We start from the raw sequence: 121,896 nt of genomic DNA on the forward strand, positions 1-121,896 counted from the left end.
GCCTGCCTGCCTCTGTAGACTCCACTTCTGGGGGCAGGGCATAGCCGAACAAAAGGAAGCAGAAAACTCTGACAGCTTGGAAGACAGTAGTGGTACTCCCAGCACGGAGCTTGAGATCTGAGAACGGGCAGACTGCCTCCTCAAGTGGGTCCCTGAACCCGAGTAGCCTAACTGGGAGGCACCCCCCAGTAGGGGTAGACTGACACCTCACATGGCTGGGTACCCCTCTGAGACGAAACTTCCAGAGGAACGATCAGGCAGCAACGTTTGCTGTTCACCAATATTCGCTGTTCTGCAACCTCTGCTGCTGATACCCAGGCAAACAGAGTCTGGAGTGGACCTCTAGCAAACTCCAACAGACCTGCAGCTGAGGGTCCTGACTGTTAGAAGGAAAACTAACAAACAGAAAGGACATCCACACCAAAACCCCATCTGTACGTCACCATCATCAAAGACCAAAAGTAGATAAAACCACAAAGATGGGGAAAAACAGAGCAGAAAAACTGGAAACTCTAAAAAGCAGAGCACCTCTCCTCCTCCAAAGGAATGCAGTTCCTCACCAGCAACGGAACAAAGCTGGACGGAGAATGACTTTGATGAGTTGAGAGAAGAAGGCTTCAGACAATCAAACTACTCTGAGCTACAGGAGGAAATTCAAACCAAAGGCAAAGAAGTTAAAAACTTTGAAAAAAATTTAGATGAATGTATAACTAGAATAACCAATACAGAGAAATGCTTAAAGGAGCTGATGGAGCTGAAAGCCAAGGCTTGAGAACTATGTGAAGAATGCAGAAGCCTCAGGAGCCGATGCGATCAACTGGAAGAAAGGGTATCAGTGATGGAAGATGAAGTGCATGAAATGAAGTGAGAAGGGAAGTTTAGAGAAAAAAGAATAAAAAGAAATAAACACAGCCTCCAAGAAATATGGGACTATGTGAAAAGACCAAATCTACATCTGATTAGTGTACCTGAAAGTGACGGGGAGAATGGAACCAAGTTGGAAAACACTCTGCAGGATATTATCCAGGAGAACTTCCCCAATCTAGCAAGGCAGGCCAACATTCAGATGCAGGAAATACAGAGAACACCACAAAGATACCCCTCGAGAAGAGCAACTCCAAGACACATAATTTTCAGATTCACCAAAGTTAAAATGAAGGAAAAAATGTTAAGGGCAGCCAGAGAGGAAGGTCAGGTTACCCATAAAGGGAAGCCCATCAGACTAACAGCAGATCTCTCGGCAGAAACTCTACAAGCCAGAAGAGAGTGGGGGCCAATATTCAACATTCATAAAGAAAAGAATTTTCAACCCAGAATTTCATATCCAGCCAAACTAAGCTTCATAAGTGAAGGAGAAATAAAATACTTTACAGACAAGCAAATGCTGAGAGATTGGGTCACCACTAGGCCTGCCCTAAAAGAGCTCCTGAAGGAAGGACTAAATGTGGAAAGGAACAACCGGTACCAGCCCCTGCAAAATCATGCCAAATGTAAAGACCAGCAAGACCAGGAAGAAACTGCATCAACTAATGAGCAAAATAACCAGCTAACATCATAATGACAGGATCAAATTCACACATAACAATATTAACTTTAAATGTAAATGGACTAAATACTGCAATTAAAAGACACAGACTGGCAAATTGGATAAAGAGTCAAGACCCATCATTGTGCTGTATTCAGGAAACCCATCTCACATGCAGAGACACAAATAGGCTCAAAATAAAAGGATGGAGGAAGATCTACCAAGCAAATGGAAAACAAAAAAAGGCAGGGGTTGCAATCCTAGTCTCTGATAAAACAGACTTTAAACCAACAAAGATCAAAAGAGACAAAGAAGGCCATTACATAATGGTAAAGGGATCAATTCAACAAGAAGAGCTAACTATCCTAAATATATATGCATGCAATACAGGAGCACCCAGATTCATAAAGCAAGTCCTGAGTGACCTACAAAGAGACTTAAACTCCCACACAATAATAATGGGAGACTTTAACACCCCACTGTCAACATTAGACAGATCGAGACAGAAAGTTAACAAGGATACCCAGGAACTGAACTCAGCTCTGCACCAAGCAGACCTAATAGACATCTACAGAACTCTCCACCCCAAATCAACAGAATATACATTTTTTTCAGCACCACACCACACCTATTCCAAAATTGAACACATACTTGGAAGTAAAGCTCTCCTCAGCAAATGTCAAAGAACAGAAATTATAACAAACTGTCTCTCAGACCACATTGCAATCAAACTAGAACTCAGGATTAAGAAACTCACTCAAAACCACTCAACTACATGGAAACTGAGCAACCTGCTCCTGAATGACTACTGGGTACTAACGAAATGAAGGCAGAAATAAAGATGTTCTTTGAAACCAACGAGAACAAAGACACAACATACCAGAATCTCTGGGACACATTCAAAGCAGTGTGTAGGGGGAAATTTATAGCACTAAATGCCCACAAGAGAAAGCAGGAAAGATCCAAAACTGACACCCGAACATCACAATTAAAAGAACTAGAAAAGCAAGAGCAAACACATTCAAAAGCTAGTAGAAGGGAAGAAATAACTAAAATCAGAGCAGAACTGAAGGAAACAGAGACACAAAAAACCCTTCAAAAAATTAATGAATCCAGGAGCTGGTTTTTTGAAAGGATCAACAAAATTGATAGACCACTAGCAAGACTAATAAAGAAAAAAAGAGAGAAGAATCAAAGAGATGCAATGAAAAATGATAAAGGGGATATCACCATCTATCCCACAGAAATACAAACTACCATCAGAGAATACTACAAACACCTCTACGCAAATAAACTAGAAAATCTAGAAGAAATGGATAAATTCCTCGACACATACACTCTCCCAAGACTAAACCAGGATGAATTTGTATCTCTGAATAGACTAACAACAGGGTCTGAAATTGTGGCAATAATCAATAGCTTACCAACCAAAAAGAGTCCAGGACTAGATGGATTCTCAGCCGAATTCTACCAGAGGTACAAGAAGGAACTGGTACCATTCCTTCTGAAAGTATTCCAATCAATAGAAAAAGAGGGAATCCTCCCTAACTCACTTTATGAGGCCAGCATCATCCTGATACAAAAGCCGGGCAGAGACACAACCAAAAAAGAGAATTTTAGAGCAATATCCGTGATGAACATTGATGCAAAAATCTTCAATAAAATACTCGCAAACTGAATCCAGCAGCACATCAAAAAGCTTATCCACCATGAGCAAGTGGGTTTCAGTCCAGGGATGCAAGGCTGGTTCAATATACGCAAATCAATAAATGTAATCCAGCACATAAACAGAACCAAAGACAAAAACCACATGATTATCTCAATAGATGCAGAAAAGGCCTTTGACAAAATTCAACAACACTTCATGCTAAAAACCCTCAATAAATTAGGTATTGATGGGACGTATCTCAAAATAATAAGAGCTATCTATGACAAACCCACAGCCAATATCATACAGAATAGGCAAAAACTAGAAGCATTCCCTTTGAAAACTGGCACAAGACAGGGATGCCCTCTCTCACCACTCCTATTCAACATAGTGTTGGAAGTTCTGGCCAGGGCAATTAGGCAGGAGAAGGAAATCAAGGGTATTCAATTAGGAAAAGAGGAAGTCAAATTGTCCCTGTTTGCAGACGACATGATTGTATATCTAGAAAACCCCATCATCTCAGCCCCAAATCTCCTTAAGCTGATAGCAACTTCAGCAAAGTCTCAGGATACAAAATCATTGTGCAAAAATCACAAGAATTCCTATACACCAATAATAGACAAACAGAGAGCTAAATCATGAGTGAACTCCCATTCACAATTGCTTCAAAGAGAATAAAATACCTAGGAATCCAACTTACAATGGATGTGAAGGACCTCTTCAAGGAGAACTACAAACCACTGCTCAACGAAATAAAAGAGGGTACAAGCAAATGGAAGAACATTCCATGCTCATGGATAGGAAGAATCAATATCGTGAAAATGGCCATACTGCCTAAGATAATTTATAGATTCAATGCTATCCCCATCAAGCTACCAATGACTTTCTTCACAGAATTGGAAAAAACTACTTTAAAGTTCATATGGAACCAAAAAATAGCCCACATTGCCAAGCGAATCCTAAGCCAAAAGAACAAAGCCGGAGGCATCACACTACCTGACTTCAAACTATACTACAAGGCTACAGTAACCAAAACAGCATGGTACTGGTACCAAAACAGAGATATAGATCAATGGAACAGTACAGAGCCCTCAGAAATAATACCACACATCTACAACTATCTGATCTTTGACAAACCTGACAAAAACAAGAAATGGGGAAAGGATTCCCTATTTAACGAATGGTGCTAGGAAAACTGGCTAGCCATATGTAGGAAGCTGAAACAGGATCCCTTCCTTACACCTTGTACAAAAATTAATTCAAGATGGATTAAAGACTTAAACCTTAGACCTAAAACCATAAAAACCCTAGAAGAAAACCTAGGCAATACCATTCAGGACATGGGCATGGGCAAGGACTTCATGTCTAAAACACCAAAGGTAATGGCAGCAAAAGCCAAAATTGACAAATGGGATCTAATTAAACTCAAGAGCTTCTGCACAGCAAAAGAAACTACCATCAGAGTGAACAGGCAACCTACAGAATGGGAGAAAATTTTTGCAATCTACTCATCTGACAAAAGGCTTATATCCAGAATCTACAAAGAACTCAAACAAATTTACAAGAAAAAACAACCCCATCAAAAAGTGGGCAAAGGAAATGAATAGACACTTCTCAAAAGAAGACATTTATGCAGCCAAAAGACACATGAAAAAATGCTCATCATCACTGGCCATCAGAGAAATGTAAATCAAAACCACAATGAGATACCATCTCACACTAGTTAGAGTGGTGATCATTAAAAAGTGCTGGAAACAACACTTTTACACTGTTGGTGGGACTGTAAACTAGTTCAACCATTGTGGAAGTCAGTGCGGCGATTCCTCAGGGATCTAGAACTAGAATACCATTTGACCCAGCCATCCCATTACTGGGTATATACCCAAAGGATTATAAATCATGCTGCTATAAAGACACATGCACACATATGTTTACTGCGGCACTATTCACAATAGCAAAGACTTGGAACCAACTCAAATGCCCAACGATGATAGACTGGATTAAGAAAATGTGGCACATGTACACCAAGGAGTACTATGCAGCCATAAAAAATGATGAGTTCATGTCCTTTGTAGGGACATGGATGAAGCTGGAAACCATCACTCTCAGCAAACTATCGCAAGGACAAAAAACCAAACACCACATGTTCTCACTAATAGGTGGGAATTGAACAATGAGAACACTTGGACACAGGAAAGGGAACATCACACACTGGGGCCTGTTGTGTGGTGGGGGTAGGGGGGAGGGATAGCATTAGGAGATATACCTAATGTAAATGATGAGTTAATGGGTGTAGCACACCAACATGGCACATGTATACATGTGTAACAAACCTGCACTTTGTGCACATGTACCCTGGAACTTAAAGTATAATAAAAAAAAAAGAAAAAAAAATTCATTGGATTGAGTAATTCTTTCAGATTGTGTAATTGTCATCATAGTGGTGGGAGATCATAATTGTCATCATAATCACCATCAAATAGTATGAGAGATCGTATTTGTTTATAAAGAAGCACAATTTAGAGGGATGAGGAACTGAAATTGAAAGAACCCGGAAACAGTAGATTAAAAGGCCTGTTTTAAAAAAAGAATAAAGGGATTTGAGTAGGAGTGGCAGTGGATTAAGGGTTTATATTCATTCTTTATGGGAGTAATATAAGCACAGCGGTTGGGAATAGCTAAAGGGAATTTTATTTTTATCTTTTGCAATAACTACTTGTATATTTATTTCAGTTTTCAAATAGCATTGAATGTTTTACATACGTGTATAACTGATACTTAATATGCTTTAATTAAGCTTTCTTTTTTTTGGATTGAATGCAAATCTTCCTTAGCGTGGAAGAGTTGTACTCAGCATTGTGAGCTGGCTCTGCAGTCAGATACATGTAAACCAGACTCTTGCCTTGGTCACTCAACAATCAAGTTATTCTTTGTAAGAGTTGTGTGGCTCTTTTTTAGGCTAATTTCTTTTCTGTGATATCAGACTAATTATGGGATGCTGGAAGAATTAAATGAGATAATCCATGAAAAGTACTCCATAAAAAACTTCTGACACCTAATAAGCATTCAAGACATGTATCCATTATTATTAAATATTATATATTATATTATGAATGCAAAGCTTGCTGTAGATTTTTGCCAATTAAATTCTACGTTTTCATTGTTTATTTTATAAAAGTTTTAAATACAGTCTTCCAGTGTTTAACTGGGGAACGAACTTGCCTGAGCTTGCCTGAGAGATGGTTAGAGGAAAAGCTGTCAGAATGAAATTATAACCTTTAAAAATGCTCTTGATTGGCTTCCATTGAGCACCGAGCAAGATGGCAGCTTCCCAGACGGTTAGGCTACGGCTTCAATTTGATTACCTGCCGCCAGCTACCCCGCACCTTAGGGTCTTCTGGCTTCTGGTCGACTTGATCAGATGCCGAGTCGTCACAGATCTCATTAGCCTCATCCGCCAGCGCTTCAGCTTCAGTTATGCGGCCCTCCTAGGCCTCTACCTGGAGGGCGGGTCCTGCCCCCCGCCGAGAGCGCGCGCCTGGTGAGAGACAACGACTGCCTCAGAGTTAAATTAGAAGAGAAAAGAGTTGCTGAGAATTCTGTAGTCATCAGTAATGGCGACACTAATTTATCTCTTAGAAAAGCAAAGAAGCGGGCATTTCAGTTAGAGGAGGATGAAGAAACTGAACCAGATTACAAATATTCAAAGAAGCATTGGAAGAGGCAAGAGAACAATAACAATAATGAGGTCTTGGATCTGGAATGAAAAGCTGTCACAGATCAGACTGTCAGCCAAAAAAAAAAAAAAGAGAGAAAAAATATAGCAACCTGTGGCACAGTGGGTGATGATAATGAAGAGACCAAAAGAAAATCACCAAAGAAAGGAGAAATGTGAATATAAAAAAAAGGCCAAGAATCCCAAGTCTCCTAAAGTACAGGCAGTAAAAGACTGGGCCAATCAGAGATGTAGTTCTCCAAATGGTTCTGCTAGAAACAGCTTGTTAAAGCCAAAAGGAAAGGTAGTGTAAGCGTTTGCTCAAAAGAGAGTCCCAGTTCCTCCTCGGAGTCTGAGTCTTGTGATGAATCTATCAGTGATGGTCCCAGCAAAGTCACTTTGGAGGCCAGAAATTCCTCAGAGAAATTACCAACTGAGTTATCAAAGGAAGAACCTTCTACCAAAAATACAACTGCAGACAAACTGGCTACAAAACCTGGCTTTAGCCTTACCCCCAGAAAGGGCAAGACCTCTGGAACGTCTTCTAGTTCAGACTCTAGTTCAGAGTCAGATGACCAATGCTTGATGTCATTGAGCACCCCGGAGTGTGCTGCGGGTTTCTTAAAGACAGTGGGCCTTTTTGCAGGAAGAGGTTGTCCAGGCCTAGGGCTGTCATCACAGACTGAAGGTGCTGCTGGATGGAGGCATTCTGGCTCAAATGGTGGTGGACAGTCTCCTGGTCCTTCTCCCAGTGTGTCTCTCCCCGCTAGTTTAGGAACAGGATGGGGTAGAGGAGAGAACCTTTTTTCTTGGAAGGAAGCTAGGGAATGGGGCATGCGGGAGAGAGGTCGAGGATGAGGGCATCCTGTTTCCTGTGTTATAAATAGAAGCATTGACAACCAGAGGCAACAGCAATTAAATGACGTGGTAACAAATTCATCTACTATTATCCAGAATCCAGTAGAGACACACAAGAAGGACTATAGTCTGTTACCACTGTTAGCAGCTGCCTCTCTAGTTGGAGAAAAGATTGCATTTAAGCTTTTGGAACTAACATCCAGTTACTCTCCTGATGTCTCTGACTACAAGGAAGGAAGAATATTAAGCCACAACCCAGAGATCCAGCAAGTAGATACAGAAATTCTTTCATTCTTACCTGCCTTGAGAGAACCTGGGAAATTTGATTTAGTTTATCACAATGAAAATGGAACCGAGGTAGTGGAGTACACTGTGACACAGAAGAGCAAAATCACTGTATTTTGGAGAGAGTTGATTGACCCAAGACTGATAATTGAATCTCCAAGTAACACATCAAGTACAGAACCTGCCTGAGTATGACCTCTCCACCTTATAGTTTATGAATGTCTTGTCTGTGAAAGTGACTATAACACGAACTTTTTTTTTTAAGAGGATTTGGAAGTCGTATAGATTTTTTTGTTACCTTCACTTTACTGCATAGGAAACAATCTACCTCATCATGTAAAATGACATGGGTGTCGGTTTTGTAGATCTTTGGTTTTTTTGTGAGGTTTAATTTCAGTTACCAAAATGTAAAACATGACATTCCCTGCAGACATTGTTTTATACCAGTGTGGTTTCTTCTCTTTCTTTAAATGTTTTTGGCCATCAAGTAGCAGTCGTCAGTAGGAGTTTATAATACCAAGAATGTGCTGCGTATCTTGTCTCAATAAGTTTTAAGTAACATTTAAAAATATTAAAGCATGTTACTTGACCTAATTTTTTTAGCATTTGAGTTGTTCCATTAAATGGAGCATCTTGTAAATTTCAAGTATTTTTATACTTGCAATTGTTAAGAGTTAAAAGGTAGTTGGATTTGTCGCAGACAATGAGGTAAGGAATCCTTTCATGTTTTTCCCAACTTTAAAATTAAGGATTCTCAGGGCCCTGTGTAGAGCAGTGAAAATAAGAAGTGTGTGTGTGTGTGTGTGTGTGTGTGTGTGTTTATGCCTGGAGAACTGGTGTTCCACTTGAGTGAGAGGATTAGCTGTGAGCTTCAGACCAGGAAATGTGTCATCTTGCCAGGCACCTGGCTGAGTGTGCTGGAGTGAGGATCTTGAACAGAAACTTCCTTTTCTGTTATTATTCACTACAAAGCTGAAATGGCCAAATGTATACTGTGAAAATTGGTTTCATTTAACAAAAGATCAGATCCCTCCTTCAGCTGTACACATTTTTAAATAAAATCATACTGAACTTAAAAAAAATGCTCTTGATTATCTCCATCTATTAACAGTATCCTATCCTTGTTGGTTCAGTTTAATGTGGCCTCACCTATAAAATCTTCCCAAATCATTCACACTAAAAGTAATCTTACTTCCTTTGTACTTGTTTGAACCAATATATTTGTATACTAACTGTATTGCATTTGTTATTATTAATATACGTAGTATATCTCCCTACTAGGTTGTAAACTCTTCTTTGGAAGAAAGATTATTTTTTTCTGACTGTAACCTATCAATCTCAATTTCATTAACTGTTATATGAGGACAGTAATAGCTGTCTAGAAGAAATGTTGTGAATGTTAAAGGAAATAACCTGTGGGAAAGCACCCATTATAAGTGCTGGTACATAAACCTCAACTAATTTGTTTTTTTCTCTTCCTTATTCCTTATAATTCATATGAAAAATATGTGAGTGCTTCTATGTGCCAGGCCCAGTGCTCTGCTCTTTAGAGAGTACTGAAATGAGTAAAACACAGTCACTGCCTCCAAAGAACTTGATGATTTGTTGCATGGATTAGATTAGAATACAAAAAATTAAAATAGAAGATGAGGTTAGAAAAATTCTATAAGAGAGTTACAAACACAGTGCCAGGAAGCCAAAAGTTGGGGAACAGTTTTTCTTTTTAAAAAAATTTTTTATTCCCATAGGTTTTTGGGGAACAAGTGGTAGTTGGTTACATGAGTAAGTTCTTTAGTGGTGATTTGTGAGATTTTGGTGCACCCATTAGCCAAGCAGTATACGCTGAACCCAATTTGTAGTCTTTTATCCCTCACCCTCTTCCCACCCTTTCCCCCTGTGTTCCCAAAGTCCATTGTGTCATTCTTATGCCTTTGCATCCCTATAGCTTCACTCCCACTTATGAGTGAGAACATATGATGTTTGGTTTTCTATTCCTGAGTTACTTCACTTAGAATAATAGTCTCCAGTCCCATCCAGGTTGCTGCAAATGCCATTAATTCATTCCTTTTTTATGGCTGAGTCATATTACATCATATATCTGTCCACATTTTCTTTATCCACTCATTGATTGATGGGTATTTGGGTTGGTTTCACATTTTTGCAATTGCGAATTGTGCTGCTATAAACGTGTGTGCAAGTATCTTTTTTGTATAATGACTTCTTTTCCTCTGGGTAGATACCCAGTAGTGGGATTGCTGGATCACATGGTAGTTCTACTGTTAGTTTTTAAAGGAATCTCCACACTGCTTTGTACTAGTTTACAAAACTAGTACTAGTGGTTGTACTAGTTTACATTCCCACGAGCAGTGTAGAAGTGTTTCCTTTTCATTGCATCCATGCCCACATCTATTATTTTTTGATTTTTGATTATGGCCATTCTTGTGGCAGTAAGATGGTATCATACTTTGGTTTTGATTTGCATCTCCCTGATCATTAGTGATGTTGAGCAGTTTTTCATATGTTTGTTGGCCATTTATATATCTTCTTCTGAGAATTGTTTATTAATGTCCTTAGCACACTTTTTGATGGGATTGTTTTTTCTTGCTAATTTGTTTGAGTTCATTGTAGATTCTGGATAGTATTCCTTTGTCAGATGTATAGATTGTGAAGATTTTCTCCCACTCTGTGGGTTGTCTGTTTACTCTGCTGACTGTTCCTTTTGCCGTGCAAATTTCTTTAGTTTAATTAAGTCCCAGCTATTTATTTTTGTTTTTATTGCATTTGGTTTTGGGTTGTTTGTCATGAAATCCTTGCCTAAGCCAATGTCTAGAAGGGTTTTTCCGTTGTTATCTTCTAGAATTTTTATAGTTTCAGGTCTTAGATTTAAGTCCTTGATCCATCTTGAGTTGATGTTTATATAAGGTGAGGGGTGAGGACACAATTTCATTCTCCTACATTTGACTTGCCAGTTATCCCAGCACTATTTGTTGAAAAGGGTATCCTTTCCCCACTTTATGTTTTTGTTTGCTTTGTTGAAGATCAGTTGGCTGTAAGTATTTGGGTTTATTTCTCGGTTCTTTATTCTGTTCCATTGGTCTATGTGCTTATTTTTATACCAGTACCATGCTGTTTTGGCGACTACGGTCTTACAGTATAGCTTGAAATCGGGTAATGTGATGCCTTCAGATTTGTCCTTTTTGCTTAGTCTTGCTTTGACTATGTGGGCTCTTTTTTGTTCCATGTGAATTTCAGAATTGTTTTTTCTAGTTCTGTGAAAAATGATGGTGGTATTTTGATGGAAATTGCATTGAATTTGTAGATTGCTTTTGGCAGTATAGTTATTTTCACAATATTGATTCTACCCATCCATGAGCATGGGATGTGTTTCCATTTGTTTGTGTCATTTATGATTTCTTTCAGCAGTGTTTTGTAGTTTTCTTGTAGAGGTCTTTCACCTCCTTGGTTAGGTATATTTCTAAGTATTTTATTTTATTTTATTTTTGAAGCTATTGTAAAAGGAGTTTAGTTATTGATTTGATTCGCAGTTTGGTCACTGTTGGTATAGAGGAGAGCTACTGATTTGTGTACATTAACTTTGTTTCCTGAAAGTTTGCTGAATTCTTTTATCAATTCTAGGAGCTTTTTGGAGGAGTCTTCAGGGTTTTCTAGGTCTACAATCATATCATCAGCAAACAGCAACTGTTTGACTTCCTCTTTACTGATTTGGATGCCCTTTATTTCTTTCTCTTGTCTGATTGCTCTGGCTATGACATGAATAGAAATGGTGAGAGTGGGCATCTTTGTCTTGTTCCAGTTCTCAGAGGGGATGAGTTCAACTTTTCCCCATTCAGTACTATGTTGGCTATGGGTTTGTCATACATGGCTTTTATTACATTGAGGTATGCCCCTTGTATGCTGATTTTGCTGAGAGTTTTAATGATAAAGGGATGCTGGATTTTGTCAAATGCTTTTTCTGTGTCTATTGAGTAATCATGTGATTTTTGTTTTTAATTCTGTTTATGTGGTGTATCACATTTATTGACTTGCATATATTAAACCATCCCTGCATCCCTGGTATGAAACCCACTTGATCATGGTGGATTATCTTTTTGATATGTTGTTGGATTCAGTTAGCTATTATTTTGTTAAGGATTTTTGCATTTATGTTCATCAGGGATATTGATCTGTAGTTTCCTCTTTTGGTTATGTTCTTTCTTGGTTTTGGTATTAGGAAGATACTGGCTTCATAGAATGCTGATGTCTTCAACTACCAGGGCGAGTAGGAAGGACCATCAGGTGGGGGCAGAGCTAGGTGTGTCTGAGCTCAGACTCTCCTTGGGTGGCTATTGCTGTGGCTGCTGTGGGGGATGGATTTGTGGTTCCCAGGTCAATGGAATGATGTTCCCAGGAGGATTATGGCTGTCTCTGCTGTGTCATTCAGGTTGTCAGAGAAGCAGGGGAAAGCCAGCAGTCACAGGCTTCACCCAGCTCCCAAGCAACCCAGAAGGCTGGTCTCACTTCCATCATGTCCCCAGCCCCCGAAAAGACACCAAGTCTGTTTCCAGACAGTGGAAGAGCAGGGCTGAGAACTTGCCCCAGGTTACTAGCCTCCCATGTGTGAAAGCAAGCAGGGCTTTCATGCCTTCCCACCTGAGGAGTCTGCATACCGGATTCATGCCCTCCCCAGAGTTCTGGCCAGGAGACTTTGTGTTTGGTTGGAATTGTTACAAAGTTCAGCTGGAGATTTCCTTTTCTTTGTGGTCTTTTCCCAGTACCTCTGCCAGCCCTCTCCAAGGACCTCTGTGGACAAGGCAGAAATGGCTCTCCAGGGGACCTAGAGAGCCTAAAGGGCTTCTCCTGCTGCTTCCTCTACCTCTGTATTTAGCTTGACTCTCTAAATTAACTCAGCTCCAGGTAAGGCCAGAATCTTCTCCTGTGATCCAGACCTGCAGGTTCCCTAGTGAGGGTGTGTGTTTGCAGATGGACAATCCTCCTTTCCTACTTCCACAGCTTGGGCACTCACTGTATTTGGGGTGTCTCCTTGCTCTTACAGGAGCAATCTGCTTCCTTCAGAGGGTCTGTGGGTTCCCTCAGCTTTTCTGGTTTATTCTTGCAGTAGTTTTGGAGCAAAAGTTCACAATGCAAGTCTCCACACACTGCTCTCTCTGTGTGGGAGCTGCAATCTAGTCCTGCCTCCTGTCCACCATGATCCCTTAGTTTTTCCTCTTGTAGCTTACTAAGCTTTTTAAAGATAATTATTTTGAATTCTTTTTAGGCAATTCATATATCTCTATTTCTTTGGGGTCAGCCACTGGAGCTTTATTATTATTATTTTGGTGGTATATTTCCTTGATTTTTTATGTTCTTTGAAGCCTTGCTTTGTTGCCTTCTCATTTGAAGAAGCAGTAAACTTCTCAAGTCTTTGATTGCTGGCATTGGGAGAGAACAATCTTCACCATTCAGCCTGGCTAGAGATCTGGAGGTGGCTCAGATCATTTCAATTGATGTATCCCCCTACTGTTCTTATTCCCTGTTGGGGGATAGTGTCAGGATTGTATGCCTTCCCTTGATCCCATAAAACCAGGCCAGGTAGTGAGAACTTTCCATTTATTTCTTCTAGTGTAATGCCAAAGATCATTGCCTTAACCATGCCAAAGAATTGGTGTGGCAGCTGCCCGCAGCGAGTGATAGAGACATGGACCGAAAGAGAGAAAAAGCTGTAGGCTTTATTGGGCAGAGTGAAAGTACAAAGCTTCCACAGCATGGAAGGGGTCCCAAACGGGTAGCCAGAGTTAGATTATGCAGTTGCCTTTTCAACTCTTTAAGGTGGGAAATACATGCGGAGGGAAGATGTTACCAGAGCAAGAAACAAAAGCAGTAAATTATTTTGTGACATGTCTTAGATTTTGAGGAAAACCAGAATTGCAGCTCAGGTTTTATCTACTTTATGACCTTGCAGCGGCATGGCAAAGGAGACAGGATTTTATAGGATTTTACAAAGTATGTTTACAAGGAATTGGAATTGGGAGCATAGATAAAGTCTGCTGGTCACAGAAAAATGGGCAGTCAACATTCTTTTAAGTTTTGGGGGAGGGGGAAGGAAGAGAGGGAGAGAAGACACAGGGAAGCTTACAGCAAAATTTTCATTGTTTATAGCTTTCTTGGGGAAGAAGACACATGCACAAATCTGGGTGTTAGGAATATTTTAAGCATACATCTTCAATATTATTCATCCAGGACCGAAGTAAGTCCTGATGCAGGAAATGAGTGAGTTTCACAGCTTTCTGATCCCCTACTTGACCCAGGAAGCCCAGCTGGCACCTCCTCTCACTAGGGCTGTGATCTGGAGTGATCAAAGTTGTGCACCTTCTCCCAGTTTAGCAGAGTTGAGCCATGTGTTGATATCTGTGCACTGTCTTTGCAGGCTCATGTTTGCCATCTTCAGGGGAGCACATGTACTGTCTGCAGGGAAACCTGGGGTGCCATCTGTGGAGGAGTGCAAGGTGCTGGTGATGGTAGTGGTGGTGGGAGTATGTGCATGGAGTGCTGTGACATGTCAGTTAATTTGGGGGATCACATGTGACACACCCCCACAGGGTTCGTGGGTGATATCTACAGGCCAGCCAGTAACATCTGTGGCCAATTATTGAGATCCGTGTACCCGCTGCTTTGAGCTTCTGCTCCTTTTAACTGCTTCTTGCTGCCAGACAATTCAGCTGTGCTAATCCTCTCAGTGTTCTGGATGGGACAAGATAGAACGGGGTTTCTTGGATTCAACCTTCAATGCTGGGAGAGCTGGGTGCTCACTTTGCCCTCACTTCCACCTGTGGGAGAAATCATCAACCAAGGGGTTCTTCCTTGGCACTGAGCTGCGCCATCTTGTGCAGCGGGTGATGTGCATAAAATGTAACTGTTCTTACCTACTTTAATGCACACATTATTGAATTTTTTTTGCTCCACCATGATTCTAGAACATCTCAGCTAGACTCCTGAGCTCCTGAAAGGTATTCTTATCCATGGGTGGTTTTAAAATTGGCATTTCTCTGGGGAGTTGAGGGTTGGCACCTCCCATCCCACTATCTTGCTGATGTCACTCTCTAGATAGAATTTTATTTATCTTTTTACCCTTAGCACAAAGCACAGGATTTGGTACATAAATATTTAACATACATATGTTGATGGCCTTTATAATTATAATGAATGCTGAAAATATTCTAAAGGAGTTAAGTTTATGAACAAGTATTTATCTAGTGCCTGTGAGTCACTATTCTAGGCATTGAAAATAAAGTAATTTGCAAGTTGGATAGTTTCCTGACCTCAAGGTGCTTATATTCTAGTGGGAATAATAAACATAGAAAGCCTCAATCAAGAGGTGACATTTAGCTTGAGGCTTGAATGATGAGAAGGAGTTACCAGTGTGAATATCTAGGGAAAGGATATTCTAGGCAGAAAAGCCGCAAGTATAAGGTCCCTGAGAGAAAAATGAGCTTTCATATTTGAGTGAAATAGTGATGGCCAATGTGGTTGCAATGCAATGCAGGAGGGAGGTGAAGACAGAAAGATAAGCAGAGGCTAGATCACATAGAGCTTTGAAAGTCATGGAAAGGAGCTGAATTTTACTTTAAGTATAATGGGAAGACATTAAAAAGGTCTTAAGAGGGAGAATGCTATAACCTAATTGTGCTTCAGGATAATAATCTTGTGAAGAAAAGGTGGTAGAGGGCCAAGAGCTGAGTCAGGAAAATCAGTTAGGAAGCTCTTTTAATAGTTCATATGAGAAGTCATGGAGGCTTGGTCTGCAGTTATACAATGGAAAAGGTAAGGAATTGACTTTGAATTTATTTTGGAGGTGGTGCTATTAGGACTTGATTTGGTGTGATGTGAGGAAAAGAGATGACTCAAGGATAACTCTTAGATTTTTTACCTTATCCTTGAATGTGTGATACTATTGTTCACTGAGATGAGACAGGCTGGGAGGAGAAGGGATGGAGTAGTCAACTTTTTGAGAAATTAAATAAAAACGTATTATTGGCATTGCCAAGATATAGATCATTAGCAAACTTGACAAGAAGAAACCTTATAGGAACAGGTCTAGAAGAGAATGGACAGTGATAAAGGAGGATGGTGAATATAGACAAATCTTTTCAAGGGATTTTGCTGCGAAGAGAAACAGAAATGGGCAGTAGCTGAGAGAGGTAGTTTAAGATAGGAACTATTGTAGCAACTATAATGATGGGAATGATCCACTGGAGAAACAACATTTGATGATGTAGGGCTAAAGAAAGGACATTATGGGAAAGAATTTGGAACATTTGAAATAGGTGAGAAGGCAGAGCATGTCGGTACATATTGAGAAGGTTGAGAAATTCATGGTGGGAAAAGTACTTATTTTGTCATCAGGAGGCAGATATCAAGAAGTTTTCTACTGTCACGTGATACCTTATTCTGCTTATTTTTCAATCTGTTTCCTATGATATCTGCTTTTCCAATTTTCTGCCTGATGTATGCCAGAAGGTAAGTTCAAAAGCTTCCCAAAACTGATTTCTTTATTGGGTTTTATGTGTGGTATGTTTAAGATGATGTTTCCTAATCATAAGCCTATTAATTCTAAATAGAAAAAGAGCAGGATACCATAAATATAAATGTGATTACACTAATGATAATGACTCAAATTTAAATTGCATTTTTTCCAAACTTGACCCCTAGTTTTTCTTCAAGTCTCAAGTAGTTTTCCCTGAAAGATTCTAGGTATGTCTTGCAGGCGCATGTCTGAGATGACATAAGCTAAATCCTTCCTCTCCTTGATCTACTTTGTCCTCAGAGTCACCGGAGGTGAGCTTTATCATAAACACTGTGACTGGCATACACTTCTACATGCTGATGTCCTTGCCAAGGGGTTGTCTACAGAAGCTGTCAAATCATGAGGTACCTGGAGAGGATGTAGCCTAAGGCCACACTTTGAACTCTCCTATTCCCTCACATTATTTATAAAAAGTGGGCTGTGCCTTGAGATATATTTTTTTTAGAGATTCAGTTTCTCTGTTGAAATTCTTCATTTTTCATCAATTTCTTTAACATATTTATAATTTTTTTTCTTAATTATGGTTCACATTTTCCCAGTTTTTCACGTCTCTCATTTAAAAAATTACATGCACTGATATTGACATTTTAAAATTTATATGCTTAAACCTAATTGTTTTTAAAATAATTATGGAGATTCAAATAAGTATTATTTCCTCCCAGGAAAAGTGTGCCCTTTCTTTGTGAGGAGTCAAGCTGAGTCAGTGCTGAGTTGCAGCTCTAGGTAGTTTCAGTTCACCTCTAGTTTCAAATATCTAGAGAATGTTACCTGTTCTGTGTGTATTACAGGGCTCCCCCTCTAAAAGGATTTTGAGACCTAAGGGCTTTAAGACTTTTTGCTTTCCAGCCCAGCCACCAGCATGTTGTGCTGCTGCTTACTAAACAGAAGTCTCATGGAGATAATTGATAGGCAGGCGGGATTACCTCTGCATTTGGGGCTCCTATAGATTCCAATCTGTCACACCAGTGTGCATGGTTGTTAAAAGTTCTGCTGGCTTGGCCTTACTTTAACAGAGTTCCTCTGCTTAAAACACACCCTATCTTTATGTCCATGCCTCCCCTAGGAACAGTTTTTCCCTTTTTGGAATTTAGTTTCTTTAGATATATATAATGTGTATATATATATACATATAGTGTATTCTCTCCCTTCTCTGAACACCAACTCACTCATTTTAACATTTAAATAAATTATATATAGTTTATATGTAAACTATTTATAAACTATGTATAACTATTTATATACAGTTCACATATAAACTATATATATAAATAGTTTAAATGTTAAAATAAGTGAGGTGGTGTTCGGAGAAGGGAGAGAAATGAACTTGGACTCAGGGAAAGGTTAAGAAGATATGACTGGAATTAAGGCAAAATTGGTTAATGGGTACAAAAATACTGTTTAGATAGAAGGAATGAATTATTTTGTTTAATAGTACTATAGAGAAATTATACTTAACATTAATTTATTATATAATTCAAAAAGCTAGGAGAGAAGAATTATAAAAGATAAATGAGGCAATGGATAAATAAAATAAATAAATAAATAAATAAAATAAATAAAAATAAATGTTTGAGGTAGTGGAGATCCCTATTACTCTGATTTGATCATTACACATTGTATACATGTATGAAAATATGTACCTCAAAAATATATACAACTATGATCTATCAATAAAAAATTCAAAAACATTCTAAAAACATCAAAAAGGCCTAAAAGCTGGATACCTAATTTTGTGCTATGGAAAACAGTATGAGAAGGGAGTAGAAACATTAAATAAATGAATTTGCATAGTAAAGAATTTGTTTAGATACCATTGTAAGTCCCTGTAAGATTCTAGTGGAGCCAACCTCACTCAATGGCAGTTTTCCATTTTCACATATTTAATAAAGAGTCTGAAAACTTTCCAGTCTTATACAGTCTTGTGTTCATATCTAATTATTCATATCAGACATGCAGTAATTACTGGAATCATTAAAAAGACTCATCCTAGAACCCAGAAGTTTACTGTTAATTATTGTTTTTTGATAAGATTTATGTAACTTTAATCATAAGGTTCATGATATGGTTTGGCTCTGTGTCCCCACCCAAGTCTCATCTTGAATTGTAATCCAAATTGTAATCCCCATGTGTTGAGGGAGGGACCTAATGGGAGGTGACTGGATCATGGGAGCAATTTCTCCTGTGCTGTGCTAGTGCTAGTGAGTGAATTCTCATAAGATCTGATGGTTTTAAAAGTGGCACTTCCTCTTTCACTCTTTCTTTCCTGCTGCCTTGTGAAAAAGGTGACGCTTCCCCTTTCACAATGATTGTAAGACCTCCCCACCCATGCAGAATTGTGAGTCAATTAACCCTCTTTTGTTCATAAATTACCCAGTTTCAGGTAGTAACTTTATAGCAGTTTGAAAATTGACTAATACAGTTCATGAACTTTGATTTAGAACTGGAGTGACTTGTTAAACTCCTATAAAGATATAATACTTGGACTGTTAAGTATAAATTAAAGGCCTGTATGAAAGTAAATTTATCATATTTACCTGTACTCCACATCTTGTCATCCACCATGTTTTGAATTTGAAGATATGTAGAGAGAACAAATTTTGTTTGTTAACATGATTTATAACTTTTAAATATTTAAACGTATGTTCCTTGTGCCACATTATACCATTTGTACACAAATGTTAGGAATGTGCCTCTTAGCCTTATTTTTCACTGTGCTCATGTCACTTTATGCTGCTATACTTTATGATTTCTCCTGTTCCCAGCATGCCCAGCTATTTTTTTTTTTTTTTAAGATAGTTGTGCCTATATCCTTGTCATTCCCTCTTTCTGTAATGCCCTTTCTCTTTTGCTGCCTGGTAGAATCTCTCACATTCTTCAAAGTTCAACTAAAATGCTGCTTCTTGGGAAGCCCACCTGACCAGTTGGTCTTTCCCTCCTCTGTGATTCCACAGACATTTTTAGTTGTATACATTACATCACTTACAATAATGAGCTCTGGAAAACAAGTTCTTACTGTGTTATTCCCAGTTACCTTATGATAAAGTCTAAAATCCTTAGCGAGACTTGCAAGGACCCCACCTTATCACAGCCTGAATACTTAATTCTTCAGTCTCATCTCTTACTCTGGTCAGATTATTCTTTCTATTTGAACTGCTTGAGGCTCTCTTCTCAAACTTTTTACACTTGCTGTTCCTTTTGCCTTGGGCATTATTTTCTATACTCCTGGTGACTCTCTCTACTCATTCCTTCTTTAAATTTTTAGCTAAAAATTTACTTCCTCTGAGAAACTTTCTGTGACTCCTTGATTACGTTAGTTCTCCCTGATATAAAAGTGCCCATAGCATCCTATACTTTGCACTTGAATGATATATTCTATCTTTTTTTATCCATCTATCAATGCTATCAATTAATGCTATCTTTTCCATTGAATTTCATGAGTGTGTCTGTCTTGCTCACAGATATATACCCATTACTTAAACATGTATCACTTACCTCAAAGGAATTGGCTAAGTATTTCATGATAGAATGAATGGAAGGATGAGTTCAAAACTTCATGAGAGAAGTCTTCCAACTCATCTCATTCTCCAAGTGCTTATATAATGTGAGGCATGGGGTGTGTACTGAATGCTATCATTAAATTTCATTTTTATAAATATGTTTCCTTTATTTATGACTTATTTGCAGTTTAATACTCAGAATTTTCAAGTAAAATTGGGTCAATTTTACCCTTTAAAGTACTTGTATGTTTTCTGTATTTAAATGTAATGCATCATGAAATATTTAGGATTATTTATGGACCTCCTGATCATTATTCTCATACAACTTTGTTGTATCCTACCAAGTTTAGAGACCTCTCCCCATCCAGGGCTCTAGCTAGATACATTCTATCCCTAAGGTGTTTTCATCCAATCTGTAGTTGTAAATACCATTTATACGCTGATAACTCTCAGATTTGATGTGTACCTGAAATTCCAGATTGACATAACCTATTATCTACTGAACATCTTTACTTGGATGGCTAATGGGTATCTCAAACATGACATATATTAAATACAGCTCTAATGTTTCTCTCCTTGTTAACAATAATAAATTCTTATTCCGTTAGGAAGAGATGGAATGATATTTGGTCATAGTAAAAAAAGTAACAACAGAACAGATTTCACTCATCTCATAGATCAATGTGAGCTTCTTACCAGAGCACACACCTGTAAAAGTTGGCCAAGGAGGCCAGGCACGATGGCTCACACCTGTAATTCCAGCACTTTGGGAGGCCAAGACGGGTGGATCACAAGGTCAGGATTTCGAGACCAGCCTGGCCAACATGGTGAAACCCTGTCTCTACTAAAGATACAAAAACACAATTAGCCAGGCATGGTGGCTCATGCCTGTAATCCCAGCTATTCGGGAGGCTGAGGCAGGTGAATCACTTGAGCTCAGGAGGCAGAGGTTGCAGTAAGCCAAGATCACACCACTGCACTCCAGCTTGAGTGACAGGGTGAGACTCCGTCTCAAAAAAAAAAAAAAAAGTTGGCCAAGGAGCAACAGCCTCACTCCAGTGACAACACTTCTGTGGCCCTCAATCCTATGATCAATCAATCTTTAACTACTCCCTCTTAAGTGTTTTTCATTATTTTCAAGATTTTATGCTTCCCCAAATCAAATATATTAGTAGTTTGTTTTCTTCAGAGTCTTTGCCTAGAAACACAGCTCTTCTTTACTTAGCACACACAAAAAGTCAGATTTTGCTTTCAGATACATAATGGAAGCCTCTTCCTTTAACAACCTGCAGCTTTTTAGTGAAGATGGCTGATTAGGAACAGCTCCAGTCTGCAGCTCCCAGGGTGAGTGACACAGAAGATGGGTGATTTCTGCACTTCCAATTGAGGTACCGGGTTCATCTCACGGGGGCTTGTCAGACAGTGGGTGCAGTCCATGGAGCACAGTGGGGCATCGCCTCACCTGGGAAGCATGAGGGGTTGGGGAATTCCCTTTCCTAGCAAAGGGAAGGCGTGACAGACAATACCTGGAAAATTGGGACACTCCCACACTAATACTGCACTTTTCCAACAGTCTTAGCAAATGGCACATCAGGAGATTATATCCTGCACCTGGCACAGAGGGTCCCATGCCCACAGAGCCTCACTCATTGCTAGCACAGCAGTCTGAGATTGAACTGCGAGGCGACAGTGAGGTGCCAGCAAGGCTGAGGGAGGGGCATCCGCCATTGCTGAGGCTTGAGTAGGTAAACAAAGCCTAGGAAGCTCGAACTGGGTGGAGCCCACTGCAGCTCAAGGAGGCCTGCCTGCCTCTGTAGACTCTACCTCTGGGGGCAGAGCATAGCAGAAAAAAAGGCAGCAGAAACTTCTGCAGACTTAATGTCCCTGTTTGACAGCTGTGAAGAGTAGTGGTTCTCCCAGCATGGAGCTTGAGATCTGAGAACGGACAGACTCCTCCTCAAGTGGGTCCCTGACCCCTAAGTAGCCTAACTGGGAGGCACCTCCCAGTAGGGGGTGACTGACACTTCATATGGCCGGGTGTCCCTCTGAGATGAGGCTTCCAGAGGAAGGATCAACCAGCAACATTTACCATTCTGCAGACTCTGCTGGTGATACCAGGCAAACAGGGTCTGGAGTGGACCTCCAGCAAACTCCAACAGACCTGCAGCTGAGGGTCCTGACTGCTAGAAGGAAAACTAACAAACAGAAAGGACATCCACACCAAAACCCCATTGATACGTCACCATAATCAAAGACCAAAGGTAGATAAAACCACAAAGATGGGGAGAAACCAGAGCAGAAAAGCTGAAAATTCTAAAAATCAGAGCGCCTCTTCTCCTCCAAAGGAATGCAGCTCCTCACCAGCAAAGGAGCAAAACTGGATGGAGAATGACTTTGACGAGTTGAGAGAAGGCTTCAGACGATCGGTAATAACAAACTTCTCCGAGCTAAAGGAGGATATTCAAGCTCATTGCAAAGAAATTAAAAACCTTGAAAGAAGATTAGACGAATGGCTAGCTAGAATAACCAATGCAGAGAAGTCCTTAAAGGACCTGATGGAGCTGAAAACCATGGCATGAGAACTACGTGATGAATGCACAAGCTTCAGTAGCTGATTCGATTAACTGGAAGAAAGGGTATCAGTGATGGAAGATCAAATGAATGAAATGAAGCGAGAAGAGAAGTTTAGAGAAAAAAGAAAAAAAAGAAACGAACAAATCCTCCAAGAAATGTGGCACTATGTGAAAAGACCAAATCTACGTCTGACTCGTGTACCTGAAAGTGACAGGGAGAATGGAACCAAGTTGGAAAACACTCTGCAGGATATTATCCAGGAGAACTTCTCCAATCTAGCAAGGCAGGCCAACATTCAAATTCAGGAAATACAGAGAATGCCACAAAGATACTCCTTGAGAAGAGCAACTCCAAGACATATAATTGTCAGATTCACCAAAGTCGAAATGAAGGAAAAAATATTAAGGGCAGCCAGAGAGAAAGGTCAGGTTACCCACAAAGGGAAGCCCATCAGACTAACAGTGGATCTCTCAGCAGAAACTCTACAAGCCAGAAGAGAGTGGGGGCCAATATTCAACGTTCTTAAAGAAAAGAATTTTCAACCCAGAATTTCATATCCAGCCAAACTAAGCTTCATAAGTGAAGGAGAAATAAAATACTTTACAGACAGGCAAATGCTGAGAGATTTTGTCACCACCAGGCCTGCCCTAAAAGAGCTCCTGAAGGAAGCACTAAACATGGAAAGGAACAACCAAGTACCAGCCACTGCAAAAACATGCCAAATTGTAAAGACCATTTAGGCTATGAAGAAACTGCATCAACTAACGAGCAAAATAACCAGCTAACATCATAATGACAGGATCAAATTCACACATAACCATATTAACTTTAAATGTAAATGGGCTAAATTCTCCCATTAAAAGACACAGACTGGAAAATTGGGTAGTCAAGACCCATCAGTGTGCTGTATTCAGGACACCCATCTCACGTGCAGAGACACACATAGGCTCAAAACAAAAGGGTGGAGGAAGATCTACCAAGCAAATGGAAAACAAGAAAAAGCAGGGGTTGCAATCCTAGTCTCTGATAAAACAGACTTTAAACCAATAAAGATCAAAAGAGACAACGAAGGCCATTACATAATGGTAAAGGGATCAATTCAACGAGAAGAGCTAACTATCCTAAATATATATGCATGCAACACAGTAGCACTCAGATTCATAAAGCAAGTCCTTAGAGACCCACAAAGAGACTAAGACTCCCACACAATAATAATGGGAGACTTTAACACCCCACTGTCAACATTAGACAGATCAATGAGACAGAAAATTAACAAAGAAATCCAGGAATTGAACTCAGCTCTGCACCAAGCAGACCTAATAGACATCTACAGAACTCTCCACCCCAAATCAACAGAATATACATTCTTCTCAGCACCACATCACACTTATTCCAAAATTGACCACATAGTTCGAAGTAAAGAACTCCTCAGCAAATGTAAAAGAACAGATATTATAACAAACTATCTCTCAGACCACAGTGCAATCAATCTAGAACTCAGGATTAAGAAACTCACTCAAAACCACTCAACTACATGGAAACTGAACAACCTGCTCCTGAATGACTACTGGGTACATAATGAAATGAAGGCAGAAATAAAGATGTTCTTTGAAACCAATAAGAACAAAGACACAACATACTAGAATCTCTGGGACACATTCAAAGCAGTGTGTAGAGGGAAATTTATAGCACTAAATGCCCACAAGAGAAAGCAGGAAAGATCTAAAATTGGCACCCTAACATCACAATTAAAAGAACTAGAGAGTCAAGAGCAAACACATTCAAAACTAGCAGAAGGCAAGATATAACTAGGATCAGAGCAGAGCTGAAGGAGGTAGAGACATAAAAAACCCTTCAAAAAGTCAATGAATCCAGGAGCTGGTTTTTTTAAAAGATCAACAAAATTGGTAGACCGCTAGCAAGACTAATAAGAAAAGAGAGAAGAATCAAATAGATGCAATAAAAAATGATAAAGGGGTTATCACCACTGATTCCACAGAAATACAAACTACCATCAGAGAATAGTATAAACACCTCTATGCAAATAAACTAGAAAATCTAGAAGAAATGGATAAATTCCTGGACACATAGACCCTCCCAAGACTAAACCAGGAAGAAGTTGAATCCTTGAATAGACCAATAACAGGTTCTGAAATTGAGGCAATAATTAATAGCCTACCACCCAAAAAAAGTCCAGGACCAGATGAATTCACAGCCGAATTCTACTAGAGGTACAAAGAGGAGCTGGTAACATTCCTTCTGAAAATATTCCAATCAATAGAAAAAGAAGGAATCCTCCCTAACTCATTTTATGAGGCAAGCATCATCCTGATACCAAAGCCTGGCAGAGACACAACAAAAAAAAAAAGAGAATTTTAGACCAAGATCCCTGATGAACATCAGTGCAAAAATCCTCAATAAAATACTGGCAAACCGAATCCAGCAGCACATCAAAAAGTTTATCCACCACGATCAAGTTGGCTTCATCCCTGGGATGCAAGGCTGGTTCAACATATGCAAATCAATAAATGTAATCCATCATATAAACAGAACCAAAGACAAAAACCACATGATGATCTCAATAGATGCAGAAAAGTCCTAAGATGCAGAAACTAGCTAAGTTTCTTTCATACAAATTTTAGAATCAACTTTATTTCTATAAAAAAGGCTACTGCAATTTTGGCTTTGCACTGAACAGATAGATCAATTTGGGAAAATGAATTGAGTTTTTAATCTATGAACATGGTATATATTTTCATTTATTCTTTAATTACTTTTGGCAGTGCTTTGTAATGTTCAATGTACAGGTCTTGCACATATGTTTTTGATTTATTTGTTTCTAAGTATTTCATGTTTTTGAAGCTACTGTAAATGTTATTGCTATACCAGAATTTATTTATCCATTATGTTGTTTATGATATTAGAACTATTTAGTTTTTGGCTCTTATGAGTAACACAGCTATGCACATTTTAAAATAAGTATTTCAGTGCACATGTGCAAGCATTATTTTTGGATATAGTGTTAAGAGTGAAATTGCTGGGTTGTTGAGTATGCATATGTTCAACTAGAGTAGATAATCCTGAATGATTTTCCAAAGTTTGGTTCCCAAATTTGATGAAAGACATGAATTTACACACTCAACAAACTCAACAGGAGCAAGCTAGTGGAATAAAAGATTCCACCCATCATCCCTGCCACAAGGACACCAATTTAACAATTTATTTTTTAAAATTGAGATAGAGTCTCACTTTGTTGCCCAGCCTGGAATGCAGTGGCATGATCTCAGCTCACTGAAGCCTCTGCCTTCCAGGTTTGAGTGTTTCTCCTGCCTCAGCCTCTTGAATAGCTGTGAGTACAAGTGCGCTAATTTTTGTATTTTTAGTAAAGACAGGTTTTGCCATGTTGGCCAGGCTGGTCTCGAACTCCTGACCTCAGGTGATCTGCCTGCCTTGGCTTTCCAAAGTGCTGGGATTCTAGGGATGAGCCACAATGCCCAGCCAAATGTAACAATTAGGTACACAGAAAAAACACCTTCATAAGAACAAAAAATCAGGTGAACTCTCACAGTACCTGGCTTTAACTATATATCCCTGAAAGAGGCACTGAAGAGATACAAAAAGCAATCTTGAATCACTGATGCCACCCCCATCCCAACCCTAGCAGTGGTGGCTGGGTGCAGAGAGTGTCTCTGGGCACGGGGGAAGGAGAGCACAGCAATTGTGAGGAATTGAACTCAGTTCTGTCCTGATAGAGCATAAAGGAAAACTGGACCAAACTCAGCTGACACCCACCCATGAAGGGAGCATTAAAATCAGCCCTTGCCAGAGAGGAATTGTAGGTCCCAGAGATCAGAACTTAAGTTCCCACAAACCTCACCACTGAGGGCTGGAGTGCTCTGGGTCTCTGAGTAAACTTGAAAGGCAGTCTAGGCCATAAGAACTGCAACTCTTAGGTGAGTTCTAGTGCTGAACTGGGCCCAGAGACAGTGGACTGGGGGGACATGTGACATACTGAGAAACCAGCTTGGGCATCTAAGGGAGTGCTGGCATCACCCCTCCCCTAACCCCAGGCTGTACCACTCATAGCTCCAAATGAGACCCCTTCCTTCTGCTTGAGGAGAGGACAGGGAAGGGTGGGGAGCACTTTGTCTTACATCTTGGATACCAGCTCAGCCACAGCAGATAAGGCACTGGTCATACCCCTGTTCCAGACCCTAGTTCCCAGACATTTCTAGGCACACCCTAGGACAGAGGAAACTTGCTGCCTTGAAGGGAAGGATCTGGTTCTGGCAGGACCCATCACCTTCTAAGAGTCCTTGGGCCCTGAATAACCACTAGTGAGGTAGTATGCTGTGGGCCTTTGGTGAAACTCTGAGACTTGTGGCTTCAGGTGAAATTCAGCAATTTCCAGCTGTGGTGGCTATGGGGAAAAACTCCTTCTGCTTGAGAAAAGCAGAGAGAAAAGTAAAAGGGACTTTATCCTGCCACTTAGGTACCAGCATGGCCACAGTGGGGTAGAGCATCAGTGGGCTCTTGCAGTCCCCAATTCTAGTACATGACTCTTGGCCAGCATATCTGGACCTGCCCTGGGCCAGAAGAGAGCCCATTTCCCTGAAGGATGAGTCCCAGGCCATTTCCCTGAAGGATGAGTCCCAGGCCTCTTCCCTGGGATGAGTCCAAGGCCAGGCAGAATTCACCATAAGCTGACTTAAGAGCCCTTGGGTAGTCTGGCAGAACTCCCTGTGGCCTGTGGTGGTGGTAGCTATGGGAGTGAGGCTCCTCTGCTTTTGGAAAGTGGAAGTAAGTGCATCTTTTGGTTTGAGTGCCAGCTCAGCTGCAGTACAATAGAACACCAGGTAGACTTCTAAGGTTTTTGACTCTAGTCCCTGACATCTGGATGGCACCTCTGGACCCACCCAGGGCCTGAGGGAACTCACCACCTTGAAAGGAAAGACACAGACCTGGGTGGCTTTGCCATCTTCTGATTGTAGAGCCCCAGAGCCTTGAGCAAACACAGACAATTGCCAGGGAGTGGTTATAGCAGGCCTTGGGTGAAATTCAGTGCTGTACTGGCTTCAGGTCTGACCCAGTGCAGTCACAGTGGTGGTGGCCACAGGAGTGCTTGTCACTCACTCCAAGTTTTAGGTGGCTCAGAACAGAGAGAGAGACTTTCTTTGTTTGGGAGAAAGTAAGGCAAGAGAACAAGAGTCTCCACCTTGTAATCCAGAGAATTCTCCCAGATCTTGTCCAAGACCATCAAGGCAGTACCACTATGAGTGCAAGAACCACAGCATAACTGGGCTTGGGGTGCCTCTAAAGTGATACAGCTTAGATCACAGCACTCAAGTTCTTTAGAATATATGGAAATCCTTTCCAAGAAGGATGGGTACAAACAAGTCCAGATAGGGGACAGTACAATAAATAACAAATTATTCAATTACCAGAAACTGAAGAAAATCTATAGACATCAAGGCCATCTGGGAAAACATGACCTCATCAAATGAATTAAATAAAATGCCAAGGACCAATCCTGGAGAAACAGAAATATGTGACCTTTCACACAGGGAATTCAAAATAGCTGAGGAAGCTCAAAGAAGTTCAAGACAACACAGAGAAAGAATTCAGAATTCTATTAGATAAATTTAACAAAGAGATTGAAATAATTAAAAAGAATCAAGAAAAATTTTGGAGTTGAAAAATGCAATTGGCATACTAAAGAATGTGTAAGAGCCTTAATAGCAGAATTGATCAAGCAGAAGAAAGAATTAGTGAGCTTGAAGACAGACTATTTGAAAATACAGTTAGAAGAGACAAAAGAAAAAAAGAATAAAAAACAAGGAAGCATGCCTATGGGATATAAGAAACAGCCTCAAGAGGGCAAACCTAAGAATTATTGACCCTAAAGAGGAGGTAGAGAAAGAGATAGGGGTAGAAAGTTTATTCAAAGAGATAACAGAGAACTTACCAAACCTAGAGAAAGATATCAATGTACAAACACAAATATAACGAGAAGGTTATAGAACACCAAGCAGATTTAAACCAAAGAAGACTACCTCAAGACATTTAATAATTAAACTCCCAATGATCAAAGAGAAAGGATTCTAAAAAGAAGAAGAGAAAAGAAACAAGTAATGTACAAAGGAGCTCCAATACATGTGGCATCAGACCTTTCATTGGAAATGTTACAGGCCAGGAGAGAGTGGCATGATGTACTTGAAGTGCTGAGGGAAAAAACTTTTATCCTAGAATAGTAAATCCAGTGAAAATATCCTTCAAACATGAAGGAGAAATAAAGATTTTCCCAGACAAAAGCTGAGGGGTTTGATCAACACCAGACCTGTCCTATGAGAATAACTTAAGGGAATACTTCAATCAGAAAGAAAAGGACATTAATGAGTAATAAGTAATCACCTGAAGGTTGAAAACTCACTGGTAGTAGTAAGTACACAGAAAAACACAGAATATTATAACACTGTAACTGTGGTGTGTGAACTGCTTTGTCCTAAGTAGAAAGACTAAACAACGAATTACTCAAAAATGATAACTAAACAACTTTTCAAGACATAGACAGTACAATAACATATACATAGAAACAACAAAAAATTAAAAACTGGGGGAATGAAGTTAGTGTGTAGTTTTTTTTTTAGCTTGCTTGCTTGTTTATGCAAAGTATTAAGTTGTTATCAGCTTAAAATAATAGATTATAATATAGTATTTGCAAGCCTCATGGTAACCTCAAACAAAAAAAATACAATGAATACACAAAAAAATAAAAGCATGAAACTAAATCATATCACCAGAGAAAATTGCCTTTACTAAAAAAAGACAGGAAGGAAAGAGAGAAGGAAGAGACCAAAAAACAATAACAAAATGGCAGGAGTAAGTCTTTACTTATCAATATAGCACTAAATGTAAATGGACTAAACACTTCAATCAAATGACAGAGTGGCTGAATAAATGAAAATATTTAGATTGGTGCAAAAGTAATTGTGGTTTTCGCCACTAAAAGTAATGGCAAAATCCGCAATTACTTTTGCACCAACCTATGGTGGAACTGTTGACCTGTTGCTTACAAGAAGCACACTTCACCTATAAATAAACACATAGACTAAAAATAAAGGGATGGAAAAAATATTCTATGCCAATGGAAACCAAAAAAGAGCAGGAGTAGCTATACTTGTATCAGACAAAATAGACTTCAAGACAAAAACTATAACAAGAGACAAAAAAGGTAACTGTATAATAATAAAGGAATCAATTCAGCAAAAGAATATAAAAAATTTAAATATATAAACACTCAACACTGAAGCACCCAGATACACAAGGCAAATATTATTAGAGTTGGAGAGAGACAGACCCTGATACAATAATAGCTGGCAATTTCAACACCCCACTTTCAACATTGGACAGATCTTCCAGACAGCAAATCAGCAAAGAAACATCAAACATAATCTGCATTATAAGCCAAATATATCTAATAGACAGTTACAGAACACTTCATCCAATGGCTGCAGAATACACATTCTTCTCATTAACACATGGATTATTCTCAAGAATAGACCATGTGTTATTTCACAAAACAAGTCTTAAAACATTTTAAAAAATTGAAATAATATCAAGCATCTTCTTTGACCACAATGGAATAAAACTACAAATTAATATCAAGAGGAATTTTGAAAACTATACAAATACAAGAAAATTAAACAATATGCTCCTGAATGACCAGTGGGTCAAGGAAGAAATTAAGAAGAAAATTTAAAAATTTCCTGGAATAAACGGTAATGAAAACACAACATACCAAAACCTATTGGATATAGCAAAAACAGTACTAAGAGGGAAGAATATAGCTATAAGTGCCTACATCAAAAAAAGAGAAAAAACTTCAAATAGACAATCTAATGATGCATCCTAAAGAATTAGAAAAGCAAGAACAAACAAAATCTAAAATTAGTAGAATAAAAAAATTATGAAGATCAGAGCAGAAATAAATGAATTTGAAATGAAAAAAACAATACAAAAGATCAATGAAACAAAAGTTGGTTTTTTGAAAAGTTAAACAAAATTGACAAACCTTAGGCCAGACTAAGAAAAAAAGAAAGAAGATCCAAATAAATAAAATCATAAATGAAAAAGGAGACATCATAACTGATACTGCAGAAATTCAAAGCATCATTAGTGAATACTCTGAACAACTATATGCTAATAAATTGGAAAATCTAGAAGAAATGGACAAATTCCTAGACACATACAACCTGCCAAGACTGAACCAGAAAGAAATCCAAAACTTGAACAGACCAGTACCACGTAATGAGATTGAAGCTGCAATCAAAAGTTTCCCAGTAAAGTAAAGCTTGGGGCCCAGTGGCTTCACGACTGAATTCTACCAAACATTTAAAGAAGAACTAATACCAATTCTACTCGAACTATCCCCAAAAAATAGAGGAGGAGGGAATACTTTCAAACTTATTCTATGGCTCTGAACCAAAGCCAGACAAAGATGCATCCAAAAAAGAAAAGCACAGGCCAATATTCCTGGTAAATATTGATGCAAAAATTGTCAACAAAATACTAGCAAACTGGATTCAATGGTGCATTAGAAAGATCGTTTATCATGACTAAATGAAATTTGTCCCTTGGAGGCAAGCATGTTTCAACATATGCAAATCAATCCATGTGATACATGATATCAACGAATGAAGGATAAAAACTATATGATCATTTCAATTGATGCTAAAAATACTTGATAAAATTCAACATTCCTTCATGATAAAAACTCTTAAAAAACTGAGTATAGAAGGAATATACCTCGGCATAAAAAAACCATAAATGAAAGACCCACAGCTAATATCATACTGAATGGGGATAAACTAAAAGCCTTTCCCCTAAGATCTGGAGCACAATAAGGTGCCTACTTTCACCACTGTTATTCAATATAGTACTAGAAGTCCTAGCTAGAGCAGTCAGACAAGACAAAGAAATTAAGAACTTCCAATTTAGAAAGGATGAATTCAAATTATCCTTGTTTGCAGATGATATGGTCTTATATTTGGGAAAACCTAAAGACTCCACCAGAAAACTATTAGAAGTGATAAACAAATTCAGTAAAGTTGCAGAATACAAAATCAACATACAAAAATTAGTAATATTTATATCTGCCAACAGCAAACAGTTTGAAAAAGAAATTGAGAAAGTAATTCCATTTACAATAGCCACAAATAAAATTAAATACCTAGGAATCAACTTAACCAAAGTGAAAGACCTCTATAGTGAAAACTATAAAACACTGATGAAAGAAATTGAAGAGGACATCAAAAAATGGAAACATATTCCATGTTTATGAATTGGAAGAATCAACATTGCTAAAATGTCCATACTAATCAAAGCAATCTACAAATTCAATGCAATCCCTATCAAAATGACATTTGGTACGGCTTGGCTGTGTCCCTAACCAAATCACATCTTGAATTGTAGTTTCCATAATCCCTACATGTCATGAGATGGATCCAGTGGGAGGTAATTGAATCTTGGGGGCACTTGCCCTTATGCTGCTGTTCTTGTGATAGTGAGTGAGTTCTCACAAGATCTGATGGTTTTATAAAGGGCTTTTTCCCCCTTTTGCTCAGCACTTCTTCCTGCCACCATGTGAAGAAGGACATGTTTGCTTCCCCTTCCACTGTGATAGTAAGTTTCCTGAGGCCTCATGAAGAAAGATGTGTTTGCTTCCCCTTCCACCATCATTGTAAGTTTTTTGAGGTCATACTGAACTGTGAGTCCGTTAAACCTCTTTATTTTATAAATTACCCAGTCTCAGGTATGTCATTATTAGCAGCATGAGAATGGACTAATACAACATTCATCACAGAAATAAAAAAGCAATCCTAAAATGTATATGGAACCACAAAAGACCCAGAATAGCCAAAGCTATGATAAGCAAAAGGCACAGAACAGGAGGAATCACATTACATGACTTCAGATTATACTAAAGAGCTATAATAACCAAAACAGCCTTGTACTGACATAAAAACAGACACCTAGACCAATAGGATAAAATAGAGAACCCAGAAACAAATCCATACACTTACAGTTAGTGAGATGAGTTCACTAACTCATTTTTGACAAAGGTGCCAAGAACATACACTTGGAAAAAGACGGTCTCTTCAATGAATGGTACTGTGGAAACTGGATATCCGTATGCAGAATAATGAAACCAGACCCCTATCTATTGCCATATACAAAAATCAAATCAAGATGAATTAAAGACTTACATCTAAGACCTCAAACTATGAAACTGCTACAAAAAAACTTGGTGAAATTCTCCAGGACATTGGTCTGGGCAAAAATTTATTGAATAATACCACATGAGCACAGGCAACCAAAGTAAAAATAAACAAATAGGTTTACTCACATTAAAAAGCTACTGCCTAACAAAGGAAACAATCAACAAAGTGAAGAGACAACCCACAAAATGGAAGAAAATATTTGCTAACTACCCATTTGACAAGGGATGACTAACCAGAATGTATAAGGAGCTCAAACAAGTCTGTAGAAAAAAAATCTAATAACCCAATCAAAAAATGGGCAAAAGATTTGAATAGACATTTCTCAAAAGAAGACATATAAATGACAAACAGGTGCATGAATAGGTGCTCAACATCATTGATCATCAGAGAAATGCAAATCAAAAGTACAATAAGTTATCTTCTCACCCCAGTTAAAATGGCTTATATCCAAAAGACAAGCAATACCAAAGCTGGTGAGGAGGTGGAGAAAGGAGAACCCTTATATACTGTTGGTGGGAATGTAAATTAGTACAGTCATTACAGAGAACAATTTGGAGATTCCTCAAGAAACTTAAAAATAGAGGTATCATATGATCCAGCAGTCCCACTGCTGGGTATAGACCCCAAAGAAAGAAAATCAGTATTTTTTTTTTTTTTTTAGACGGAGTCTTGCTCTGTTGCCCAGGCTGGAGTGCAGTGTCAAAATCTTGGCTCACAACAAGCTCTGCCTCCTGGGTTCATGCTGTTCTCCTGCCTCAGCCTCCCGAGTAGCTGGGACTACAGGAACCCGCCACCATGCCCGGCTAATTTTTTTTTTTATTTTTAGTAGAAACAGAGTTTCACCATGTTAGCCAGGATGGTCTCGATCTTCTGACCTTGTGATCTGCCCACCTCAGCCTCCCAAAGTGCTGGGATTACAGGCATGAGAAAATCAGTATTTCAAAATGATATCTGCACTCCCATGTTTATTGTAGCAGTGTCCACAATAGCTAAGATTTGGAAGCAACCTAATTATTCATCTACAGATGAATGGATAAAGAAAATGTGGTACATATACACAATAGAGTACTACCCAGCCATAAAAAAATGAGATTCTGTCATTTGCAACAACATGGATGAACTGTAGATTATTGTGTTATGTGAAATAAGCCAGCCACAGAAAGACAAACATCTCATGTATCACTGATTCGTGAGCTCTCAAAATAAAAATTGTTGAACTCACGGAGATACAGAGTAAAATAATGGTTACCAGAGGCTGGGAAGGGTAGTTGGGCAGGGGGCAGTGAGGATGGTTAATGGGTACAAAAAATAATTACAAAAATAAATAAGACGTACTATTTGGTTGCACACCAGTGTATCTATAGTCAATAATAATTTAGTGGTACATTTTAAAATAACTAAATTAGTATAATTGGATTGTTTGTAACACAAAGGACAAATGCTTCAGGGGATGGGTACCCTATTCTCCATGATGTGATTATTTCACATTCATTCCTGTGTGGAAACATTGCATGTACCCTATAATATATATACACCCACTCTGTAGTCACAAAAATAAAAAATAAAAAATTATAGAAGAAAACAACTTCAACATAACAAAAGTAGGGTAACTTCAAAGATATATTTGTGGAGACACTTTATAGTCAAGGTGTTGAAAGCTAAATACAAAGAAAAAAAGGAGCAAGAGAGAAGTGATTTGTCATGCAAAGGGATTCTCAATAAGATTAATGGCTAATTTCTTATCAGAAACCATGGTGACCCAAAGGCAGTGGAATGACATATTCAAGTTATGAAGGAAAAAACTGTCAACTAAAAATTCTATAATCCTGAAGAAATGGAAGAAGTAGAAACAGGCCAGTGTCTGTAAACTGATGAATGGATTTAACAAATGAGGTATATCCTTACAGTGGAACATTATTCAGCCATAAAAAGGAATGAAGTACTGATACATTCCACAATGAAGATGAACTTTGAAAACATTATGCCGAATGAAATATACTAGATGAAAAGTCCCACATATTGTATGATTACACTTATATGGAATATCAAGATAGGCAAATACATGGTGACAGAAATCAGATAGTACTTATCAGGGGCTGTGGTGAGGGGAGAGGAAATGGGAAGCAACTGCATAAAGGGTATGAAAATTTTTTCTGGAGTGATGAAAATGTTCTAGAATTAGATAGCAGTGATGATTGTACAACATTGTGAATGTACCAAAAGCCAGTGAATAGCATTATTTACATTCTAGAATATTATTATTACTATTACTATATTATTATTCTGAGATGGAGTCTTGCTCTGTCACCCAAGCTGGAGTGCAGAGGCCTGATCTTTGCTCACTGCAAACTTCGCCTCCCAGGTTCAAGCAATTCTCATTCCCCAACCTCCCAAGTAGCTGGCATTACAGACACACACCACCATGCAAGGCTAATTTTTGTATTTTTTATAGACATGGGTTTTTACCATGTTGGCCAGGCTGTCTTGAGCTCCTGACCTCACATGATCCATCTGCCTTGGCCTTCCAAAGTGCTGGGATTGTAGGCTTGAGCCACTGCGCCCAGCTAGAATATTAGTTTTAAAAGCAGAAAATAATATATCTTTCATGGTAGCTTTTTAAGACACTGTATTATTTTGAATTAACTCTGGCAACAGGGTTTTTCTAATCTCAAATCTTACCACATGGCTGCCTTTCCCATATAAAGTTAAGGGCTTGTACTTTAAAACGGTTAAAATTGTAAATTTTATGTTATGTGGTGAATTTTACCTTATTCAGTAAAATAAATAATGAAAATATTGGATTATAACTAAAAGAATAAAATAAATATCTGGGTCTATAAAGGAGAAATCCTACTAAAAGCATTGCAATTAATAAATGAAGAAGAAATGAGAACATAGAAATCACCATTAACACACAATAGTATGCTGTGCGTGATGGCTTACACCTGTAATCCCAGCACTTTGGGAGGCTGAGGCAGGTGAATTTCTTGAGCCCAGGAGTTCAAGACCAGCCTGGGCAACATGATGAAACCCCATCTCTACTAAAAATGCAAAAAATTAGCCATCCGTGGTGGTGCATACCTTTAGTCTTAGCTACCCAGGAGGCTGAGGTGGGAGGATCGCTTGAGTCTGGGAGGTTGAGGTTACAGTGAGCCATGATGGCACCATTGCACTCCAGTCTGGGTGACAGAGTGAGACCTTGTCTCAAACAACAACAATATACAAACAAAAAAACCATCATAATAATTGTTGCAGGTGAAGCCCATCTTTTCATATGCTTATTTTTGTTAACTGTGTATCTTTGCTGAAGATCTGTTCGGACGTTTTGTTTATTTTTTTTTTACTGGGTTGTTTATATTTTTATTAGAGTTACAAGTCTTTATTTTATTTTATTTTTTTTCTGAGACGGAGTTTCGCTCTGTCGCCAGGTTGGAGTACAGTGGCACGAACTCGGCTCACTGCAACCTCCACCTCCCAAGTTCAAGCAATTCTACTGCCTCAGCCTCCCGAGCAGCTGGGACTACAGGAGCGCGCCACCACGCCCAGCTAATTTTTGTATTTTTTTAGTTGAGATGGGGTTTCACCATGTGGACCTTGTGATGCGCCTGCCTCGGCCTCCCAAAGTGCTGGGATTACAGGCGTCAGCCACCTCACCCGGCCAGAGTTAGAAGTTTTTAATTGGATATATGATTTGCAAATATTTTATTTGAAGCTTGTCTTTTCATGTTTTTTTTAACAACATCTTTCACAGAACAAAGTTTTAAATTTTTGATAAAGTTAAGTTTCAGATTTTTCTTTTACGGATCATGCTTTTGGTGTCATTTCTCAAAACTCATTTAAATGGAAAACATATAGAGATTTTCTTATACTTTTTTCTCCTAGAAACATAGTTTAATATTTTGTATTTAGATCTATATTTTGTATTTAGGTCTTTCCTTATTTTGAGTTAATTTTTGTATGAGGTGTTATATATGTGTCAAGAATGTTATTATTTCTTTTTTTGGATAAGGATGTCCAATTTTTCCAGCACTGTTCAATGAAGTGATACTTTTTCCTTTGAATTCCCTTTGAACTTTCATCAAATATCAGTTAACTCTATTTCTGTGGGTCTATTTCTGGGCTGTATTCTGTTTCACTGATCTATGTGTCTATTCTCTTGCAAATACCATATTATCTTGACTACCGTAGTTTTATAGGAAGCCTTGAAGTCAGCTAGTGTAAGTCCTTCAACTCTGTTCTTCTTTTAAAGATTTGTTGTTGTTGTTGTCATTCTAGGTCTTTTGAATTTCCTGTAAGTTCATAACAGTACTCTCACATTCTATCAAAAAACCTGCTGGAGTTTTGATTGGGATTTTGTCAAATTTACGGATCAATTTTGGCACAATTACTATCTTCACATTATTGATTCTGTGGCAGGATTGTCCAAAAAAGTTATTAAGTCTTCTGGTTCATAAACATGATATATCTCTCCATTAATTTATATATTTAACTTAGCAGTGTTTTGTACTTTTTAGTGTGTAATTTTTAAACACTTGTCATATTATCCCAAAACATTTCATATTGTTGATGTTATTATAAATGTTATGTTTAAAAAGAATTCAGTTTCCAGTTCTATGCTTGGGGATAGAAATACAATTGAATAACTTCTGCAGAATGCTGTTATATATTCAACCTTGGTAAACTCACATATTAGTTTTAGTAGCTGTTTTGTGAAATCTGTTGACTTTATTTTACTTTATTTTTTTACATAGATGATCATGTCATTTGCAAACAAAGACAAAGTAACACTTCTTTCCAATCTGGATGGCTTTTTTTTTCTTCTTATTTTATTACACTACTAGAATCACTAGTAGAATGTTGAATAGAAGGGCAAAGTTTGTTTTCAATTACAAAATCTACCATTACTATAAATGAAAGTCTATAGTGATGTTTTTAGAAATCTTCCAGGTGATTTTTATCCTCAGCCATTATTGAGATCTATTAACTTACAAAAAATTTGATTATTTCTGAGATCTCCAACCTCATCTACTTTCACTCTCTTCTTACACACTTGGCTTCAGTTCCTTGAATACACCACGCTTATTACCATTTTAGAAAGAAGGATAATATTTGACGTGGGGAACCACAGATGAGCAGGAATCACTCTCCGTTTCTACTTTTGTTTTTCTCCTCATGTCAGTGTTGATCTCTTAGACTGACTTTCTCCATAAGGCAGGAACCTTGACTACTGATGTTTCCAGACTCACATATTCCCAGCCTGAGAAAAAGAGCATATGTCTCCCATTTCAGTTTAAAAACATCTGGTGAGGGTCTATGGTTACATTGGCTTAGGCCACGTGCTTGCCTTCTGAACCAATATCTATGGCCAAGGTGTTACAGTTCTATGACTGGCATGTCCAGAGATAGTTGTTTACTCTAGCAAGGGAGTCAAGATGCTATAGCACCAATTAATGCTGCGTGTTAAGTCAGGCTTAGTGGCTCCCACCCGTAATCCCGCAGTTTGGGAGACCAAGGTGGGTGGATTTCCTGAGGCTATGAGTTCAAGATCAGCCTGGTCAACATGGCAAAAGCCTGTCCCTACTGAAAATACAAAAATTAGGCAGCTATGGTGGTGTGTGCCTCTAGTCCCAGCTATTCGGGAGGCCGAGGCATGAGAATTGCTTAAACACAGGAGCGGAGGTTGCAGAGAGCTAAGATGATTCCACTGCACTCCAGCCTAGGCAACAAACAGAGTTACACTCTCTCAAAACAACAATAACAACAAAAAGCTGCATGTTAGAGTTGGAAATGAAGCAAGGGGAGCAATTGTGACCCACAAGAAAGGTGGGAGGTGGCAAAGGGGTGAATTACTGGAAGCTCAGGAATTTCCCTGTGTTGTGTCTTCTACAGTTTTATACCCACACAAGAACTTGCAGCTTCCCAGCCTAGCCTAACAATTGGTGCTGTTCTCTTATGCAGAGACTCTTTCATAATATTTTTCTAGCTCTTGATTTAAAGATATGAAGTCAAGATCAAAAGAAGCATTATTCTGCTGAGCACTGCCATATTCCTTGGGGCTCAGCCACGCCCACCTCTTCACAGGGCCTTTCTCATTTCCTTAACCCACACTCATTGCCCTAGTGCAGTGATTCTGCAAGGCCTCTACTGAGATTCCTGCTTTTAGCATCTTTTATAGGTTTCCATTACTTCAGAGAAAACCCTCCCATGACTGCCCTCCGCCTGCCCTTCCCAGTCCACCACACCACAGATGTGGGGTGATCATTTTCTTTCCTTAGTCATTAAAGCTTGCGGAAACCAAAAGGTATGTAAGACAGATCTCAATCAATTTAAAGGTTTATTTGGCCAAGGTTGAGGACATGGCTGGAAGAAGAAAGCACGGAACCAAGGAAACAATCTTTGGTCTGTGCCTTTCTCCAGAGATAATTTTGAGGGCTTCAATATTCAGAAGGAAAAAGCTGGCTGAAGGGGAAAGAAGGAGGGTCTGGTAATCTACAGGATACAAGGGAAAACAGGCAGGTAAAGGAATAGTCAATTATGTATTCATCTCACATGCCGTAAATCAGCAGTTTATGTAACATAAGACAACAGCACTTAACCTCAGATAAGAGCAGCTCCCTGTGGAGATATTTAACATTTTATCTGTAGCCATCTGCTTAGTAACAAATGGAAAGGCAGTTTCTTGTATGACTCAGCTTTCAGCTTAATTTTTTTCCTTTTGGCAGAGTGAATTGGGGTCCTGAGTTTTTACCAATCAGATATAGGTCATCCAAAGAGAACACTCCAATACATTACATTAAGCCTGTTCTCATAGACAAATATGAGATGGCTAAGAACTTTGTTCCCATGCAAGGAACATTTAAAACATTATTTCTGAGGACATGCATACAATAGGCGCTCAATAAATATTTGCCTTATTGAATTAAACCTGAAGAAATGACTTTACTGATGGGCAGTACACATGTTAGAAGGAAAGAGGAAGTCTAAGGTAAGCCAGAAGGAAGTTTATACAAGCAGGTAAGCCTGAAAACAGTGTTCCAAAAATGCCTCCAAGTAAATGGCTGCTTTACACCTGCATAAGCCTGAGAGACATTTTCTATGACAGTAGCCAGATGAAGGACTTATTAATGGGTGTAGTTTGGACATACGGCCCTGCCAAATCTCATAGGCCATGAATTGTAATCTCCAATGTTGTTGTTGGGGGTGCCTGGTGGGAGGTGATTGGGTCATGTGGGTGGATCCCCCATGGCTTGATGCTGTCCTCATAATACTGAGTTCTCAAATGAGATCTGCTTGTTAAACATATGTGGCACCTCCTTGCCCCCTTGCTTCCACTCCTGCCATGTGACATGCCTGCTCCCACTTCACTTTCTGCCATGATTGTAAGCTTCCTGAGGCTTCCCTAGAAGCAGATGCCAGTGCTATGCATCCTGTAAGGCCTGCAGAACTGAGAGCCAATTAAACCTCTCTTCTCATAAATTACCTAGTCTCAGATATTTCTTTGTAGCAACATAAGAGTGGCTTAATATCGCAAATTGGTCCCAAGGAGGTGGGCCTTGCTATAAAGATACCTGAAAATGTTAAAGGGATTTTGGAATGAGGTAACAGGCAGAGGGTGGAAGAGTTTGGAGTGCTCAGATGAAGACAGGAAGATGAGGGAAACTTTGGAACTTCTTAGAGACTAGTTAAATGGTTGTGACCAAAACGCTGATGGTGACAGAGTCAGGGAAGTCTAGGCTGATGAGGTCTCAGATGAAAATGAGAAACTTATTGGGAACTGGAGCAAAGGTCACCCATGTGATGCCTTAGCACAGAACTTGGCTGCATTGTGTTCATGCCCTGGGAATGTGTGGAAGTTTAAGCTTAATTGTGATGACTTAGGGTATCCTAGTGGAAGAAATTTCTAAGCAGCAAAGCATTCAGGGAGTGGCCTGGCTGCTTCCAACAACCTATTGTTAGATGGAAGTGCAAAGAAATGACTCAAAGTTGAAACCTAAATTTTTTTTTTTTTTAAGAAAGAGTCTTGCTTTGTTGCTCAAGGCTGTAGTGCCATGGCTGAATCTCGGCTCACTGCAACTTCCACCTCCCGGGTTCAAGCAATTCTCCTGCCTTAGCTTCCTGAGTAGCTGGGACTACAGGTGCCAACCAACACGCCTGGCTAATTTTTTTTTTGTATTTTAGTAGAGACTGGGTGTCATCATGTTGCCCATGCTGGTCTCAAACTCCTGAGCTCAGGCAATCTGCCTGCCTCAGCCTCCCAAAGTGCTAGGATCACAGGCATGAGCCACCATGCCTGTCCAAAACTTATGTTTAAGAGGGATGCAGAGCATATAAGTTTGGAAAATTTGCAGCCTAGCCATTTGGTAGAAAAGAGAAGCCCATTTTCAGGGGAGGAATTCAAGCAGGCTGTGAAGCATCCACTTGCTAGAGAAATTTGCATAACTAAAAAGGAGCCAAGTGCTCACAGCCAAGACCATGGGAAAAAGGCCTGGAAGACATTTCAAAGATCTCTGAGGCAGCCCTTCCCATCACAGGCCCAGGGGTCCAAAAGAACTGAATGGTTTCAGGGGACAGACCAGGGATGCCACTGCCCTGTGCTACTCCAGGAGGCTGTTCCTCACATCATGGCTGCTCTAGCTGGAGCCATGGCTCAAAGGCACCCAGGTACAGCTTGGGCTACCACTACAAGGAGTGCAAACCATAATCCTTCACAGCTTCCATGTGGTTTTAAGCCTGGAGGTGCACAGAATGCAAGAGTGGAGGAAGCTTGGAGGCTTCCACCTAGATTTCAAAGGATGTATGAGAAAGCCTGGATGCTTAGCCAGAAATCTGCTGCATAAGCCTGAGAGACATTTTCTATGACCTGTCATTTTCTATGAGAGGTCATAGGAAATTTTCTGTGACAATTTTCTCTGAGAGGTCCTCACAGTGGAGCTACACTAGGGCAGTGCAGAGGGGAAATGTGGGGTTGAAGGCTCCACATAGTGTCCCCACTCTGCCCAGTGGGTTCACCTTGCCTGCTGCCTAGACAGAGCCAATTCATCAAGGCAAGTGAATTGCAATAGAGAAAGTGTAGTTCACGCAGAACTGGCTGTGCAGGAGTCCGGAGTTTTATTATTACTCAAATCAGTCTCCTGAAGCATTTGGGAAGCAGGTTTTTTTAGGACAACTTGGTGGGTGGGTTAAAGCCAGTGAGCCAGCAATGCTGATTGGTTATGCATGAAATCATATGGAGTTTAAGCTATCTTCTTGCACTGAATCAGTTCCTGGGTGGGGTCCACAAGATCAGATGAGCCAGTATCAATCTGGGTGGTGCCAGCTGATCCATCAAATGCAGGGTCTGCAAAATACCTCAAGCACGTGATCTCAGTAGCAGTTTAGCGAGGGTCAGAATATTGTATCCTCTAGCTGCATGACTACTAAACTGTAATTTCTAATCTTGTGGCTAATGTTGGTCCTACAAAGGCAATCTAGTCCCCAGCAGGATGGAGGTCTGCTTTGTGAAAGGACTGTTATTGTGTTTGTTTTAACCTATAAACTGTAAACTAATTTTCTCCCAAAGTTAGTTCAGCCTACACCCAAGAATGAACAAGAACAGCTTGGAGGTAGAAGCAAGATGGAATTGATTAATTTAGATCTCTTTCACTGTCTCAGTCATAATTTTGCAAAGGCAGTTTCAATCAAAGCATTGCCTAGTAGAGCTGTGGAAAGGGGGCAACTGCACTGTAGACCCTAGAATGGTAGAGCCACCAGCAACTTACATCTTGAGCCTTGAAAAGCCACAAAGCAGAGCTGCCCAAAGCCTTGGTAGCCCACCTCTACCAGCAGTGTGTCTTGCAATATGCGGCATGGAGTCAAAGGAGATTATTTTGGAACTTTAAGATTTAATGACTGCCCTGATGGGTTTCACACTTGTGTGAGGCCTGTAGCCCCTTTTGTTTGGACAGCTAGTCCCTTTAGGAACAGGAATGTTTCTCCAATTCTTGTATCACCATTGTATCATGGAAGTAAATAACTTGTTTTGATTTTACAGGCTCATAGGTGGAAGGCACTCATTTCCAGATGAGACTTTGGACTTGGACTTGGACTTGTGACTTTTGAGTTAATTCTGGGATGAATTAGGACTTTGGGGGACTATTGGGAAAGCATGATTGTATTTTGCAATGTGAGAAGGACATGAGGTTTGGGGAGACAGGAGTGAAATGATGTAGTTTGGATATATGTCCCTGCCAAATCTCATGTTGAAATGTAATCTCCAGAGTTGGAGGTGGAGCCTAGTGGGAGCTGATTCGGTCGTGGGGGCAGATCCTGCATGGCTTGGTGCTGTCCTCCTGGTAGTGAGTGAGTTCTCATGAGATCTGGTGAAAGTGTGTGGCACTTCCCTGCCTTCTTGCTCCTACTCCTGCCATGTGATATGCCTACTCCCCATTGCCTTCTATCATGATTGTAAGCTTCCTGAGGTTTCCCTAGAAGTAGATGTCGGTGTTATGCTTCCTGAACAGCCTGCAGAACTGTAAGCCAATTAAACTTCTTTTCTTATAAATTACCCAGTCCCAGGTATTTCTTTATAGCAATGCAAGAATGGCCTAACACATTATCATTTCCTTTTTATTGGGTTTAATTCTATTTGCCATGAATGCAACCTTATACATGAACTGTAGTAATTAACCATTTACCATTCAGACCTTGGAAATGTGAATATTGCTATAGCAAAATAGTCATCCACAGACATTCACCTGTTTCTGAAAGCTAAGAAGGATAAAAACTACATATGAACAATAGAACACAAATGACGGGTGGGGCTGAGGCAAGATTAGAATGTCACTGAGATGTGTAAATGGGCCAATTTCCCAAAGCAAATTAAAGCAAATACACCTAACTTTTGCATTCCCAGTACCTAGCACTGCATTGACAGAGTTAAAAGTCAGCTGAATTCATAGTGAAGGCTTCTTCCTTCCTCTTACAATCAATTGTAATTAATTAATTAATTAATCTTTCTTCCCCTCAAGCCAAGATTATACATTCTTTGAGGGTAGGAATCACATTTGCCTCATGTACCCTCATGGCTCAGGACCTAGTGCACATAGCAGATGCTCAGCAAATATTGTTGATATGGAAATTAAATGATAGAAAGTCAAGAAAGAATGAAGGAATGGATTGAACTCTTACTATTGAGCTGCCAGGCATTTTGATAGGTGCTTGTACATTACAGTAGCTACTTCACATTATTCTGCATGGCAACTCTGAAAAAAAGGTATTATCATAATTTTATAGTTAGGAAGACTGGGAAGGATAACTTATGTTTTTATTTACTATTTGCTCAGTCCTATGCTAGGAAATTATATATGTTATCTATATGTTGATCCTCAAAATACCATGAAATGAGTGTTTTTTTCCTTACTTTACAAATTTAAATAAAAAGCTAGCATAGAGTTAATAAGCATTGCTTCTAAGATTTAAATACATGCTTTCTGATTACATTCTGAATGCAAATAATGAAATTTTCACTGAATGAATTCATGGATCAATGATTATTAATTCATTTATTGATACATATTTATTTTTCTATAAAACTGTTACAAAAAACAACTTTGCCAGTAGCACTTATCCAAACAACTTTAACATCTTCACCTGAAAAATTAAAATTTAGACTTGAAAAATTAAAAACACCCTCATTTTAGCCTCCACTTATAACTTGAATCACTTTTAAATCATCTCAGATTTAATTTTTCTTCTTTTTTTTTTTTTGAGACAGAATCTTGCTCCGTTGCCCAGGCTGGAGTACAGTGGCACGATCTTGACTCACTGCAAGCTCCATCTCCTGGGGTCACGCCATTCTTCTGCCTCAACCTCCCGAGTAGCTGGGACTACAGGCACCCGCCACCACACCCGGCTAATTTTTTTTGTAGTTTTAGTAGAAACAGGGTTTAACCGTGTTAGCCAGGATGGTCTCGATCTCCTGACCTCATGATCCGCCCGCTTTGGCTCTCCAAAGTGCTGGGATTACAGGCATGAGTCACTGCATCCGGCAGATTTAATTTTTCAATCACAACCTCAGAAAATTTTTCACATGATCTCTAAGTAATACATTCCAGTATTTAAGAGGCTTCATTTTCATACATATATCCTCATTAAAACCCATTTTCTCTCTTGAGAATAAATGCAATGATAATATATTTTAAAAATCTTATTCTTTATTTTGCAGAATAGAATCTTGCCTCTATGTTCAATGCCATTTTGTAATAAAACTGGACTTTAAAAAACTTATTTTAATCGCAACAGTACTATTTGTAAATTTTTGTTTGTTTGTTTCATGTTGTAGGAAAACATTCTAATAATTCCACGTTCTCATTTTCTGGTCTCAAGCTCCAAAGCCTTCCTCATTTTTTATTTGTCCCACCAGTCTGTCTCCTTCACTGACATTTCCTGACATCTCGTTCCTTTTCCTACCTCTATTAGAGGTCTTTTTTTTTTTTTCGCAGTTCTCTGTTAGAAGGTCTTCTTTTTCACAGTGTTAGAAAGTGTGGGTACAAAAATGCTTGCATGGTCCTTTGGATGAGCTAAATCAAAAGGGCAAATTGACACATTTGAGTCAGATTGCTCTCTAATCCGTACTTTATTTTCTAAGTGAAAGAAAATGAATAATAAAGTTTTTGATCACAGAATGTATTCTGTATATATGTAAACACTTGAAGCTTTTCTAATAATTATGTGTACAAGATCTAATTTAATCTCAAGAATTAATGTCAGATTCAGAACAGAATTTTAAAATGTTGCTAATCCATTTTAAAGTCTGAATGAATTAGTCATTAGCAGAATGCAAATTAGAATCACAAGATGCCGCTACACATTCATTAAGAAACTTCAGTAAAATGGACAATTGTCTAGGCAAATACAAATTATCAAAATGGAACCAGTCATTGGAAACCTGAATAGATCAAGGATTAACTTTTGCTCAACCAGTCAATAAAAAAGGTGAATACTCCACTTAAAAGATGAATCAGACGTAAATGGTCATTCGTAAAATAAACAAAGACAGCCAATAAACATATGGAAGACCACACATTCATTAGTAAGTAAAGAAGTTAAAATAAAAACAGCAATAAAATGTCATATTTTAAAATATCAAGTGACACAAATTTTAAAAGGACAGTAATATCCACATTTACTGAAGAAATTTAGGAGGCAAATACTGGCACATACAGTTGATAATGAAATGAATTGTTAATACTTTCATGTTAATAAGCTGTCAAGATGAATTTAAAAACTTGAAAAAAGTTTTTTGCTATAAGAATGTTCATCATAGAGAACATTATTTTAAAAGAGTAAAGAATTGAAGTGAATCTAAATTTCCTTATATAAATTTTGTTATATATATGAGTATTAAAAATGAATTTATGTTTTAATATGTTAATGAGGGTTGAACTTTAAAAGTTGTACACTACTGTAATGAGAATCAACAAAATGCCACTACACACAGCAATGTGGATGAATCTCACATACATATTTGAGTAAACAAAGCCAATCACCAATGAATATGTACTATATGATTCCACCTCTCTAAAGTGTGTAAACAGGCAAAAACAATCTCTGCCATTAGAAGCCAAGATAACTTGACTTTAATTTGCGATTATCTCTTATGGGAGGTGATAACTGGAAGAGAGCAGAAAGGGAGCATCTGGGATACTGGTAATATTCTTTTCTTGAGATCAACTTTGGTTACATGGTTGTGTTTGGTTTGTGAAAATTCATCTAGCAAATGACAGAAGCCAAGGTTTGCATGTATGAAGCTCTAGAGAAAAGTTAGAAAATGATATAAACAAGCTAGTATATAACAAATAATTTAAATAACTCTCCTTGGCCTGATTCTATGCCTCCATATAAGACAGCATGGATAAAATATTTAGTTCATTCTTCCATTATCTTTTCATTCATTCAACAGTTATTAACTGCACATTTATTATAGCCTGGTCTAGTTCTAGTTCATGAAGTGAGCAAAACTAACAGGTCACTGCTCTTATGGAACCCATATTCCAGTGGGAAAGATAAACAATAAACATTCTAAATTTCCATTAAAACTTAAAATATCAGCTAGTGTTAAATGCTGTACAGAGAATTTGATTTTTAAAAATATGGTGGTGACTGAGTTGTTGCTTAAGATTAGGTTGACAGAGAAGGTCTCTCTGAAGAGATAAATGAATATCTGAAAAAAGAGAGTCAGCAATTAATAATTTAGTGGAGGGAACATCAATTTCAAAGAAAAAATGACTTCTGGGTTTGAATGCAGGCACCTGGTAGATCAGTGCTGATGTTTAGGTAGGAGTATAGGAAGAGCGACTGGCCGATATAGCCGGATAGGAAAAGGCTGCATTTCTCAAGTGTGAAGTAAGTTTTTAGGTGCATTTGGATGAGTCTGACCTTGATATCTTTGAAACTGATTTGAAAGACTAATGTCCTTGACAGATATAATCGGGGTCGTTGGAGGAATTGGTGCTGAAGGAACCTATTAGGCAGAAGAAAATACATGGAAACTTTGAATTGACCTAAATAGAGGCTAAAGGCCGATTGGGAGATTAAGAGGAAATGTGAAACCAGTTAGTTATTGCAGTAACAATGAGGATAAAGTTCAAGATACTTTTGCCTTAATTTAAGTGGAATGACCCAGCATTCCTGTCTGTAGGTATAATGTTTTCTGCTTAAGCTCATACAGTAAAGTTGTTAGTGGTTCCTTTTTGTGGTCCTTTTGTCAGCTCTGTGATTGATTCATTAAAACTGATGCTTGGGAAAACAAGATTCCATTTTTTAATTTAATAAGCATTTATTGAGCTTGGTGATGGGCATTGGGGAGATGATGATGAGTAAGAGATTGTCTCCTGCCCTCAAGGATCTCACCCTCTGGAGGGAAAAAAGGACAAGTAAATGGGCAGTTACGTGACACAGAGAGTTAATGTGAAACTCAGGGGTGAGAATTAGGGAAGGTAAGAGGAGCTTAACCCTCTGGGGAAAGAGGTTGGAGGAATTAGGGGATGCTTCCCAGAAGGAGTGACTCCAAAGACCTGAGAATGAGCATGATTTATTCAGTGACTGCAGGATGTGGAAGTGGAGGGATAGTGGAGAAGAGGGCATTTATAGAGAATGAAAAGCACCTCACAGCCTTGGAATGAGAGATCCTGTAATGTATTCAAAGAACTAGAAGTGGTCCATGGTGGATGGAACCCAGTACGTAATGTGAGAAGTTGTGAGAAATGAAACTGGAGAAATAAGCTGGATGTGGAAGATGAAAAGCATCATTAATCATACCACAGGGTTTGGACCTCACTGGAATCAAGCAACGGTTTTGTTGCCTGATGCTCATAGAAGCTAATACTATGGCACTGGCTTTTGAGAAAAGTAAAGAAAAAAGACTTATTGAAAATCAACTGGTAAGGAGACAGGAGGCAAGTTCAAATCCATCTCCCTAAGTGGGGGTCTGGGGGCAGGTTTTATAGCCTCAGGCTAACAATGGGAAGGGTAGGAAAATGGTACTTGGGTTCCACCTGCGGTTGGCTTTTTATTCTGCTGGCTCTGGGATCTCGAATGAGACATACTTGGTTCATCTGGACCTGTTCACATTACATGATATGCAACCTGGGGGTCCATTGCACTGCAAAGCAAATCGTCCTTTTGTTACTAACAAAGTTAAACCACACTGAATTGGGTCTGTGGTTACATCACCTTGAGTGCAAAGGAAAGTCATTAGAAGGTTTTAAATAGGAGTGCGACAGGATCATACTTGTACTTTAGAAAGACTTCGGCTGCAAAGTGAATAGTGGTTGGAAACAGGCTTGCATTACTAGCATATATGTCTTGTGTGAATTAGAAAAACAACTTGTAAATTAGAAAAATGTGCCACCTCTGGGCAGACTAATGATCCAGTAGTGCCCCTGCAGCCCTGATTCTGGGAGCTGAGTTTGGACTATATTTCAGGCCTCACTCGCTCCTGCCCTCCATGGCTGAGTGTCTTCAGGCAGGGCTCAACCTTCACAATGGTTCACAATGGCTGTTTGGAAAAGGGTTTTGTAGGGAATATAGGTAAGAGATGCTGTGGGCATGAACTAGGGATAGAGACAGGTGGAAGGTTTTTTGAGATATTAAGAATTGACGAGACTTGGTGACTGACTGGATATAGAGAGTAAAGAAGCAAGAATAGGGATATCTCTGTATTTGTATGTGTATGTGTGTATTAGAATATTCAGCACTCCATCCTTCCTCTTCTCTCTTTTTTACTCTGTCTCCCCAGAATGTAGTCCCATTTTCCAAAGTGTTCACTGTATAATTGAGGGGGATTAGGAGTTAGGACTCGTGTCAGATAGTAAACAAATAACTGCATTTGGGTGTCAGAATTCTGTATGAAGAATGGGACACAAATGGGGGAGTGTTCTATTCTGTCTGAGTGTGAGGGAGGCAACCAGGAGAGGCAGTAGAAATGGGATTTTGAAAAAGGGGAATGTGGTTAGGGGGCAGAAAGGGAGGCTGAAGAAGGTGTAAAGAAGTAAAGAAGGAATGGTAAAGTATGGCATTTCTGACAAAGGCCCAGAAATATAAAACTGTGTGCACTTTTGGGGAAACTGAAAGTCTTTGGCTGATTACAGCTGGGAGATCAGTGGGGATGGTGTAATAAGAGATGTGGAAGTGGAAGCTAGGGCCAAATGATGATGAGCCTTGCAGTCATTCATTTGACAAATATTTGCCATCATGCAAGGTGCCTGGCAAGAAATGATGAATAAAACAGGCAAAGTATCTGCCTTTGTGGCATTTATACCTTATCTGGAAGGCAGTGTGGGAACTATTGTGGTTTTGTTCAAATTAATCTGTGGGGAACATGGGTTGGGAAGGATTGACAGAAAAGAGAGATCTATTAGGGACCATCTTTTTCAGAAGAAGATGATGGAGGCTGACTGAGGCAGTCACTGAACAGGAGTGGGGAAGAGATAAGGGTTAAGCAGATTTCACAAACAAGACTCATTCACTGATTTGACATAAACGGTGAAGAAATTGGAGAGCAGGAGATGGCCTCCTGGTCTCTGGTTTGAATAACTGGATGGTGAGATACTTTTCTTTCACTGAGATAGGACATTTTGGAAGAAAGTATAGGTGAAGAGAATGAATTTAGTTTTATAGAATTATACTGTTTCCCGACCCAAGTTGACAAACCTATACCCAAACAGTGCTCTGAACCACCTACTTTTCCCTGCTTGGCTCAAACTGTGTGTGTGTGTGTGTGTGTGTGTCTCTGTGTGTGTGTGTGTGTGTGTGTGAGAGAGAGAGAGAGACAGACAGAGAGAGAGAGAGAGAGAAGGTTCATGGTGGTGGAGCAGAAGTTGAAGGAACAACAGATACTCAATAGTGGGCTTCCTTCCTTTCCTCAGATAGCATTATCTCCTGACACTGAGCTCTCTGGGATCTGTAGAGTTCTGGTTTGCTCTATGAAGGAAGCCTGATTAAGGTTCTAAATACATCTGAGAGGCTGTACATAGATGCATGTTTGCAGAAAAGCAAATGTTTTGATTGTTTTTAGTTCCAAGCCCAGATAGAACTTCAAATGATAAAGTAAATGATGGTTCTACTTTCACGTCACCAAACTCCTACTGTTCAATCTTTTCCATATGCCTCTAAAACAACTTCCTATTTCCTAAACACCACATGATGACACAAAGCAGGACATAAAATATGTAGCGCTTTGCTTACATTCCTCATGGGGTCAAATGCATCAGGAACTAATTTGCTGATCATCACATAGATTATTAAAGAAAACAGGGCATTGGGATGATAAATCAAATAATTAATTAGCAACAAATATGATCTGAACAGGTATATTTACTAAAATGCTATTACAGATGCTAAGGCTTTAAAATAACTTGCTGTTTCATGGAACAATACAGAATCATTTACGACGAATACTTATTTTTTCAATTGTCAGCTCTAAGAGCAGGACTACCATATGAGGATGCAGAGACTGTGCTTTGTGAAACTCCAGGAGCACCATTCATAGAAGGTATGATTTGCACGGATCCCTTTAGAGTTCTGTAATATGGTAGCCCTAGATAATATTCATGGTCATGTGAAGGGAAAAGACAGAACTATAGGGAAATCAGGCTTATCTAAGGCACCAGTGATCAAGCAATGCTGGGCACCAGAAAAGTAGAGGGTGATGGTAAGAGGAACAGGATTGGAGAGGAAGACAAGGACTTGCCAAGAAGTTCAGCATAGGAAATGACTAGACATTTGCTGGAAGGAGGGAGAATGAATGATGGTAAGGTGAACAAAAGTGTTCTCTATAAGAGGGAAGGAAGTGGAAAGACAAATTAGGAATTCAGTGCCTAGAGAGTAGGCCTGTATAGCAGTGGGCTTGTCACTGTTTGTTGTTTTTCAAAAACTTATGAAGTTTTTGCAGTGATGATATTGAGTATAATTGCTGTGAAAGCAGTTTATTGAACAGTCTCAATTCACTAGGATATAAACATGGAAAAACAATTTTTTGAGTCGCTGTAACAAACTGTGTTCTACTGAGTTCCTCTATGTCACTGGGTAGCAATTACTAACATCAGAGCCCAATTCCATTAGCATTGTCATTGTCAATTTGTAAAAATCACAGTATCTGTGAAGCACAATAAAGTGAAATCCAATAAAACATGGTATGTCTGTATATGTATACATTGTGGAATGGATAAATCAAGCTATTTAATTAATGCATTAGCTCATAAATTTTTTTTTGGTTAGATCAGTTAAAATCTATTCTTTTTGTGAGTTTCAATTATAGAGCATATTGTTATTAACTATAATCACCATGATGTACAGTAGATCTCTCAAACTTATTTTTTCCTCCCACCCCAGCCTCTGGTAACCACCATTCTACTCTCTGCTTCTATGTGTACAATGTTTTTAGATTTCACATATAAATGAGAACATACTGTATTTGTCTTTTTGTGTCTGGCTTATTTCACTTAATATAATAGTGGCTTTGCTGAGGCAAGTTGGATAAATTGGAACTACATCTCTCAGAAACCATATGATTCTGGGTTAGAGTTGGTCAAAAATAATTTGCATGAAATGTGGAAGGCAGAAGTAAAACAGCAGCCATAACTGCTTGCAGGAGAAGTGATAAGAGGCAGTGGGAAACAGGTGCAGATGGGCCGGCATCCTTGCTCCTCACTACTCCATTTCTGACTCTTCTTTCTGAATGCTGACATTGCTGACTGACAGTGATCCTAGGTCCACCACAAGACCCTTGGCAACAAACCCACAGAGGTTTTTTTACGCACAGGTAACAGTCTTCCACAGGCTTCTACAGTGGCCCCCTTCATGATCCCATTCCAGTTCCTGGACATGCCTGGATACCGACATTAAACACCCAACACAAACTTCAGCACTTCAGATAGGCTTGTTAGATTTTTTTCTGATCTCCCATTTCCTTTCTTCAGTGCTTTACTTCCTCATCCTAATTCTTATAATAAATAAATTCCCTACTCTGTAATACTCATGGTGGTCTGTTTCCCTGATGGAACACTGACCAGTACAGTTATTGGTTATTTTGGTAATCTAGCACTGTGGACCAAACCATCCCAAAACAGTGGCTCAAAACATCAATCATTTTCTTTTTTCTATGATTCTATTGGTTGTCTGGGCTTAAATGGGAGGTTCTTTTGCTGGTTAGGCTTAGAGTCTGGTGACTGCAAATGGAATCATCTAGAGGCTGGGAAACAGGGAGAGTTAATTAGTCCTCTTTTTATTCTGCATGTATTCTTGGAACCTCTCCAGTGGTCTCTCCATTAGCATAGCTGTATTTTAACATGGTAGGCCAGGGTTCCCAAGAACACTAAAATGGAAACATCTATCATTTTTCTGTGTTATGTTAATTAAGGCACATCATTCACCCAGCTGAGATCCAACGTGAGAAAGAACTACATAAGGCTACAAATAATTGGAACTGTGGATCTTTGAAAACATTTTTGGGGATTAGCTACCATACTTTTCTGTTTGGCTGCAATAGGCCTGGATCACTTCAGTGTTGCTTTGAGTTGAACTCCTCTTAGTTCTATTTTATGCTGGTGTGAATGTTCATCAGGCACTGTGGTTTGGGTCCCCACACTTACACATGCTGTACTGGGGCACTCTAGCCTGTGACAGCAGCCATCTCAGTGGCATGAATAGAAGCATGGAAAGGTAGTTCTCTCAGTCCTAGCTGAGCAGCTGTGACTATGAATGCATACCATCTCTCTGTGCTAGAGCTTGGGCAGACCTAGCTTGTGACACTGTAGACTTCCCACCCCAAGGAGTAACACTGACTTGGATAGCTAGTGATACAAGTTTTTTTTCTATTCAGGAACCCTGTAGACATTCAAGTCTCTGAGGTCCGTAGAGGGTTCGTCCTCTCCCATACAGGGCTGCCTCTCTTCCTTAATGGAATATCTTAGATGTATTTTCTGTTGCCAGATTCCCTGCAAGAGGCAATGAGCCTAAACTTACTTTCCCAAATGTGGTAGTTTTTTCATGATTAACTAAATCAACTACTAGACCATGAATGCTGCTAGGTGGTTGTAATGGACAGCCCACACAGAGACTTCATACTGTAGGTACAATCGCTAGTTTATCCTGGACTACAGCCAGGGCTGGTTTTGTGGACATACCATCTGTGCAGTTGCTTGGAGCTCTGCTTAGAAGGGCCCTGAACTTGGTTTAATGTTTGGCTGTTGGTGTCTTGAAATTCTTACTAATTTTAAAGCAAAGCCCTCTTATTTTCATTTTGCAGTGAGCAGCATAAATTATGTAGCCTGTATTGACTACAACAATGGTAATGATTTAGTTATCTTCCTGATTCTTAAGAATTCACAAATAACTACTTGATGCAGACCTGGGAATAGAATGAAATCAGAGCTTGACCTGGGAGAGGAGAGCCCACTACTGGGACCCACTTGAGCCTAGCTATTGCACTAGAACCTCAGAGAGGGAAGTAACCAGGCTGGGAGGCTTTGCCTCCAGAGTAATGGGGTGAATGGGTGGAAAGGACATAAAGAAAATCTGACTGTTATATGATATTTCTAGTGCCAACATAGAATTTCAGGCCTTCATTTCCCTCTTGGTAAAGGCCAGGTGCTCTACAATTAATGCTTTTCCTGCATTTTCTCCTGTACATCCCTAGCCATTAGCAACTGGCCAAACAGGTGCCAGTCTGCTAGAGGAGCTAACAATGCCAATAGACTTTTTGCCTCAACAGCTTAGTCTCCAAATGCCCTAGTGCACAGCTCATTTTCCTCTGCACATTTTCTTCTGCATGCTTTGAGAGGAAGTCAAACCTTCCTAGAGTCAGGAGTCTCCCACTTACTTCCTCTTCCTTTGCTCCTTTACTACTTCCAACTTAAACTACAAGGCCTTTTTATTGTCAGCCCTGCTAATCACACCAAATTCTTTATGCCAGGTCAAGATCTATGTTTGAAGATTGTTAAAAGTGACACCTGGACTCAGCTTATATGGCTTTCATTTTCATTTACTTCCAAAGAGCAAAGAAGTCCTGACAATGCTACCTGAGATAAGAATGCAAATGAGTGGATGCTGTTCTTCAGGTCCTCTCTAGTTTCTCAGGATGCTGAGTTATAGTAATAAAAATTCCTGTGCAAAATGAGAAAACCACCCGTTGGAAGAACAAGGAAACCGTATGCTTGTAAACTTGGACTCAAAGTCTACTTACTCCTATGAGGGGAAGTTCTTTCTGCACCATCTTACACCATTGTTACATGCTCTGTGTTCCATTTTGTTTACATCATTAAGGCCTCTGGCTGACCTGGCTATGGTCTGCCATATAAAACTGCTCCTTTCAACCCACATTTTCTCCTTAAGTGATCTCATTAGTCAATATGGTTGTGACCCTGAGAGATGAATGAAAATATTATGTTTTAAAAATATTTAGCTTTCTTTATCTGAAAACAAGGGCAATAGATAGTAGTTTCAGTAATTCTTTCCCATGATAAAACAAAAAGTATGCAGATGGGTATGGCTTTTTAAATGAAAACAGACAGATATATGTTTATATCAAAATAAAATCAGGAAAAATTATAGTTTGACAGGTGGTAATTGATTTTGATTTTTTTTCTAGTTTTCTCCATATCCATGAACTGTAGTAAACATAACCTTGGCAATTGTAGGGTACAGTTGGAGGCTTTGGATGAATATGAGATCATCAATTTATACTTAATAATACCAATATCAAATTCATTTTTTTCCAAATGTTGTTTATTTGCTCTCCTTTACTTGTATTTTGACTGTTCAAATAGATGATTTTAATTTCTTGATGAAATTTGAAATATCATTTCAGAAAACTGTTGCATCAAATAATATACAACCAGGCATCAAATAATATACAACCAGGTATCAGTACGAAAAAGGATCTTTGTTCCTCACTATTTCTTACAAATAAAATAACAAATAAATGAAACTATTAAATTTTAATCTTGACAGTTTTTTACATATCCATGAGTGTTTTTATTTAATCAAAGTATCCTTTTCAGACATCTTAAAATTATGTTTATGATCACACATGGGATGAATTTTAAGATTCAGAAATATCCTTTACTTACATTGTTTTGTTTTCTAAAACTCTCTTCTGGGTCTACTTGAAGATTTTTTTCTTCGTTAAGGTTCAAATGGTGGTACTTAAAATAAAGTTAACAATTACAACAGACCCAATCACAGACAATATCAGGGTAGAAATATTAACTCCAGAATTATGACTTTTATCAGGAGTAGGAGTAGGATCAATGTCGTCAGGATTTGCTTGAGGGATAAACAAAGTTACTTGTGCAATGTTGGATACTTTTGATGTCAAATTGCTTTTATCTATACTTTTAATGGCAATAAATACATGGGTTGCATTTTCTTCTGAGATATTTTCTGGTTTAAATGCAAAGATTTCCTTGGAGTTGGCCTCCTTTGGTGACAGATCAGTAGTATTTACTTGAAGAGCATCATTAAAACTGTCTCTTAGATCAAGAATACTTCCACTTATTCTTATGATATAATGTTGAACTGAGAAAAAAAAGTTACATGTAGTTTAGAGACTGGAGCATAGTATATTCATTCCTTTTTATTTATTCTCAAAAATGTCTAGTTATGCAAAGCAGATACTCAGATCAAAAGCCTTACTCATTTTTTAATAAAAGCTGAATTCTGATCTTAAGCTCTGCAAATTGCTACCTTCTTTGTATGAAAAGTAGGACCGCGTTAAAATGTGTCATTTGATTGATTAAAAAATCACATTATAAAATTAACACTTTGCTAGGCTGTCAATATAAAACCATTCTCCCCTCACCCACCCTTACACCCCTGTTTTTGCAATTAGCACCTTTCACTTAAGTCAAAATCACATGACACTTCGTCCTTACCTTTTCCAACATCAAAATCATCTCCTGGTGCTGTCCATGTAAGAATAATCTCATCCTCATGAACTGTGGCATCAAGGTCTGTGATTTGACTTGGTGGGTATTGGTCAGGCAAGGGAAGGCTTGGGACTTGTGATACCACAAATGCACCTCCGGATGCTGTTCGGCTGAAATCCTCCAAGGTGGTCTGAGTATCCTCATCAATTTCAGGTCTTGGCGGGTTTGCTTCAATTTCCCCTGCATTAAACATTTCCTGGTTTATAATGGGCAAAACTACTGGTATTTTTTATAATTCAGTGAATCACCTTCTTCACTTGTCTTTTCCTTTTAAAAAAATATATACAGTCACATTTTTACTAAGTTTTGTGACAATCATTAGCGCCCAACTGGTGAGAGAATTCTTTCTTTGGTAGGATATTGTAGGGCAGAATCAGAAAACAAATTGCTTTAGAATTAAGCCTACACTAGGTGACAGAAATATTATATAATTCAATATGTGCCTTTTTAAAAAAGGAATTGCTTTGCCTCTTAAATTATCTGCACTCTGGGAATATACCTGGGGAAATCATTACCAGTTCTCCTCCACCCACTTGTGCTAGGTCCCTCCCTCCATGCTGCAAGTGCTAAGGAATAATTCTTCTGATTGTATTCCAATTGCTAGTAGAAAGCCCCTAAAAGTCACAAGGGACCAGATGAAAGAAAGCTAGCAAAGAATGCATTCTTAATTCTTACATCACTTTACTGCACACACTGTTTGTTTTTCTTTTTGACTTATTAAAATTCCAAATAAATGTTTACTCTTACAGCATATGTAATCTGAAAGATAAATTCTGCACTGGCTTGTGCTTAGGTTCATAAATTGGCCTGTTTCCTTCATCTTGAGCTGAAAGTTGGGCATACTATTGCTGATATACATAAGATGTTCAAACTAACATAATAATAACTGATTTTTTGAGTGAGATCATGTCTTTTGCAGGAACATGAATGGAGCTGGAGGCCATTATCCTCAGGAAACTAATGCAGGAACAGAAAACCAAAATACTGCATGTTCTCACTTATAAGTGGGAGCTAAATGATGAGAATTCATGGACACAAAGAGGGTAACAACAGGCACTAGGGCCTAATTGAGGGTGGAGGTTGGGAGGAGGGAGAGGAGCGGAAAAAATAACTATTGGGTACTAGGTTTAGTACCTGTGTAATGAAATAATCTGTACAACAAACTGCCATGACACGAGTTTACCTATATAACAAACCTGCACATGTACCCTCAAACCTAAACTGAAAGTTTAAAAAAATAATAATAATTGACCTTTTTTTGAGTGCTGAGTGCTTACTAGGTGCCAGACATTGTACCAAAGCTCAGATTAATTTAGAGGCAAATCCTAGTATGACTGAGAACTTTATTCTGTAAATGGGAAAAGCTATATTTTGAGTTTTGATCAACCTGTTTGAAGCCTTAATTATATCAAATCATCAATATTATTCAAATTAACACTGGATTATAAATATCATGAGTTACTCACCGTTCACTACCCAGCCTGGTATGTACGCAGCTCTATTCAGTGGAGGCCGTAATCTTAGCCTGGCGGTGTTTGTTCCTCCATGAGCCCGTACTTTTAAGCTGTATCTGCCATTTTCTGTATATGCTGTAAAATACCTGGAGTAGACTCCATCATTCTTGAAAGAATCAGCGCCTTGTTATAGAAATGAAGGAATAAAGTATTGTAAAGAGAAATTTCGCATTTTCTAAGACAAGCAATTGGCCTCTACAAGCATATCCTCTAGATTAGGCTTAATATTTTTAGATTGACCCTTTGGAGAATATTTCCATTATATTCTGCCAAAACAATATATTGTAGAATTGACACCCTTGAGCTATTTTGATATCTACTATTTCTATGTAACATACATACACACACATTGATATTTATGTATGCATAATAAATGCCTAAATACTTCACCTTTCTGTCCTTATTAATTCATATACAGAATATCACACATAGTACTCTTACAATTTCTCCACCATTTGGTTGCTTTCAGCTTGCTTTCTCTAAACACACTAATTATGTCATCTCTCTGTTTAAATCAAAAGGGTCCCTACTAAGGAAAAATCCTTTCTTTGTGTAGGATTTAATTCTCACAACAGTCAACTAAAATTACTAAATTTGGAGATTTTTAGAGATATACATTTCCCAGACTTCCTAGGGAAAGGTCCCAGCATTCTGTGTTCTTACAAGCCCTCGAGATGATTCCTTTGCACACTAAAGTTTGTCTGCAGACTAAAGACATTTGCAGACTAAAGAATGTCTGCTCTATGTCATTGTTAATCACCAATACCATCTCAGGTAAAGACATTCCAAATTAGCAAATTTCCCCAATTACCTAAATGGTCATCTAGCAAAATGTTGAGAAGGGAAACATGGTGCATATAAGTTTTAATGTAGTATAGATTTGCAGAAAGGGGAAAAAGAAGCAAGGGATAGTTGTGGAAATATTGATATATCTGAAGAAGACACTGAGGTACACAAAAGAACAATTTCGCCTTCTCAGTTTTTCTCAGGGGCAACTCTAGTTGAAGATATGATTATAAAATGATTGAATAAGTTACATTGCAAAATATACTGATAGAAAATTTTGTTAATTCGGGTGCCTATCAATATACTTATTTCCTTGCTCATTAATCTCTTAACAGAAGCTTCCATTCCTAGAACAACCCAGAATCTAGGGAAAGCGTCTTTAGGCATCACCCATTTGTGCAGACCAGGGAGACAGAGAATGGCCAACATTGCATCTTGATTCCTACCAGCCAGACCTGGTATCTGATGCCCCAGTGATGAATCTTCCTCTCTTGTGGCAGTGCTAGCTGCCCCTGGGCCCCAGTTCTCAGGACTATATTTATACTTTGTTCTAGCTGTTGAGGAATACTCCTGCTTTCTTTTCCTGCCAGAGACCCAAGTTCTATCACTTAATCACATTTAGTTTGCTTGTGCTTCACCCTTTCTCTAGACAGACTTTCTTGATGCTGTCCTCACCTTCCTGAATGAGACCTTTCTAATTGGTGACACACATTGGTTGCCTGGATGATAAACAATAATGATGACAAAAAATTACATGTATGGCCAGGCATGGTGGCTCACTCCTGTAATCCCAGCACTTTGGGAGGCTGGGGTGGGAGGGTGGCTTAAGCCTAGGAGTTTGAGACCGGCTGGGGCAACATAGTGAGACCTTTTCTCTTTTGTTGACCTTTTCTCTACAAAAAAATTTAAAGATTAGCTGAGCATGGTGGCACACACCTGTATCCCAGCTACTTGGGATGCTGAGATAGGAGGACCGCTTGAGCCCGGGAGGCAGAGGCTTCAGTGAGCTGAAATGGTGCTACTGAACTCCATCCAGCCTGTGCGACAGAGTGAGACCTCATCTCAAAAAAACAAAAAACAAACAAAAAAATTCAACAACCAAAAACGTTTTTATTTTTATTTATTTATTGGATATTTTTGTTGTCGTTGAGACGGAGTCTTTCTCTGTTGCCCAGGCTGGAATGTGGTGTTATGATCTTGGCTCACTGCAACCTCCACCTCCCAGGTTCAAGTGATCCTCTGGCCTCATCCTCCCAAGTAGCTGGGATTACAAGTGTGTGCCACCACACATGGCTAATTTTTTGTACTTTTAGTAGAAAAGGGGTTTCACCATGTTTGCCAGGCTGGTCTTGAACTCCTGACCTCAAGTGATCGGCCCACCTTGGCCTCCCAAATTGCTAGGATTACATACGTGAGCCACAGCGCCCAACCCACAAACATTGATTGAGTGCTTACCACATGAAAGACATTTGCTGAGCACTCTGTAGGTTTTACCTAGATAAAATTTCCTGCTGTTCCTGCTGTTCCTCCTTAATCTGCATCAATTCTGTTGCCTGTCTTACTGCCCCACAATGCCACAGGGACTCACAACATGCTGAATTAAGAAAATATTGGCTTATTCATAGAAACCTATGAATTACCTGCACCATTATCCAAAAGTTCCAAAACTTCTGTATGTCCATTCTGTGATTCAATGAAAGCAGTCACATTGGCTCCAAGAACAGGTACATATCCTTGTAGAATTTCTGCATAAACAATCATTGGGCTGGGGAAACTGTTTACATCCTTATTCATTTTAGCATTCACTGTGATTGGAGGCACAGATGAATTTGCTGCTCGAGAAGTTACTGTAATGGTTAATGTTTCTGGGGTTGCTTTCGCTTGAAGATTGTATGCCCAAGTGCCCACCTAAAAGTTTCAACAGAAATGTAGTAAGTATCCAAAGTCAAGCTACTTTCTATATTTCCATTATGTAATTCTAAAATAAATTATATAATGGGGAGAGAATAAAGACGTTTTTAAGGATGTTGAGGATAAATGGGTCAGGGCTGAGGTAGTTCAGACAGGGCATGCCAAGTGGTACCATTCATGATGTGTACACTTTGCTACATCTCAATTGGAAAAAATAAGTTTTAGAAGGTTTGCCTTGGTTTTGGCCTTAGAGTCCACAGATTCATCATTCCTGGTAGGATGAATAAGGAAGGACCCAGTAGCTCTCTACCCACCAATTTGCATAGACTCTTCCTACATTTCCTTCTTAAAGTTCTTCTCAGACAGTCTTGACTACCTTTTCTTCCTTCTTCTTGATATATAAGTTCTTTTTTCCTACCATCATAATTTTAAGGACACAGGCATAGAAAGTACATAATATTTTATCTTAATTTTAAAGTTGATACAGCCTTTGGTACTGACATTTATGACATTAAACAATTTATGTTCAGTTTTTTAAAAATGTTGACAGGAAGTCTAAAAGCTGATTGCTTACCTTTGCAGTTCCTGGAATACTGAGATAGGCCATTTTGGAAGTTGCATCCACTGTGAAATTTTCCATTATTGTTCCACTGGGATCCCAGAGAGAAATACTGGGAGGCAGACTGTTCCATGTGATGAGAAAGAATGTGTCCTTTCCCACTGTACTATCAATTATGACAGTGTCGTTCATCCAGGGATTACTATTCAGTGTTAATCCCTTACTTTCAAGCTGTTTAAATAGATTTCAAAATTAATGACTGCAGAAGACAGTAATTTTATTCTTTTTTCAAGATGGTTTTTAATTTCTGGCCTGAGAACAAGCTTATAAATGGCAAACCACCTTAGACTTGTGATTTCTCTGCAAGCTGGTGATGATATGACAGTTATCAATTAAAAAGTGAGGAAGTAAGAGACTTAGAGCAGAAGCATGTAGAGCAGAAGCATGGGTTTTACAGTCATGAATATGACCTTACTGTTTTTTTCCCAGTTGTCTTGGCAAGCATTCATGGATGTTTTCCTGATGTGGAATTTTGAAATAATTTTTTCACACAGATAGAGGGAGTAGCACTGGACAGTAAATATATTCAACAAGAGGGCAAACTGATATATAAAGGTTGGAATCCTGAGAAGAGAGGAAACTGAAGATAGAACCTTTCTTTGAGAAGAGCTTTAAAGAAAGTATTTCAACTTTTTGTTGATAGCTGTTAGTCCAGAAGAGCCAACCATTTTTGTTTAGTTACTCATTTTTTAAAGTGACAAAGAAATATGCACATATTGTGGAATGGCTAAATCAAATGGATTAACATAGGCATTACCTCACATACTTATTTTTGTGGTGAGAATGCATAAAATCCACTTAGTGATTTTCAAATATACAATACATTGTTGTTAACTACAGTTGCTATATTGTATAGCGGGTTTCCTGGTGTTCCTACCATCCATTTAAAATAAACAGAACGCAAAATAGTATCTTCGGAATCAGTTCTCTCTCCTTACTTCTCAATTTCCGTCACTATAATCATCATTTTCTCAGTCAACGACGATGGCAACCTCAGAAATGACTTTTATTATCCTTCAGCTTATTCTCCAAACACTAGCAGGCAATATCTCATACTAATATTTAACTTGTTTGCAGGGTATATCTGCAGACCAGATGTCCAAACCAATCTGTACATACTCTAAGCTCACATCCTACAACTTCTGTTCTTTTCATTGTTGAGAAGTAGAGGAAAATAGGTTTGTTTAGGGATCATGGCAAGTTTTAATATAGGCAGTGAGCTGATGAGCTGGAAAACACAAGACAGAAGTCTTGACATAAAGTGACATGACATAGACATGTAGGAATGAAAAGAAGAGAAACATTTTTGTAAAATATGTTTTGAGAGAAACTGGCTATGTTCACGTGGGACATGAAGAAAGAAGAATCAAAGTTTACTCAAAGTTTTTGAATCTAAGTAACAGAAAATGGTGGTGCTATCAAGACGCAGACGAGCAAAAGTGTTAAGTTCAGAAGACAGGTGAATAAAACAAAAAGCCACCGAAAAAAGTGGTTGAAGAGGTGACAGAAGCCCTATGTTTGTAGATAGACAATGATTATTCACCCCTTCTTTCTCCTGCTTAATTTATTTCCAAGATACACTCCCATTTCCCAGCCAGGTTCTTGAGTTCATGTGTCTAAACCTATTTCATAGAAGTTAAGCATGGGGAAGGCTTGGAAGCATGAGCTTTTAAAATGCATTCATTGAAAAATGGGTGCTTTATTTTGGAAAAGGTCCATTTTTGGTGAAAAATTTGACATTATTACATTGTAATGTCATTTCTTAACCAAACCCGTGGCAATAGGAAAAGAAACAGTATGTCTGCTGTTTCACCATTTATTTTACTCTTATTTCACCAATTAATTTGGCTATAGCTAAAGGGTAATTTCTATTTAAGATTAAAGTTTAGATTTTAATAAAAAATTTACTTTGAGAAAAATATGGAACTCAAAACTTATAACCACCAAATTGTTTTTTCTTTGTTATGGCAAAAGTGAACATGAAAACCCAAGGAATGAGAACTCTGACCTGAAGGGACTTCTGGGAGAGATCAGTATTTCCTGATGTAAGGGCCCCAAAAGCATCAATGAGGCCATTGTTCTGGGCTTTATCTGAAGCATACAAATGACTTCCTCCTAAAATGTAAATGCATTAATTAGACTGCTTTTTAGAAAATAGGTATGTATGTTTTAGTGATTATTAAGGTAATAGTTAAAACAAAATCATAGTTTCAGTATGTGTTATTAAAATAGACCAAAAGCACATAGTTGTACAGGTTAATTCTGAAATGCTCATTTTAAAATGTCATAACTAGTGAATGAAAGCTACCATAATACCTCATTATCAAAATCTTAGCTAGCTAAAATGCATGATAATTATAGAATATGAAAGATGTTACAATTCCATGTATTAAAGCTCACAAACTTTACACAGCCCTTTTAGAGAATCTTTTATTTCTAACAAAATTGACTCTCAGATATTTCAGCCAGTGTAGATTTGTGAAATCTTTTGTTAAAAGATTGCTAATCTTTTATTTTAGTTCTAACAAAGCTGACTTTCAGATATTTCAGCTAGCGTAGACCAAAATCAGAAAATTAGAAAGATGAAAGAGCTGCTATATTTAGGTATCCTCACAATAACTGGCAATGAGCAGATAGAAAATTGGAAAGCAAGAGAGATAAATCCAAAAAAGTACTACTTTCAAGGAGCTACTTGGAATAGAAATAAATTTTACAATGGCCATGAAAGGACTTTGAAATGATGTGATTTTGTATAACTAAGCATTAAAAAGCAAGCATATATTTAGTACCATTAGAAGCCAATTCAACATAATTTATACTCATGTCATAAATTATATATTCTCTACTATGTTTAAGAAGGTATTGGAAACATGTAATCCATTTTCATCACATCTGTGTGTCTGAAATAACCGCTACCATAGTTAATGTTTATATAAAAACTTCATCGTTATTTAGATCTTTTCAGTCTGAGCTTCTGTTAATCACATACACCCACCCCACAGCTTATGCTCTGGTCTCACGGAGTTTTCGCCATTCCCTCCATGTGCCTTGCATTGTCACCCCAACATGATGTTTTTTGCTCATAACTTGATCATCTTTTCTTATCCCCTTTTTCTTCCCAGAGAAATTCACCACCTGTTCAAAGCCCAGCTCAGAATTCAGCTAGTTTCTCATGCTTCCTTTCCCTGGCTCTATACAACTCTAGTAAAGCTAATGGCTTCCTCTGCTCACATAGAATTTTATTTTTCTATATTCCTCCTGTTATGAAGGAATGCTATCTGATTTTGTTATTTCATTAACAGTTTTATTCGTCTCTCCAGCCAACTGGACTCCAAGTGCCAGGAGAACAGAGATTGGGTCTTGTCCCCAGCTTCAGTGCCTCCAGGGCAGAAACTCAAGAGACGTTGTTGAACTGTCAGCCTTTACATTTATGCATTGCTATTGAAGGCCCGGAATAAATGGATCATGTTTTACCTGTTATCTTGCTCATCTCTATTACTGCTTCATCAGCAGCTGTTCCCAAAGCAATAAAATGAACAATGGCCCCACTTTGTTTCACTTCATCAATACAAGAACTTGCAGTGTTATCCTCCCCATCAGTCAGCAGCACTACTTCAGATCCATCGAGTTGGGAATGTAGCTCTCTAATCACCTGCAAACATAATTCAGAGCACAGTTACCAACAGGCGTTCCTAGATCAAATAGACAAACGGGAAATGAGAAAAAAATTACAGAGAAAATAAACACAAGTTACGCAGAATAGAAGAGATAGCCTCTATTTTAAAATAAAGAATTTTCAATCAACAATCTTTGGGGGAAGTTAAACACGAATTTTTTTTAACTCCCACCTGCAGGGAGTATTTATTTAAAGGAATTCGGTGGGACCAGGCTTTGGAAAATCCTGTCTAGACTAAATGACAATAACATCTCAACCTGGGAAAGTCAGGTCAACCAGATACCAAAGGTATAATCACAGTATGTGACATTAAATAGTGTTCTGTTTTCTTTGACTGGACTACCTTCTGACAGACAAGCCTTCAGTTTATAAAGTATCTTGCATTTAAAGCTAGATGCATTAAGAATCCACTTCAACATTTTAAAAAGTCAGTGATTACAAATTAGTAAACTCTCAGTATGCTTATAAAGAAAAAATATGGAAAGTTCTAAGCATGTGGTTAGGGACCTTGTTATGCAACTTTCGTTTGCTTCTAATAATAACTGGCACAGAAGTAAGCATATTGGTGATGCTTAAAGAATATATGAAAATTATATTTATTAAGTTCAATTTGTAGCTTGAATCCTTTTCCTAAATGCCAAACAGTTTGAAACTCAAAGTTTTGAATCTAGGTGCCTGTAAAAGAGGATAAAGAGAACTTAGCCCAGGATGACAACATATTTCATTTTCTTTGACAGTTTTAATTGGTGGTGGCATCTTGGAGCACCATTTTGAGACTTTGATTCCAGGCCAAGAGGTGAAAAATGACAGATTGTCAGTGACTTTCTTTGTCATGGAGTGAAGGTGTGTGTGTAGATTTGCAGAAGAGGGTTTGGAATGTAGAAATCCCTAAGAAAGCTGGTATCAGGGAACAAATTGACCACCCTTATTACAATTTTTGCATGTTTTGAAGCAAAGAGTGACTAATATATATATTGCAATATATGGGAAATATTCTCTGACATGCCTTGAAACCGAACGGAAAGATAGGAAAATGCTTTTATACATTTATGGCATTTGTAGCATCTCCATCACACTTCTCCCAAGCATTTAAGTACAAAATGAAGATCCAAAGATGAAGCAGAGTTCTCTCTTTCACCTCTCCTTTTCTTGCATGAGTTTATTTACCAAGCATTTACAATGTGCCAGTCACCGTGCTGGGGATTCGGTAGGAACTACATTCCTACATTCATATATTAATAAATAATTGGGTTCAATTTAACAATGTTTATGGAGCTTAGTGTCAGAGACTGAGGAGATCTAGAGATGAACAACAAAGACAAAACTAATACGTATTTACCACAGAATATTCTATAGTTTAAGAGAAATAACAGTGTAGTGTTACAGTTTACTGAACATTTGCTATGTATTAACCGTGTTTTATACATTGCATAATTTAATCCAACTCCAAGCTCCCGAAATTTTGCCACTTTTACTGCCTACAATTTATTTTATTCAGGGCAATTGGAATCATCTTCCTGGAACATAAATTGATTATCAAATTCCGATACTTTAAACCCTTCAAGAGCTTTTTGTTGTGCTTGAAACAAAATACAAGTCTCATATTTTTTGAAGTTTTTGAAGATCTAGTCATTGTCTACCTCTCCAATCACATTTCATACCCCCTCATTTGCCAAACTCCACTGCCACTAGCTTCTGTAATTTCTTAGAATAATCTAGTTTTTTCTCACCTTTTTCCTAAGGAACTTTTGCATTTCTTTTTTATCTGAACCACTGGCTTCTTCTCATCCTTCAAATCAGAGCTTAAATGTTACTTTTTAGAGAAGGCTCATTGGCCTCTCTACCCAAAGTAATTCTCCTTTCCCTGCTACTCTGTCACATTGCCCTGTTTCGTTTATTCACAACACTATCTACATAATCTGCAATTCTTGTATTTATCTATCTGTTTATTATCTGTTGCGGGAAGTCAGGGACCCCAAACGGAGGGACTGGCTGAAGCCATGGCAGAAGAATGTGGATTGTGAAGATTTCATGGACAGTTATTAGTTCCCCAAATTAATACTTTTATAATTTCTTATGCCTATCTTTACTGCAATCTCTAAACATAAATTGTAAAGATTTCATGGACACTTCTCACTTCCCCAGTCAATACCCTTGTGATTTCCTATGCCTGTCTTTACTTTAATCTCTTAATCCTGTCAGCTGAGGAGGATGTATATCGCCTCAGGACCCTGTAATAATTGCGTTAACTGCACAAATTGTACAGCATGTGTGGTTGAGCAATATGAAATTTGGGCACCTTGAAAAAAGAACAGGATAACAGCAATGTTTAGGAAACAAGAGAGATAACCTTAAACTCTGACCGCCGGTGAGCTGGGCGGAACAGAGCCATATTTCTCTTCTTTCAAAAGCAAATGGGAGAAATATTGCTGAATTCTTTTTCTCAGCATGGAACATCCCTGAGAAAGAGAATGCGCACCTGGGGGTGGGTCTCTGAACTGGCCCCCCCTGGACGTGGCCGCCTCTTATGGTCGAGGCTGCAGGGGTGAAATAGACCACAGTCTCCCATAGAGCTCCCAGGCTTATTAGGAAGAGGAAATTCCCGCCTAATAAATTTTGGTCAGACTGGTTGATCTCAAAACCCTGTCTCCTGATAAGATGTTATCAATGACAATGTTGCCCAAAACTTCATTAGCAATTTTAATTTTGCTCCGGTCCTATAGTCCTGTGATCTCGCCCTGCCTCTACTTGCCTTGTGATATTCTATTACCTTGTAAAGTACTTGATGTCTGTAACCCTCACCTATTTGCACAGTCCCTCCCCTTTTGAAAATCCCTAATAAAAACTTGCTGGTTTTTGTGGCTTGTGGGGCATCACGGAACCTACTGACATGTGATGTCTCCCCCGGACGCCCAGCTTTAAAATTTCTCTCTTTTGTACTTTGTCCCTTTCTCAAGCTGGCCGATGCTTAAGGAAAATAGAAAAGAACCTACGTGAATATTGGGGCAGGTTCCCCGATATCTTGGGGAACTAATAAATGTCCATGAAATCCTCACAATCTACGTTCTTCTGCCATGGCTTCAGCCGGTCCCTCCGTTTGGGGTCCCTGACTTCCCGCAACAATTATCTGTTCCCCACTTATATACATGTATCATAAGAGTGAAAAAGCTTTGTTTGGTGAATAAAGTAAAACATGCTCATATTTTGAATAAATTAAAACATGAGCAACCTTATGTGCTAGCTTTAATTGACCTATTTTACTGATGAGGTAATTGAGGACTAGAGAGGATAAGAATCATGTTTAGGGTCACAAAGCTGATAAGTGACAATTGTGATTTGAATGCAGGACTTCATGTTACAAACCTAAACTAAAATGTCATGCAACCCATGGAAGAGACAGATTCAATTGGGTTGGGAGTAAAAGGAAAGCTACATGAAGGAGAAAGGATTTTGAAGGATTGGTAGAATTTTAACATGCAGAGATGGGAGAAAAGGAAGCATTTTAAGTAGAGGAATTGCATGTGCAAAGGTTTGGAGGCTGTTAGTACACAGTGGACTTGGAGAACAAAGTGTGTAGTAAGTTGGTTGGAGGATAGAACATCGAGAGGGGAGAATGGAGTAAATAAGGCAGGAAAGATAAGTGAGGGCAATTTTACTGGGTGGGGGAGACTTTTTAGTAATATCAGACTGAGAGATTGAGACAATTTTGTAGACTGTGAAGAGACAGTGAAGATTTCTAAACAGTAAAATGACATAGTTTATATTAATTGTGGGCTCAAGATGACCATTTGGCTAAAAATAATGTTCATAATAATTATACATATATTTACTAATTATTATAAATATATACTTATAATACATTATTATATACTTAGTATATATAGTATATGAAGTAGATATTTACTATATAATATAGTAAATATTGTTCTAAGTATGTAAATATATCATTTCATGTAATCCTCATAATTACTCCATGAGGTAGGCATTCCTATTTCCTGTATTGTATAGGTAAGGCACTGAGAGTCCAAAGAGACTGAAAGGTTAGCCTAAGATTACATGGTTAGTAAGTAGCACATACAGTACTCTGATGTCAAATTTCATGCTCTAACTTGTATGGCTTACCCTAAATATGACTCACAGTCTTGCTACATCTGCTTGAAGAGGTATGATAAATAGTTGCCCTAGCTGAATATTACACAAAACTCAAATGAGAACTAGCTTAAAGTGGAACCATACTATATCACCTGTGTCGTTGCCCCGAAAGTTGATGGCTTTTGCATCCAAGCACACATATTTAACTAACATTTGTCGAGCACTGACTACTGCGTGGTAACAAGACAGCAAAATCCATGACTTCCTTGGGCTTGTAAGTGAGTGGCAAATTGATAGTCATTTATTCACCCATGGGTTGTTCATTGATTCACTGATCCATTAAAACATCAAGAGAACTTTTTTCTATATGCTTAGTCCTGTGCTTCTTAGGATTAATTATGCTAAAATTAGGCAGCAAGTATGTGCAGTAGCACTTAACATGAAAATGCCCTGAAAAGAAACAAAAACCAAAATATATTTGCAAAACGATTTTCACCTGAAATGCGTATTTAATTCCAGAGCAGATGGAAGTTCCTCCCTGAGCGTATGTAGGTAATCTTGCCAAGAGTGTGTTTCTTTCATCATTGCTTATTATTTGGATTAGCTTATTTACAATAGTGGCAGTACTATCAAAGTGAACCATCCCCACCCAGGATCCATTTTCAACAGTTTGCAGCAGGAAATGTTTTGCTGCTTGATTCATTCGATTTAGGCGGTCATAACTCTAGATCAAAAAGACAAGAAAAACAAACAAGTGATTTTGACTGGAAAATAACAGAAGATCACATAAAATGAATGGACAGAATTTATTGGTAACATTTTCTATGAACAGTAATCGATGTTGTTAAAGGAAGCTATTATCAAATTTTTAATGGATAAAATTTAAAAAATGGTTGTGTGTAATATGGGACACATATTGTATAGTAAGGAGCACAGGCTTTTATTTACAATTGATTCTTGACTGCTAAGTATCCAAGTAAGAGGTGGAAGGTAGGGTGGGGATTGCGTTGAAACTGGGGTCAGGATACACATCTTAGAGACTGTCTAATTACTCTTGGGAGCTCCTGTGCTTGTTGTCTTCAGATAAAACTATACCCCCAAGCCTATAAATCAAACCAGACTATTGCAGACTCCAACCAGAGACTGGAATCACTCCATTGACTGGAAACTAGACTGCCCAAAAGGTAATACTTACCCAAGTTTCATTTTAAGTTTGGAGAGGCCAAGGCCCTATCTTCCCACTTTCTCCTTCTGTTCCTAACCTCTCCCTGCCCCCTTTCCACCAATGGGTTAATTGAATTGGCTCTTTGGTAACCCTCAGGACCCAGCCCTCTTTCGGAAGGGATTGTCTAAGGTGTAAGCTTCTTCATGCATTTGTCTTCTCCAGTCCTTATCACCATACTGATCTGTGTTACTTCCCACCAATTTATGCCCAAATTTCTTTCTGAACTCCCTGAACCAAATCACAATGAGAAACTTCTACATCTTCATTTTACATACTCTCTCCACTACCTGCATCGTTGTGGCTCAATTCCTTCAGCTCTATGATTCTCTGCCCTTTTTAATACCTCCCTCATTTGCTGAAGACCTTATTCCTGTTCTTCAGCATGCTTTGCTATGCCTTAAATGTGCCATCCTTCTGGTTTCTTATCACATTGCACCCACTTGTCTGCTGTCCATTCATTTCAACAATTATTTATTGATTACCCCTATGTGATTAACTTTATTCTAGGAAATGGGGTAAAGATGAATAAGACATGGTTCCAAGTCCTAGAGGATCTCCTAGGCTAGTGGAAGAGAAATGTGTAACATAAATATAATGTACAGTAACAGAGGTTTATGCAGGACATTGTTGGGAAACAGTAGAAGGTGTTTAACCAGCCTAGAAGCCCAGTCCATTTTCTGGAGGAATCCAAGGAGGAAGAGACCCTTGGATTAGGTATTTTTAATTATATTGGCGTCTTTCTTTTACTATGGTGTTTTGCTGCAGTATCTTGAAGTCATGATCATGGGCAGTGATGGTACTTTATGCCACCGTGCAATTTAGAACAATCTAGGTGCAGACAGAGTTCAGTGTGTTCTCAGATCTTCAAATATCCCACATCCCTATATCCAGAAAAAGTGAACCTACCGCCATGCTTCCAGACTTATCAAGAACTAAGCACACAATTCTTTGACTGATCTTCAGCAATGAGAAGACAGGTGGAGGAGGTGGTGTCACCATGGGTGTGGTGTTTTTAAAATCCTCAGAATTGCTAATCACCTCCCATGTACTTCTAAAATTGCACTTTATGTTTTGTAGGCTTGGAGCTTCTTGATTATGGGTTTTTTCATTACAAAATTCAACAACCTAAAAGGTTAATAAAATAAAAAGTAATTTTAATATACCATGCATTTAAAAATCAAACTACAAACCTGAAAAATTTAAAATGTCTTCTGCAGATATGTTGTTTGTTGAATGAAATATCATTTACTGAGCATCAATATTACAACAAGGTAGATTTACCATAATAAGAATAATGGTAACAGTAATAATAGATAACACTAGATAGCACTAGTTCAGCATATACTATGTGTTAGCCAGTGTTCAAAGAACTCTATACCAATATATGTAATCCTCAGGTCACCTGAACAGATACTTTAAAAACATGACAATATGTCATTTGATTATAAATTCTGGAAGCAATTATCAGCATACTTACAGAATCAATACTTTGCATAAACATTATGGATGCTTTTTCTGTTTGCACTTTCTCAGGAAAGAATTGACAATCTTTTTCATACAGTTTTGTTGTAGAATCAATTCTGCATGCTCTATTAAGACAGCTGCCTCCTTGACACTTATAAACTCTATTTCTACCAGAGATACCTGTGGAACACCTGAAAATATATGACAGTTAATCTTTGAGGCAACTGAATCATTAACACTTACAGAAATCTTAAGTGGTTCTATCCATGATGACCTTTATATCAAGATGTTTATTCTTCTATGTTGTGTACCATGAACTTCCTATCCTGGCTGTAGAGCTTAAGGGTTCCAATCAGAGTAATTATCTATTTTTTAAGAAATTCTAGAAGGAAATTTTAAGTGGGGCCTCCAGATAAACACAATGGTTGAGTTCTCTCCTTGTATTAAAGCTGCTAATCTCTTGCTTAGACATCTCTCCCACTGGACTTTTGGTGGTAAATATGCTATAGGGACCTGCATAAGAGAACTTTTGAGACAATTTACTCTGAGTACCACTTTAGCTTGAAGTTCTTTGTAGATTTCTTCCCAAAGAAGATATTCCCAAAGGAATAGTACATGGGATAGACACAAGTGTTCTTATTACTCAAAGAGAATTTTTATCCAAAGGGAAATGTGATTGGAAGCGAAGATAAGGTGCTGCCAAGAATCCCATGGTAGAATAAAAAATGATGGAGACATTTTAGACATATGTTTTATGGCATGTAATTGACCACAGGTGGCAGTGATTACAACAAATATGCTGAGATGTGAACATATTTTGTCTTTTCAATAGGCTTTCAGTTCAAATTCAGGAAATGATGAATAGTTTTTATTCAGTTATTTAGGGAGTCTCATAAATATGTTGATGCTTCTTTTGCTCCCAAACTTGGTGGACATGATGAAACTATCTATGTGGAAAATCATGATGAATATTCTGCAGCAGCAGTTATACATCTAAGGGGAATATGACATAAACAAATGCAATAAACGTAATACTCTCTAAAAGTTGTGCCTGAAAATTGGTGCAATGGGGCAAAGGAAGGACCTTGATTGAAATCATATACCTTTCAGTTCTCACATTAGTGTCAAGTCCCAAGCCCCAGCAGGACATCTACACTGATGAGGTGATAGCACCAATTTTAATTTTAAACCGATTCTTCCCAACTATTTTGCTCTTTTGATCACAGAATCAAAAGGACAGTCTATTATTAACTGTGATGCTAGATGGTATTATAAAACAACCTTTATAAATCTCCAAGAAGTTCCTGCTTGGCTCCTTGAAGCTGCTTGATTTCTTACTCAGTCCACATTTAGCACTACTTAACCATGTTTGTGCATTCTTGTGTAATGTGAATAACTTTGATCTTATCCCAGCATATTGTAAATCCATTTATATGTCCAACTTCAATGCAAGTGAGTTTTGGAAGCTATGGTATAGAGGTATAAAATATGTTAAATTGTCAACTGAATGCTTGCCATTGAAATTGTGTATGTTTTAAATAGCCATCAACTACTTAAAGATACATTTTCTAAAAAAAAAATAAAAGCATTGTTTTGTAACATATTGTCTGCATGAAGAATGATTTAGGAAGAAATCAAAGTAGGAAAATAAGAACGGATAAAAGCCTGAAGTCAGTTTAGAAAATTTAAATAGCCATGCCTTGTTGCTTCGATTTTTTTTGACTTAGCACCGTAGAAAGGCTGATCTTCATTGTACTCATCAAACACTCCCCACCGGAGGTGAGCCCACTCATGGACAAACAGTCTGCCTGCAGGAAAGCATTTCAAATACATGATCATAATTCAAGTGACACATTTGGTATCAAAATATTTTAAGAAGCTTCTCTTTCAATTATAAAATATATTTAGATTTCGGTTTTCAACAATTATCAACATTTATATTTCAGTGTATAAAAAAAGTCTATTGCATGAAATTACATTATATTATGCTATATTATGTAATATATTATCTTCTTATTCCACAACATGTTAAATCAATGAAGCAATAAGGGAGGATATGCTATGGGCTGAGTGGACTGGGATTTGTGTTTTGGTTCTTGGGGGTAAAATGTCTTAGTACAATGGTTTATGGTTCTCCAAATTATAACCAACATAATCAGATATACAGTACATCTGTTTCACTAAAATGCCATGTGAATGCAATTAAAAAAAAAAGTCTAAAAATGCTCCCTATTATGATTTAAAAAAAGATGGTAAACACTATTGTGGGCCAAATACAATTCTGAGGATGTTAAAATGAAGGAATTCATTTATGGTACTTAAGACATATAAGCATTAATTATATGAAACAATTATTAATTATATATATATATTCAGTGCAATACTAGGTATTAAAAAATATAAAGATGTGTGAGATTTAGTCCTTCACTTGGGGAAGTTTTGAGAGAGGGAGTTCAAATAAAAAATTTTTTAAATAAGAATTTTGCAATAAATGGAGGAATAAAAGTAAATCCACAGCTTGAGATGCTGAAAGAAGGAAAGTAGAACTTTCATTTTAGCAATGTTGAGAAAAACTTCAGAGGAAACGGAGATGGAGAAGGAAAGATTGGAAATTAAGTCTCTTCTGCTACAATGTGTGTTTCTGCGGCTCAAACAACCTCATATGAATCTGAAAATAGGAGGAAAATACACCATAGTATGAAGAAGTCATGTTTCTTTTCTTTTTCTTTCTTTCTTTTTTCTTTTTTTGAGATGGAGTCTTGCACTGTCGCCTGGGCTGAAGTGCAATGGCACAATCTCGGCTCACTGCAACCTCTGCCTCCCGGGTTCAAGTGATTCTCTTGCCTCAGCCTCCCGAGTAGCTGAGATTACAGGCACCCGCCACCACGCTAGACTAATTTTTTTTTATTTTTAGTAGAGATGGGGTTTCACCACGTTGGCCAGGCTGGTCTCGAACTCCTGACCTCGTGATCCGCCCACCTCACTCTCCCAAAGTGCTGGGATTACAGGCATGAGCCACTGTGCCCAGCTGTCATGTTTCTTTTTTAAGTCTTTGCTATTCAAACTGTGGTTCTGGACCACATCCATCAGCATCACCTGGGAGCTAGTTACAAATGCAGAATCTTCAGGCCACCCTTTGCTTACAAAATCAGAAGCTGCATATTAACAAGGTCCCTAAGTTACTCTTCTACATAATGCACTTTAAAAACACTGGTTTCAGGTTTCCTAGGCAAATGGAACCAGGTTTGTGGGAGCAGAATTAGAACCTTCAGTAGGAAAGGAAAAAGCCCTCATATCAGCTACTGCAGTAGGAATTTGGTGCATGTTAAGAAAAATTTAAAACTCCCTGTACCTGGCTGTCTTCTCAGAGAGTCCACTCAGACTTGATTCCTTCTCAGGTTTCCCTGCCTCCCATGCCTACCTTAAAAGCAGCCCTTTTGACTTACAATTCCATTCCTGTCTACATCATTGTCTCATTTCCAGCTGTCTCTGTTCCTATTTCTAGCAACATTTCTCTCTCCCCCTCCTCGCACCATGTGTGTATGTGTCGTGTGTGTGTGTGTGTGTGTGTGTACTTTTAATATGTGCTATGGCAGCCTCTAGCCATACTGCATTGCTTGCCTGAGTGATCTAAATGATCTATTGTGATTGTTGGTGTTGTTATCATGATTATTACAAAATTGCATAGATTTTGAGAGCTCTCTTACTAATCTTATTTATCCAAAAACCTTATTTGTTTTTTAGGATATTGAGGAATGTGAGTTTTTTACACAAATGCATATATCAGATTACGTGTTTGTGAAAAGGAAGAAAGATCTGTGTAAGAAGAAGGGGTGACCTATCAGTAACAGAACAGGGTTGAGGTGTGGGATATGGGAAAAATCAATAACTGATATGGGGACCTTGAACTTACAAATTGGAGAAGCCTTTCTGTTCTAAGAAAGGTGCAGGTAGAGAAGGTGTAGGTGGTAATAAGTTTGGAAATAGGAAGAATGTAGAGACCTCTGTTTTATCAATCAGGACATTAATTGATGGGATTGAGAAGAGTGCCTGGAGATCTTGAGAAAAATGGTAGAAGTTTTAGAACAGCTGCTATAGGAATTGAGAAAGAGAGTTGAGAAGAGCTGAGTAAAAATATTGTTGAGTAGCTTTGAGTGCTTCATTGAGCTTGGAAAGTGTGTTTTTATAAAATCATGTCAATTAGTTTTATAATTTTCTTCAACATTCTTGGAAACAAAACAGGATCCAAGAATAAAGTAGATGGAAAATTCAGAAGATTTAGTAAATTGAATGAAACATAAAGATAAGAGTAGTGAGAGAATTGAGCTATTTATACTTGTAGTTGAAATGACTGACTTTGCTGGACATGCCAGGTGGAAAGAAAGTATAACTAAAAGGGCACAAAGGATTACAGGTGTCAAAGAAAACAAATGTGGTCAGGATAATTACGGGGAAGAGGTAAGATTGGGACATGAGGAGATGATGGAACTTTCAAGACTGGAGAGGGGAACTGGTCCAGGTAATGAATAGGACCAGATCTAGCTGAATGTTTGGCAGAGACAAGGGACTTAATGAGTGTTCAATGAACAGGAATAGAAGAGGGTGATTCTGGGGTATGGGGATTCAGGAAGTTTCCCATTTAATAGTGACACACGTGTAGAGCCCTCCTTTAACAATGATTTGCATTTTTGTCTGCAAAGTGCACTTTTGTTGTTTTGACAAATTATTTTAACATTTAGATTGAACTAGATGACACTGCCATTTTTATAGGTCAAAATGATCAATTACAGACAATGTCATCTGTTTCAATGAAATAGATTGATATTATCAGCAACTGATAGTCTAGGAGTGTTTTCTCTTGACCAGTAACTGGCAACATGACGCTTTCTGGCTTACTATACATCTGGCTTTCATGTAGCTTACCTGTAATTTGTTAATATCCAGCTATGGAGAACTGGAAAAATTAAGATCTAAAAAGCATGCCTTAAGAAAAACAGTTATTATTGCTTTGCTCTCTTTATATTTCTGTAGACACTGTACTGAGTACATTTATCTGGATTCTCTAGTTTAATGTAGAACAAATATTTTACAAGGTAGAAACTCCTCTCTTTGCCATTTTGTAGGGAATAACCACAGAGACAGTAGGTCATTTGTTTAAGGTCACATACAGCTAGTAAGTAGGAGAGCCAGGATTTGATTCTAGGGACTTTGGCCCTATGGCCTGCACACTTAACCTGCATAGAAAGTTGTATGCTGCAATCACTGCAAAATTATTTTTTAACCAAAATTTCTACCTGGTGGTCCATATTCATTTTGTTTTTTTCCAAGTAGAAGGTCAGGGGTGAAGTGAATGTATTCGCCTTTCTCTCCACATTCTGTGAACTGCTTGGTGTATGGTTCATCTCTACCTGGGAGCGTAGGTGGTGCAACTATAACATCAGCCTGAGAATGTTGAAAAAGATTGTTAAACATCAAAAATAAAAAATATAATATTCAGTTAGAAAGACCCTTAATTTGTGGCAAAAATGGGCAATATCAGAAAATATAATTTTTTAAGAGAAGATTTTGACACTTACATGTTTATAGTTTTCATGTTTTGGCCTTTTGTACTGAGGATTTTCCTTCCAATTCTCAGGAATTAATATAGATACATTTTTGAAAAAAAATCTTTTTTCTGTGGCTTCAAACAGGTAAGTAGAAGCTGTAGTCACCATATCCTGTCATTAAAGGAAAAAATATGTGAGAATGGTGAAGTCAGAGTAAACTAAATTAGCAGGGTTTTGTGACAGGCATTTCCCAATGTAAGAGTGGACAGAAAAAGCAACAGACTGATGAGCAGGGCCTCTGCCTCATTATTCTAACCCTGCCACCTGTCAACCCCAAACCATCACTTAATCCTGCACGTTGAAAGCCTCCTCAGTCTTCTATAATCCTGCCTTAAAAGGCAAATGCTTGTATTTGGCATTAAGAGGAATTGATTAATATGAATATGTACATGGACTTTGGAGTCATTTACGTGATTCTAATACTAATGTTATTATCTTCTGGGTGACAGATCTTGGCTGATTTATGTAATGCTCCGAATCTTAGTTTCCTCATCCTTCAATGGACTATTACTATCTATCAGTATGGTTGGCTTAGAGATGGAATCAGATATAAAGTCCTCTACAAACAGGCAATCTTAAAACTGTTTGATATCATTACTATTTATAAGAAATCTTAGTAGAAAACAGCCTTAGTTGATGCAAACTGAGGAGAAGACTCTATAGAAATGGGTCATTGAAGAGTTTTCTCATCCCAACCGTAGGAGAAGCAGCTGGGTTGGGAGCCTGTGTGGGTGGGAGGTGTGATGAAAAAAAACCCATAGTAGAGGCAAAACTTTGATTACAGAACTGTTGCTCTACCACCAATATGAAAATAATATCACCTTATATTCAGAACTATAAACTCACATACAAGGACAAATAAGAAAAATAGTCCCTCCCAGGAGAAAGCAAACTACTTGGAAAACATATTTCAGCATATCATCTATGAAAACTTCCCCAACTTTGCTAGGAGGCCAACAGTCAAATTTAGGAAATACAGAGAACTCCTGCAAGACTTTACACAAGAAGATCATCCCCAAGATACAATCATCAGATTTTCCAAGGTTGAAATGAAAAAAGAAGAGTGTTAAAGGCAGCTAGAGAGGAAAGGGCAGATCACATACAAAGGGAACCCCATCAGGCTAACAGTGGACCTCTCAGCTGAAACCCTACAAGCCAGAAGAGATTGGGAGCTGATATGGTTTGGCTGTGTCCCCATCCAAATCTCATCTTGAATTGTAGTTCCCATAATCCCCACATGTTGTGGAAGGGACCAGGTGAAGATAATTGAATCATGGGGGTGGTTTTCCCCATCCTGTTCTCATGATGTAAGTTCTTACGCGATCTGATGATTTCATAAGGGGCTTCCCCCTTAGCTCGGCTCTCATACTTCTCCTTCCTGCTGCCGTGTGAAGAAGGACATGTTTGCTTCCTCTTCTGCCATGATTGTAGGTTTCCTGAGGCCTCCCTGCCATGCCAAACTGTGAGTTATTTAAATCTTTTCCTTTATAAATTACCCAGTCTCAGGCATGTCTTTATTAGCAGCATAAGAATGGACTAATACTTTATTCAGCATTCTTAAATAAAATAATCTTCAACCAAGAATTTCATATCCAGCCAAACTAAGTTTCCTTGTCAAAGGAAATTCATTACCACCAGAGCTGCCTTACAAGAGATCTTGAAAGAAGCACTAAATATAGAAAGGAAAGACTGCTACCAGCTAATACAAAAACAGACTTAGACACACAGACCAGTGTCACTATAAAGCCAGACACACAGACCAGTGTCACTCAAACAAGTCAACACAATATCTAGCCAACAAAACAATGACAAGATCAAATCCACACATATCTATATTAACTTTCAATGTAAATGGGCTAAATGCCCCACTTAAAAGGCACAGAGTGGCAAGCTGAATAAAAAAACAAGACCCCATGGTATGTTATCTTCAAGAGAATCATCTCATAAAGGCATAATGACACCCATAGGCTCAAAATAAAAAGATGGAGAAAACCTACCAAGCAAATGCAAAACAGAAAAGAGCAGGGGTTGTAATCCTAATTTCAGACAAAACAGATTTCAAACCAACAAAGATTAAAAAAAGACAAAGAAGGGCATTACATAATAGTAAAGGGTTCATTTTAACAAGAAGCTCTAACTATTCTAAATATATATATGCCCAACAAAGGAGCACCCAAATTCATAAAGCAAGTTCTTAGAGACGTAGAAGGAGACATAGACTCCCACTCAATAATAGTGGGAAATTTCATTGAGGCAGAAAATTAACAAAGATATTCAGGACCTGAACTCAACATTGCACCAAATGGATCCAATAGACCTATACAGAACTCTCCACCCCATAACAACAGAATATGCATTCTTCTCATCACCACATGGCACATACTCTAAACTCAACCACATAATTGGACATAAAACAATTCTCAGCAAATGCAAAAGAACCAAAATCATACTAAACACATTCACGAACCACAGCACAATTAAAATAGAATTCAAGAGTAAGAACAACACTAAAAACCATGCAATTACATGGAAATTAAACAACATGTTCCCGAATGACTTTTGTTTTGGTAAATAATAAAATTAAAGCAGCAATCAAGATGTTCTTCGAAACTAATGAGAACAAACATACAACATACCAGAATCCCTGGGACACAGTTAAGACAGTTTTAAGAGGGAAATTTATAGCATTAAATATCCACATCAAAAAGTTAGAAAGATCTGAAATTAACAACCTAACATTACAACCGAAAGAATTACAGGAGCAAGAACAAATCAGCCCCAAAGCTAGCAGAAGACAAGAAATAATAAAAATCAGAGCTGAACTGAAGGAAATTGAGACACAAAAAAATCATTCAAAAGATCAACAAATCCAGGATCTAATTTTTTGAAAAAATTTATAAGCTATATATGCCACCAGCTACCAGCTAGATTAATAAATAAGAAAAGAGAGAAGGTCCAAATAAACAGAATTGGAAATAATGAAGGGAACATTAATGCTGAGCCGTCAGAAATAAAAATAACCATCAGAAACTACTATGAACACCTCTAAGCACACAAACTAGAAAACCTGGAAGAGGTGGATAAATTCCTGGACCCATACATCTCCCAAGACTGAACCAGGAAGAAATTGTTTCCCTGAACAGACCAATAACAAGTTCCTAAATTGAATTAGTAATAAACAGCCTACAAACAACAAACAAACAAACAAAGCCCAGGATCTTAAGGATTCACAGCCAAATTCTACCAGATGTACAAAGAAGAGCTTCTACCATTCCTACTGAAACTATTCCAAAAATTTGAGGAGGAGGGATCCTCTCCAACTCATTCTATGAGGCCAGTATCAACCTGATATGAAAACCTGACAGAGACCCAACAGAAAAAGAAAACTTCTGGCCAATATCCTTTATGAACATTGATGCAAAAATTCTCAACAAAATACTGGCAAACCGAATCCAACAGCTCATCAAAAAGCAAATCCACTGTGATCAAGTAAGCATCATCCCCAGGATGCAAGATTGGTTCAACATACACAAATCAATAAAAGTGATTCATCACATAAACAGGACTAAAGACAAAAACCATATGATTATCTCAGGAGATGGAGAAAAGATTTTCAATATAATTCAACACCACAATAAAGTAGTTATTGAAGGAAAATACCTCAAAATAATGAGAGCCATCCATGACAAACCCACAGCCAACATTATACTGAATGGGCAAAAGCTGGAAGCATTCTCTCTGAAAACTGGCACAAGACAAGGATGCTGTCTCTCACCACTCCTATTCAACTTAATATTGGAAGTCCTGGCCAGAGCAATCAGGCAAGAGAAATAAATAAAGGCATCCAAATAGGAAGAGAGGGAGTCAAACTATCCATGTTTGATTATGACATAATTCTATATCTAGAAAACCCCATAGTCTCAGCCCAAAAGCTCCCTCAGCTGATAAGTAGCTTCAGCAAAGTTTCAGGGTACAAAATATATGTACAAAAATCACTAGCCTTCCTATACACCAATGACAGCCAAGCCCAAAGCTGAATCAAATAGGAAATACCATTCACAATTGCCACAAAAAGAATAAAATACCTAGGAATACAGCTAACCAGGGGGGTGAAACATTCCTACAATGAGAATTACAAAACACTGTTCAAAGAAATTGTGTCAGAGAAGACACAAACTAATGGAAAACATCCCATGCTCATCAATAGGAAGAATCAATATCACTAAAATGGTCATATTGCCCAAAGCAATTTATAGATTCATTGCTATTCCTATCAAACTACCAACATTTTTCACAGCATTAGAAAAAAAACTATTTTAAAATTCATATGGAACAAAAAAGAGCCTGAACAGCCAAGGCAATCTTAAGCAAAAAGAACAAAACTGGAGGCATCATGTTACCTGACTTCAAACTATACTACAGGGATGCAGTAACCCAAAGAGCATGGTACTGGTATAAAAACAGGCCTAGACCAACAGAACACAATACAGAGCCCAGAAATAAGGCTGTACATCCACCACCATCTAATCTTCAACAAAGCTGACAAAAATAAGCAACGGGGAAAAGATTCCCTATTAAATCAGTGGTGCTGGGATAACTGGCTAGCCAAATGCAGAAGATTGAAGCTGGATCCCTTCCTTACACCATATATAAAAATCAACTCAAGATTAAGATTAAAGACTTAAATGTAAAACTGAAAACTATAAAAACCCTAGAAGACAGCCTAGGCAATACATCCTGGACATAGGTAAAGATTTTATAACAAAGATGCCTAAAACAATTGCAACAAAAACAAAAATTAACAATTGGAATCTAATTAAACTTAAGAGCTTGTGCACAGCAAAATAAACTATCAACAGAGTAAACAGACAACCTACAGAATAGAAGAAAATATTTGCAAATTATGCATCTGACACAGGTCTAATATCCAGCATTTATAAGGAATGTAAACAAATTTACAAGAGAAAAACAAACAGCTGCATTAAAAAGTGGGCAAAGGACATGAACAGATGCATTTCAAAAGAAGATAGACATGTGGCCAACAAGCATGTGAAAAAAAGCTCAATATCACTGATCATTAATGAAACAAAAAAAACCCACCATGAGATATCATCTCATACCAGTTAGAATGGCTATTATTAAAAAGTAAAAAAAAAAAAAAAAAAAAACCAGATGCTTGCGAGGTTGAGGAGAAAAGAGAACACTTATACATTGTTGATGGGAGTGTAAATTAGTTCAACCACTGTGGAAAGCAGTATGGTGATTCCTCAAAGAGCTAAAAGCAGTACTACCATTCAACCCAGCAATCCCATTACTGGATATACACTCAGAGGAATATAAATCATTCTACCAGAAAGACACACATGCACTTGAATGTTCATTGCAGCACTATTCACAATAGCAAAGACATGGAATCAACCTAAATGCCCATCAATAACAGATTGGATTAAAAAGTGTGGTACAGGGCTGGGCATGGTGGCTCACACCTGTAATCCCAGCACCTTGGGAGGCCGAGGTGGGCAGATCACTTTGGGTCAGGAGATCGAGACCAGCCTGTGCAACATGTTGAAACTCCATCTCTACTAAAAATACAAAAATTAGCTGGGCATGGTGACAGAGGGAGACTCTGTCTCAAAACAAACAAACAAACAAACAAAAACTGTGGTACATATACACCATGGAATACTACACAGCCATAAAAAAGAATGAGATCATGTCTTTTGCGGGAACATGGGTGGAGCTGCAGGCTATTATCCTTAGCAAACTAACACAGGAATAGAAACCCAAATACTACATGTTCTCACTTATAATGGGAGGTAAATGATGAGAACTCATGAACACAAAGAAGAGAACAACAGACACTGGGGTCCACTTGAGAGTAGGGGTGGAGGCTGGGAGGAAGGAGAGGAACAGAAAGATAATATTGGGTACTAGGCTTAATACCTGGGTGATGAAGTAATCTGTACAACAAACCCTCATGCCATGAGTTTACCTATGCAACAAACCTTCACATGTACCCCTGAACCCAAAATAAAAGTTAAAAAAGAAAAGAAAAGAAGACACTACGGGTCATACATAGACACACAAACTTTTTTTTTTGACAGAGTCTTGCTCTCTCTCCCAGGCTGGAGTTCAATGGCTCAATCTCGGCTTACTGCAACCTCCTCCTCCCGGGTTCAAGCGATTCTCCTGCCTCAACCTCTCGAGTAGCTGGAATTACAGGCGCCTGCCACTGGGCCCAGCTAATTTTTGTATTTTTCAGTAGAGACAGGGTTTCGCCATGTTGGCCAGGCTGGTCTCGAACTCCTGACCTCAGGTGATCCACCCGCCTCAGCCTTCCAAAGTGCTGGGATTACAGACGTGAGTCACCACGCCCGGCCGACACACAAACTTTTTATGGGAAGTAAAACTATGGCTAGTTTCCTAAGCAGAGTTGATTGTTTTAAAAGGGTAAAGGCCCCGCGCTGGCGGGCGCTCCTCCCTCAGCGGCGGGAAGCAGGAGGCAGCGGCGGTGGCGTCGGCTGAGCAGAGGACCTGGCGGGCGGCCTCGCGGGTCAGACAGGATCGTCGTGACAAAGGCTTCGACAGCTTGCTGGAATAGAGGATCTCTGCTGCGTCTCCTCTTCTGTGGCCTTCGTGTGGGATGCACGAGACGGCAGGACCCAGATAACCGTTCTCTCAAAGACACAATGTTTGCACGAGGACTGAAGGGGAAATGTGTTGGCCACCAGGAAGACGTGGAGGGAGACCTGGCCGGCTTGAAGACCCCGTCCTCGTACAGCCTGCAGCGGCAGTCCCTCCTGGACATGTCCCTGGTGAAGCTGCAGCTTTGCCACATGCTTGTGGAGCCCAACCTGTGCCGCTCAATCCTCATTGCCAACATGGTCCAGCAGATCAAAGAGGAGATGACGCAGGATGGGACACGGCGCACACCCCAGGCTGCAGGGCGGGCGCCGCTGGACCGCTTGGTCTTCACGGAGATTCTGTGCCGCGCGACGTGGGAGCAAGAGGGGGCACGTCCTGCCTCTGGCTTGGGAGATGGCCACGCACAGGGCCCAGTTTCTGACCTTTGCCCAGTCACCTCAGCACAGATGCCGAGGCACCCACAGAGGGAGGAGCGTCCGGGAGATGGATGGCCCTCAAGAAAACAGAGGAAGCTTTCGCAAATCACTCGATCAGATATACGAAATGCTGGAGACTAAAATCCCCTGCTACATGGAAGAGCTGTTTTCAGGCGTGGACAGCCCCTACTACAACCTGGACACAGTACTGACAGGCATGATGGGGGTGCCGGGCCGGGCCCCTGTGAAGGGCTCGAGGGCTTGGCTCCGGTCACCCCGGGCCCCAGCTCCAGCTGCAAGTCCGATCTGGGCGAGCTGGACCACATGGTGGAGATCCTGGTGGAGACCTGAGCCGGAGGCATGAGGGCTCGCAGCAGTGTCTGACGCGTGGACACGTGAGCACTCGCTCCCGTAGAGGGTGCGCCTGCCGCCAGCGGCCCAGCCTTGCTGCCCTGTCTGCTAATTCTGAGAAATCCCAGAACAGACCATCATCAGCGGGGTCTGCAACCCCAGGCCTGTCCCACTCACTTTCCCCGCTGTGGAGGGCCAGGCAGAGATGGCTGTTCTCCTGGAAGACTTCTCGCCTCTGGGCCGGTCCTGACGTCCTTACAGCCTTGGGCCCCTCGTCTCTCTTTGTGTCCCCCACTGTAGGGGACGGCGAGCCACAGCTGCATCAACCTCCTTTACATTTAGACAGGTGATTTTTTTACAATTCAGTTTTAAGTGTTTTGGGCAATATTTTGTCTTAAGATATATATTTTTAAACTTTTTATACCTTATGTCTTTAGATTTTTTCAGCTATTTTCTTAAAAGCATATTTTTTCAATAAATATCCTTTGCTGCGACTTTAGAACTTTTATAGCCTAAACAATTGTAGTTGGTGTGTTTCATTTTTTTCAGGTTTAAATAGGGATTTTTTTTGCAGTGAGCATCACTACGGTCCTTGTCAACAGTGTAAATGTATCATGTTTTACTTTAAATATGCGTGCAATATTTCTCCATTATGTTCTGTGCTACCGTGAGACCTGGGTGAAACTCAAGAACCGCACTTAGCTACTACGCTTTTTTTTTTGTCATTAGAAAATCTACTGTGGGAGCCACATCTTCCTAGACTTGAGCATAAATTATGGAGGATTTTATTTGTGTCTATTTATGTGTAAATGTCATTGAAGGCAAAGGTCAAATATTTGTCTGTTTGGAGATCACGGGCACCAGCTGGTCTTCAGGACCTCAGAGACCCTCCTTGGTGCCTTCTGACAGGCAGTGTTCCTGAAGGCCTCCCGTCAGCCCAGGCACCTGCCCTGGGTGAGGAAATAGCACTGCTACTGGATTAGAAATGCCTGTGCTGCTCTGTTAGATTGGTGCTGGAACAAAAGGTTAAGCTTAGGCTGAAGTCTAGAATGAAAGAAATCTGAATCTCTTGTCATTCATGGCCCCTTGATCTGTAGGGTCATAGGTGCTGCCGCAGGGAGTGAGCTGGAGGTGCCTGCAACCTTCCTCTCCTGCCCCGACTCACCCCATTTGTTTCCTGTTTCTCATGCTTTTTCTAACTTCCTCACCCCTTAGCCAAAAAGGTTTGTTTTCTTTTGTGGATACAGCCATTCTTAAATATCAGTGATGTAAACCTCACTTTATTAAAAAATTATCCAGCAAAACAAAACAAAACAAAACAAAGGTAAAGAAAATAGACAAGGCATAAGGATTTTTAAAGTTTTAGGTTTTTTAAAAGCAAGAATTGAAATAAAAATAACATAATGAACGAATATAACAATGATTAGCTAAACTATTAATATTTGGCACACAAACTCATTTTGGATAAAAACCGCATTTTCTTAAACATTAAAAAAAGAGGCTGGGTGCGGTGGCTCACGACTGTAATCCCAGCACTTTGGGAGGCCGAGGCGGGTGGATCACGAGGTCAGGAGATTGAGACCATCCTGGCTAAGACGGTGAAACCCCGTCTCTACTAAAAATACAAAAAATTAGCCGGGCGTGGTGGCGGGTGCCTGTAGTCCCAGCTACTCGGGAGGCTGAGGCAGGAGAATGGTGTGAACCTGGGAGGCGGAGCTTGCAGTGAGCCAAGATCGCACCACTGCACTCCAGCCTGGGGGACAGAGCAAGACTCTGTCTCAAAAAAAAAAAGAATTAATCCCTCCCTAGACCTTATTATCTCATGAGGAAATATAAGGATGAAAGGCACTTTTTTTTAATTTTATTTTTATTTTTATTTTTTTGAGACAGAGTCGTGCTCTGTCACCCAGGCTGGAATGCAGTGGCATGATCTTGGCTCACTGCAACCTCTGCCTCCTCGGTTGAAGCGATTCTTACCTCTGACTGTGATACTTAACATGATCTTAGAAAAATCATTAATTTTTTCGGACCCCTAGGTTTTTCTTCTGTAAAATGTGGATTATAGTATTTCACAGGGTTTCTTGAAGATATTAAATGCGAAGATTTTGTGAAGGGCTGGGAGAAATGTCAGGAAACATTGTAAAATCTGGGCATGCTTGTAAACAATTGAATTTCTGCTTGTACTTATAAAGGACAGTGTTTACAAAATTTTTGCCCATCCAAGTAATTCTTTCAAATAGTGATTTCTGAGTAAAGAAAAGTTTGATACTGATTTACTGTCCTCTGGACACTAAAAACCTATCATTCAGAATTAGCTGCATTAACTGCTCTTTAAACATCTTTAGTAAAATGAATTTTTATCTTCTCATGAAATTTAAAAGGTACCTATAAGCAAATATCTCTGTGATGTAACAGAGTTTATAGAGTGATTGACAAATGGCAGCCACAAAATCACTTGATTACAGCTTAGTTCATGCCTATCACCTTCTGCTGGGTAATTAAAACATGCAGAAGGGTCCAACCATGAGCAGCAGAACACAGTAGTAGAGAAATTAAATATAAGGAATTAGTATATGTTGATATCAGGGAGAGGGAAAAATAATTTACGTGGCTACACCACCAAACTCTATATTACACGGAATGTTATATTTGAAAGAAACAGAAGTTAGTGTCCTTGGTTTAGTCCTGGAGCCTTTCTCTTCTCCATCTGTACTTGCCTAGTTATCTACACCCAAATTTTCATCTTCATCATGAATTCTGATTCCTGCCTCCATCTACATGGATGTTTTCAGAAGTAACATAAATTCCAAAAGCCCCAACCAACTAACTCTTGATTTTCCAAATGCCAAATTTTCTCCACTTACAGTCTTCCCCTTCTCAATTGATGATAGTTTCATCCAAGTGTTCAAGCAAAACTCTTGAATTCTTCCTTGACTCTTATTATATTTCCTTCCTACCCTCACCTATCCCCTATACATCTTAACCATCATATCACTTTAACAATCTTTACCACAACCTCCCTGTTCCTAGTCACCATCACTGCCCACCTGCAAGAGTTTCCTAGCTGGGGTCCTTCTACACCAGTAAGCTGCCACAGAGTTTATAGAGGATGGGTGACAAGTGGAAATTCTTTACAGTCCTCAATATTGCAGTCAGAGTGATTCTTGAACATGCATGAGAACACACCCTTCTCTGCTCAGAATCCTCCTATGGATTTTCATCACAGAGTCAATGTCAAAGTCTTTCCAGTGGTCTAGGCCCTGCCACCTCTCTAACTTCAGCTCACCCTATGCTTCCTCCTCCTCATTCATAGCTGTTTCCTTGGTTACATCAAACGAATTCTCACTTCCATGCTGTTTTTCTCCCCTAGTTTTCAATGGGCTCTTCTCTCGCTCATCTCAGGTCTCTGCTGACACATCATCAGTGAGGCCTTCCCTGACTTCCCTACATGAAATAGCAACCCACATTCTCCCCCAATCCAGCCCCACCTAACACTCCATATCCCCCTTCATGATTTGTTTTACTCCACAGCAACCTACTACCATCTTATCTGTGATCCATTTACTTATTAACTACATCTCTGAAAAGAAGATACACTGCATGGTGCCAGAGGCTTTAAAAAAATTTTACTGCTCTTCAACATGTCATAAACATTCAATAAAGAATTCTTTAAAGAACAAATGAGTCCAACTGCTAACTTACAGATCAAGAAACTCAGTGTCAGGGAGCCCTGTGCCTTGTCTTCTGTCTTGTGGTGAGACAGTGTAGAACCCTGTCTAAAACCTTCATCACCCTCTGCCCATTACCGTATTGTCCTCACTGCACCACACTGCTTTTAGCTTCCTGAAGGACTCAGAAGTTTCCATAATAATTATTAACTATTAACTTTGTTTTCCTCTCCATAATTCAAACAGAAGACATCCCAATTCTTTTTTTTTTTTTTTTTTTTCCAGAGAGGGAGTTTTGCTCTGTTGCCCAGGCTGGAGTGCAATGGCGTGATCTCAGCTCACTGCAACCTCTGCCTCCTGGGTTCAAGCAATTCTCCTGCCTCAGCCTCCTGAGTAGCTGGGATTACAGGCATGTGCCACCACACCCAGCTAATTTTTTGTATTTTTAGTAAAGACGGAGTTTCAACATGTTGGCCAGCCTGGTCTCGAAATCCTGACCTCATGATCTGCCCTCCTCGGCCTCCCAAAGTGTTGGGATTACAGGCATGAGAGCCACCATGCCTGGCCGACATCCCAATTCTTGGGAAAAATATTTGCAAACTATTCATCCAACAATGGATTGTTATCCAGAATATACAAGAAACTCAAAAACCTCAAAGACAAAGTAATAATAATAATAATATTTTAAAATGGGCAGATGATCTGAATAGACATTTCTCAAAAGAAGACAAACAAATGTCCAACAAGTATATGAAAAAGTGGTCAACATCCCTAATCATCAGAGAAATGCAAATCAAAACCAGAATGAGACACCACCTCAGCCCAGTTGGAATGGTTATTATCAAAAAGACAAAAAAAAGTGCTGACAAGGATGTGGAAAAAGAGACCTATTATATACCATTGGTGAAAATGTAAATTAATACAGCCATTATGGAAAACAGTATGGAGGTTCTTCAAAAATCTAAAAATAGAATGACCACATGATTCAGCAATTCCACTAGCGGGTATATATCCAAGGGAAAAGACATCAGTCTGCACTTCCATGTTTATTGTAGCACTATTCATGATGGTCAAGATGTGAAGTCAACCCAAGTGTCCATCAACAGATGAATGGATAAAGTGTGGTATATAAACACAAATGAATACTATTTAGTCACTGAAAAAAAATGAAATTGCTTCATTTGTGGCAGCATGGATGAGTGTGGAGGACATTATGTTAAATGAAATGTCAGGCACAGAGAGATAAATACCACATGTTCTTATGCATATGTAGGAACTAAACCAGGGTATCTCATGGAGATAGAGAGTAGAATGATACTTATCAGAGGCTGCAAAGGATAGGGGAGAGAAACGAAATGAAGAGAAGTTTGCTAATGTGTACAAAAGCACGGTTATATAGACGGAATAAGTTCTAGTATTTGATAGTACAATAGGAAAATTAAAGTTACTGATAATCTGTTGTGTATTTCAAAATAGCTAGAGGAGAATAATTATAATGTTCCCAACACAATGCAAAGATAAATGTTTGAGTTGCTGAATATGCTAATTACCCTGATTTGATCTTTACAAATTGTATACATGTATAGAAATATTACTTTGTATGCCATAAACATGTACAATTATATGTCAATTAAAAATAATAGTAAAAAACTAAAAATTAATGAAAGATATTCCATTTTGTTCTTACCTCTATTTGTTCAATTATTTTTTCATCTTCTGGCACACTAGGATCTATAACAATGATAATATCTTCAAAGCCGTTATTATTCAGCCTAATGAAGGAAGTATTTGACTGGTGCAGCAGGCACAGAACTAAGAGGAAAACAAAACCTCTGAATAATCCCATTGTTCCTCTCTAGTTATTCCTGGCCCAAATGTTGGTTTGTTCAAGAGGCTTTTCTCTCCTTTCTCTTTATATATGTTCCTAAAACTTATCAGTATTGGCTGATTATGGGATGTTGACTGTATAAAGGTACATTACGTGGCGAAATACATGACTAATTCATCTAATTGTTTAATTATATGTTGTCATAAAAGTGACTAAGAATCAAGATAAATCAGATCATTTTATAAAATGCATTGCACATGTTCCTCTTGGAACACATTTTCTTTTTTGTTGTCATTGTTGATATTCTAAGGGCTCCTTGACAACAGGGATTTTTTTTCAATAGGTTTTTGGGTAACAGGTGGGGTTTGGTTACATGAATAAGTTCTTTAATTATAATTTCTGAGATTTTGGTGTACCTAACCACCCGAGCAGTGTACACTGTACCCAATGTGTAGTCTTCTATCCCTCACCCGCTCTCCTATCCTTTCCCCCGAGTCCCCAAAGTCCATTGTGTCATTCTTATGCTTTTGCATCCTCATAGCTTAGCTCCCACTCATGAGTGAGAACATATGATGTTTGATTTTCCATTTCTGAAATTGGCTGCTGCAAATGCCATTATATCATTTCTTTTTATGGCTAAGTAATATTCCATGGTGTGTGTGTATGTATGTAGGTATATGTGTGTCTATATATATATATATATATATATATATATATATATATATATAACATTTTCTTTATCCACTGGTTGACTGATGAGCATTTGGGCTAGTTTCATATTTTGCAATTGCAAATTGTGCTGCTATAAACATGTGTGTGCAAGTATCTTTTTCATATATTACTTCTTTTCCTCTGGATAGATACCCAGGAGTGGTATTGCCGGGATTGCTGGATCAAATGGTAGCTCCACTTTTAGTTTTTTTTTTTTTTTTTTTTGAGATGGACTCTCACTCTGTTGTCCAGGCTGGATTGCTGTGGCGCGATCTCAGCTCACTGCAACCTCTGCCTCCAGGGTTCAAGGGATTCTTCTGCCTCAGCCTCCTCAGTAGCTGGGATTACAGGCATGTGCCACCATGCCCGGCTAATTTTTGTATTTTTGTTTGTTTGTTTGTTTGTTTTTTAGTAGAGATAGGGTTTCACCATGTTGGTCAGTTTGGTCTTGAACTCCTGACCTCGTGATCCACCAACCTCGGCCTCCCAAAGCGCTGGGATTACAGGTGTGAGCCACCACACCCAGCCCACTTTTAGTTCTTTAAGGAATCTCCACACTGTTTTCCATAGTGGTTGTACTAGTTTACATTCCCAGCAGCAGTGTTAAAGTGTTCCCTTTTCACCACATTCATGCCAACATCTATTATTTTTTGATTTTTTGATTTTTTTATTATGGCCATTCTTGCAAGAGTAGGGAGGTATTGCATTGTAGTTTTGATTTGCATTCTTCTGATCATTAGTGATGTTGAGCATTTTTTCATATGTTTGTTGGCTGTTTGTATACCTTCTTTTGAGAATTGTCTATTCATTTCCTTAGCCCACTTTTTGATGGGACTGTTTTTGTTTTTTTCTTGCTGATTTGTTTGAGTTTGTTGTAGATTCTGGGTATTAGTCCTTTGTCAGCTGTATAGATTGCAAAGATTTTCTCTCATTCTGTGGGTTGTCTGTTTACTCTGCTGATTATTTCTTTTGCTGCACAGAAGGTTTTTAGTTTAACTAAGTTCCAACAATTTATCTTTGTATTTGTTGCATTTGCTTTTGGGTTTTTGGTCATGAAGTCTTTGCCTAAGCCAGTGTCTAGGAGGGTTCTTCTGAAGTTATCTTCTAGAATTTTTATGGTTTCAGGTTTTAGATTTAAGTCTTTGATCTATCTTGAATTGATTTTTCTATAAGGTAAAAGATGAGAACCCAGTTTCATTCTTCACCATGTGGCTTGCCAATTATGCCAGCGCCATTTGTTGAATAGGGTGTCCTTTCCCCACTTTTTGTTTGCTTTGTTGATGATCAGTTGACTTTAAGTATTTTGGTTTATTTCTAGGTTCTATATTCTGTTCCATTGGTCTATATGCCTGCTTTTACACTAGTACCATGCTGTGGTGGTAACTATGGCCTTATAGTAGAGTCTGAAGTCAGGTAATGTAATGCCTCCAGGTTTTTTCTTTTTGCCTAGTCTTGCTTTGGCTATGCAAGCTTCTTTTGGGTTCCATATGAATTTTAGGATTGTTTTCCTAGTTCTGTGAAGAATGATGGTGGTTTTTGATAGGAATTGCATTGGATTTGTAGATTGTGTTTGGCAGTATGATCATTTTCATAATATTGATTCTATCCATCCATGAGCATGGGATGTGTTTTCATTTGTTTGTGTCATGTATGATTTATTCAGCAGTGTTTTGTAGTTTTCCTTGCAGAAGTCTGTCACCTCCTTGGTTAAGTATATTCCTAAGTATTTTAATTTTTTTGCACTATTGTAAAATGGGTTGACTTCTTGATTTGATTCTCGGCTTGGTCACTGTTGGTATATAGGAGAGCTACTGATTTGTGTTAATTAATTTCGTATCCCGAAACTCTGATGAATTCATTGACCAGTTCCAGGAGCTTTTTAGATGAGTCTTTAGGGTTTTCTAGGTATATGATCACGTCATCAGCAAACAGTGACAGTTTGACTTCCTCTTTACTAATTTGGATGCCCTTTATTTTTCTTGTCTTGTTGCTCTGGCTAGGACTTCCAGTATTATGTTGAATAGAAATGATGAAAGTGGGCATCCTTGTCTTGCTCTAGTTCTCAAGGGGAATGCTTTCAACTTTTCCCTGTTCAGTATAATGTTGGCTGTGGGTTTGTCATAGATGGCTTTTATTACCTTAAGTATGTTGGGGACACATTTTCTATACTTTCTAATTTTGATGAATTTCCTAAACATAGACATATACTTTATATTTTCTGTAGAGTAGAATGTGAAAATTAATAAAAATCCATAATAAAATGAACAGATACAGTAATACTAATGTCTTTTATTTTTACAAAGCAATTTATCAGCATTACAATGGTATAAATAATGGAAGAGATGATAAGATAGTTAAATGTAAATAACAGCAAATTAGTTAAGATGGGTTTGAGGTCCAAATTAAAGATTTTAAAGACTTTGATAAATTTAGAAATCAAACTATTTACCTAAAAAATACTGTCCAGTAAAGAAATAATAAAATTTGTTTCCATACAAGCACATCAAAAACTTTATCTGGTAGTTTGCTGGTTACTATTGAGGCAGAATGAATCACATTAATAGTTTACATTTATTCAGTTCTTACCAGAGCACAGATTGTCTCACTTAACCCTTACTGCAACTCTGTAAGGCAAGTATGCATATTACCTTCATTTTATGTATGGAGGAACTGAGGCACACAGATTTAAGTAGCTTGCCAATATCACATGGCTAGTAACTGGTAAAGTCAGGATCTGAACCCAGCATTCTTATGCCAGAGCCCATGGTTTTAATCTCTCCATCACAAGGCAATGCTGTTTTGCTAGGCAAGTAATGTAGTAAGTTTTTATAAAAACGAGCAGCTCTGGGAAACTGTGATTATCCGGAGTGAATAGACTGGGTATTAACAAATACATCCTATGCAGTCTTGCCCTCACTGACCCTCCCTTCCTCTTGCTCCCTGCTTCTCCCTGAACTCCAGCTTTGGTGGCTCCAAGAAAACCAAGCATGCTCCCATCCCATAGTACTTGTGTTCAGGAAATCCTTTCTGACTGGTTGACTAAATGAATAAATGAATGATTATCATTTTAACCAAAATAACAGCTTATCACAATGCCTAAACAGAAGCTTGTCCAAGGCCTTTGAAATGTTGAAGAAGCCTGATGGACTTAGATCCCCTCTATTGTTTAGGGGAGTATTTATTTTGAGGAGGTGCTATTATAACTTAAAAAACTCAGGAAACTCTCAGTTATACATTTGGGAGAGAATTCCTCTTTGCCAAAGCAGTTAGATAAAGCTCCCCTCAGGCAATGAGCACATGCGGCCTGGTGAAAAAAGGTGAATATTTATAACAGTCTCTCCCTACTTTTTCCTGGTGTCACAGGAACCTCGAAATTGGAGACAAATGTATATCCTTGTCTTGTTTTCCATCTATCCCCCTGGTTGAATTTCTAATACTCTTCTAAAAGAGGAAAGTGGGAAGCTGCTCTGGTGGCCTCAGAGACACCCCCTTCCATTACTAGTCTACATATTACAGTTTCCAGGTCAGCTGGTCCAGCTACAAGGGCCACTGCCTCCATCAACCCAACCTCAGGTAGACATTCCAGAAGCTGGCTTGTCATAAATCAGAAAAGACTGTGCTAAATGAGTCAAACCTAGATTCAATTCAACTCAGGCAAACAGGCTCACTTGAGTCACTCAAAAAGTATGAGTTTCCTTGTCTGTCACTGGATCAAAAAGGAGTTATAAAAAAATCAGTTGTTATGTATTTGTTGAGTGCGTAATAGAAAAATGTATCCAACATAACAAACTTCTGTTTTCGCAGATACTACTATCAGAATAACACCATATTTGTTTTTCTCTCTTTTTTACTGAGAAATAGTAATTGTACATATTTATGAGCTTCATGTGATATTCTGGTACATGCATAACGATGATCAAATCAGGGTAATTAGAATATCCATCACCTCAAATATTTATCTTTTTTTGTGTGTGTTGGAAACATTTTAAAGCTTTTTTTTTCTAGCCTCAGCCTCCCAAGTAGGTGGGATTACAGGTGTGCACCATGCCGGCTAATTTTGTATATTTAGTAAAGACAGGGTTTCACCATGTTGGCCATGCTGGTCTCAAACTCCTGACCTCAGGTGATCCAACTGCCTTGGCTTCCCAAAGTGCTGGGATTACAAGTGTGAGCCACTGCACCAGGCCTCTAGCTCTTTTGAAATACACAATAAATTATCGTTAACTCTAATAACCCTACTATGCTGCTATTGAACATTAGAACTTATTCCTTCTACCTAACTGTATGTTTGTACCCATTAACCAACCTCTCTTCATCCTTCCATGTTCCCACCCTCTGGTAATCATCATTCTACTCCCTAGCTCCATTAACATTGAATTCTCCAGAGCGAGTCAGGACTTCTGATTTCCATGGCAACAGAGAGGTCTCCTGTCACTGGACTTTTAAATCATGAGTCAATTACATGCTAAGAGAGTAATAGTCATTTTCTTTATGAGAAAATTTGGATTCTTACTGAGGTAGATGTGTGGTCTATGATTTCATTTTTTATTTCTGGAAGAAATAATATTTGTAAACTTTTTATTTAAAAAAATGAAAACAGCCTCTTTTTGAACTGAAAAACTGAGTTACTTATCCTTATACAATTTTCTGAAGGCAACATTGGATTTTAATTATTATAAGCTATACACTATCAACACAGAACCTGAGATATAAATAAGTTGGAATTTATTATGTGAGGCTTAGTTTCTTCCTCTTTCCTTTTGGATCTCTCTATGTGTAGTGTGCGCATTCCTTGTGCTCTGGATTCCTTGTGCTAAGCACATGTGGTTCAGGGTCATATCTTGCCTTCTAGAGGCAGATCCAGAAACCAGTCTCTCTTTCCTGTTCCCAGTGCCAACTTACATGAGGTTGGGATTCCCTTTGCACCTAGTCAGATGCAGGTATCTGTGAAAGAGGGAGTGTCTCTATGAGCTCTACACTTGGAGAGAAGCATTAGCAATCCCAATTGTGACTTGAGGTCAAGCCATATTTATTAATTTAGCTTCAGCATATATGGAGCTAATATTTTTATAATCTGTCTGACTCCTATGTCAATTTCCAAATAAGTTCCAAACTCTGAAAAGGAAAATGGCAGGGTTTGCTGTGTTTCATTTTTGTTTTTGCCATTTTATTTATTCATTTATTTATTTATTTTGAGATAGAGTCTTGTTCTGTTGCCCAGGCTGGAGTGCAGTGGCACGATCTTGGCTCACAGCAACCTCTGCCTCCTGGGTTCAAGCGATCCTCCTACCTTAGCCTCCCAAGTAGCTGGGATTACAAGCATGTGCCACCACACCTGGCTAATTTTTGTATTTTTAGTAGAGATATGGTTTCACCATGTTGGCCAGGCTGGTCTCGAACTCCTGACCTCAAGTGATTCGCCTGCCTCGGCCTTCCAAAGTGCTGGGATTACAGGGATGAGCCACCAGGGCTGGCCCTGTTTTTACCATTTTAATAAACTAAATACACTAAACAGGAAACAATGTGAAGTCACCTATTTTTGTACATTTTTGGGAATCCCACCATTAAGGATTTCTCATTGGCCTGCCTTTCTTCCTACTTAGTGTCCAGTTTTCCCCTCACCTTCCCTCATTCCCTGATTTTTACCCCTTCCTTCTAGGATTGTTAAATTTCTGGAACTCCAAATACTTTCTCTCTGTTCTACAAAGCAGTGCTTCAGCTTTTTCCTGCTCCTACTCCCAAACTTGCACATTCAAACCCATCAAAGGGAGGTGATGATATGTATAAAGAGCAATACAGTCTTACATGAACAAAGGGAAATTTACAGGTTCTCTATGTATAGATAAACTGTTGGAGATTATTCTATTCCACAGTTAGAGGACTGTGCTCTATTTAACCTCTCTGCAGATTAACAAAATGGTATAAAACCCTCATTTCATCTCATAACTGGACAATCTGGCAGCCTTCTTAAAGATTTCTTAGCAATATCTTCCAGTCCAGTCTTGCACAACATCAAATTATCTAATGTATAATACTAACTTTTCTTTCTCAAGTTCTTCAGGAGTTCATCATTACCTTTGGGTTGGCACAATCCTTTACTTGCTATTCAGAATTCATCATAATGTAGTTCCAAATTATAATTTCCAGTTTTATCTCCCAATATTATTTATGATAAATCTTTTTCTCTAGTCAAAATTTGTGGAAAATTATTTTTACTTTCCACGATTATCCCCTTGACCATACTCATTTTTCTAATTCTATCCGGCTTAAATTCTACTTCTTTATGAAGACCCCCCTGAGCAATCCAGCCTGTCATTTCACTTCTCTGAACTTTTGTACCCTTTTTACCATAACAGGAAATCTTCTAGATCTAGGATTTAGGAGTTGAGATTTTGAATATCCATATGAGAGAATTTTCTTGCTGGAAAATACCTTAGAGACCATCTAATTCAACCACTGATGTTACAGATGAGAACACTGATGTCCAAGGAAGGTAACTGACTTAATGGCAAAACTTAAACTGGAGACATTTGACTTTTAGCCCCATGTGATCTCTTCTCATGGCTTCCTGCTCACCAGCGCTGCACCAACCTCTCCTTACTCTCTCTAGCTGCTGCTTCTGCTGCTGCTATTTGTACACCAGCTGTACCCTGAGCTTAAGGCATCCCTTTCTTCTTAGAAGCTGTCAGCTTAGCAGATGCTGCAGAAATATTCTAACATATAGCTCTTACATTTAAATATTTCTCTTTGTATAATCAGAAGAACTGAAAAAGCCACAAGGAGAAATAGCCTTTGGACAAAATTGCTTTGAAGAGAGTTTGTCCAAAGAATGTTATGCCAGGAGAAAGTACTTATAGATTTATCAATTCATACTCTACAATCTATTCTTTTTTATATATAAGAAATCCTACAAAGATTGGGGAGAATTAATATTTACAGAGCATATCTGAGTATGTCTGATATTCTGATAACTATATAACTATGTCTGATATTCTGATAACTATATTCTGAGAGTTACCTGATAACTCTCAGATATTTTGATAGTTACTTTACATGAACTTATTTAATTTTCATAATCACTCTTTGAGATAGGTATTATCACCTCCTTTCTACAAATGGTGAAATAGATACCCAGAGATATTAAGTAAATTGTCGAAGTTTGTATAGCCAGGAAAAGGAAGGAGATGGGATTTGAACCTATGTGTACTTCTCTTCATGCCATGCAATGGGTAGTTATGTTTTGCGTGGTTGGTTATACCTTGGAGTACGGTGCACTGCCCAAATCCCCTCATATCTCTTTGAGTGTTCCTGTGTGCTCCTTCTTTCTGCATAATATGCATTTGCTTGCAAAGGCCCATACCTGCAACTTTTCTTTGGAGGACAGCCTTCAGACTACGAGAGCTATTTTACCCACTTACACAGAGAGCCAGAAGGTACTTTACATCCTCTGAAGTGGTACATAGCCAATGACTGACAGTTCAGCGATATGAAATCTGAATGCCTTCACTTGGGTTGGGACCAGTTCTGAGGTGTAACGTACACACTAGAGATCCCTGTGGACCAACTTGATGCTGCCCCCATGGGACTTTGCCTGTACTCGTATCCCTGCTTGGATTCTTCTCTTGTCCACTTCCTCCCATACCCTTTTATTTCTTTCTTGAGAACTTATTTAGTAAATTACTTGTACATAAATACTTGTCTCAGGACCTGCTTCAGGAAAACCCGCCTAAGATAGGGTGTCATGTCTTAACAAATAATATTTATTAAGCACTTATTGTATGTATGTTAAGCACTATGTTACATTGTTTATATGTATTAACTTATTTAATCCTCACAACAACCTCAAGAGCAGACACTATTTCTAATTTTACAAATGAGAAAGCTCAGCTTTAATAGCTTGCTGAAAGTCACACAGCCATTGGGTGTTAGAACTAAACCGAAACACTGGTCCATCTCCAAGTCACACTTATAATCCTTATGCTGCATTCCTTGAAGATACACCATTTTCCCTAGTAAGGAGACCAACTTATGGTCAATCAACCCCTCTATTTGAGGAAGAATATTGAAAGAAATGATTAAAATGCCAGTGCAAAAACCGGATTCTGACAAATTTTACAATTTTCTTTTTTCTAATGCAGAAGCTTAAACTTTTGTTACTGGGGAGCAACAGAAATCTTGTCTGGGAAAAACAAATTTAGCAGGTCATATAGTGATTATACTAATTCCTTAAATGTTTATGGTGTATTTCCTTTGTGATAAGCTGAGAAAATAAAAAGTTGCTACCCTTAAGGAATCCATAATCTTGTGAAGGCAATGTCCTAGTGAAGACCTATGACATAATCTCATAAGTGCCGTAATAAAATTATATGATAGCGAGGAGGAAAGAACAAGGAGTCATGACCCTAGGGATTCCCTAGGTGAGTCAGGGCTAGTGATGGAGTTAGAAAATGATGATATTTCAGCTAGGTCTTAAAGAATTGGTAGAATTTTTATATTTTATTTTACTCTGTTATTTTTATTTTATTTTACTATTCTATTTTATATTTTATGAAGGAAGAACACATACCAGAATTGTGTTTAAAAGAGAGGTCAAAATCACAGAGGTAGAAAATAGCCAACATTTCTACTTCTAATTAAACTTCCAACACGAAGAATTAAAAAATATATATTTTATACATATATATATACATATATACATATATACATATATATACATATATACATATATACACACATATATATATATGACACTTAGAACACTGCCTGACACATAGTAAGTGCTCAACAAATAGAGGCTATTATTATTATGTATCTGAATTCGGGAAGTAGACTCCTGACATTCTTTTGACATTAAAAAAATACTACATTATTTATGAAAAAGCTGGAGATCAACTTCTCATTTCCCATTTCACAGGTAAGGAGCTTTGAAGTTTCTACTCCATTCTAACAAGTAAAATGTTGAACACACTGAAAAATCAACAACTCTTCTTGGATATCTGAGAGAGGTGAGGACACACGGCAAACTGCTGCCCCCAAAATAGGAGCAGACAGGTGAATACAGGGTCTTAGCTTACTGGTGTATAGACTTAGGAGTGGAAACCTCCATGAGAACCAGTGCCAAGGTAGGAAATCTGAACTGTAATTGACTACTTGCTGGAAGCTCAGTGTGGACAAGTCTGAGAGTTAAAAACTCCAGGGTGAGCCAGCCATGGGCGTGGGGCAGGGCAGGTGCAACATTTATGTAAGTTTTACCTCCAGAAGCTTGACCAGGTTCTCATAGTAAATACTAGAAACAAACAAACAAACAAAAACTTTATGCTTCCAGTAGCAGGAGGGGGAAAAACTATTTAAAAATATGTCAGAGCACTCTGTTCTTAACAAGGCCTTCTCTCAGGAAAAGCTATTTAACCAGAGCCTAACGTGCTGGGGTTTCTTCAGAGCCTAACTGACTTGAAGGAAGGGAAATACCCAGCTCCAGCCAACTGTAGCCATCCTGTTCCATCTAAGGAGGGAGAAAAACCTGAGACACATTTGTAACATTTTCCAGTCCAGAGGCGTAGGCTCACTGAAAGACTAATCGTAGGATGATAGGACATTTTTGCTCTCCCCCACCCCCGACCTTACCACCACATTTTTACAGGTCTACTTGTGGCAGTTCCTTTTACTCAGTACATCATGTTTAGCTACCAAGAAAAAATTACAAGGCATACTAAAAAGCAAAACAACTACAATTTGAAGAGAGAGAGGAGGGATCAGAACCAGACACGGCAGGGATATTGGAATCATCAGACATGGCAAGGATATTGGAATCAGACCAGAAATTTTAAACAAAAATCATTAATATACTAATGGACAAAGGAAACAGCATGCAAAACCAGATGGGCAATATAAGCAGAGAGGTGGAAATCCTATGAAAGAATGAAAAAAATGCTAGAGATAAAAAAATATTGTAATAGAAATGAAGAATACTTTGGTGTGCCTATTAGTAGATTGGACACAACTTATGAAACAATCACTAAGGTTGTGGCTATATCAATACAAACCTCCAAAACTGAAAAGCAAAGAGAACAAACAATGCAAAAAATAGAAAAGAATGTCCAAGGATTGCAAGACAACTACAATAGGTGTAACATAGGCATGATGGGAATACCAGGAGAAGAAAGAGAGAAAGGAATAGAAGTCATATTTGACACAATAAAGACTGAGAATTTTCCCAAATTAACGTATGGATCCAGGAAGCTCAGAGAACACCAAGTGGGATAAATGTTAAAAAAAATTACACCTAGGCTTATCATTTTTGAACTACAAAAAATTAAAGATTAAAAAAATTCTCAATGAGGATTTTACCTATAGAGAAACAAAAAATTACATTTGACTTTCCTCAGAAGCCATGTAATCAAGAAGAGAGTGAAATAAAATATTTAAAGTGTTGAGACAAAAGAACCCCCATCAACCCAGAGTTCTGTACCCTGTGAAATTATTCTTCAAAAATGAGGGAGTAATAAAGAGTTTCTCAAACAAAAATTAAGGAAATTTATTGCCAGTAGTCCTGCCCTGCAAAAGATGTTTAAAAAAGTTCTTTAGAGAAGAGGAAATAATATAGGTCAGAAACTCAGATCTCTATAAAGAAAAGAAGAGCACTAAAGGAGGAATAAGTGAAGATAAAAACTTTTATTTATCTTATTTTCAGTTGTTCAAAAGTAATAGTAACAATAGATTATGTATGCTTATGGGTATATATTATAGATCATTTATATAGATAGATGTACGCTATATCTATCTACATATGTAGATATAACATATGTCTTTTTACATATCATATATATAATATATGTGCTTATATGTGCTTATATTTTAATGAAATGAATGACAGCAATGATACAAAAAATGAGGCAGAGGAATTATAATTATTTTGTATTATAAGGTACTCGCACTACCTGTGAAGTGATGTAGTGTTATTTGAAAATGGAGATGGATTAGTTGTAAGTGTATATTGCAAATTCTAGGGCAACCACTAAAAAAATACAAGAATCATAACAGATAATGCTAAGAAAGAAGAGAAAATAGATCATATAAAATCCTCAGTTAAAACCACGAAAGGCAGGAAAAGATAGGAAGACAAAAATAGCAACAAAAGAAAACAAATAGAAAAATAGCAAGGAAAACAAATAGAAAAATAGTAACAAATATGGTAGACAGTAATCCAACTACATCAATAATCACTTTGAACATCAAGTCTAAATGTACCAATCAAAAGACAGAGATTGTCAGAGCGAATCAAAAAACAAGATCCATCTAGATATTGTTTACAAGAAACTCCCTTTAAATATAAAGACATGTAAGCTTAAAAGTAAAAGGATAGAAAAAACTTAGGAAACTAGAAAAAAAGGGAAAATTTAATAAAACTGTGCAGAATAAAAGAAATAAGTAGAACAAAAAACAATAACATTTAAAACAGGACATTAATAGAGAAAATCAATGAAACCAAAATCTGGTTCTTTGAAAAGAACAATAAAACTGATAAGTCTGTAGCCAGGCTAAGAAAAAAGAGAGAGGACATAAATTGCTGACATCAGAAATGAGATAAAGGATATTACTACAGATCCCATGGACATTAGAAGGATAATAAGGAAATACTATGAACAGCTTTAGCTTTATGCCCACAATTTGATAACTAGATGAAATGGAGCAATTCCTTGAAAGTCACAATCGGCCAAGACTCACACAGGCACAAATAGACCATTGGAATAGGCCTGCATAAGTTAAGGAAATTGAATCAATAATTAGTAACTTCCTACAGAAAGCAACAAGTCCAGATGGGTTCACTGGTGATTTATACCAACATTTAAGAAAGAAATTAAACCAATTCTTGACAATCTCTTTCAGAGGTTAGAAGCAGAGGGGTTACTTTCCAACTCATTCTATGAGGCAAATGTTACTCTAAAACCAATACCAGACAAAGACATTATAAGAAAAAGACAATTACAGACCAATATCTCTCATGCAAAAGTCCTCAACAAAATATTAGTAAAGTGGATCAAAAAATGTATAAAAAGAATTACACACCATGACCAAATAGGATTTACCCTAGGTTTTTATCCCTTTATACAAGGTTGATTCAACATTGGAAAATGAATTAATCTAATTCATCACATTAATAGGATAAAACTAGAAAATCACATGATCATATCAATAGATGCAAAAAAAGCATTTGACAAACCAAACACCCATTCATGATAAAAATTCTCAGTAAACCAGGGATAGAGGAGCATTTCCTGAACTTGACAAAGAATATCTACAAAAAAACCCACAGCTAATATTTTCCTTAATAGTGAGAAATCAGAGTTTTTCCTCCAAGATCAGAAACAAGGCAAAAGTGTCGCTCTCACCACTCCTCAACAACATACTGGTAATTCTAGTTAATGCAATAGGAAAAAAAAAGTGGGTGGGGGGAGGGTGCAGGAGGGAGAAATAAAAGATATACAGATTGGGAAGGAAGAAATAAAATTGCCATTGTTCACAGATGACTTGAGTGTCTATGTAGAAAATTTGAAAAAGTTGACAAAAAATTCCGGGAACTAATAAATAATTATAGTAAAGTTGCAGGATCCAAAGTTAATATACAAAGGTTAATCACTTTCCTATACACCAGCAATGACCAAAAGGAATTTGAAATTAAAAACACAATATCATTTACATTAGAACTGAAAAAAAGAAATAGATATAGTCTACCAAAATATTTATATGATCTATATATGGAAAGCTACAAAACTCTGACGAACGAAATCGAAGAACTATAATGGAAAGATATTTCATGTTCATGGATAAGAAGATTCAATATTGTCAAGATGTCAGTTCTTCCCAACTTGATCTATAGATTCAAAGCAACCCCAATCTAAATCCAAGCAAGTTATTCTGTGGATATCAACAAACTGGTTTTAATATTTATATGGAGAGCCAATACCCAGAATAGTCAATATAATATTGAAGGAGAAGAACAAAATTGGATTATTGACACTACCTGACTTCAGGACTTACTACAAAGCTATAGTAATTCAGACAGTGTGGTACTGGCAAAAGAATAGGTAAATAGATCAAGGACACAGAATAGATAGCCCAGAAATAGATCAACAAATATGCTTAACTGATCATAACTGATGACGAGGGAGCAAAGAAAATACAATTAAGTAAAGATAGTTTGGTGCTAGAACAACTGGACATCCACATGCAAAACAAAAAAGAATTTAGTCACAAACCTGACACCCTTCACAAAAAAGTTAACCCAAAATGGATCATAGACCTAAATGTGAAATGCAAAACTATAAAACTCCTTGAAGATAACATAGGAGAAAACTTAAGTGACCTGTATATGGTGATGACTTATTAAATGCAGTACAAAGGCACAATTCATGAAATAAATCATTGATAGGCTGGATTTCATCAGCATTTAAAACTTCTGCTCTGCAAAAGACAATGTCAAGTGAATAAGAAGGTAAGCCAGAGATTGGGAGAAAATATTTGCAAAAGACACATCTGAGAAAGGACAGTTATTCAAAATATATGAAGGATTCTGAAACCAACCTAATTAAAAAATGGGCCAAGGACCTTAACAGACAACTCACCAAAGAAGATATGCAGATGGAAAATAAGCATATGAAAAGATGCTCCACACCATAGGTCATCAGGGAAATGCAAATTAAAACCACAATGAAATACCACTGCACACCTATTTGGCCAAAAACCAGAATACTGACAAGATCAAATGATAGCAGTAATGGAGCCAGAAGAACTCTCATTGGCAGGAATACAAAATGGCATAGCCACTTTGGAAGACAGTTTCTTACAAAGCTAAACATACTCTTGCTATATGATTCAGCAATTATATTCCTTGGTATCTATTCAAAAGAGTTGAAAACACGTCTACACAAAAACCTGCACATGGATGATTATAGCAGCTTTATTCATAATTGCCAAAACTTGGAAGCAGTCAAGATATCCTTCAGTAGATGAGTGGATAATTAAACTGTGGTACATCCAGACAATGAAATATTATTTACCACTAGAAAGAAATGTTACCAAGCCATGAAAAGACATGGAGGAATCTTAAATAAATATTACTAAATCAAAGAAGCCAATTTGAAAAGGCTGCAAACTGTAGAATTCCAACTATTTGACACTCTGGCATTCTGGAAAAGACAAAACTTTGGAGACAGTAAAAAGGTGAGTGATTGCTAGAGACTGAGTAGGGGAGGGTGAGGATAAAAAGTCAAAGCACAGATTTTTACTTTGTATGATACTATAATGGTGGACACGTCATTATACATTTGTCAAAACACATAGAATGTACAACACCAAAAGTGAACTCTAATGTAACCTATATGTAGTGTCAATGTAGGTTTATCAATTATAACAAATATATCACTATATTTGGTAGGGATGTTGATAACGGGGAAGGCTATGCACGTGTAGGAAACTGGAATATATGGGAAATCTCTGTACCTTTTTCTCAATTTTGCTGTGAACCTAAAATTGCTTCAAAAAAATGAAGTCTATGAAAAGCTGGGGGTTTCTAGTCCACAGTGGATTCTTGCTTATTCACAGAAGCTTAGCTCAGTTTGGATTACCCAGGTCTTTTTTTTTTTTTGAGACGGAGTCTCGATCTGTTATCCAGGCTGGAGTGCAGTGGCACGATCTCAGCTCACTGCAACCTCTGCCTCCTGGGTTCAAGCGATTCCCCTGCCTCAGCCTCATGAGTAGCTGGGACTACAGGCATGTGCCACCACACCTGAATAATTTTTGTATTTTTAGTAGAGACGGAGTTTCACCATGTTGGCCAGGATGATCTTGATATCTTGACCTCATGATCTGCCTGCCTTGGCCTCCCAAAGTGCTGGGTTTACAGGCATGAGCCACCGTGCCCGGCCAGATTACCCAGGTCTTTTACTCCTCCTCTCTCTCCCTGTCCTGCTAGCTTGTTTGTCCACACTTGACACATTAGTACTTATAGCCTATATCTATTTATTAGGAGTGTTTCCAGTTGTAACACCTGATAAATAGTGGCTGAACCAAATATGGATTTATTTTCTTTATAAGGCAGCCTGGGCTGGTATAGTAGCTTAATGATGGCACTGAAGACACAGGTTCTTTCTATATTTCTTCACCAACCTTGGATTGGTGGCTTTTTACTCATCATAAGATGGCTGCTGCAGCTACAGAGGATTGTGGTGGCCCCAACAATGTCTGCTCTTTTATCAGAATAGCAAAAATTTTTTTTTTTTTTTTTTTTCTGAGACGGAGTCTCGCTCTGTCGCCCAGGCTGGAGGGGCTGGAGTGCAGTGGCATGATCTCCGCTCACTGCAACCTCTGGCTCCCGGGTTCAAGCGATTCTCCTGCCTCAGCCTCCTGAGTAGCTGGGAGTACAGGCACACGCCACCAAGAGCCTCAGAAAATTTCAATTTCCACTGATTCACTGTATCTTCTGATTCTGTACATCATGCTATTAAAAGTGTGGTCTATGGTCTGGGCACAGTGGCTCACACCTGTAATCCCAGCACTTTGAGAGGCTGAGGTGGGTGGATCACTTGAAGTCAGGAGTTCGAGACCAGCCTGGTCAACCTGGTGAAACCCCGTTTCTACTAAAATTACAGAAATTAGCCTAGTGTGGTGGGCGCATGCCTGTAATCCTAGCTACTTGGGAGGCTAAGGCAAGAGAATAGCTTGAGCCTGGGAGAAAGAGGTTGCAGTGAGCCAAGATATTGCACCACTGCACTTCACCCTGGGAGACAGACCAAGACTTTGTCTCAAAAAAAAAAAATGTGTGGTCTATGGACCAGCTGCATTGCTGCATTGTCATCAGCGGGAGCTTGTCAGAGATGCAGAGTTTCAGGCATTATCCCAGACCTACTGAATCAGAATCTGCATTTTAACAGATTCTCAGATGATTCATATGCACATTAAATTTTGAGAAGCACTGATGTTCACCATATTGACTATAATGGCCAGACTATGCCTTTATTTGTTTGACTTGGATGTAAATGCATTATTATAAATCATTTCTCTGCTATGGTCAAATAGGCTTATGGTGGCAGCCCTGTCACCCACATAATCCTTCATGCTTGATCTACTTTCTTTACTAGGCATTCACATCTTTGCATTTCTCTACCCTGCATGGCCTTCCTTCTTGGTACAGAGTCAGCTGTGCCATTCATATCTTATTTCAGCTTTTGAATTATTCTTGTAAAACCTGCTCAGACAATTCTCTTGACACCTGGGGGAGGGATGGTTGGAAGGAAAGGTCCCTCTTTCAATGAAATACTTGCCCAACTAATTATTGGTTGGGCTGCTTGTTTTTCTTCTTTCTACATATATGTGCTTCAAAGTAAGCAAGTTGAAAGTTATTATTGAGCTCCTTATTTAGTGAAATACAGTGTTTATGTAATGGGTTTTCCCTTTAGATAGAAATTTAATGTTTCTGTGTACTTTGAGATATTTTATTCAGAAGATTGTCACAGAGCAAATCAATTTTAATTTTCTTTTAGACAAAGTACCTGCCACACAAGTCAATAAAAAGTTTGCTCTGTTTTTTTTTGTAAGTAAATTCTTTTGACGGTTATTTAAGACAATATGTTTTTAAGGGAGAAAACTTCATAAGGTAATAATATACTTCATAAGGTAATAATATAAAATAATATAAATAATATACAATGTTTAAATAAATAATTAATATATAATATAAAGAGCATACAATGTTTTAAAATTTGCCCCTAGATTTTAGAAAATGCAGTTAATAAATAACGTGCTTCTTCATTCACTTGTTGATAACTCTTACCTCAAGAACTGGATAAAAAGTTTGAATGACTGAAAAATTGGAAAGCTGATATAAACAGAATAAAGGCCAATTGGGTCTAAATGAACTGCTCAATTAAAGACAGGACAAAGACTAACATAGGGTTAACTAGGAAAAAAGTGTGAATTTTGTAATATTAAGCACAAAATGTAGAGTATTTCAGCACCTCCATACCAGTATGCATAAAATAGAATGAATACTATCCTTTGGGAAGTGTTCTTTATTTCTATGATTTCAAAGAAGTTTTCTTTCAGTGTAGGATTCAAGAGTAGTATGAAATTTAGAATATGCAGAGTTGCCAGAAAGATAAACACTGGTCAAAAATGTTAGAAACTTCACAATGAGACACTGCTTCACACTTGCTAGGAAGCTATTATCATCAAACGAACAAAACAAAAAACATAAAATAACAAGTGTTGGCAAGGATGTGGAGAAATTGGGACACTCCTGCATTGCTGGTGGGAAAGTAAAATGATGCAGCAATCTTGAAAAATAGTATGGTGATTCTTCAAAAATGTAAACACAGAATTACCATATAATTCAGTGATTTCACTTCTGGGTATATACCCAAAAGAACTGAAAATAGGAACTTGAACATATATTTGTACACCCATGTTCATTGCAGCATTATTTACAGTTAACAACCAAAGTGTTCATTGATGGATGAATGAATAAAAAAAGTGATATATATGTGCAACTGAATATTATTCAGCCTTATAAAGGAAGGAAATTTTGACACATGCTACAACGTGGATGAACCTTGAAGACATTATACTATGTGGAACAAGCCAGTCACAAAATGACACAAATATTGTATGGGTCAATTTTTATGAGGTACCCATAGGAGTCAGATTCTTAGAGACAGAAAGTAGAATGGTGGTTGCCAGGAACTGGGGAGAGGTGAGAATGGGAAGTTATTTTTAATGGGTAGAGTTCTAGTTTGGGAAGATGAAAATGTTCTAGAGATGGATGGGGGTGGTGGTTGCACAAAAGTGTGAATGTATTTAGTGCCACCGAATTGTGTACTTAAAAATGGTTAAAAAGGTAAATTTTATTTTTTATATATTTTGCCATAAGGAAAAATTTAGAAACTTAAGAGGATGAAGGTTTAACATTTTTTATTATCTCACATGTTTAAGTTAATGAGTTAAACACTTACCACAGTGCTATTGCCTTTATTAGGTAGCTTTATTAGGTAGGTTGGTGTCAGGTACTGGTAACCTCAGTTTTCCAGGGTTACCAATAGTCCAACAAGCATTTGCTGAGTGCCCTACTGACTATTAACCAGGCCCTGTAGTAGGCCTTAAAGATACAAAAAGAAGTTAAATATAGCCCTTGACTTTAGTGAGGTCACAGATTAGCATGGAAGACAGACATGGAGATAAATGACTGCAACTTAGTGTAATGCAACGTATAACAGAAATATATACGACATTCTGGTTGAAAGAGCAGGCTCTGGTACACACTGCCTGAATTTGAATCCAAGCTTGATTACTGTTACCAGTAGTGTGATCTTAAGCAAGTTACTAAATCTGTGCTTTAGTTTCTGTAAAATCAGGGTAGTAATGATTCTTACCTCACAGGATTGTTGTGAGGATTAAATGGGTTTTTATTGTGAAATGCTTAGATTCGTGCTTAACATGCGGTAAATACTTACTAGATCCCAGCAAAGACTGAACAAGGAAGTGTGGGAAGGTCAAGGTACAGCTAATTTCAGGAGTGGTCAAAACCAGGAACTTACACATTCTCTCTCTCTCCTTTGTTTCTACTTCCTTTAGTCACTTCCCTTCTCTCTTATGAAGGCTGACCTTGTGCATATGACAAGAAACGGAGCCAAGAACAGAAACTGAGTTTTATGTTTTAAAGCTTCTCTCACCGGAAAGGAATGGATTCATTCAGTTTCTTAGGCGAATACTTTGATTGGCCTGGCTTGGATTAGGTACCCACCCCTTGGTCAATTACCAGAGTGGGAGGGGGATGAGATACTATAATTGGCCCATCATGGGTCACATGCCAATCTCTAAACCAATCACCTGTGGCCAGAATATGGGGGTCATATGAGAAAAAAGTTCTAAAGTCCTGGAGATCTGGATGCAGGAGGCAGTTCTCATCCAGAAAGAAAATAACCTAAAATTACCTATTATCATCTTTATACAGTATACTTGTCTTATTTCTCTAACAAAATTGTAAACTTCTTTGAAGCATCAGTCATGCCTTATATTTTGCCTTCTTTCATAATTAAGGATTTTTAGCAGGTATTTACTGATTGATTTATTGTCATGTAGAACACACTGGGTCTCATAAGAGACAGAGGAAGAACCACTGTATTAGAAACCTGGAGAAATGGTTTCTGGGTCTAACTTTGCCACCTCTCTGACCTTCTATAATATGATGTGGCAAATTAAGATATTAGAATAGATAATTCCTAAGATTCTTTTCAACTCTAAAATTCTATTAATTTTATCAGGATTATATTCACTAATTTTTAAAAAATAATTTTGACTTATTTTAGATTCAGGGGTACATGTGCATGTTTGCTACATGGGTATATTGCATCATGCTGAGTTTTGGGGTAGGAATGATCCCATCACCCAGGTAGTGGGCATAGTACACAATAGGTATTTTTTAACTCATGCACCCCTCTCTTCCTCCCTAGCGTCTATTGTTCCCATGTTTATATCCATGTGTGCTCGATGTTTAGCTCACACTTAAAGGTGAGAACATATAGTGTTTGGTTTTCTGTTCCTGCATTAATTTGCTTAAGGTTATGGCCTCCAGACCCATCCATATTTCTGCAAAGGGTGTGATTTTGTACCTTTTTATGGCTTCATTGTATTCCATGGTGTATATATTCCACATTTTCTTTATTTGGTCTACCATTGATGGTCACCTAGGTTGATTCCACGTATTTGCTATTGTGAATAGTGTGGTGATGAACTTACGAGTGCATGTGTCCTTTTGGTAGAATCATTTCTTTCCTTTTGCTATATACCCACTAATGGGGTTGCTGGATTGAATGATAATTCTATTTTTAGTTCCTTGAGGAATCTCCAAATTGCTTTCTGCAGTAGCTGAACAAATTTACGTTTTACTGACAATATATAAGTGTTCCCTTTTCTCTGCACCCTTGCCAACATCTATTGCTTTTTGACTTTAGACTGGTGTGAGATGGTATCTCATTATGGTTTTGATTTGCAGTTTTCTGACTACTGGTGATGCTCAGCATTTTTTTATATGTTTGTTGGCCACTTATATGTCTTCTTTTGAGAAGCATCTGTTCATGTCTTTTGCCCACTTTTTTTTTGAGACGGAGCCTCACTCTGTTGACTCCAGGCTGGAGTGCAGTGGCATGATATCGGCTCACTGCAAACTCCACCTCCCAGGTTCAAGCGATTCTCCTGCCTCAGCCTCCTGAGTAGCTGGGATTACAGATGTGCCTCACCACGCCCTGCTAATTTTTGTATTTTTAGTAGAGACAGGTTTCACCATGTTGGTCAGGCTGGTCTCGAACTCCTGACTTCGTGATCCACCTGCCTCGCCCTCCCAAAGTGCTGGGATTACAGGCGTGATTGCTCGCTTTTTAATGGGGTTGTTTTTGGCTTGTTGAATTAAGTTTCTTATGCATTCTGGATATTAGGCCTTTGTCAGATGCATAGTTTATGTCATTCACTAAATCTTAACTCTTTTCAATTATTGATTGGCTGGTATTTTTGACCCTCTTGTTTAAACAAAATTATTTTTTAAAATCCTGAATTTTTAAATGGCAGTCAGACTTCTTATATAGAACAGAATTCCACTCACATCTGTTTCTTTAGGCTGCCAGCACCTTTCTCCTAGGTTGTTCACATACATGGCTTCCTCCTTTTCACCTTTGCTTTTCTTCTCATAAGCAGAAAAACTGGGAAAAAATAAAAACTAAAAGGTAATAATCATAGACTGAGAGTTTGAAATACCCTAGGTCACTTTCACGACCCAAAAAGCTTTGAAACGGACTGTTTGGAAAGGGTTTTTGGAAGTTTGGAAGAGGGCTACTATGGGTTGAATCTTGTTACCCCAAAAATTCATATGTTGAAGTCTGGACCCCTAGTACTTCAGAATATAACTTTATTTGAAAATAAAGCCATTAAAGATGTTAATTAATTAAGAGATTATACTGGTGAAGCTCCTGTTTCAATATAACTAGTGTACTTATAAAATGGTGAAATTTAGACATAGACCCTCAAATAGAGACAACACCACATAGACATGAAGCAAGGGATCAGGTGATGTGTCTATAAACCAAAGAATGCCAAAGATTGCGAGCAAACTACCAAAAGCTCGGGGGGAAAAGGAATGGAACTAATTCTGTCTCACAGCCCTCAAAAACTCGGAAGGAATCAACCTGCCAACACCTTAATCTTGGACTCCTATTTTCCAGAACTATGACACAATAAAATTCTGCCATGTTTGTGGCATTTTGTTACAGCAACCCTAGGAAACTATATAGGGACCAAAATTTTGCTCCCTGATCATACTTTAACTGTAAAATTCTGTTAACTGAGTCTTTGCCTTAATTATAGAGCTTAGAATTACAAAAATCTAGGTTGGAACCACAATTTTCCCCAAAGAATCAGAGACTCATCAAACAACTTCCATCTCATAAGATTAAAAGGAAAATGTAATAGATTCTTAAACATGCAATTAAAGCACTATGGTAGGGATGCCCTCTCTCACCACTCCTATTCAACATAGTGTTGGAAGTTCTGGCCAGGGCAATTAGGCAGGAGAAGGAAATCAAGGGTATTCAATTAGGAAAAGAGGAAGTCAAATTGTCCCTGTTTGCAGATGACATGATAGTATATCTAGAAAACCCCATTGTCTCAGCCCAAAATCTCCTTAAGCTGATAAGCAACTTCAGCAAAGTTTCAGGATACAAAATCAATGTACAAAAATCACAAGCATTCTTATACATCAATAACAGACAAACAGAGAGCCAAATCATGAGTGAACTCCCATTCACAATTGCTTCAAAGAGAATAAAATACCTAGGAATCCAACTTACAAGGGATGTGAAGGACCTCTTCAAGGAGAACTACAAACCACTGCTCAAGGAAATAAAAGAGGATACAAACAAATGGAAGAACATTCCATGCTCATGGGTAGGAAGAATCAATATCATGACAATGGCCATCCTTCCCAAAGTAATTTACAGATTCAATGCCATCCCCATCAAGTTACCAATGACTTTCTTCACAGAATTGGAAAAAACTACTTTAAAGTTCATATGGAACCAAAAAAGAGCCCGCGTCGCCAAGTCAATCCTAAGCCAAAAGAACAAAGCTGGAGGCATCACGCTACCTGACTTCAAACTATACTACAAGGCTACAGTAACCAAAACAGCATGGTACTGGTACCAAAACAGAGATATAGATCAATGGAACAGAACAGAGCCGTCAGAAATAATGCCACATATCTACAACTATCTGATCTTTGACAAACCTGACAAAAACAAGAAATGGGGAAAGGATTCCCTATTTAATAAACGGTGCTGGGAAAACTGGCTAGCCATATGTAGAAAGCTGAAACTGGATCCCTTCCTTACACCTTATACAAAAATCAATTCAAGATGGATTAAAGACTTAAATGTTAGACCTAAAACCATAAAAACCCTAGAAGAAAACCTAGGCAAAACCATTCAGGACATAGGCATGGGCAAGGACTTCATGTCTAAAACACCAAAAGCAATGGCAACAAAAGCCAAAATTGACAAATGGGATCTAATTAAACTAAAGAGCTTCTGCACAGCAAAGGAAAGTACCATCAGAGTGAACAGGCAACCTACAAAATGGGAGAAAATTTTTGCAACCTTCTCATCTGACAAAGGGCTAATATCCAGAATCTACAATGAACTCCAACAAATTTACAAGAAAAAAACAAACAACCCCATCAAAAAGTGGGCGAAGGACATGAACAGACACTTCTCAAAAGAAGACATTTATGCAGCCAAAAAACACATGAAAAAATGCTCACCATCACTGACCATCAGAGAAATGCAAATCAAAACCACAATGAGATACCATCTCACACCAGTTAGAATGGCAATCATTAAAAAGTCAGGAAACAACAGGTGCTGGAGAGGATGTAGAGAAATAGGAACAGTTTTACACTGTTGGTAGGACTGTAAACTAGTTCAACCCTTGTGGAAGTCAGTGTGGCGATTCCTCAGGGATCTAGAACTAGAAATTCCATTTGACCCAGCCATCCCATTACTGGGTATATACCCAAAGGACTATAAATCATGCTGCTATAAAGACACATGCACATGTATGTTTATTGCAGCATTATTCACAATAGCTAAGACTTGGAACCAACCCAAATGTCCAACAATGATAGACTGGATTAAGAAAATGTGGCACATATACACCATGGAATACTATGCAGCCATAAAAAATGATGAGTTCACGTCCTTTGTAGGGGCATGGATGAAATTGGAAATCATCATTCTCAGTAAACTATCGCAAGAACAAAAAACCAAACACCGCATGTTCTCACTCATAGGTGGGAATTGAACAATGAGAACACATGGACACAGGAAGGGGAACATCACACTTCGGGGACTGTTGTGGGGTGGGGGGAGGGGGGAGGGATAGCATTGGGAGATATACCTAATGCTAGATGACGAGTTGGTGGGTGCAGCGCACCAGCATGGCACATGTATACATATGTAACTTACCTGCACGTTGCGCACATGTACCATAGAGCCTAAAGTATAATAATAATAATAATAATAATAATAATAATGATAAAAAGAAAAAATAATAATAATAATAATAAAATAAATAAATAAATAAAGCACCATGGTTCCTTTTCACAACTTTTCAAGGACATAGAAGCAACACTTTGTCTTAGGTTTATTTTGGTTTTTGATTATGGGGAATCAATGGGGGAAATCTAATTATTTACTCTAGGCAAATGTTTTTGTTCTTTGGTCTAATCAGAAGATGAGAGGTGACAGTGTGTTAGCAGCCCTCGTTTGCTCTCAGTGCCTCCTCGGTCTAGGCATCGGCTCTGGCTACACTTGAGGAGCTCTTCAGCCCACGGCTGCACTGTGGGAGCCCCTCTCTGGGCTGGTCGAGGACAGAGCTCCCTCGACTTGTGGGGAGGTGTGGACGGAGAGGCGCGGGAACCGGCCATACCCCCGGCGTTCGCAGGCCAGCGCCAGTTCTGGGTGGCATGGGCTCCGGGGGGCCAGCACTTGGAGCAGCCGGCCAGCGCCACCGGCCATGGGCAGTGAAGGGCTTAGCACCTGGGCCAGCAGCTGCTGAGGGTGCTTCAGGTTGCCCAGCGCTGCCTGCCCACCTGCCCTGTGCTTGAATTCTTGCAGGGCCTAAGCCGCCTCCCCACGAGGCAGGGCTGGAGACCTGCAGCCCATGATGCCTGAGCTCCCCACCCCGTGGGCTCCCATGCAGCCGAGCCTCCCTGACAGGCACCGCCCCCTGCTCCACAGCCCCCGGTCCCATCAACCGCCCAAGGGCTAACCTGTGCAGGCGCAGCACAGAATGGGCGATTAGCTCCACCCACGGCCCCAGCGCTGGGATCCCCTAGGGAAGCCAGCTGGGTTCCTGAGTTGGGTAGTGTCTTGGAGAACGTTTATGTCTAGCTGGAGGATTGTAAATGCACCAATCAGCACCCTGTCAAAACAGACCAATCAGTGCTCTGTAAAATGGACCAATCAGCTCTCTGTAAAATGGACCAATCAGTAGGATGTGGGTGGGGTCAAATAACGGAATAAAAGCAGGCTGCCCGAGCCAGCAACTGCCACGCGTTGGGGGTTCCTTTCTGCGGTGTGGAAGCTGTGTTGTTTTGCTTTTTGATGTGAATCTTGCTGGTGCTCGCTCTTTGGGTTTGCACAGCTTTTATGAGCTTTAACACTCACCATGAAGGTCTGCAGCTTTGCTCCTGAAGCCAGCGAGGAACCTACAAGAAGGGACGAATTATTGCAGATGCGCTGCATGTAAGAGCTGTAACGCTCACTGCGAAGGTCAGCCTAACTCCTGAAGTCAGCGAGATCATGGTGAGAAGAAACTGCGGACATGCCATCTTTAAGAACTGTAACACTTATTGGTAGGGTGCCCTGCTTCATTCTTGAAGTCAGTGAGACCAAGAACCCACCAATTCCAGATCCAAAGAGATATAAAACAAGTAGACCTGTACTACCGGTACTATTTACTGGTATCATTAATAGTTCCAATACTACTGGCACTACTCACGCACCTCACTCCTTATCAGCAAAAGGCCTTGATTCCTATTTCACGAAGAATATAGAAGCTCCTAGACATGAACTCTCTCAAATGCTTGCCTTCATGACTATTTTTTTCCTTAATCATCAGAGAACACTGATCGTTACCTTTGTAAAGGGTAATGTCTGTGCACTTGTGCTCTTTATCCTCCATTCTCTCTAAATACCTTGATGTTCTATTTGTCTCCTCTCTTTTTTATGTCCTCTTCTCTACTGGTTTCCTAGTGCTCTCCCCGGCCCCCACCACCCACCAACATAGAAAAATGATACAAACCTTTGTTATGTTAAAGAAAATGCAGTAACTTGGATATATTGTTACATCCGAAGAACAATTTGAAATACTTGTATTGCTAGATCTCTCTGTAATAGGTTGTTGCTGATCATCTCTCTTTGTTGAAACTGCCCCTTTTGTTGGTTTTCATGATGCGCTTCTGATTACATTTACAAAACTCTGGCCATTCCTTTTCAGTCTAGCTCACAATGCCTCTTCTCGTATCCACTCCTTAAATGTTGGCTTTTCTCAGAGTTCATTCTTGGCTCCCTTCTCTTCCCCTATCTGTGTTCCAGTTGGTGATCTTCCCTCCCACGCATGGCTTCAGTTATCCTCTGTATGCTGACGATGACCAACTGCACATCCAGCTCACTTCTGAACAGCAGCGCTAGGTGCAAGAAGTGGTAGAATATATTTTCAAAGTGTTTAAAGAAAATTAAACGGTGTTTTTAATTATCACTTACATGTTTGCATGAAGTGGATACTAAGACGCAGACCACCTAACACACAAGTTAAAAGCACTGTTGGAGGAAATTATCCAGTTAGAAGCAAATAAGATATAGGAAATAAATATCAGTAAATAATTTAGTAAAATTCCTTGTCTAAACAAGTAATGAATGACAACAAAAGTCTATCAATGTTTAAACTTTAGAAAACACCAACATGAGTCAGGTTGGTGTTGGAGTCCAGAGAGACCAAAGAGCTTACTAAGGCATTTCTGTTGAAAGTGAAGGGGATAAGGAAAATATAGCTACTGACAAGCTTTAGAATTCTATTACTGTAGGAAATAAATCAGTGAATACTAAAGATAAGAACAGAAATTGAGAAAAATACCAGAAGACTAAAAATCATAATGTGTAATTTTCAAACCAGCAGAGTAAAACTCAGTCTATCGAATAGATATTAGGAAAGGAGAGAAACAGAAGAAACAAAAAGGAAATGCGGAAAATGGAAGAGATAAATGCAAGAAATAAATAATAAACCTTTGTGAATTAAACTCACTTTTAGTAAGAGACTCTCGGTATAGACTTTTAAATGATGCAATAGTATAAGGTTCATAGAGAAATACTTAAAATGAATGTAACAATTCCCAAATTACCTACGTGTAAAAGAAAATGTATGAAAGTTAGGATATTTGTAACAGGTAATGAAAAAGAAAAAACCAGTTGACCCTAGAATATTTTATTCTGCCTCATTATAACTCTGCTCAGTGGCTCACTAGCTCAAAGATTGCCAACTCTGTTCTACGGAACTCTTTGTCTCTATCTTGATTGCTCTCAGTATGTCCTGCAAGTCAGTCTAAGTAAAAACATGATTCACACCTGTTGCTGCTTTTCACAATCGTTATCTATTGCCTATAGGATAGAAGTCCAAGATCACTGTCATGTTTTTCAAAGCCTTGATTTGTATTGGCTACTTCCCTATTGCCTCTGTACCCTTGACCCTCCTGTTATCTCCTTTTCATGCTTTGGGATGAAACATATGCACTTTTCTAAATAAAGCATTGTAGTTCTCGTTTATGTACCTTTGCCTATTTGGATCTTTCTGGCTGGAATTTCCCTTGTTTATCCATCAAGACTTTGAGGAGGTACCACCCTCTCCATGATACTGTCTCCTTTATACTCCTATATTTATATGACATTATATTACATCACATTACATTACTTTGTTGCTTTATCCATATCCCCTACTAAATTGTAAACTACTGGAAAACAGGGACCACGTGGTCCCAGCCTCCAGCACAGTGCCTGTCATGTGGTACAGATTGTTCTCCATGAATAGATGAATCCGAGACAACAAATTCTATGTCTCAGGTGCTAGACAGTGTTAAGACTCAGACCAAGAGGTAAAAAACAAAAATTTAGGAAATAGGTTCTGCTTACAAAGGTTACAATAAATGATTTAGTTAGCTCAAAAAGGAAATTAACATAAACAAGTTATTGTCTGAAACTTAATTGTACTGTATGAGTATTACACTTAGGCAGCACTCCGATGGTGGCATGTGAAAGAAAACCAACTCAAATAAGTTAGTTAAATGTACGGTATATGTAAAAAATATTGGGCTTGTCTCAAATAGCACTGTAAAGGTGAGGCTGCCCCTACAGCTCAGGTTCAAAGGGAACTGGGAAAACTGGGGACATGAATGTAGCCAGCGTTCTGACCGTCTCTTGGTCTACTGGCCTCACCTCTTATATCAGCTTCCCTCTTTCAACAGGAAAAATGGACAGAGAGGAGCCCCGAGCCTTACAACACATAGTTTTTCTGTCAGAGACATTGATCTTCTTCACTGGTTCCTGTTGAATAAGTCTTGGAGAAGAGCTCTGATAAGTCTTCTGACTCAGGTGCCCACCCAGGGTGAATTGGTGATAGCTAGGAGGGAAGGGGCAGATAGCCAAAGGTATGAGAAGTAGGGCAGTCTCAATTCTTGACATGCAAAATGAGGTCCTCTAGCATCATCTGGAGTTTATTAGACATAAAGAATCTTGGGCTCCTGAACTTACTGAACCAAAATCTGCATTTTAACTAGCTCCCAAGTGATTCATGTACACACTCAAGTTTAAGAGGCATAGAACACATTAACCAGGAACGACAGTTCTCTATTTTTTCTGAGACTGGGAAAATTAGTACTGGTTTTAAGTTGTGGCAAGAGGTGTTTCAAGGAAATGTTTGCAAGATAATCTTGTGTTTAAAACATAGAATACAACAGTACCTTGAAAAGTTTTGGAATTTTCTTTTGGTAGAAATTTTACAGAGAAATATTCACTATTTTTGTCTGGAATAGTTTGTCATATATGCAAAGAAATAGACATTCAAACTTACTTTACTCTCCCATCATTTCTGTAATAAATTTATCTATTTTTTTTAAACAAATTCACCCCAGAGACTAAATACTGGCACCTGGAAATACCTATTTCCATACCAGTGACTTATTTCCTCTTTGGGCCTCACACTAATTATGTTTTCTCCACATGATATTGAGACTCCATCTCAAAAAAAAAAAAAGGAAAAGAAATAATAAATAAAAAATGAAATAAAGTTAGTAACAGGTTTCTTAAATTTACCAATCCTTTTTTCTAGCTTATTCCAGGTGAAGTCTAGAAAATGCTTTTTGACAGTAAAGAATTTGTTATTTGGTTGAGTGGAGCAAAAAACATTTTCAAGAATCAACCATTCTTTTTATCTTCTCTGCATATCAGAGCTTTAAAAAATCAGATTGTGTCTTTGCTATTAGTCAAAACGAAGGTTGATTACAACAGATTCCCAGAGGATTAAATGACAGTTCCAAAGAATATTGACTTTTTACACAGAATTGTTTATGTCACTTATTGTTGATGAATTAAATTAAAATATGATAGATATTTTTTCTATAGTAGCTTTTTTTTGGTTAATAGTTTAAATCATTTCAGGTGGTGATTTTTTTTTCTTTTAAAACAGAGAACGGGCGGGGTAAGGTGGCTTACACTTGTAGTCACAGCATTTTGGGAAGCTGAGGTGGGAGGATCACTTGAGGCCAGGAGTTCGAGACCAGCCTGGGGCAACATAGCAAGATCCCTGCCTCTATTATTTAAAAAAAAAAAAAAAGATTAAAAAGTGGTAAGAATTTAAAGCATCTAAAACCACTTTTGGGATTCTGATTCAAAGTCTCACTAGGTTCTCAAACCATCTAGCCCACAGTGACAAAGATTAGCAAGACGTCAGTTCTCCTGATTTAAGAATCTATTCAGCAGTAAAACAGAACAACAAAACAAAAAACTCCAACTAACTAGACAACTATGTTATGTTAAATTAGCAAATTTGATTGACACACATTATCCAGTGTTAAAACAGAAAAACAAAACAGACAAGCAAGCTAGGCCATTTAACTACATACTTTAAGTTAGTAAATTTGATGCACGCACAGTCATAAAAATTCCAAAGTCAATAGCTATGTTGAGAATAGTCCCTTGTAATAGTTCTTCCCTGAATCCATGGGAATTTCCCCTTATTTCCTCATTCCTGGAAATATAGATAAGGAAGGTACACAGAACATTGAATTAAATACAAAATATTTCCTGCATATGGGACCTTGACTACACAATAAAAAATTAGATCTATAATGAAAGTATTTAAAATTCTTTTCTGAAAAGTAAAATGCAAGAAAAAAAATGGCTAATGTTAGATGTTCATCAGATAAACTAAAATGTTCCTGAAGTTACTTGTACTATTACTCTAGAAATATTTACAGATTATCTTGTCTGGGTCAATTGCTTTAGTTCTACCTTCCTGCAAATAGAGCTCACTAACACAGTATGACCTTACTCAACTTGTTGAATCACTCTTTGCCTCAGCTTCCTGATTTGTAAATATGGATAATAATATTATTGACCTAGGGTTTCTATGAAGAAAAATGAGATAATATAGCAGAAGCTCTTAGAGTAGTGCTTGACACATGGAAAGTGCTTAGTAAATAGTAGCAGTTCTTAGTGTTATTATTAAGCTAGAAGTATTTTGTTATTCTAATTTTGTTATTATTATTCTTGGTTCTAGTAAGTATTCTGTTACCACTATAAGGAAAGTAGTTTTCCACTTCTTTCTTCGTCCAGCAAATAATGTTTTGTGAATAGCATTAATATAATTGTGATTGTGTTTCTGGAGTGAGCCTGCCAATGGATTAACCTGAAAATGCTTCTTGGCTATAGGGACTAAAGCTGTTGAACATCTGAGGCTTGTACAGTGTTGGCTTAGTTCATGCAACTAAGCTTCTTTCAAGAGGAAATATAATAAACTGATGAAAGAGATTGGCTTCCAGAGTCAGACTAACTCTGATTTACACACTGCTTAAGTCACTTACCAAGTGAGGTTGCAGGCAGATCATTTAGTTCTCAGTCTTAGTTGTCCATCTACATAGCCTTTTGATAAGACATTTCTTCCCCTTAGTGGGTCCAGGGTGAGTTTCAAGGGCATGAGAGACCTGTGTAGTCACTTATGGCCCTGCACTCAAGGGGTCCTGCACTTAGTTTAATCCTCTGCTTCAGTTGTCTTAAAATTCTTAATAATTTTATCTTTGAACTTGTGTTTTATAAGGGAAGCCTGATGGAACAATAGAGAACGTGTGTAACTAGTGGAGATAGGTGTAATATGTGTATCTGCCATTCCTTACTGTGCCATTTGTATACAGGTTCCTGATGGCTCATGCACAAAGAATTTGGGTAGACCTAGAGTGCTTGGAAAGTCAGTGAGACTCAAAGTGCCAGATAAGCATGCCATTTCTAGGACTGAGTAAGAAGGTGCCCTGACATCTTGAGACCACACTTTTAGTTCAAACCACAACTTTCTTCAAACACAGAAGGAAAGCAACGACATTCTAAGAAACATAAAAGACCACGCAATTCTACCTATCCTTTTTTATTTGTGTTACTTCCCTGTATTTGCCAATTACTTGTGCTGAAAATGGTGACATAGACGGAAGGAGAAAGATGAGGCAACCCATAGTTCCTTTCCCTTTCAGTCTTTTCTTATTCATCAGTCAGCCGAAGGTAGAGGGTGTTGGTAGAATGTGAACATATTAAGTGAAATAACAC

The 121,896-nt window shown here is 38.4% G+C and overlaps 1 protein-coding gene, 1 long non-coding RNA gene and 2 pseudogenes across 3 annotated transcripts; 3 read left to right on the top strand and 1 right to left on the bottom strand.

Moving 5' to 3' along the window:
* The first annotated feature begins 6,373 nt into the window (after window positions 1-6,373).
* LOC100442104 (coilin-like) lies at window positions 6,374-8,306 on the top strand (annotated as a pseudogene).
* A 46,902-nt stretch (window positions 8,307-55,208) lies between these two features.
* CLCA4 (chloride channel accessory 4) lies at window positions 55,209-115,407 on the bottom strand. 2 transcript variants are annotated; one of them, XM_054531705.1, is made up of 15 exons: window positions 115,305-115,407; window positions 111,588-111,684; window positions 77,292-77,432; window positions 77,010-77,157; window positions 73,415-73,523; window positions 71,729-71,906; window positions 71,158-71,376; window positions 69,523-69,750; window positions 64,733-64,910; window positions 63,267-63,373; window positions 61,214-61,429; window positions 60,369-60,636; window positions 57,895-58,065; window positions 56,375-56,608; window positions 55,209-56,018 (listed from the first exon to the last, which is right to left on the bottom strand). In XM_054531705.1, the coding sequence occupies exons 2-15, from the start codon at window positions 111,636-111,638 to the stop codon at window positions 55,633-55,635; spliced, it is 2,634 nt and encodes an 877-aa protein (XP_054387680.1). In that variant the 5' UTR covers window positions 111,639-111,684; window positions 115,305-115,407; the 3' UTR covers window positions 55,209-55,632. The 2 variants fall into 2 exon arrangements, with proteins under 2 accessions (XP_054387680.1, XP_003775699.3); XM_003775651.3 differs by lacking the exons at window positions 111,588-111,684; window positions 115,305-115,407 and adding an exon at window positions 90,089-90,247 and having other exon boundaries at window positions 55,222-56,018.
* On the top strand, window positions 84,011-84,788 carry LOC103892180 (cell division cycle-associated protein 4-like; annotated as a pseudogene).
* Window positions 115,408-115,574: 167 nt separating the features above from the next.
* On the top strand, window positions 115,575-119,154 carry LOC129050227 (uncharacterized). Its single transcript, XR_008513832.2, has 2 exons — window positions 115,575-115,839; window positions 116,632-119,154. It is a non-coding gene; the product is annotated as an uncharacterized LOC129050227 (long non-coding RNA).
* Window positions 119,155-121,896: the final 2,742 nt, after the last annotated feature.

The sequence above is a fragment of the Pongo abelii genome, chromosome 1, assembly GCF_028885655.2.
Source record: "Pongo abelii isolate AG06213 chromosome 1, NHGRI_mPonAbe1-v2.0_pri, whole genome shotgun sequence".
Taxonomy (NCBI): Eukaryota; Metazoa; Chordata; class Mammalia; order Primates; family Hominidae; genus Pongo; species Pongo abelii.

Bases quoted from the DNA above. Each gene is read 5' to 3' on its own strand.
- CLCA4 (XM_003775651.3), bottom strand. From the start codon at position 90,247: ATGGGATTATTCAGAGGTTTTGTTTTCCTCTTAGTTCTGTGCCTGCTG. The intron at 60,637-61,213 runs GTAAGCAATCAG...TGAAACTTTTAG, and splicing joins GTATTCCAGGAACTGCAAAG to GTGGGCACTTGGGCATACAA. The intron at 56,609-57,894 runs GTGAGTAACTCA...TGTTTAATGCAG, and splicing joins ACCAGGCTGGGTAGTGAACG to GGGAAATTGAAGCAAACCCG.